Here is a 144,179-nt window from a genome sequence, read left to right as displayed (position 1 = left end):
GGAATTTGCATCAAATGACCCTCAATCAACTTTAGAAAGGGGTGATAATTTGAATTTCATGGGACAAACTCAACAGCAGTCAGCCTAACTTGGTTAAGATCAGATTCGATATGAAAATCTAGTGGAATCCTGAAATTGTTGGCTTGATTTTAACGTTTAATAAAAATTTGGATATTCATGGGAGTGGCATGGAAGTCTATGGGCTGGGTGCAGGTGAATGGGACTAGGCAAAATACAATAGTTCCACACAGACTAGATGGGACAAAGGGCCTATTTCTGTGGTGTGCTTTTCTATGGTTCTGTGGTCTGCAGATGGCACTTAAGTAAATGATGTCTGTCTGTTGTTCTTGCCATTTGACTTTGCTCTGTTGTTTTTTCACAAAAGATTGGAATTATGTACATTGGCAATGCAAGTACAATTGTTATAATCGTACATTTTTTTCTACAGTAACCTCTGTTCCAGCATTGTACATAGATCTCGGTGATTGTCAGTACACTGTCATGCTTTGACGTCCGGCGGCTGCTGTGGAGTGGCTGAAATATATGCCTCACTGTTCCGAAGAGCAGTGAACTGGCAATGAGAGCACTGCCAATGGCTAAATGTGATGTCACTACACAGCATCACATTCAACAGAAATAATATATTTCTGACCTCCTGGAGGGTAGATGAGAACTCAGTAAAAAACACCACTGGCTTTTTCCAGTTATTTAACTTGGTACCACCACCAGATATGCAAGACCAATACACAGGAAGCAAGGAGATGAAAAGCAAAATAACAATGCAGTGAATATTCTTCCACAGCTCCTTACAATTCAAAAAGAGATTTGGTTCCACTGACAGTAATCCAGTGTTGAATTTATATTAGCTAAGTGTAGCCAAGGTTTTAATAAGAAATATCAGCCAAAGAGAAAGAGGGCTCCTATTTGCTGCATTGTAAATCTACTACAATCTCTGTGCACGATTATGGATAATCGATGCATAATCCTTAGACGTTTTCTTTCCCAAAAAAGGTGGTGAAACTACCTCAGAAGATCATGCCTTTTTAAAAAATAACACCTGTGAATTCAAAAACAAAATGATGAAATTAATCAGTTGGCTTGTCCACTGCTGCCAAGATTGCAGGAAAAGCTCGCTGAAAAGCCCTAAAGCCCTAACAAAGTACAAATAAGGCTCTCGAGTGAAAAATTTGATTCATGTGATATTCAGTCTTGCCACATGGCAATTCTGTAAAGGAAAACCATTGTGCACGTTATTCATTACCAAGCCTCTTCCTTCCTTTAGATCATACTCCAACTGGAAAGATCTTCTCAGCTGGAGAGTACTATTTTATGCCATATTAATTATACAACATGCAGCTATTGGAACAAGTACAACGGCCACACATGCTTTTAAAGATCTATCTTAAGGCTTCATTACCATAATTACGTAATCACTGATGCACCATAGAAAAGAAACACATTAAGGTGCTGTTAGTATGCAGTACAGCCTTTGATAAGGAAGCTGTAAATGAGGGATCTTTTAGAAACTGTTATTTGCTAAAGCATGAAATTATGAATTTTGAACAGTGGTGCTTATTAGTAAGTAAGACATCCACTTTACTTCCAATATTATTAGTAAAGGTCAGTAGCATTAATTTCATCCTTTCCTTATAATCTCAAAGCTCAGCCCATTTAATTAATAACTAAGTGAGATTTAGCCAATAGAGTTGAGCTCAAAACTGCTGCATCATCAGAGATGCACATGTGCAGGCATTGCCCATCTGTTATTTGCCAAAGCCCAATTATAGACTAGAGTTTGCCTCCCTATTCCCTCAATTGCTTCACATTAATTTTGGAACTGTCAAGTGAAATATGTTAGCAACGCATCGGAGTCGTTTTTATCGCACAATCACAAATATATGAAACAAATGCTTATTATTATGTTACCACACGATTAGAATTTAATTTTTCACTGATGCACAACTTCAATAACCATTGAGTCCTTAGAAAAACTTTAATAAAGTTACATTTCGAACAGCCTCGAATTTAAAGAAACTGCAAGTGGCAAAAGTATCTGTTCATTTAACAGGTAAAAGAACAAGTGGAAATAAGAGGTGAGATGAATGCACATTTTGAATCAGGAGGAATTTAGTGGAGAAATGTATAAAGTAGCCTCTATTTTTGGGCAGAAAGGCAGATCTTGGTTCAAACTTACAGCCCCTTTGGCACCAATCTAAGTATCATTTTAGTAAATTGCTGAAAATCAAAAGAGGAAGAAGGCCCATTAGTCCAGGATTTTATTATGCAAATAAGACAGATATAGTTTTCAAATACCGATCAGCTAGAGGCATTGGTACTTCATGATGAACAACTTAAGCGATGGTGCATAAAGGTCCCACTATTACTGTTCAAAATTTGTTTTTGGCCTGTAATTGCCATCAGGCCTTCTGCAGTGTACCTTCACTGAATTCACCCAGTATAACATGACAAAGGATACAATGGAAGTAAAACATGTAAGTCTGCAGACTCTGTGGTTGAAGTAAATACACAATGCTGGAGAAACTCAGCTGGTCAAACACTACTTTCTATGGCAAAGATAAAGATACATAACTAATGTTTCAGGTAAGTACATGGTTGTAGAGCTTGAGAGCAGCAGGGATTATATATAGGGAGCAGTGAGAAACAATCCCACAGAACTCCCATTGGTGAACAAAGGAGAACTTCAGGGTTGGCATCCCTCGAAGAGAATTTGCAGAGTTTTGCAGTAGTCAGAAGTAAAACATGAAAGTCTGCAGACACCATGGTTGAATTAACTAACATTTTGATCTCCAGCCCTTCATCAAGGTATGACGAAGGGCTTGATGAAGGGGTCAAGCCCAAAACGTGGGTTATGTATCTTTATCTTTGCTATATAAAGTACATTGTTGTTGGGCACTATCGGTAGCCCCAATAATAATGCAGACAAAGACTTTATTGATAGGCTTTATTGAGCAAGAGACTGCTGGCCCGGGTCTAGGCTAGGAAAATGAGCGGGAAGGAGAGGGGAGTCGACCTTTATGGCCAGGGGTCACATGGGAAGGATCAATAGAGGAGCTCAGGCAGGGAGACACCCAGAGGGCGGGCCAGCCAGTGCATACAGCCATATCACCACAATTGTTTGACCTGCTGAGTTTCTCCAGCATTGTGTTTTTAACCAAGGATACATTGGAGTTCAACAAGAAGCCTGCAGATACTGGAGTTGAGTGCAACACATAAACATGCTGGAGAAACTCAGCAGCTCATAAAGTATCCCTGGGAAGTAAAGGGTAACCAATGTTTCGGGCCTGGCCCCTTCATCAGGTATAAGCAAAAACAGACAGGTGCATGAATTAAAAAGAGAGGGGAGGAGGAGAAGAGAGAATTTGCCACAGCATGACTTAATCCCATGTATCAATCTGTCTGTTCACATAACAACAGTACCTCATTATACATGTATCAGATATAGTAGGTAGGTATTCTAATGAGTGGTAGCACATTTTCTTCAATATGAGGTATTATGTCCTTGCTCTACTTCAGACATTAGTGCATGCTGCAATATTAGGGCTTGCTGTGTAGATGAGAATGCTGCACTAAAACCAGGGCTGTGTCTGCCACAGGGAGGATTTTGTGTCCTGCTAGTTTGCCAAATATTTAAGATAGAAAAAAAATAAGATAGAAAAACTCAATGGATTGCACAGCACCTGTTTTGGCAGGAAGGGGTAAATAAAGAATTGTCAAATTTCATCAAGACGCATTGTGGAGAGGGAAGGTGGCCAGTATGAAGAAGCGAGGATGGGAGGGGTGAGATGGCACAAAGTAGGGGATTGATGAGCCAAGAGAGAGACAGAGAGAGACAGAGAGATGCTGACGCCTGACGAAAGATGGCATTTTCAACACACCATAAGGCCACAGTATTCCCAGCAGTGGCCAACAAATAGGCTATACCTTTGCTGTGCAAAAAAGGGAGAAACTAGAGGGATTCAGCAGGTGTGGCAACATCCATGGGAGCCCTCCCCACCCCTCCCTCCCCCACTTGCTAACTCTCCTTCCTAACCAGAAGACTCTCTATTTCTCTCCATGAATGCTTTGCTGCTCACGATTCCAGTATCTGCAGTTTCTTCTGCCTTTTACATATTTGTTTGCAGTGCACGAGTGACACTAACGTCATGAAACTCCTGCCAACACTCCTCATTAGATCCTGCATTGCAGCTGTTTACTCCATGAAGACATCAGCTTTCTCCCACTTTTCAGCATCCTTCTCAGCTGACAGAAACCTGCTCCCAGCTGAAATAAGCAAAAAAAAAGCTAAAATCTGGAGCGAGAAACAAACGGCTCCAAACAGCAGGTTGAGCAGCTTCTGTTGGGGAAGGAGCCTACATTTTGGGAAAAGACCCTGCATGAGTATACTTGCTAATTTGCAAGTGCAGTGTACAGGTACCCTGCAAAATTGCAGCATAACATCCTTACTTTTATACTTCAAAATCTCTGCAGTAAATATACTTTGTACATTTAATTAATCTTTTTTGAATATTTTATTTAAAACATATATCAAATAATAATAACAAACAGCATTAAATCACAATATTACAATGTTAACAAATATATGTTGAAAATACATAAAAAGAAAGAAAAAAAACAAACCTAAAAACTAAAAAAATTGTTGTTAGCCTTAATAATAGCAAGGAAGTGTATGGCTGTTACGTGGAAATCTGATGTTTCATTAACATTAGAAAGATGGCATACAGTGATTCAAAGTTGTATTCCTTCAGAAAAAAATTACATATAATTTAAGAGGTAAGTATTTTTTTATTTTTACAAATTTGGAGCCTGTATGCTAGAATAATGAGATTGAAATTATAATTTTTTTAAAAATCCTCCTGACCAGTGAAGTTTTCCATGAATGAATAATAATTTTTGGAATGATATTTTTGGGATCTTTGAGGTCATCTGATGTAATCCAAACCACTGTGTAGCAATGCTATTATGTATTTTTAGATTTAGATCAGTTATGGGATTAGATTAGCTTAAGGGGTGGGGGGTGGGTAAGATTTATTTTTTATTTAGTAATTTTTTTCATTAATCTTCTTGATTATTCTCCTCATCTACTTGCTAACATTTTGGGTTTCATATTACGGTCCTCCTTTGAGACCCGCAGGCAAGCTGCATTCTCCGATCTCTCTGTTTCTGGCCTGTTAACGTCAGTGTTCCTGTATGTCAAATGTTCATATCTAACGGTCTCCTCCACCCAATGGAAACCATTATCTTGGAAGATGCTTTGCAGTGTAAGGTGTTGCAATACAATACCTTCCAATCTGCATCATGACCTTGTAGGATGATGAGAGAATGTCCATCACTCCAGGATACAATGATAAAAGCACATTAAGAGAGCATCACTGTCTTGTAGGCATAGGTCTACTTGTGCAAATTTCAGTACATTTGCAGATACATGATGACAGAACATCCATTGCAATGGATGGCGAAGCCATAAACTACTTATTTGCCAGGAAGATTTGAAGCTTCAGTAATTTGAGCCACATGGGTCTGGTTTGCCCCAGTGACCATCAGGAAGAGCACACTGCACTCCAGTATTTTTGCTGTTTGAATTCTTCCACAATCCAATTTCACCACCAACTGCATGTAATCCTATCCCCATTTTCTTCAATAGCATGTATTTAAGGAGAACCCCCCCCCCCCTTCTCTCTGAACTAGGTTTTGTTCAGGAACACTGAGCCACTTCCATCACCCTTGTAGTCCTCTAGTTCAGTCGACCAAGCCTGGAAATTTGTTGAGCTACATGTCTGTTCCACCAAGGCAAAAAGAAACACTGGGGTGAGAATAGTGAATGAACATCTTTACTCGATATCAGGGTTTGATGTGGATTTCTGTTGGATAAAAATTGTTCATTAAACTGGAGATGCTGGACTTCAGACTTCTGTACCTTCTGTCTGAAGGAGAGATTGTGACCAGGGTGATGGGTGTCCTTTATGAAATTGCCAGGTTTTTTGAAGCAAATGCCATATAGAGAGGCTTTTAATGGATGGGAGGCAAGTACCCATGATGGACTTGGCTAGGTTTACCACTTTCTGCAGCCTTCTCAAGTTTCCAAACCAGGCTGTGATCCAACCAGTCAATATTCTTTCCACAGTATTCCTGAGAGCTTTTGGCAGGATGGATGGTAAATCTGTGGAATTTGTTGTGGAGTCCAGGTCATTAGGTGTATTTAAGGCAGAGATTGATTGGTTCTTGATTAGCCAGGGCATCAGATTGATAGGTTCTTGATTAGCCAGGACATCAAAGGTGATGGGGAGAAGGCTGGGCAGCAGAGCTGTGGGAAAATGGATCAGCTATGATTGAATGCCGTGGCAGACTTGATGGGATGAGTAGCCTTTTTCTGCTCCTACATCTTATGGATGTGGAGAGGATATTCCACATGTGGGAGAATATGGAATTATGAATTGACTTATTTAAAAACAAAGGATCATCCATTCAAGATAGCAATGAGGAAAATTTTACTCTCAGAGAATTGTGTGCCTTTGAAATACTTTATCTCACCAGACAGTAGAAGCAGAGCCATGAATATTTTTACATCAGAGATAGAAAAATGCTTCATAACGGGTGGGAAGTTACTGAAAGTAAATGGGAATGCAAAGATGAGATTACAGCCTTCTTAGTCTGTAGTGGTACACCACCGGCCTACTTCAGGGGGCAACCTCTGTACCTGTAGGAGTGTAAGCGGACAGGACAACACCTGGCCGGCTGTCAATCACCCTCCAGGATACAAGCCTGGCCGGCCTCCCGAGGTCTCATTCAGAGTTGCTGCAGCCACAGCCAGCCTGGCTCTGTGGAATTCTTTGTGGATTAAATTCTGGTGCACTGTTAGCCAGAATCAGACACACACAAAGATAAAGACTGTACAACAAGCTTTAATCCACACAGAGCCAGGCTGGCTATGGCTGCAGCAACTTTGAGTGAGGCCTCGGGAGGCTGGTTCAGGCTTATATCCTGGAGGGTGATTGACACCCGACCGGGTGGGGCTTGATCCATTCAGGCTGACTGATTGACAGCTGGACAGGTGTTGTCCTGTCCCCTTACACTCCTGCAGGTACAGAGGTTTCCCCCTGCAGTAGGCCGGTGGTGTACCACCACATTCACCCCTTCTTTAAAATTGTCCCTTGGGGGGGTGGTGGGGGCAGTAACAAAGAATCGCACCCACTATGTACATACAATATTTACAGGTTGAGACGATTCAGCAGCCGGGGTCTCCGCTGGGGTCTCTGTGGCCAGGTCCCTGGTTGAGACGGTGTCCTCCCTGCCACTGCCGAACCTAACATAAGTGTAGTTATGGTTTGCATGAAGGAGGAAAACCTGCTCTACTAGGGCTTCGGCCTTGTGTGTCCGTACATGCTTACGCAGAAGCACCAGTCCAGGGGTCTTGAGCCATGCTGGGAGTGACATTCCAGTCACCGACCTCCTGGGGAATGAGAACAGATGTTCGTGAGGGGTCTCATTGGTAGATGTGCACAGCAGTGACCGAATGGCATGGAGCGCCTCGGGCAGAGCATCCTGCCAGTACTCAATGGCCCACCCTTTTGACCAAAGAGCCAGGAGGACTGCCTTCCAGACCACCCCATTCTCGGGCTTCACTTGCCCATTGCCTCTCAGGTTATAGCTTGTTGTGCGACTGGTCGCGATGCCCCTCGACGTCAGGAACTGGTGCAGCTCGTCGCTCATGAAACTAGACCCTCGGTCGCTGTGAATGAAGGCGAGGTAGCCAAACATGGTGAAAATCTGCCCCAATGCCCTGATGACGGTGGCCTTGGAGGTGTCCAGACAAGGGATGGCGAAAGGGAAGCATGAGTACTTGTCCACTACCATGAGGAAGTAGACTTTTCGGTTCGTGGAAGGCAGGGGCCCTTTGAAATCCATGCTGAGACTCTCAAAAGGCCGAGTAGCCTATACAACATGGGCCTGTGGGGGGGGGGGGCGGAAGAAGTGGGGTTTACACTCCACACAGACCCGACAGGCCTCGGTCATGTCCCTGACGTCCTTGCTGGCAGAATTCGGGACTTAACGAAATGGTACAACCGGGTGACACCCGGATGGCAGAGGGACTCATGCAATGCCTGCAACTTGTCATCATGCATAGATGCGCAGGTGCGAGAGAGGGCATCAGGGGAGTTGTTAAACTTCCCGGGGCAGTACTGGATGTCATAGCTATAGGTTGCCAGCTTGACTCTCCAGCGCAGGATCTTGTCGTTCTTGATCTTGCTCTTGTGGGTAATGTTAAACATGAATGCCACAGCCCACTGGTCTGTGAGGAGCGTGAATCTCCTGATGGCCAGGTAGTGGTGCCAGTGGCAGATGGCTTCCACAATTGCCTGGGCCTCCTTTTCAATGGCGGAGTGCCCTAGCTCAGAGCCGTGGAGTGTCCTGTAGAAGAAGGCAACAGGGCGCCCCCCCTTGGTTGAGGGTAGCAGTGAGGGCCACCTCGGAGACATCGTTCTCCACCTGAAAGTGGGAGTCCTCATCCACATCCGCGATGTCTTGCCTGATGCTGGTGAAGGCTGCCTGCGCCTCGGGTGGGAGGGGAAAAGTTGTGGCTTGGGCCAATGGGTGGACCTTGTACGAGAAGTGAGGGACCCACTGCGAATAATAAGAGAATAGGCCCAGGCACCTGTGGAGGGCCTTTAGCATGGGGGGGGGGGTGGGGGAGGGGTAACTCCATTAATGGGCGCATCGTTTCCGGATCTGGGCCGATGATTCCATGGGCCATGATGTACCCCAGGATGGTGAGGCGTGTGGTGCTGAACACACACTTCTCCTTGTTGTAAGTGAGGTTCAGTTCCCTGGCTGTCTGGAGGAATTTTTCCAGGTTAGCATTGTGGTCCTGCTGGTCACGGCCGCATATAGTGACGTTATCCAGATATGGGAACGTTGCCTTCAGCTTGTACCAGTCTACCATGCGATCCATCTCCTGCTGGAAGACAGAGACCCCGTTCGTGACCCCAAAAAGAACCCAGCGGAACTGGTACAGGCACCCGTCCGCTTCAAAGGTGTTGTAGGGCTTGTCCTTTGGGTGGATGTGGATTTGGTGATACACCGACTTCAGGCCAATTGTGGAGAAAACCCGGTAGCAGGCTATCTCATTGACCATGTCGGCGATACTCGGCAGGGGGTAGGCATCCAGCTGGGTGTACCGATTAATGATCTGGATGTAATCCATGACCATCCTCAGCTTACTTCCCACTTTGACCATTAGGACTTGGGCTCTCCAAGTGCTGTTACTGGACTCTATAATGCCTTCCACCAGGAGTCGCCACACCTCCACCTTGATGAAGTCCCTGTCTGCAGTGCAATAGTGCCTACTTCTGGTGGCAATCGGCTTGCAGCCTAGCGCAAGGTGTGGAAAGAGCACCAATGGGGTGATGCGCAGTGTGGAGAGGCCGCAGGTTGGCCGGGGACTGGTAGGTTGGCATGCTGTGCAATGTGAGTGGAGGTTGGGGCCCCCCGAAGGCAAGGGTGACACTCTGCAGGTGGCACTGGAAATCCAGGCCCAGGAGGAGTGGTGCGCAGACTTTGGGCATGACCAGGAGCCTGAATCCTGTGTAAGTCTCCCCTCCCACCATTATATCAACTGAGCAGCGCCCGAGGATACCAACAGTCTTATCCTTGGCGGCGAGGGCGATCGAACAGGTGGTGGGGTGGGCCTTTAACCTTAGGGATTGGGCCAAGCTCGGGTGAATGAAACTCTCAGTGCTCCCACTGTCCAACAGGCACTTTGTTACCTGCCCGTTGACTCGCATGTCCATCATCGAGCACCCGAGATCGTGGGGGATGTCCCTGATCAGTGTGGTGGTGGCCAGGACCATCTCAGAGTCGGAGTCATCGCTATACGGAGGGATGGGGAGCATCGATAGGGCGGCCTGGTCATCACCTGTGTTGACCACGTCTACATCGGTCATGAGGTGCAGCGAGCGGTAGCCGATGGCCTCTGGAGGCGTGGGAAGCACCAGTAGGGCGCCCTGGTCATCACCCGTGTTGACCACGTTGCCGTCAGTCGCTGGGTGCGGCGTGCGGCAGCTGATGGCACCCGGAAGCATGGGGAGCATCGGAAGGGACGCCTGGTTCTTAGTCATAATCTTATTAAATGACAGAACCAGTTCAAGGAAGTGGAGTGATTTACTTCAGCACTCATTTTGAATGCTGAGTATTTTTTTGTTCTTGCTTTGCAAGGTATTCAAAAATCTCTTCAAATTTACATCCAGTTCTCCCAAATGTTAAAAGTGCTTTTTGACTGTAAAAGCCTAGTGGTTTGGTAATGATCATAAATTGAGCAGAATTTTTGACAAATTCTGATGAAAAATCACTACACATGCTGCTTGACTTTCTGGGTGTTTCCAACATTTTCATTTACCAATATTTTTAGTTTAATCTGATCTGTTGCAAGAATCATTGAACAAAGTAGGACTGCACTAGTATTCCTAGAATTATAATGTCTTGGCATTTGGGGAGAAAAAAAAGATCTGCTTTCAACTGGACAGAAGAAACCTGCATTTAGATAGCAGCTTAACTGGTTTTATACAGTGATTGTTAAAATGCAGCAGTTATTTTTCTTTTCAGCTTGATTTCACAAATCTCAGTGATTTGAAATAATAATCAATTGCTTTCTGCTGTCTCGATATCACTAGCACAGAGCTATCTGTTATTGAGAGTGTTTTCAGATTAAATGAAGCACAAGTGCCAAGTGCAATTGCAGGGTGGTACGGTTGCCGTAATGGTTAGTGTAACGCCTTTACAGCACTAGTGATCAGGACCGGGATTCGAATCCCGCGCTGTCTACTCCCGCGCTGTCTGTACGTTTTCCCCATCTCTGCGTGGGTTTTCCCCAGGGGGGCCGGTTTCCTCCCACCATTCAAAACGTACTGAGGGCGTAAGTTAACTGGGTGTAATTGGGTGGCATGGGCTCATGTGCCGAAATAGCCTGTTACCATGCTGTAGGTCTAAAAAAAAATCTACTTTTGATACCAATACAATTATAGGGGAAAAAAAGCAAAAGTTCCAAACATCCATTATAGGAGTTAAACAAGAAAGTCTGCAGATGCTGTGCTTGTCCTTTACAGAAAATGCCGGAGAAACACAGCAAGTTACGCAATGTAGCAAAGATGAACGTTATATAACCAATGTTTTGGGCCTGAGGCCTTTATCAAGGTATGAGCAAAAAGCAGGCATGCATCTTAATAAAATGGTGGGGGAGGGGCAGGGAAATGGAGCACATGGTGGGTGGGCAGCATGAGAAAAAATCCATTATAGGAACTTGGTTTTACGTTTCATTCAAAGAACAGCATTTCAGACAATGTAGCCCTCATTCAGTCATGACCTAGTGTTAGTCTCATTTATGAGCTCATCCTGAGCAGATCTTAAAATCTAACCTTTGCCTTACTCAACAATCCTGTCAACTGAGCCAGGTAGCCATTTTCAAAAAACAAACTATCAAAATTCGCCATACGTGGACTTTGGCCAAAATCTGTTCATGTCTCATGAGATTTAAACAAGGACATCTTCAGATGCTGGGGCTGAGAGCAATACACAAGTGTGTTGGAGAAGCTCAGCGTGCATGCAGCATCCAGAGGAAGTAAAAAGTAACTTGAGGAAGGGCTCCCAGATGTAGGAATCAGCTTTACTTCGTCTGGATGCTGCATGACCTGCTGAGTTTCTCTCTCACGTTTGTGTATTGCACTCATATCACAACAGAAATGCTACAAATAATTTCTATGGATTGGGTTTATGACAGGGATAAAGCCACTATGGTATCCAGATTTGTTCATTAATCAGTGACCTTCTCTAGAAATTGTATGCAATGATGGAAAAATAGAACCTGACTCTTATGCCCTAAAGGTCTTTGATAAACAGGACTCTATTTTTATTTCCTACTGAGCAGATGCTAAACTGGACCAGCCTGATCAGCACTCCAGCCACAAAGTCAGAGTGCAGGTTTTGTATTCTATGGCAGCCATTCTTTTCAGGGCTTCATGGGCCCCTTGGGAACCACAGCACATTTAAGTAAAATCCCTGGTTTTCTTCTTACCTCAGGCAACATATTTTTTTTTAATGCAGTCAGTAGGGGGAAAAGAATGGAAGAAACAAATATCTGACTGCTTCACAGGCAAGGGGGCCCATAAACTTTGAGCAGAGTCCTAAAAGGGGGTCATATCCGAAAAAAGGTTGAGAATGGCTGCTGGTAATTGTGCTGGTACCATTTTCATGACAGGATTTATGAAATCTTCATCAATTTCTAACCTTTGTCACCAGGACAAAGCAGATGACGCCATTGTCTCTGGTTTCCATATCTACTCTCACCACCACTGAAACACCATACTTACCACTGACCTCACAGCAATAATTCACCAAAATAATTCTAACAGCAACTCCTACTCCCAACAAAAAAAAAGACAAGGAGATGTTGCTATTCCTTCATCAATGAACAAAATCCTTGAATTTCTGACTTAACAGTTATTGTGTGAGTACTATTGGCACAGGGAATGCAAGAGTTTAAGGGTTGCCATCAGTTTCACAAGGCCCTACTAAAGATTCCCACAATATTGTTGTAAATATATTAATATCATAGGGTTTAGATATTATACATATTTAGCTTTTGCAAATTAAAGTCAGTTACAGGATAAGAAGGGATAGGTCTAAAACAGTGGTTCTCAGCCTTTGTCTTTCCACTCACATACCACTTCAAGTGATCCCTATGCCATCGGTGCTCTGTGATTAGTAAGGGATGGCTTAAGGTGGTTTGTGAGTGGGAAGGAAGGCTGAGAATCACTACTCTAGACCCAATTGTTACTGAAATGTTTTGCTTGAGAAAAATTGTCCATTTCCAGTTATGAAACCGTGCACATAACGAGTCAATTAGGTATAATTAAAACAATGGTTTTCAAACTTTTTCTTTCCACCAACATACCACCTTAAGCAATCCCTTACTAATCGCAGAGCACCTATGGCATAGGGAATACTTAAAATGGTATGTGAGTGAGAAGAAAAAGTTTGAAAACCATTGACCTAAACTAACCAGGTGAATGGTACAAGTAAGATGAAAAATATTATTTTGTTTTGTTTCCATTTGGTGATTAATCTTAATTTGGTGATATATAAATGACCTGATAATATACTGTAGTGAATTTTAGCTCTCTATTTTGAGCCCCTTTCATGATAGCAAAACATATTATTTACTGAAGGACCTTGAGCAGATTCTGCAACCTGCATACATATGCCTCATGCTTGTGACGGGATTGCTTTGCCTGGGCAAGTGAAGGTCATGATTACTCTATGTTTCCCTACCTCCACATCATTACAGGCTGAATCCCGTAGTAGAGCTGTGACATGCTGATATTTAGCTTTATGCCAGGGTTGGCTGGTGCCATTTATTTGAAAGAGAGTGGCAAGCCTGTGAGAAAGGTTAAATGAAGGTAACTAGTTTATTTTACTTTAGTTTAGTGTGCTAAGTCATTAAGTATAATTTTAATTCTTTAATTCTCTAATTATTTAATTATTTAAATCTATTTGAATGTTTTCAAATGTCTTTGAAGATCAAAAATGTTCAAGAGCGCTTCTCCCAGACTTTGTCAATGATAAACTGTCAAAGGATATCAAGTCTTTAGGGAATGGGCCCGTCAAAATCCAATGCCGAAGGAATGCTTGATGACTGAAGCCTGACCGGTTTCTTTCTGAAGCCTGCTCTGCTTCCTTGGATGCACATCAGGTGTGGAGGGTTTGGGTGAGCAACACTCTGTTTGTGGTGCAGGCCAGCAATTTTATGAGGTGGTTTACTTCCAGCAACAAGCTACATCCAAGATTGGAATCATAAAAGCCAAAAAGATAGGAAAAACCAAAGAATTAAATGCAAAACACAAAACGTGCTGGGGAAACTCAGTAGGTCACTCAGCATTTCATAGAAGTAAAAGGGCAACCCAACTTTTTAGGTTTGAGCACTTGTTCGGGTATAAGCAAAAATAGACAGATGGCTGAATAAAAAGGAGGAAGGAACGGGGGTGGGGGAAGAATGAAGAGAGCTGAGGTGGGGGGGGAATGGGCGAGGGAGAAGCACGGGCTAGAGGTGGATACAGGTAGGAAGGTAGAGGGTCAAGGGCAGCTCTGATAGGAGAAGGAGGGGAAATAGATGGGGAGCTTGATGAATGGGGATAGACAGACTTTTACCACCCATGTGTATCCACCTATGACCTCTTGCCTGTGTTCCTCCCCCTGTCACTTCCTCTCCCATCCCCCCAACTTTTTTATTCAGGCAAAAACAATGCTGGAGAAACTCAGCAGGTCGAACAGTGTGCTTTATGTAGCAGATAAAGATACGTTACCAACATTTCGGGCTTGAGCCCCTCATCAAGGAATCCCAAAATGTCGGTTATGTACCTTTATCTTTGCCATATAAAGTACTCTGTTTGACCTGCTGAGTTTCTCCAGCATTGTGTTTTTACTTCAACCACAGTGTCCACAGGTTTTCCTGTTTATTTTATTCAGGCATCTGCCTGTTTTTGCATACACCCGACGAAAGGCCCAGGCCTAAAATGTTGGTTACCCTTTTACTTCCTCATGATGTTGCGTGCCCTGCTGAAGTTTTCAGCGCGTTTTATGTATTGCACTGGACCCCAGCATTTGTTTAACACCAAAGAATTAAACATTGATATTTTACAACACCTTTTCAGTTAAAGCCATCTCCTTTTTAAGGCAGAACTGCTAGACTAGGAGTCAGCTGGCCTCTAGTGAAGGCATTTGAAGGACATTAAAGGAGGTCAACTGAAGAAAAATAAACAAAACAGCACAAACCTACAGATGAAAATGCAAACTATGATTTCCAAAGATCCTCTTCACTCAGTGGTTTGTGAAACCTCTGCTTTCAAAACATATTGATGGTGACTAGATATATTAGAAATTTTGCAGCAATCAAGTACTTATTTGCAGGCTTAAACACATTGACAGAAGCAGAATCTTTTTCAGGCTATATATAGTATCAGATCCACACATGACATTTAACTTCTGCATTTTAAACTGTGCAGTGATTTGATTTTATTTAAATATTAAAATGGAAACAAACTCAGAATATTTACACCTTGCTCTCTGCAAGGAAATAAAGGAAAAGATACCAGACTTAATGTTATATATGCCTTCTATCTAGTAATTTGTATTTGTCATTTAAAGGAATATTATCTTCTGATTTAAGACACAAGTCCTGTTTATATGGTTCAGAACAGTTCTTTTCAATTAAAAAAAATCCCAGAAATAAATTGTTTTATCCCCAAATGAAGAAAATAACCAAGTAACAACAGGTTGCATCACTATGAGGAACATCTTTGAAAATAAATTCTAAGAGACTGGATTTATTTATATTTAGAAGAGGTAGGACTGATGCACATCATCCATCTACTTCACCATAGTAATTATTTAACCCAATTCTATTCTTTTGTTGAATTCAGTGATTTTTTAAAAATCATTTGTTTGGAGATTACATTAAACAACTTCCATTTTTCAACAGAAATTTTCCAAAGATATTGGTTCATGAGAAAAGTTGAAAATTTTTCTCTGATTATTGCAATCAATGGCCTTGGTTATCAAGCTGTTGGGCAATAAAGATTAAATGCCATACTACTGCAATCATATCAATAATTTGGGAAGAAATGAATCTCACTGGATGACAATATAGGCATTGGGGCAGACAAACTTTTACAGGAATTGTCACTTGGGGTTGCCCGAGGTTTGGAGGCTTTTCTGATAGATTCACACTTTATTTCCTGCCAGGCCAAGCAAGAGTCTCAGTGACAGCAGAATTTGAAGTCAGCCTCAGGTGGACCCGATTTCCTCTGCCAGCATGGTTCTCAGGCATTGTTCTCCTCTGCACATCACAGGTAGATTTCTCTAATTAGTTGCTGGAGGTGAGGCAGAGAAATGGGAAGCAAACACTTCTTGGGTCAGAGTTCATCATGGGAATCCAGCAGTGGCCTGCTTTCCATGTAACCAAAAGATAAGAGCCTTCCAGCAATCTATATTAGGTACAGGGAAGCAGTGCTACCCATTTTTATTTTTAATTTTTAAATTTTTAATGTAGATACACAGCATGGTAACAGGCCCTTCCAGCCCACAAGCTCATGCTGCCCATTTCCACCCAATTGACATAAATCCCCTGGTATGTTTTGAACAGTGGGAGGAAACTGAAGCATCCAGAGTAAACCCACACAGACACGGGGATAATATTCAAACTCCTAAAAGGCAGTACTGGATTCAAACCCCAGATGTTGGCACTGTAACAGCATTGCACTAAACATGCCACCTAATAGCAGGACAACAAAGGCTACGTGGTAGACAAAAGTAACAGGGAAGCACATAGTTTGATATGTAGATTATGAGCTTCCTAATAATTTTTATTTATTCATTATCAGTTTCAAAATTTGGCCCAAAAGGAAATGGTTTTTATTATTGAGCGTGTGGAAAATTTATTCATGCTTAATACAGCTCTTTTCATTAAGCTTGTTATTTCAAGTGAAATGGAGGAATTTTGCAGCGCAATGAGTGGCCAAACTCAATAGAAAAGGATGGAGAGCATACATTTTAAAAAAAGAAATCAGGAAATGGTGGAAGTACTCGGCAGAGTTACTGAGAGATTTAACATTTCAGGCAGTGACCTTCTAACAGAACTAGGAAACATTACATATCAAATACATTGCAGAAAGGAGTGAACAAAGGCAACAGGGAGGATGGAGACCGAGAGAAACCAAGTGACACAAGTGGTGGTTGTGCCTGCTGAGAGGTGGTAGTGAAGCTTGGGAATCACAGCTGGGCTGTCTAGAGGAGATTTAAATAGAAGATGAATGAAAACAGAAAACAAGCTATTAAAGAAAGTGCCAGATCTGTGAGATACAAAACACTGCAGATGCTGGGAATGGGAAACAAACAGAATGCTGTAAATACACAAATCAGACACCATCAATGGGGAAGAAAGAAAAAAAACGGCCTCGGTCTTAGTTTGAAAACCATTAATCAGATCTGCTCCATTTTGAAATAAGCTGGAAAGGCTGATTATCCAAAAATACAGTAAGGTAACAGGTCCTTCTGACCCATGGGTCAGTGCTGCCCAATTACACCCAATTAACCTACAACCCCCATATGTTTGAAGGGTGGGAGGAAACCCACAGAGACACAGGGAGAACGTACAAACTTACAGATTCAAACCCAGGTCGCTGGCGCTGTTACAATATTGCACTAACCACACTAACTGTAATTCATTATTAAACCCGAAGGCTGAAAGTGAGACGCTGTTTCTCAAGCTCATTGAAATGGGCTGAGAAGCTAAAGACTGAAAGATCAGAGAAGTTCTTTAATGGCCATATAGCCATTCCTATTTTAATCAAAAATACCATAATCATCTCTTCCAACAGTTAGGGTGATCACATTTACGGATACACAAATATGTGCATTCATCACAATAAAAAGGTACGGCTTCAAAAAAGTCAATGATATAATTGGAGTTCCGGTTGTGCCAAATCACTTGAAGACAAGTAAAGAACACAAGGTGCATTCACAAAAGATGCAAGTCCATTTACAACCTGACTCGTGATCTCCATCTCATTCACAATGATGTTTCCATTGAGTATAGCCATGTAATGCTTGCTCATTAATAATTCAACATTCAAACTCACTATAAAAGTAAGGTATTTATAGCTTGTCAATGGTCATTGAGACATAATTTTATATCCACATTCACAGACGCCTTTTATTGATCAGTATAGATTTAGACTGAATGTTTATCTTCTTTGGCTTGGCTTTGCGGATGAAGATTTATGGAGGGGGTAAATGTCCACGTCAGCTGCAGGCTCGTTTGTGGCTGACAAGTCCGATGCGGACAGGCAGACACGGTTGCAGCGGTGAACAAACAACTCTCGGAATCTCCGTCGTGGTCTCATGCTACATCATCCCCATGCTCTTCTCAAGTAAATGGTCAGTTAGTTAGAGACAAATTGATAGCTCAGCTTCAGACATCATCTAGTGTCTGTACAGAATGAAAGGATAAAGTGTTAGGGAAGACATCAGGGTTTTTTTCCCCCCACGGAGAGTTGTGGGTGCCTGGAATGCATTGCCAGGGGTGCTGGTGGAGGCTAGAACAATAGAGGGCATATAAGAGACTATTAGACAGGCACAAGGAAATATCTATATTTTTTTTAATCTATGACCATGTCCTCCTTTGGAATGACTACCCGAGATGAGGTAGGGAGGGTTTCATATTTTTTAAGGTATATATACAATAGGTCAGCACAACATTGTGGGCCGAAGAGCCTGTGCTGTAATGTTCTTTGTTATTTCTATCTTTTTCAATCTTATTATTAAACATATTATAGTAAACAATACACGAGGAGAATAGAATTCTGAACCGAATAGTAAAATCAGAAACATCAATATATTACAATATGTAATACAACAATTAACATTATAACATATTGAACAATATTATCCCTTTTTTTCTCAATTCGTAATGTTCAAAAAAGAAAGAAAAAAATGTTATTTAAAACCCAATCTAACCTACCAAAATAAACAAAAAAAACAGCAACAACAAATAAAAAGGCTGGGCAGCCTAAACAGAGAGTTCACTACAATACAAGCTATTGTATTTTTATCTGGTATTTTGCCGATAAAAATCAACAGGAATCCAAAACAGTCTGGAAGGTAAAGTTAAAATACAAATTAACTCATATGAAATAGTATATAAAAGGACGCCAAGTCTCTTCAAACTTAATAGAGGTATCAAAAGTGCAACTTCTAATTTTTTCTAAACTTAAACATGACATAACGTGAGAGAACCATTGCACCAAAGTAGGTGAATTAGGATCTTCCCACTTAAATAGAATGGCTCTTCTGGCCAACAGTGTAGTAAAGGCTACAACCCGATGTGCAGAAGTGGGAACTCGACCCACCTCTGGAACTACAATTCCAAAGATAGCAATCAATGGATTAAGTTGCAATCTAATGCCCAGTATAATTGACAAAGTCTTGAAAATATCTGTCCAATACTACTTCAATACAGAGCAAGACCAAAACATATGTGTGATAGATATAACATATGTGTTATATCTATCACACATAGGACTAACATTAGGAAAGATATGGGCCAATTTTTCTTTCGACAGATTAACCCGATGTATCAGTTTAAACTGAATCAATGCATGTTGGGCACATTCTTTGGCTTGGCTTTGCGGACGAAGATTTATGGAGGGGTATGTCCACGTCTGCTGCAGGCTCGTTCGTGACTGACAAGTCCAATGCGGGACAGGCAGGCATGGTTGCAGCGGTTGCAAGGGAAAATTGGTGGGTTGGGGTTGGGTGTTGGGTTTTTCCTCCTTTGTCTTTTGTCAGTGAGGTGGGCTCTGCGGTCTTCCTCAAAGGAGGTTGCTGCCCACCGAACTGTGAGGCGCCAAGATGCACGGTTTGAGGCGAGATCAGCCCATTGGCGGTGGTCAATGGGGCAGGCACCAAGAGATTTCTTTAAGCAGTCCTTGTACCTCTTCTTTGGTGCACCTCTGTCTCGGTGGCCAGTGGAGAGCTTGCCATAGAACACGATCTTGGGAAGGCGATGGCCCTCCATTCTGGAGACGTGACCCACCCAGCGCAGTTGGGTCTTCAGCAGCATGGATTCGATGCTTGCGAACTCTGCCAGCTCGAGTACTTCGATGTTGGTGATGAAGTCATTCCAATGAATGTTGAGGATGGTGTGGAGACAGCGCTGATGGAAGCGTTCTAGGAGCCGTAGGTGATGCCGGTAGAGGACCCTTGAACCAGAGCCGAACAGGAGCGTGGGTATGACAACGGCTCTGTACACGCTGATATTTGTGTGTTTCTTCAGGTGGTTGTTTTTCCAGACTCTTTTGTGTAGTCTTCCAAAGGCGCTATGTGCCTTGGCGAGTCTGTTGTCTATCTCGTTGTCGATCCTTGCATCTGATGAAATGGTGCAGCCGAGGTAGGTAAACTGGTTGACCGTTTTGAGTTCTGTGTGCCCAATGGAGATGTGGGGGGGCTGGTGGTCATGGTGGGGAGCTGGCTGATGGAGGACCTCAGTTTTCTTCAGGCTGACTTCCAGGCCAAACATATTGACAGTTTCCGCAAAACAGGACGTCATGCGCTGGAGAGCTGGCTCTGAATGGGCACATAATGAAGAGGTATTAACCATTCCAAAAATTTATTCTCAAAATTCCTCTGGGAGAAGTTCCCAAGCTCCTCTAATTTTATTATTAGCGATGGAATGTAATTCAAATAAATTATTGTAAATATTACCTATTAAACCCTCATGGGAAGGGCTTACCGTAAATGAAAAAAAGTATCAACCAAATCAGTTGATATGATATAGGAAAGTTTGGTAATATCTTATTCAGAAAACATCTAACTTGGAAATATCTAAAAATTTTCTTAGGTATATCATATTTGTTAGATATTGCATCAAAAAACATTAAACATCCATCTATAAACAAATCTGAAAAAGACAATTCCTTTGCTTTTCAAAAAAGAAAATTTCTTTGCTTTTCAAAAAAGAAAAGGCTTGATCCATTATAGAAAAACCTGGAAGGGTTTTTAATTATATGAAGGCAAAAGTCAGAAAAGAAAACCAATCTTTAAATAATTCTGCTTTTGCCATATTTATAAGCAACTGCTTCTATGGATTTATTAACAGTACTCACCACTGCCTTCAATGCACCACCACAGACTTTGTTAAATTGAGGAAAATGGTATTTGAAGATGAAGGTCTCAGACCTGCAAATGCTCCTGGTCTACTGGGCAACAATGATCCCAGTTCTCTTAAAGGCTTCTGAGATCTGACATCAGGCACTTAGGGCAGTAGAAAGATGCTACTATTGTCTCCGCAAGGTTCACCAGGCGAGTAAGCAAACTTATGTCAATGTCTTCTCACAAACCAACCTGACTAATTTCACCAACATTAAAACCCCAGGCACACTCACAGGCTACATCAGCCAATACTGTCACAGGAAGAGGTTATCAGGAACACAGAAGAACAGATTCAAGAATCTATTAAAGACTCTTACGACTGTTCAAACTTGCAGGGCTCGGCAAATTTTGTAAACCATCGATCTCTTCGTGGAATCCTTGATCTCTCATGGACCCCCAAGCATGTAAAATAAAAAAATAAATATTATCAATCATGAATTTCTCTACAACATAGACATTTATCGACCCCTTGGATAGGCCCGTGGACCCCCCCCCCCCCAAGGGTCATATAGATCACTTTGCCGACCAAAGTGAAGAAAGTGCAATCTGGATGACAACATTAACTGGGTCAATGTACTGGGAGCCCTCAAATGCCCACATTAATAGCAGGAGAAATGCACCACTTCACAAACTATTATCCCAACGGTGGAAGACTTTGCTGTTCCTACTCTGCTTTAACAGCATAGAGCCCACCAAATTGGATTGACAGCAAGGCTATTCCTACATTGAGAGTCCTGAAGGACTGTTAAAAACTGTAAGTAATTGCATACAAATAAGATGAGTATTTCCCCTAATATGCTTCAGTATAGTATTAATTTCAGCAGATAATTAGATATAAAGATAAAATATAATATTCCACTCTACTATGGAAACTGATTATGGCTATACCGACATTGAACCAGTTGACTCCAAGCTTAAATAGCACAAGTAATTGAAATATAAATGCCTGCTTAATAGAACATGATGTCTGCCATTGATTCTGCATTGAAATTATCAATTTCAACAAATGCAATGCACTGAAAGTCTAGCATCACTAATTTGAATAAGCTAGGACAGAGAAAACCATGGATAAATGAAGGTAATAAGACTTTCCTTACTTTTTTTGACATTTTATCTTTGGATAGTGTGATGTTTCTTTTATTGTAATAAAGAAACTTGTTTTTTTTTAAAAAAAACTATACTTTATTAGCTATAGAACTCATGACCATATTGAAGCATCCAAATTGAATCCAACCGAGCTGCCACAAACTAGTCTCTGACTCCCTCTAATGGTCAGGAGTGTCACTAGCACTCTATCACGACAAATACTTGGCACAGTTATTTTGTGGTGATCTCAGAGGTTATACAATAGGTAAAATGAAATGTGTGTTTCAGAATTTGATTATTCCTGCAAGCTTAAGCAATTCCTTCAATAGATGAGGTCTCTGTGATCCACTTTGAGAGAAACAAAAAAATACTTCTACACAAATGTGAGAGAAACTCAGCAAGTCATGCAGTGTTCTTTATGTAGCAAAGATAATGATACATAACCAAGGTCTTGGGCCTGAGCCCTTCATCGAGGTCTGAGCAAAAAACAGGCCGGTGCCTTAATAAAGTGTTGTGAGAAGGACAAGGGAGCAGAGCACTGGTCCACAGCTAAGAAGTCATGTGGATATGGGTGGGAGGGGACAAGAGAAAAAAGATGAGGTGATAGGGGGAGGGAATAGCTCTAAATGGAGAGGGAAGGGGTGGAGAGCTAGAGGAGATAGCGAGATGGGAAAGAGAAGGAGACAGGGGAGTGGCCTAACATAGTTAATGTTAATGCCATCCAGTTGGAGAGTGACCAGAAGAAATATTAGATGGTTTCTCCTCCAATTTATGGGTACCCTCAGTCTAACAATACATGAGGCCATGGACAGACATGTCAGTGTAGGAATGGTGCACAGAATTGAGCTGGTTGGCCACTGGGAGATCCCCATCTTTGATGCAGAAAAATGGATGGTGCTCAGTGAAGTGATCTCCCAGTTTGCATCCAGTCTTGCTGATGTACAGAAGGGCACAATGGGAGCACCAGATGCAGTAGATGACTCCTGCAGATTCACAAGTGAAGTGTTGCTTGTGAGAACAAGGGGAATCCTGTTTTTATTATGACTAAGGGCAGAGAAGGGTGGGGCAGAGAAGGGTGGGGCAGGGAAGGGTGGGGCAGGGAAGGGTGGGACAGGGAAGGGTGGGACAGGGAAGGGTGGGGAAGGGAAGGGTGGGGCAGAGAAGGGTGGGGCAGGGAAGGGTGGGGCAGGGAAGGGTGGGGCAGAGAAGGGTGGGGCAGATGAGCAGGAAATGGAGGAGATAGGATAAGGAATGAGTTGATGATGGTGGAGGGAAAGCCTCAACTTTTTGAAGATGGAGGATCTATCAGATGATTTGGACTGGAAGGTCTCATCTTGGGAGCACATACCACAGACACAGAGGAATTGAGAGAAAGGAATCCTTACAAGAGATGGGTTAAAAAAGTGAGGTAGTTGTGGGAGTTGGAAAGTTTGTAAAAAAATGTCTGAAGAAAGTTGTCTACCGAGATGGAGAAAGAGAGATCAGTTCCTGGGTGTCAACATCTCCGAGGATCTGTCCTGCCGCCTCCATGTTGATGCAATTGAACTTCCATGGAGAGCATTCTGGCTGGTTGGAAACGTCAACTCTCAGGACAAGAATAAACTCCAGAGGACTGTTAACTCAGCCTGCGACTTAATTCCATCAAGGACTTCCACATGAGGCAGTGTCTTAAGAAAGCAGCCTCTATCCTCAAAGATCCCCACCACCCAGGCCATGCCTTCTTCACTCTACTACCATGGGGAAAAAGGTACAGGAGCCTAAAGATGAGAACTCAGCCCAGCACAAGGATAGCTTCTTCCCCGCTGCCATCAGATTCCTGAATCCAGTGAACCAAAGACACTGCCTTACTTTTCATGCACCATTATTGTTATTTGATTTTATTTTTTATAATTTATGTAGTAAGATGGTTATATGTTCATTTGCAATATGATATTGCTGCAAAAAAAAAAAAAGAATTTTATGACTTGTTCATAACAATAAATCTGACTCTGATTCTGAAAGAGGAGAATGTCGCCGGAGATGGACCAAGTGAATTTGAGCTCAGGGTGAAAGTTAGCAACAAAGTGAAGGAAGTTGATGAGCTCATAATGGGTGCATGAGGCAACACCAATGTAGTTGTTAATGCAATGGAGGAAGAGTTAAGGAGTCTTGCCTGAGTATGCTTGCAGCAACGATAGCTCCACAAAGCTAACAAAAAGGTAGACATTAGTGGAACACATGTGGGTACCCATGGCTACTCCTTTAACTTGAAGAAAGTGGGATGAATCAAAGGAAAAGTTCTTGAGGGTGAGAACAAGTTCTGCCAGGCAGAGGAGGAGGGTGGTAGTGGAGGGGGGCTGGTTGGATCCTTTCTAGAGAAAGAAAGAAATGGTTTTGAGACCTTTGGTATGGGAGATGAAGGAGTATAGAGATTGGATGTCCATAGTGAAAATAAGGCAGATGACTTCAGGGAATTGGAAGTTGTTGAAGCAGAGGAGGGAATTTGAAGTACTGCACATGTAGGAAGGGAGGGACTGGATCAAGAGGAAAAAAATTGGAGATGAGGTTAGGTAATACCAGAAAACACACAATATTGGAGAAACTCAGCAGGTCAAATAGTGGACTTTATATAGCAAAGATAATGAAACATATCCAACGTTTTAGGCTTGAGCCTCCGTCAAGGTATGGAAAATTCTGGCAGGCACCTGAACAAAATAGTAGTGGGGGAGTGGTAGGCAGAGGAGCACGGCAGGAGGTAATAGGTGGGTAACAGAGGGAGGGCACACCAGCAATCAGGGGGAGGGATGGCTCCGTGAACAGAGAGGGAAGAGGGTGGAGAGCTGAAGGAAAGAAGGGAAAGGGAAGGGAGTAAAAATAGAATGTAGGCTAGTAGAAACTGGAGAAGTCAATGTTAATGCCATCTGGCTGGAGAGTGCTCAGATGGAAAATCTAGAGTGTTTCCTTCAATTTATGGGTGGTCTTGGTGGTATAGTACAAATTCATGGACAGACACATGAGCATGGGAGTAGGGCACCAAATTGAAATGGTTGGCCACTGGGAGATCCCTGTTAATCATTTGGATAGAGTAAAGGTGCTCAACGAAGAGTGATCTAGTCAGCATCCAGTCTCTCTAATGTTAGCCCAGCTGTACATTTATGGGTGAAGAGGGAGTATGGTGGGGGACTTCACCAGAAATTGAATGTTCCCTCCAATTTTATATTTTTATTTTATGTTAAGGGAGGCATAAATATGCTGTCTGGTATCAAATGATAGTTTTCATAGATTCTGATGATACACACTGTATGTCAGTGCCCAGTCTCTCCAATGTAGAGAGGGCCAAAAAGGGAGCACTGGATGCAGATCACTCCTGTGGATACACAAGTGAAGTGTGCTGCACTTAAAAGGACTGTTTGAGGCCCAGAATGATGAGGGAGGAACTGAGGGTGCAAGTGTGGCACTTCCTCCAGACACAGGGGAAGGTGCCAGGGAGTGGAATTGGTGAGGAGGGATGTGTGGATGAGGGAATTAAGGAGGGAGCGGTCTCAATGGAAGTCAGAGAAGGAAGGATAGGAAGAGAAATGTCTAGTAGTGGGATTGTCTTGTAGGTTGCGGAAATTCCGGAGGATAATGTTATGGATGTGGAGGCTGGTGGGGTGGTAGGTAAGGACAAGGGGAAATCCTGTGTTTGTTATGTCTGAGGGCAGAAATGAGATGTGGGTAAGGGTTATGTAGGGAATGCCACTTTTGTGATAGAAGGTGGACATTTCAGATCATCTGGACTAGAAGGCATCATCTTGGCAACAGTTCTTGCGGAGGTAGAATCCTTGCAGCAGATTGGGTGTGAAGAAGTGTAGTCACCAGATTTCAGATTTAATATTTCAGAGTATGTACGTGACATCACATACAACCCTGAGATTCCATTTTTCTGCGGGCGCAGTAGAATTACCACTAATTGGTAATGCAAAAATTAAACTGTTCACAGCGTGAACTGTAAACTAATAATGGATGTAAGCAAACTGTGCAATACAGAGAGAACAAAGAAAATCAATAAAATGCACAAGTAAAGAGTCCTTAAATGAGTTTGTTGTTGAAGATTCTGATGGTGGAGGGGTAGCAGCTGTTCCTAAACCTGGTGGTGCGAGTCTTGTGGCACCTATACCCATTTCCTGATGGCAGCAGTAAGAACAGAGCACGTGCAGGGTGGTGTGGGTCTTTCATGATTGCTGATGCTCTCCGATGGCAGCAATCCCTGTAGATCAGTGGTTCTCAACCCTTTTCTTTTCACTCAAATGCCACTTTAAATAATCCCTATGCCATCAGTGCTCTATGATTAGTAAGGGATTGCTTAAGGTGGTGTGTAAGGTGGAAGGGAAGGTTGAGAATCACTGCTCTAGACCCAATTATTACTGAGATATTTTGCTTGAGAAAAATTGTCATTGGCCCATTTTCTTTCGAGTTACGAAACCGTGCACATAACAAGTCAATTAGGTACGATTGAAACAGTGGCTTTCAAACTTTTTCTTTGTACCCACTGTACTATTACTGACTGTCACTCACCCTAATGTATTGGCTACTGCTGTAGGAGCCACTGGCCAGACTAAGGTAGCATTGAGTCTGTTAATAAAAGCCAAGAATTATTCCATTCACTTGTCTGAACTCTTATTGATGGCAATCAATTTTATTAACAGACTCAACTATGGATACTTCCTTGAAACCTAGAAGACTGGAGATAGATCAAGATGCCCCGAGAGCCAGCAAAATACTTCATCGTTGGCTCCAGTGCTTCGAAGCTTACAGGCAAGCGAACAATGTGGTTCAAGACCCCGTGAAGATGGATGATCTAGTCGCTCTCCTCGGAAAGATTTCCGACTCAGCGATCAGGGAAAGAGTCGTATATCAGAATGCTCTGGGTCTACTCAGAACCTACTATGATGTGCCACCGAACACATTGTTTGTGAGGCACCAACTTTGCACCCGAAAACAGCATCCCAATGAAAGTGGCGATGCTTTTGCTCAAGAGCCTGTACCTTCACTGCTGTTACAGCTGAAGCTCATCGAGACACTCTAATGTTGGACGCCTTCACAAGTGGACTGGACTCGAGATTCATTAGATAACGCCTATTAGAGACCCCTGACCTAACTTTTAATGCCACCCTACTGCAGACAAAGACCCCCCCATGGCACCGCTGCAGAATGCTAAAGCCCTAGGGGATGAGGTGGGTTGAACTGCTGAAGCTACTCCCTCAAAGTCTGTAAAAGGGCTGGAGGGCTTGAAGTTTGTCAAATGTGTTCAGAAAAGTTTTCTAAATCAATATACTGTATAGTGGTACCAACTAGAGAGAGTGCAATACTGGATGTCCTATAAGGAATGAGACAGGACAGGTGACAGAATGTGTAGGGGAACATTTTGGATCCAGCGATGATAATGCCATTAGTTTCAAGTTATTTATGGAAGAGGATAAGTCTGGGCCTTGGGTTGAGATTCTAAAACAGAGAAAAGCCAATTATGAGAAAATTAGAAAGGATCTAGAGGTTGTTTTTGGGCAAGGATGTGCAAGGTAAGTGGAAGACCTTCAAAGGTTAAATTTTGAGATACAGTTTGCATATTCCTGTTAAGATTAAAGGCAAAGTTACCAGGCATAGGGAACCTTGTCTTTGGAGGAATATTAGGGATCTGGTTTGGAAGAAGAGAGAATGTACAGCAAATATAGGCAACTTGGAGCAAATGAGGTACTTGAGGAGTATAAAACATGTAATAAAACTTCAAGAAATGCTACAATGCAGATTTCTTCTTCCATCGCCCCGTCTCCAGGCCTACTTCCATGACCTGACTCTCCACTGGTCACCCAAGACCCCTTCTTCCATTTTAAGCCATTTTCTTCCTCTTGGACACCTTGTCCTGGCCAGTTGCCCAGTCTGAATATTTTCATTTCCACTTGCTGCTGAGACATCAACTGTCTCAACTTCACTACTCCCCTCTCTATTTCTAATCTCAACTCCTCCTCCACTCTCTTCGCAACAATCCCAACCTCACCATCAAACCTGCAGACGAGGGTGGTGCTGATATGGTCTGGCGTATGGATCTCTACCTTGCCAAGGCTAGACGACAGCTCTCAGATACCTCCTCTACTTACCCATTCCACAGGACCCAACCTCAGCACATCAAGCCATTGTCTCTAACACCATCTCCAACCTCATCACCCTTGGTCACTCTCTCCCATGGCCTCCAATCTCATTGTTTTCCATCCACCCAGTTCTCTATCTTACCAAGATACATAAGCCTAATCAGCCAGGTAGTCCCATTATTTACGCTTGCTCTTGTCCCACTGAAATAGTATTGTTTTATCTTGACTCCATATTTTCTCCCCTGGTTCATTCCCTCCCCACCTACATTTGTGATACCTCACGTGCCCTTATCTCTTCAAATTCCCTGAATCCGTTTACACCTCCATCCCCCATACAGAAGGTCTCAAATCTCTTCATTTCTTTCTTGACAAGGGACCCAACCAGTCAGCCTCCACCACCACACTCCTCCACCTTGCAAAACTTTTCCTCACTCTTAATAACTTGTCCTTTGACTCATCCCATTTCCTTCAAATCTAAGGAATACCCATCGGCACCCACATGGGTCCTAGCTATGCCTGCCTGTTTGTGGGTTCTGTGGAGCAATCCATGCTGCAAGCCTGCAAAAGCAAAGCCCCTCAACTCTTCCTCTGCTATATTGATGACTACATCAGGGCAGCGTCATGCACCCATGTTGAGCTCGTCAACTTCAATCACTCTGCCACCATCTTCCATCCTGATCTCAAATTCACCTGGTCCATCTCTTGTAACGCTCTCCCCTTTCTTGAGCTCTTTGTCTCCATCCTGGGAAACAAGCTTTCAAAGACATATTTTGCATAACAACCAACTCCCAGAATTACCTCAACAGCATTTCTTCACACCCAGTCCCCTGCAAGGATTCTATTCTCCTCTCACAATTACTTTGTCTTTGCCTCATCTGTTCCTAAGATGAGGTCTTCCAATCCAGATAATCTTCTTCCATAAATGTGGTTTCTCCTCCACCACTGTTGTCAACTCAGCCCTCACCCACATCTTCTCTTTTCCTGCTCACCTATCCTGGTCCCCACAAACCCAAATGTAACAAGCACAGGATTCCGTGTCCTTACCTACCATCTCACCAGCCTCCACATCCAATAGATTAGTGTCTGTAATTCCCACAACCTACAATACGATCCTACTATTAGACACATCTTCTCCTTTCCTCCCCTCTCTGTTTTCCGGAGGGACCGCTCCTTCTGTGACTCTCTCTCGTCCACTAAACCCTCCCCACCAATCATCCCCTGGCACCCACCCCTGTGGCCGCAGGAAGTGCCACACTTGTGCCCACCCTCCTCCTTCACCACCATTCGAGACCCCAAACAGTCCATTCAAGTGAAGCAACACTTCACTTGTGTATCCACAGGAGTGATCTATACTGCATTCAGTGCTCCCTTTTTGGCCTTCTCTCTGGAGAGACTGGGCACTGACAGAGAGATTGCTTCGGTGGGCAGCAAACTGACATACAGTATCATCAGAATCTATGAAAACTATCATTTGATACCAGACATTATATTCAGGCCTCCCTTAACTTTAAATACAAATATAAAATTGGAGGGAACATTCAATTTCTAGTGAATTCCCCTACCATGCTCCCTCTTTACCCACGACTATTCAGCAAAAAACCATTCTAACTCCATCTCCAAATTTACCAAAAACACCACAGTAATGACCTGGATATCGAATATAAGCCCCTTTTACACAAAGTTTGAAAGCCAGATTTTGTCCGCCTTCAGTTTCTATGTAAAAAAATTGAAATCGGATGGGGTGGGGGGGGGTCCCCAAACTCACTCATCTTCGATCTGCCAAGAGGGGTACTGCCAGCGGTGGAGTGTAGCGCTCCGCGACCAATCTAAAATGGTACATCCATCTTGCTGGGTTGAAATGGGAAGGGCTGATGATGTCGTGATGACGTCTTCAGCCCGTGACTAAGGTGAGAGAAATTCAAAATTGTAGCATCTGTTCTACCACCGCCATTTTGAGCACGCAGCAGTGAAATATTTTACGTCACTGTTGAAGCTGACATTGATGTGATAAACATCCTGTCTCCTTTGCTTTGGGAAGCTAACTTGCAGTGTGAAATATCTCATCCAGGTAGTCCCATTATTTCCGCTTGCTCTTGTCCCACTGAAATAGTATTGTTTTATCTCGACTCCATCTTTTCTCCCCTGGTTCATTCCCTCCCCACCTACATTTGTGATACTCAGTGTGAGCTCGCAAGTCGGTTTCCAAACTCCAGTCATGTCTACGGAAATACTGTGGCTTTGCAGTCTATAAAGACCTATGATGAGACAGAATTTAGGTAAGAGCCACAGGTCTATTGGACTGACATCTGTGATCCTTTTCTGTCCTCCAGCAAAATCAAAATCCATTATGAGAAGTTATAATTCAATACACAACTTAGTGATAATTAGGTGCAATTTTAGGATTGAATAGTCATTCTCCAGCACAGTATAGATGTTTCAAGGGAGAGCTTACAACAACACAGCTGCAGAACAAGCAGGATTTAGTTTAATGAGTGGCCAATGGCTGACAAACTTCAGGATAACGTGACTGAATTTCACCAGGCTCTGCAAAAACAACATTACAAGATGATTGATATTACACAATGCAATTCCAGCAACAGGAACACCCACCCCTGCAGTACTCATACCAAGAATATAAAATTGTGAATGTCACAAAATAATTAAAAGGTTTATCTTGTATTTAACTCCAAAATGTGAGAAACAGAAGCACCTTCACAGATTTCGCTCGAGACAAAAATTGAGAACAAAGAACATTTATTGTACAACAGTGGAAAGTTGGGTGCTTCCCCTTACCCTGGGAATACACACACATACTGGGGCTCACCCTACTTTTATACAGTTCATTTCAGTGTAGAGGTACCCTTCCCCCACCCCCCCCCCCCCTAACATTCTTCTGCCTCCTGGATTGGTTTGGCATTTGGTAATTCTGTCTGCCTAAGTGCAGTTTCTGTAAACTTGAAAGACCATGGGGTATCCTGTCTGGGTCCCATCATGTCATTGTCCTTATTCATGAATCTGCCTTTGTCCTTATTCACACATCTCAACCCCCAGGACTTACTAATTCTATATCAGAACTTGCTAATTCTTTCTATCACTATAAGACCTTTATTCTATTATACTTGCGGAACCCTTCCTCACACTCTTACCGGAATTCATCCCTACTCAGCACTTACTTAACTTCCTCTAGTCCAGTCCAGTATTTCTTATTACTTCCTATATTCCTATATTCTATTATCTCTCACAATCCACACTTTTCCTTTAGCTACGCTTAGTAAATTCTCAACTGGAAGCTTGGTCTTTTTCCTAGCGAGTCAGCAAATGAACTGCAATCTCAGCATCATCAGACGGAGTTTGGGAACCAGACATCTTTTGGGTTTTAGTGATCTGACGAAGGGTCCGTTGAATTAAACACTGCACACAAGTCATTAGGCAGGGAAGTACCATGATGGCTAAAATAACGAGTCCAGCTGCTATAAGTCACCAGTAAAATGTTCAACCGCCTGACCATTGTGACCGTTGTCATCAATCGATCTTCCACAAACGTCGCCTTCAGCAGCCAACAAGTAATCGAGAGCCAGGCGGTTTTGATAAGTTGTAGCTCGTATCTGTCATTGTTCTTCAGCCCATAAATCCAAGGCCGTTGCTGTCTGTTTGGTGATAATCTCCAAAACTGCCTGGAGTCTGATTAAACGGTTTAAATGCCAAACAGCTGTGGTACTCTGGAGCAGCTTGAGCCGTTTACAACTGGAATCCCCCTTATAGTGATGGCCTTTAGCCTTCCGAATGTATTCGTGACCCAAAGGATGATTTACAAGATGCCAAGTTGGGGGGGAGCGTTTATTGTTACCTAACCTGTGAGTAGCAGCTTGTCTGCGAGCATTAGCATATATACCCCCTTTATCCCTACTCTAGATATAGCCCTGACTAATGTTCTTCCTATCATTTTCCCACCATCTTCTTTGTACCATATTTTTAGCACTCATCTCTTTAATATCTGTAGAGGCCGGGACGCAAACCCAATCCACTCCCCTAGGGCAGTTCTGTTTCCCTGGTCCATGTTGGGATCCTAAATTACTAAATAAGGTACCCCACTATGAAATACACTCTATACCTGTGCCCTGTCTGCATTCTAAATATAAACTTGTCCATTCCTCAAAGTAATTATCACCTCTGCTGCCCCTATTCCAGGAGGACTTAATACGTTGTGTACAATTGGGTGGTTTCCCAAAAATTGGGAACCAGCAGAAAAACAATACAGCAAATAATAAAAATAACATTACAGCACTTTTTCCCGGCGTAGTGTAACTTTCAGACCAGAAGGATGCGAGACTGCACGCCAGGTGGAGGGTATATTATCAACGTATTTAGTTCGTGGATTAGCTGGTTTAATGCGTTGTATGTGAGTCTACCCTTTTCTTTTGTTCGCACTGCAGTGTCTGTAATCAGAAGTACACAATAAGGGCCGTCCCATATCGGTTTTAGTTTATGGTCTTGCCACACTTTTACATATACCCAATCACCAGGTTTAACAGAATGAATAGGATAGTCCAGGGGTGGGTTTTGAGCTAATAAACCCTTCTGTCTTAAGTCATATAGAGAAGTAGAAAGTCCCTGTAAATATTTAGATATGTACTGGTCATTAGCCTCAGGGGTAGGGGTATCAGTGTGGAATCCCATGTAAGGAAGACCAAACATCATTTCATATGGTGAGACAGCAAGGTCCTTACGAGGAGCTGTGCGAGTCTTAATTAAAGCTAAGGGTAAGCATTTAATCCAGGAGAGGCCAGTTTCCTCATGAAGTCGAGTGAGTTGATTTTTCAGGGTCTGATTCATCCGTTCAACACGGCCTGAACTCTGGGGTTGCCATGGGGTATGTAACTGCCAATCTATTCCCAGGATTTTACACACACCCTGGAGTACCTGAGAGGTAAAATGTGTACCTCGATCTGAGTCAATGGTTTGAATAATGCCATAACACAGAATAACAGATTCTAGTAATATCTGGATAATGGTGCTAGCACGATCATTAGGGGACGGGAAAGTCTCAACCCATCGAGTAAAATGATCCACCATCACCAGGAGGTATTTATAAGCCCCTGTCTTAGGTAATTCCGTGAAGTCAATCTGTATTTGTTGAAATGGGTGTACGGCTATATCGCGACCGCCAGGCATTACCTAGTGCATGACTTTCTTATTCACTCGCTGACAGATTGAGCACCCCCGAGTACTTTGCTTGGCTATGGTGTATATTCCCGAGCAATTAAAGGACCGTACAAAAACATCAACAAGTGCCTGTGTTCCCCAATGTGTCTGCTGGTGGAGCTGATCAATAATCTGACGAGCCAAGGCAATGGCTTGTCCCTCTGCCATCCACCATAACCCATCGGCAGTTTGACGCATTCCCTGGTCTTTCATATAAACCTCCTCTTCCCGTGAAAAGATGGGAGTCTTTTTAACCTCATGTGGGGTGGGGAGTAACAGCTGCATGTCTATTTTTTCTGTGGGTGCAGCCTGTTTGGTAGCTTCATCTGCCCGTCTGTTCCCCTGTGCTTCAGGACTGTCAATAATTTGATGGCCCCGTACATGAACTACAGCTATCTCCTCAGGTAACATAAGAGCATCTAAGGATTGAACAATTAAGTTTTCATGGATCAACTTTTGTCCTTTCCCAGTTATCATTCCCCGCTCTTTCCAAAGGTGTGCACTACACCAAAAGCATACTTTGAGTCGATATAGATTGTGCCCACCTTTCCCTCTAAACCCTGGAGAGCTCTACAGAGTGCATATAATTCACAGGATTGTGCTGACCAATGACTGGGAAGACGACCGGCTTCAATCACAACTCCTTCATTCCCATCCACTACACTATACCCGCTATACCGAATGCCGTCAATGCAGATCCATCAATAACATCTTTCACCCTCCTGTAAAGGTTCATCACTTAAATCATCTCTAATTTTTGTCTGTAAATCTATCACTTCTAAACATACATGCTCTAAATCATTGAGGACAGTATCAGAATCTGGAGAAACCAAGAAGGCGGCTGGATTCTGTTCTTTGTTTATAATCAGTGTCAAATCATCCCTATCCATGAGAATCGCTTCATACTTTAAAATTCTAGAAACAGTAAGCCACCTTCCGGCACGTTAAAATTGGGGTATTAAAAGGTGACATACAAGGTTCGAGTATACCATCTTTCACTAATTGGTCAATTACTGGCTGCAGCCCCTTTCGGCCAGCCATAGGAATTGGATACTGTGTTCGTCTAATTACTTGGTCAGGATCTTTCAAAGTAACTTGAAGGGGAGGAACATCTAACCCTCCTCTATTGCCTCTTTTTGCCCATACTCTAGGATTTATTAGTTCCTGATCCTCCTCTGTTAGAACATAAAATTGAACCCCGATACCTGATCCCTGTGGTCTGGTACTGATACCCAATTGGTCCTGTAAATCCCGTCCCAACAAGCAAACTCCAGCTTGGGGAACTAGTAAAATATCCTCTGTTATTATCTTTTCTCCCATTTGTATCCTTACATTCTTTAGTATAGGGACCGTAAAATCTCGTCCTCCCACTCCCGAAATCATCACTGTCCCTTCTGTTTTAACACCCTCGGGCCGTTGTAAAATACTAGACTGGGCTGCCCCCGAATCTACTAGAAAAGTAATCTCGTCACCGTGGGGTCCTATGCTTTAATTTACCAATGGTTCTCCGTGCAGCCCCACGGTGTGTATTGACTGAGAACCGTGACCCCCCTATTCATAATCTGCCTCCATCATTGCATAAGATCGCGTCTCCCAGGATCGCATTGGGCATTCCCTCTTAAAGTGTCCCTCCTTTTTACAATAATAGCAAACTAATGCTCCTGTTTCCCAATTTCTACCAGGGTCTCCACGAGGTCCCGGGAATGGGCGTCGTCCCCAGAATTCTCCTCTACCCCTGCCTCTGCTCTGGTCTCTACTTCCCCACGCCTGGCGCTCCTCCCAACGTCCAGGAGCTGGCACACAGCTCCTAACATTTCCCTGCTGTCCCTCCACAACTTCCTTGACTACCAAGGGTTCTGCCCTTCCCTCCCGAAGGGTCTCACACTGTTCTGAATGACCCTCATAATCAAAGTCTCCTCCCTCTCGTGTCAATTGAGGTGGTAATCTTGTACTCTGTGAGCGGGTCATCATACCACCCCTACTTTCTTCTTTCTCTAACTATGGAGGAGGAGGGGAAGGTAAAGAAGGGTAAAGCATAGGTGAGAGGGGGGAGATAGGAGCCGGCACAGAGGGAACATAAGGTGGAGGAAGGGAATGTAACACATCCCATCCTTGTATTTCAGGGGCAGAAGGTTCCTCATCCTTCTTGTTCTTACATTCCTTTTCGCTCAAAATCATTTGATCAAACGATCCACTGAGCCAACAGGCTGCATATTCTCTGCTCTCGGTATTACCTCCTTGATTTTGATAGAGCCAGATGTTCAATGCCTGACACATCCAGTCCTCGTAGGATCCGAACTTTGGCCAATATACCGAACTCCGTTTTATCAAATTCTTAACCCATTCCTGACAGCAATACCTGACCATGGTCTGTTTATCTTTCCCACAGGTTTTCCCCGCACCCCAATCAGATAACATTAATCCTAACGGACTATGTTTAGGTATCTGATCTTCCCGTCCTTCTTCAGGACTGTTTCCCTTGCTACTTACTCCTCCCATACTAGCAGGTAAATAAAATTCCTCTTACCGGGATCCAGTAGCTATTCCTAGCGCGCTTCCTTAACGTTCTCCCGTCGTTTGTTCTCAATGCCTCTTCTCCGATATGACTCGCTTCGTCCACTGACCAGTCACCCGTCGTCCGGGAGTCCAGCTGAATCAGCCGGGGTGCACCTACCCCCGTTGTCGGCACTCTGTCAGTGGAGGGAGTGGGATCCCGGACGAGCCCCCATTTGTGAGAAACAGAAGTACCTTCACAGATTTCGCTCGAGACAAAAATTGAGAACAAAGAACATTTATTATACAACAGTGCAAAGTTGGGTGCTTCCCCTTACCCTGGGAATACACACACATACTGGGGCTCACCCAACTTTTTTACAGTTCATTTCAGTGTAGAGGTACCCTCCCCCCCCTAACATTCTTCTGCCTCCTGGATTGGTTTGGCATTTGGTAATTCTGTCTGCCTACGTGCAGTTTCTGTAAACTTGAAAGACCATGGGATATCCTGTCTGGGTCCCATCATGTCATTGTCCTTATTCATGAATCTGCCTTTGTCCTTATTCACACATCTCAACCCCCAGGACTTACTAATAATTCTATATCAGAACTTGCTAATTCTTTCTATCACAATAAGACCCTTATTCTATTATACTTGCGGAACCCTTCCTCACACTCTTATCAGAATTCATCCCTACTCAGCACTTACTTAACTTCCTCTAGTCCAGTCCAGTATTCCTTATTTCATTCATACTAACTTTACTTCCTATATTCTATTATCTCACAAAAATAACAGTAAAAAGTAGTTAAATTTTTAAATAACATTGACCAGCTGATAAATCTTCAAACTTGAAGGTCCAAAAAGGAAATCTTCTTTAGCGTTGACAGTGGGTAGGTTAGCAAATTCATTGTAATCAGACATTTTGAAAAAAGTCTTCTAAAGAAGCTGGTTGGGGGAGGCATAGACATCATTTCTTTTGTAGGCAAATGTGTTACACTGATATTTAGGCCAATTGATAACTCTCTCCCCTCTCTCTATCTCTCTTTCTCTATATATCTATCTACCTCCATCTATCTATGTTATAGTAACTATCTCAATCTACCTCTTTCTCTCTATCTCGCTCATTTTCTCTTATCTATCCCTATCTCTCTCTCTTTTCTGACCAATCATCCCAGACCTGAAACATGAATCCTTCCTTTTCATTACCCTTATCAGATTTTCGCACTATTATTTATCAGGAGCTCCACACAATTGCGGCAGACAGAGCTGAGGTGCTCAACGAAGCGATCTCTCAGACTGCGCCCAGACTCTTTGATGTAGAGGAGACCACAACAGGAGCACTGGATGCAGTAGATGATCTTTGCAGATTCGTAAGTCAAGTTTTGCTTCACTTGGAAGGATTGTTTGGGGCCCCAAATGGTGGTGAGGGAGGAGGCATGTGTGCAAGTGGAGCATCTTGTGTGGTCTCAGGGTAAGGCCACTATAATTAACAATGATAAATTGATGCTTTCCTTCCTTCTAATGTTGTTTATAACACAATATATATCACAGTTTCTTTCAACAATTTAAATCATCAAATTAGAACTGTTTTTAATATAGCATTTTACCAGTATCATTTTCTCCAAGAAAGTAAGATCAAAATCACTGCAAGATCAACCTGTCGTCAGTAATGGTACATTTCCCCATGCTGCTCAAATGTGCTTCCTGGTGGCTAATCCAGGAACAGCAATTACACTTAAAATTTAATTTTAGCATAAAATACTGATAAAAACATTTTAAAATCTGGAAAACACTTTATTTTAAATGTAAACCGTCCTCTAATTAAGCTTTCGAGCAAGTCTAATACTATGAAAGTCTGCAGACACTGTGGTTCAAGTAAAAACACAATGTTGAAGAAATTAAGCAGGTCAAACTGTGTACTTTAGGTAGCAAAGATCTTCTCTTTGGCTTGGCTTCGCAGACGAAGATTTATGGAGGGGTAAATGTCCACGTCAGCTGCAGGCTCGTTTGTGGCTGACAAGTCCGATGCGGGACAGGCAGACACGGTTGCAGCGGAAAATTGGTTGGTTGAGGGTAGGGTGTTGGGTTTTTCCTCCTTTGTATTTTGTCAGTGAGGTGGGCTCTGCGGTCTTCTTCAAAGGAGGTTGCTGCCCGCCAAACTGTGAGGCGCCAAGATGCACGGTTTGAGGCGATATCAGCCCACTGGCGGTGGTCAATGTGGCAGGAACCAAGAGATTTCTTTAGGCAGTCCTTGTACCTCTTCTTTGGTGCACCTCTGTCACGGTGGCCAGTGGAGAGCTCGCCATATAACACGATCTTGGGAAGGCGATGGTCCTCCATTCTGGAGTCGTGACCTACCCAGCACAGTTGGATCTTCAGCAGCGTGGATTCGATGCTGTCGGCCTCTGCCATCTTGAGTACTTCGATGTTAGGGATGAAGTCGCTCCAATGAATGTTGAGGATGGAGCGGAGACAACGCTGGTGGAAGCGTTCTAGGAGCCGTAGGTGATGCCGGTAGAGGACCCATGATTCGGAGCCGAGCAGGAGTGTGGGTATGACAACTGCTCTGTATACGCTAATCTTTGTGAGGTTTTTCAGTTGGTTGTTTTTCCAGACTCTTTTGTGTAGTCTTCCAAAGGCGCTATTTGCCTTGGTGAGTCTGTTGTCTATACTGGGGGGAGGTGGCAGCCCCAGCCTCGGTCGAGTGAGGCAGGCGGAGGCCCCAGTCTGGGCAGAAGCGAGGGGGCAGCGGCGACCCCGGCCTCGGTCGAGGTAGCAAAGATAAAGATACATAATCAACATTTTGGCTTGAGCCCTTCATTATGGTCGATGATTTTTATTTTATGTATAATGCTATAACTTTTGTGCAAATTTTAATCAGAGAAGCTCAAAAAGTCTTAAAGAAAGTGAAAACTTTCAGCAAATTTCTGAAGTTCAGACTTCAAGTTTATTGTCAGAGCACATACATGACATCATATACAAGCCTAAGACCAGGCAGAATTTCTACTTATCGGTAACTGTAAACTGTGCTCAAGAAAAAGATAAGTATGCAAAAAGAGAGAAATTGAAACAAAGAAAGAAATGTAAACAAACTGACTGCAATACAGAAATAAAATTCTGTAATAAAATAAAAGTCCTTAAATGAGTCTCTGATTGAGTCTGTTGTTGAGAAGTTTGATGGTGGAGGGGTAGCAACTATTCCTGAACCTGGTGGTGCGAGTCTTGTGGCACCGAAACCTCTTTCCCGATGGCAACAGCAAGAACAGAGCATGTGCTGGGTTGAATGGATCCTTGATGATTGCTGCTGCTCTCTGAGAGAAAGATTCCATACAGGGTGGTTCGGTTAGCATGAAGCACAACACTGTAACAGCGCCAGTGACTCAGGTTCAAATCCGGCGGTTTGTAAGGAGTTTGTTAGTTCTTCCGTGTCTGCATGGGTGTCCTCCAGGCGCTCCACTTTCCTCCCACCCCTCAAAATGTACAGGAGTTTGTAGGTTAATTGGTGTAATTAGACAGTATGGACGTGGGCCAAAAGGGCCTGTTACCATACTATATGTCTAAATTTAAAATAAATTTTCTTGATGATGGGGAGAGTTTTGCTTGTGATGTACTGGGCTGTGTCCACTACCTTTAGCAGTGCTTTCTGCTTAGAGGTATTGATGCTCCAATACCAGGCCATGATGCAGCTGGTCAACTCACTTTTCTGTACACGTCTGTAGAACTTTGCCAAGATTTCCAATGTCATATTGAACCTCCTGAGGAAGAAGAGGTGCTTTGCTTTATTTACAATGACATTGGGTGGGTCAAGGAAAGGCCTTCTGAGATAGTGACTCCCAGGAAATTAATCTCCCAATAATCACTGGATCGTACACCTCTGGTTTTTCCTTCCTAAAGTCAACAATTAGCTTCTTGGTTTTGGTGACATTGAGTGAGAGGTTGTTGTTAGTACATCATTCAGTCAAGTCTACAATCTCCCTCCTATATACTGACTCATCACCCCTGTTTAATACAGCTCTCAAATTTGTCAGCAAATTTGAAAATGGTGTTGTCGTACTGAGCCACAGTCATAGGTGTAAAGCGAGTAGAGCCAGGGCTACTTAAGCAACCCTGTGGTGCTCCGGTGCTGATAGAGATTGTAGAGCTGTTCTTGCCAATCTGCACTGATTGTGGTCTGCAGCACCTTACTTCATATTATCTGATGGGGTCTCTGACACCTTACTTCATATTATTTTTTTCTACTTTTTACAGTTGTATATTTTGCAATCCAAATTAAAACTGTTCATTATTATGATTTTTTTTTCTTACTATCAATCCATGAAACATTATGAAATATTGTAGTACAGTTATGGATTTAATTTTGGAACTACATATTTATAAATTAAAAAGTTGGGTTTTTTACTGTTTACATTCAAACCAACACAAAGAAGAAATATTAGCACCCAACGTAAAGATTTAATTGTCACCTCATCTTAGTTAAAGGTTTTGAAAATATAGTTAAGATCAACGTATAATTAGATGCATTAATAAAATTCTGCACCTCTCCGATAAGGTTGTGAATGACATTTTATTAATTGCTGTTTGTATTTACCTGACCTAGAGATGCAAATCTCTATTAAAATAGATTGCTCTCAGCAATGCAATGGTTTTATTGCAGTTGGTTGTTCTATTTTATTTGCAGAGCTTCACTGAATTTATTTTGTAGCTAAACTCAGGAATATAGATGGGATCAATGATATTAAAGTTTACAACTTGTTAACATAAGTACATTTTGAACTTAGAATGCTGTAAAATCATAATGGTTTGTTTTGCCATGGGACAGAAAAAATGGAAAGGGGTGGAACCTATCTCAAGGTGCATAGCTAAACATCTTAGAAATGTAGCCGTATTCATTTAAAAAAATGCAGTGGTTTACTTTTGAAAGTCAATTCTTATTCAGAAAATAATATTTGAACAGATACAAGTGTATAGATGATATGGCCTTGCTAACGAGACCATCTTGCCATTTCGGACAGAGATGGTTTTATTAAGATTGCGGTAAAAATATATTGTGGTGGCTCGCCCAAGCAACTGGCAAACTGGCTCACGAAGTCGTGGGCAAGCCCACAGTAGATCTGACTGTGAGAGCTCCAGGTGCAGGGCAATCCCACAGCCTAGTGGCTGATATAACCATTTACAGCACAGAATCAAGCCAGTTTAGCCCTACTAGTCAGTGCTGAGCATCATCTCCCACCTAGTCCCACTTACCTGCATTTGGCCCATAACCCTCCACGCCTCTCCCATCCATATACTATCCAACCAATCTTTGAACATTAACATCGATCTCACTTCTACCACTACTGCTGGAAGTTCATTCCATATCCCCACAACCCTCTGCTGAAAGAAATTTCCCCTTATGTTTCCCTTAAATGTTTCCCCTTTTACTCTCAATCCATGCCCTCTTGTTTGAATCTCCCCCACTCTCAGTTGAAAAAGCCTATCCACATTGACTCTATCTGTCCCTCTTATAATTTTGAATACTTCTATCAAATCACCCCTCAACCTTATACGCTCCAGGGAATAAAGTCCCAGCCTGCTCAACCTTTCCCATAACTTAAACCATGAAACCCCGGCAATATTATCGTAAACCTCTTCTGCACTCTCTCTCTATACTGCTTATATCCTTCCTGTAATTTGGCAACCAAAACTGCTCATAATATTCCAAATTTGGCCTCACCAATGGCTTATACAATTTGAACATAACATCCCAATTCCTGTTTTCTATACTCTGATTTATGAAAGCCAACATACTAAATGCCTTCTTCACCACCCTATCCACATGTGATTCAACTTCCAGAGAATTATGCACCATGACTCCTAAATTCCTTTATTCCACTGCACTCCTCAATTGTCTACCATTTAACGTGTATGTCCTACCAAGATGTAGAACCTCACATGTATTAAACTCCATCTGCCATAGAAACATAGAAGATAGGAGCAGGAGTAGGTCATTCGTCCCTTCGAGCCTGCTCCGCCATTCAACGAGATCATGGCTGACCTTAAAGTTCAGTACCCCGTCCCCGCCTTCTCTCCGTAACCTTTAATACCCTTATACTGAAGAAATATATCTAATTCCCTCTTAAATATATTTAATGAACCTGCCTCTACTGCCCTCTGTGGCAATGAATTCCACAGATTCACCACCCTCTGGGTAAAGAAATTCCTCCTCATCTCGGTCCTAAATGGTTTGCCTATTATCCTCAAACCATGGCCCCAGGTTCTGGATTTTCCCATCTTTCAGCTCACTCTTTTAACTGTCCTAAATCACCCTGTAAGCTTTGATAATCTTCCTCACTGTCCACAACACCGCCAACCTTTGTCTCATCTGCAAATTTACTAATCCAATTTGTCACCCTATCATCTAGATCGTTAATATATATGACAAACAGCAGTGGACCCAGTACTGATCCCTAGGGCACTACTCCACTTGAAACTGGCCTCCAATTTGACAAACGATTTTCCACCACTACTCTCTGGCATCTCCCATCCAACCATTGTTGAATCCATCACACTACTTCATCATTAATACTTAATGCTGCCACCTTCCTCACTAACCTCTTATCAAAAGCCTTACTAAAGTCCAAATATACAACAACCACTACCTTCCCCTCATCAACCATTTTAGTAACCTTCTCAAAAAACTTCATAAGGTTTGTTAGACATGATCTACCACGTACAAAACCATGCCGACTATTCCGAATCAATCCCTGTCTTTTGATGTCATAAAGGTACCAGCAGTCGCAAATGTCATTGGGTTCTGAAGGGTTTAAGTGTGTGTGAGAGTTCTATTAAAGTCAGTTGGTTCAACTCACTTTTGACTCTGTGTGGTTCTAATAATTAGGAGAGAAAGGGGGGCCAGGGCAGATGAGTGGGAAATGGAGAAAATACAGATAAGGCCTGAGTTGATGGTGGAGGAGGGGAAGCCATGTTTGTGGAAGATCATTTCAGATAATGTGAACTGGAAGACCTCATCTTGGGAACTGATGGAGCAGAGACAGAGAAATTGCAAGAAGGGAATAGAATCCTTGCAGGGGGCTGGGTGTGAATAATTGAAGTTGAGGTAGTTGTGCGAGTTGATGGATTTGTAAAATGCAGTATGTCAGTGGAAACCTTTTCCCTCGAGGAGCAGACAGAAAGATCAAGAAAGGGGAAACTGTTGTCGGAGATGGACCAAGTGAATTTGAGGTCAGGGTGGAATTGGCAGTGAAATGAATGAAGTTGACGAGCTCATCACAGGTGTATGAAGTAGCCCCGAAGCAGTTGTCAATAGAACAGAAAGAGTTAAGGGACCTTGTCTGTGTAGGGTTGCAGCATGGATTGCTCCACAAAGCCCATAAACAGCCAGGTATAGCTGGGACCCATGCAGATACTCATGGCTACAATATCAATGGCAAACACTAATAAACTGCAATTAGTTTTTCAGTCCTAAAAATCAAAATCATCTTTATATGTTGAAAGTGTAGAAAAACAAGTCTATGATGATATAAAAAAATAAAGTGCATAATTTATCTCCTTGCTTGGCATCCTTTCAAATTATAATCAGTTCTGTTAATGGTTTTGACTGTTTTGTGGTGGGTTCAAATGTAATTGCTAATTAAATCTATCAAATGCTTGGGAATTCTCATTCTTACTTCCTTATAATTAATGATCAAGAGAACTTAATGTCTTGTAACATCAAATCCATGTGTTTACATCCTTAATTATGATCTGAGAAATAACAATGTATTCAAAGATCTGAGAGTGTCAAAAATAAAACCCACTCCTGTCAGGCATGCCAAGCATCCCTGTCTGGGTCACCCCTGCCCCGCTCCCCACTGATTGGAATGACCCCCCTCCCCTGTCTGGGACCCACCATCCTGCCCTGTCTGGGGCCACCCTTACCCTCCCCTGTAATGATGCCACCACTCCCACCCCAGTCTGGGACACCAACCTAACCTCTCCTCTCTGGGACCAGCTCCCCCACCACCCTCCCCTGTCAGGGACACCACCACCCCATCCTTCCTGTGGGTCATCCCCTACTCCATCCTCCCCTGATTAGGAGGATGCCCCCCTCCCCAACATCTTCACTTATCTGGGACGCCCCAATGCTCTTCCCTATCTGGGACCACCCCTCCGTCTGAAACACCATTACCCCCTGCCCTGCCCTGCCCAGAGATCCCCTGTCGTGCCCAGTGATCCCCCTGCCAGGTCAGAGATACCCCTGTCCTGCCCTGACCAGTGATCCTCCTGCCCGGTCAGAGATCCCCCTGCCATGCCCTGTCAGAGATCCCCCTGCTCTGCCCTGTCAGAGATCCCCCTGCTCTGCCCTGTCAGAGATCCCCCTGCTTTGCCCTGTCAGAGATCCCCCTGCTCTGCCATGTCAGAGATCTCCCTGGCCTGCCCTGTCAGAGATCCCCCCTGCTCTGCCATGTCAGAGATCCCCCTGCCCTGCCCTGTCAGAGATCCCCCCCTGCCCTGTCAGAGATCCCCCCCTGCTCTGCCCTGTCAGAGATCCCCCCTGCTCTGCCCTGTCAGAGATCCCCCTGTCCTGTCAGATCCCCCTGCTCTGCCCTGTCAGAGATCCCCCCGCCCTGTCAGATCCCCCTGCTCTGCCCTGTCAGAGATCCCCCTGCTCTGCCCTGTCAGAGATCCCCCTGCCCTGTCCGAGATCCCCCTGCCCTGTCCGAGATCCCCCTGCTCTGCCATGTCAGAGATCCCCCTGCCCTGCCCTGTCAGAGATCCCCCCTGCCCTGCCAGAGATCCCCCTGCTCTGCCCTGTCAGAGATCCCCCCTGCCCTGCCAGAGATCCCCCTGCTCTGCCATGTCAGAGATCCCCCTGCCCTGCCCGAGATCCCCCCTGCCTTGCCAGAGATCCCCCCTTGCCCTACCCTGTCAGAGATCCCCCTGCTCTGCCATGTCAGAGATCCCCCTGCCCTGTCAGAGATCCCCCCCCGCCCTGTCAGAGATCCCCCTGCCCTGCCCTGTCAGAGATCCCCCTGCCCTGCCAGAGATCCCCCTGCCCTGTCAGAGATCCCCCCCCTGCCCTGCCCTGTCAGAGATCCCCCCCCCCTGCTCTGCCCTGTCAGAGATCCCCCCCCCCCTGCCCTGCCCTGTCAGAGATCCCCCCCCCCCCTGCCCTGCCCTGTCAGAGATCCCCCCTCGGCCTTGCCAGCAGCCCCCCGAACTCCGTGCCGCCATCCCCGCCAGGGTCGGTGTCGGCAGAACACAGTAGGTGTGCTGCTGCCGGGGCCTCCTGCACGACAGCCCATCGGACGCTGCGTGACCCGGCTCGGAGTCCGCCCTTCGACCAACCACCCGAGCAAACCTTCATCAGCCGCCTGGCTCTTCCCCCCCCACCTCGGCACTCGCGCATGCGCCCCGTCACGATCCCCGAGAGTCCGCCTTCATGGGACCAGAATTTAAACGAGAAGGCTCGGTTCTACCTATTTCTCTGGTTGTCGATCCGCCGTTGACTGAGGTTAACGAATGTTTAAGGAAAAAAAAATGTTTGATCGAAATCAGGCGCCTCGTCGGGCTTCCCGACCGAGGGCCTCTGCTGGGGCAAGAGCAAGCGACTGCGCATGCTCGCCCTTTCGCCGCTTCAGGTCCATGACCAGCAGTCGAGGTACGTTGCCGTGAGCCTTGTGATCGTGCAATATCTCCGGCATCCCGCTCACTTTCCCCTGCATTGAGTCCACACCGCCTCGCCTGTCGCATCTGTATTGATCCACCCAATTATTAACCTTTTAGGATGTTTAAGTTCATTGGGTGACTTCACGTTGCTGGTAGTGGAGAGGGGTAGGCCCCAGGCTGCAGCAGGAGCGCACTTCTTCGTGGGACTGTTGTGCGTGAGGGTCAGGCAATATATATATATATATATATATATATTATATATATATATATATATATATATATACACATACCTTTGTCCCGTTACTGCTTACTGTTGCAGGTTGGTTTGGCGTCTGTACGATTCTGTGGGCAAAAAGCAGCGTTCAGGTGCATTTGCTTAAAAATTTTCTGTTAGAATAAAAGTTTAATATGATTTGTGAGTGTTGGGAGAGGGGGGAAAGAAATTGAAGGAAAGCCTGCGATATCTCCGGGAGATTAGAACTGCTAACTCGTTTTAAGGTGTCTTTGAGTTGTGGAGTGGAACAGGGGTTTGTAGAAAGTCAAGTCTATTATTGTGGCTGGTTTTTTTTAACCATCAGTGTGAATTGCTGGCTTGATGAGGAACTGCTTTCGGATTTGCAATTTTAGGGTCTTCCTTTTCCGAATGTAGAATGTATTTTTTTTTAAAAAACCCTCAGAATTGTAGTGAATGAGGAAGAAATGATTGCATTTAACTTCATGTGTGGTTAGCTGGCAAATAACTTGTCAGAAGAATGAAGTTTTTGTAGCATTCACATACTAATTAAACTAATTCGTTTCAGATGTTGATGCCCAAGAAGAACCGTATTGCTATCTATGAGCTACTCTTCAAGGAGGGTGTAATGGTAGCCAAAAAAGATGTGCATATGCCAAAACATCCAGAGTTGGCAGACAAAAATGTCCCTAACCTGCACGTAATGAAGGCCATGCAGGTATTGTATTCTTAACCTAAGTTCGGACAAGAATGCTATTTCTAATCTCGCATTATTATTTTGTTATATTAAATTACTATCTACTTATTTGTGATATTAACCAAGAATTGACATGGGTGCTGGTTAAAAAGTGTGTTCTTTCAAAGCCATGTCGTTGTGTGGTGAATTGTGTTTGTAGTGGGATAGAGTGCATTTGATCTACTTGCAAGTCGATATTCAGATTTGTTGTGCACAACATCACATGCAATTCTGAAATTCTTTTTTGTGCAGGTGAGGCAAATTGCCACTTAATTGGTAGTGCAAAAAAAAACATGAACAAATAAAGAAATGTAAACAAACTGCAATACAGAGAGATAAAAAAATCAATAAAGTGCAAAAGTAATGAGTCCCCGATGGAGTTTATTGTTGAGGAGTCTGATGATGGAGGGGTAGCAACTGTTCCTGAACCTGGTGGTCTCAATCTTGTGGCACCTATACTGCTTTCCTGATGGTAGCAGTGAGAACAGAGCAAGTGCTAGGTTGGGTGGTGTGAATCTTTGATGATTGCCTGTGATGCCCTTGGTGTGTCCACTACTTTTTGCAGGGCTTTACACTCAGGGATATTGGTGTCCCCATATAAGACAGTAATGCAGTAGGTTAGCACACTTTCCACCAAACCTCCACAAACTCCTGCTACCTTCACGATGTCATTCGTGTTGGGTCCAGGAAAGATCTTCTGAGATAGTGACTCCCAAGAACATAAATTTGCTCTCACTCGCCATCTCTGATCAATAGTTGGAATTGGGATGAGAGTGGGTTTACTACTGTAGCCAGGATACAGCGTTTGTATATTTCAGCTTTTTCTGACCAGCTGAAACTTGCATTTAAGTTGTTATATCCATTGGAGAGGTTTACTGATGTATATTATTTGTCGCCCTGGTGTTAGCAATTGCAGTAGCATCTGTATTTATCCCATGTGAATTCTGTGCCTTTTTTCCTAGCAAATCATGAGGGCTCAGTGTGTGACATATTCACAGAAGCATACTTCATAATTATTAATTTTCAATAACAGATGCTTTAAAGATATCTTCGATGGATGGGTGTCCAGTTCCATTGGACTAAAATTTAATGTTTTAAAGGCTTAAGACCTAGAGAAAATGCTTAGACCCAAACTAATGGATGTAGTTGTTGTCATTCATACAAGGGGCCAGTATTGAATTCCAAGCAGTAGTTCAGAGATTTTTCAATAAAGAAAAATATCTTCAATTAATGTAAAATAAAGAATATTCCCCTCCGCTTTCTGATGTTTTTGTGTTAATCCTTCAAGGTTAATAATTTCAGTTACATTTGTCCAAATTCAGAAATGGGTTGTCAGCTACAAAAAAAGTCATGGTAGGGTGGCATTTAAGTTGTAGTGCAATAATGAAAATAAATTTAAAAATCCTCTAATGTAATTAAAAGCTATAATCTAGTTCGCTATGTTCTTCATGATGAAAAAAATATTTGAGCCAGTAATTTGGAGCTCTATCTTGATAAAAAGCTAAGTAGTACTTTTAACATTTTAATTCCAAAACTGCGTGTGGCTCAACTTTGTGTTGCATTAAATTGTTTATTGTCAAGGTGCAGGGGAAAACCTTGGAATTTTGCTCTTTCCAGGCAGGTTGACCTATATATAGTACAGCAAGAATACAACAAAAGTGTAGGGGTATAGTGTCACATCAGACCAAATTGCAGAGTGCAGTGTTAAATAGAAAATAGATTTAAACAGTGCAAAGCATTGTCGTTTACTAACAAAAGGTTGATTTGAGTGTCTGATCGCAGCAGGAAAGAAAGTGTCCTTGAACCTGAAGGTGTATGTTTATAAACATATATCTTCTGCCTGACTGGAGGGCGGAGAAGAGAGTGACTGCTGGGGTAGTGTCCTTGAGGGGTTGGTTGGTTTGCATGATGGTCTGAGCTGTGATCTCAATTCTCTAGTTTCTTGCGGTCTTGGGCAATCCAATTCCCATACCAAGATGTGATTTATGCAGACAGAGTGCTTTCTGTCATCCATCTATTAAAATTGGGAAGGGCTATTGGGGACAGAATTTCCTTGGGCTTCTGAGGTTGTAGAGGTATTGGTATGCTTCCTTGGCTTGTGCATGGACTAAGACAGGTGGTTAATGATATTTAGTCCAAGGAACTTGAAGCTCTCCATTATCTCCACTTAAGTCCCATTAAAACATACAGGCATGTGTACTCCAGCCTACTTCCTGAAGTAGATAACCAGTTCATGCACATGATTCTCCATTCTCCTTCATTTGGAAAAATGCAAAATTGTTACTGTAGTCTCTGAGAGCAGATAATTCAAAATTTAACATTTTAAATTATTTGTTTTTGGTGAACAGTCTTTGAAATCGCGTGGTTATGTAAAGGAACAGTTTGCTTGGCGGCACTTCTACTGGTACTTGACTAATGAGGGCATCCAGTATCTGCGTGATTACCTTCATCTTCCTCCAGAAATTGTTCCTGCTACTTTGCGTCGCCAGACCCGTCCTGAAACAGCAAGGCCAAGACCTAAAGGTAAAGTTTCTGTTTTAATCCTGGTGTTAAAAGTATACCACCTTACTAGGAGCTCTGATTATATAAATTTATAAGCCCCCTTGTTATTTGTTTTTATTATTATTCACTTGGGTGTCTTTTGCCTGACCATCTGTCCATTTTAATGAATATATTTTCATGCATTCCTTGTTTGCTTACCTTTTCTACCCTGTAAATTGACCAGTTTTGGCCCTTGGAAATGCAGATAGATCATCCAGGACCCTTTTCTCACCAATCTTTTTGAGACGGGAGACATAAATGCTGGAATCTGGAGTGGGAAAGCATTCTACGGGATGAACTTAGCAGGCTGAGCAAGAACATTAGGAGGGGGAAAAATGGCCTTCACCAAATCTGAACTCTGCAAATTTTTTTTATTAAAAGCTCCTTGATTTTAAATATCTCGATGGACACACCTTTTCAATCTACACCATAAATATCTCTGGTTATTCGTACCTCTGTTTCTGGTTCCTTTAACATCCCCAGAATCAAATCTGTGCCATAATGTGTAAGGATATTGCCTCCTGAAATTGTTTCCTCTCTGTTCCACTATTTATCTCCCTTTCCGTCATGAGCTTTTGCCAACATTCCTGATTTTTCATGCATTGCATAGCATCAAATTTTCCTTTGCTTCAATTATGTTTTGCTGTTATAGTTCCTCATTTGGAAACTTCTGTTTGTAGTTTAAGTTAAACAAACCTTGTTAATAGAAGAATTTTTGGGGGTTACTGGAAAAAACGTATTCTCTGAGGCCTTCAGGTTGAATGATTCAATGTTGAATCATGTAAGGATTGTGAATGTGTTTTGCTTATTTCCTATATTCTTCTTTGGCTTGGCTTCGCGGACGAAGATTTATGGAGGGGGTAAAAAGTCCACGTCAGCTGCAGGCTCGTTTGTGGCTGACAAGTCCAATGCGGGACAGGCAGACACGATTGCAGCGGTTGCAAGGGAAAATTGGTTGGTTGGGGTTGGGTGTTGGGTTTTTCCTCCTTTGCCTTTTGTCAGTGAGGTGGGCTCTGCGGTCTTCTTCAAAGGAGGTTGCTGCCCGCCAAACTGAGGCGCCAAGATGCTAATACTGGGCATTTGAGAGTTGTGCATTGTTGTTAAACTGAAGAGGTGATTTGCAGCAAGATTCCCATTCATTCATTTCAAAATGCTGTATCTGTGACTGTTGGGCATGATTACAAGTCAAACAAATTGTGTTGTCATCATAGAAATAATGGTTGTGAGATGTATTTGTAGAATGTCAAAGTTGGAAATAAAAAGAAAATAAAACTCAGTGTCTATATGGAAGAGAAACAATTGAAATTAAGTTAAACAAGAACATTTGCAGATGCAAGGGTCAAGTGAAATTCTCAAACTGCCGGAGTAATTTAGCAGGTCACACATTAATAGAAATTGAATTTCTGGCAAAAGATTAGGCCTGAAACATTGATTGCTTTTAGTTCCTATGGATGATGCATGATCTGAGTTTTGGTAGCACTTGTGCATTGAAATTAAGTCGGGTCGTATCAGAATAGGTTTTCTTAACTTGGATGGTCGTGGAAATCTGGAATTCTATGCGAAAAGCTGAGGCATGGTTGATAGAAAATTTTTAGAATTTTAGCGAGCCAGTTTTCCACATTTGAGAGATATGTAGAACTTTGAGAACCAAAGCAATAGGCGCAAGTGCTAAAAATCTAAAATAAGTGTTGGGGATGCACAGCAGATCACGCAGCATATGTCTAGAGAGAAAGATGATTAGTTTTTGTATCACTGAAATCTCTAGCTGAAATGTTTACATTTTCTCTGTCTGGGTGCCCCCTGACCTACTGAGGATTTCCAGAATTTTGTTCCCTTTTGACTTCATTTAATTATTTGAAAAGAAATGAATAAAACATGAATCAAATATCCAAATTCAATGATACAAAAAACTTTTTTTTCTCCCCAACCGCCCCCAACCAAAAGTAAGGAAAAGAAAGAAAAGAAAACACCTACCATTTAATATGCGAATACAATCATTAATTATTATTAAAATTTTCTGATTAAGAGGACTGGATAAGGTAGAAGAGATGGATGAAAAATTATCCATACAGGTACACAATCCTTAATCTGGAAAGCTCCAAATCAGGCAAGTGGGGAGGGAGACGGCGGGCGAGGGACCGGCAGTGCGAGTCGGGCAGGCGAGTTGAGGGGGGTGGGGGAGACAGCAGCGCGATTGGAAGGGGGCGGGGTGGATACGGCAGCGCGATTCGAGTGGTCTTAAATCTGGCTTTCCGAAATCCGGGACACACTGTCCCCTAAGGGTTCCGGATAAAGGATTGTGTACCTGTATATGGTTTCCAAATACTATTTTTTTAAAAATTTCAACTCTATTCCTTAAACTACGTAATTTTTTCCAAAGATATATAATTTCGTATCTCACTATACCGTCTAGTTAATAACACTTCCTTATTGTTTTTCTATGATATCGCTATAAGTTTCTTTGCAGTTGCTATTGCAATACTTAAAATTGAAAATGGATAAATATCAAGAAAATTTTTTGCATCCTTTTCATATATGTCCCCAAGTAAAAATATTCTTTGATCTTTTGGTATCTTTATTTTCATAATTTGTCGTAATAATAAACAGTTCATTCCAAAACTTTTTCATTTTTTCACATGATAATACTGAATGCAAAAAAGTGCCTATTTCTTTCACACATCGAAAACACTTATTTGAATAATTGGAATTAAGTCCATTTACCTTGTATAATTGATGAAGAAAATTATATTGAAACATTTGATATCTAACATTTAAAGTATTCGTAACACTTTCATGACACAGTTTTGACTAAATCTCCTGAATTTGTATATTTAAATCTTTCTCCCATCGCATTTTTGATTTATATATTTTTTCTTTGTAGTTTCTTGTACAAATGTATCTCTTGTATCTTCAAATTGACTTTGTTTAGGGAGTCTCAAATGTGCTCGCAGGATCTTTTCAAATTTTTTTATTGATAATATGCAAAAATTGTATTGTGTATTTTATCAGTTTTTTTAAAAAAGATCCAACCCAATCTTTTATTCTGTGTAAACCTTTACTAAACCAATTGTCAAATAAAGAATTATTCAAAGTAAAAGGGAAGAAGTTGATTTTGTTTTAAGGACATTTTTGGTAATAAATAATTTTTAATGCCTCTCAATATGAATTCTCTTCCATATTTTTAATATATGCTTTAATACTGAGAAATCATTAGTTGCTTTAAACAACTCACTATTCCATTTATGCAAAATTTGCTCTGGAATATTTTCATCAATTTTATTCATTTCTATCTGAACCCAAGCTGGTTTTTCACCCCTTTGATAGCAGGAGAACGAGAACCTCAGTTGAGTTGCTTTAAAATTCTTAAAATTTGGTAGTCTTAGACCACCCTGATCAAATTTCCATATTAATTTTTCTAAACCAATTCTCAACATCTTACCTTTCCAAAGAAACTCGTGTATTATTTTATTCCATTTTCGGGAAAAAATTCTGGCACATGAATGGGCAATAATTGAAACAAATATTGCTTTCTTGGAAAAATATTCATGTTAATACAATTCACTTGTCCCATTAACATTATTGGTAAATCTTTCCATCTTTTCAAATCCTCTTCCAATTTTTTTATCAATGGTAAATAATTTAACTAAAACAAATTATTTATATTTCTATTAATTTTCATTCCTAAATATTTAATTGCTTAATTTTACCATTTAAATTTTGTCAATCTTTTACATTGAGAGTAATCCATATCCACCATGGGCATTACTTTACTTTTATCAACATTAACATTATAACCCATTTTTAAAGGAATCTTTCAACTTATTTAAAGATCTTTCTGGTCTCATTATAAATATACTAAAACATCAGCAAATAAACTAAATTTATGTTCCTTATTACCTACTTCAAATCCTTTAATTTCATTGTCAGTTCTAATTACTTCTGCTAATGGCTCAATCGTTAATGCAAATAAAAAGGGTGATAATGGACAACCTTGTCTAGAAGACTTTTCGAACAAAAAAGATTGTGAGATTTGTTTTTGTAATCACTTTTGCTTTTGGTTGATCATACAATGCCTTTATCCAATTTATAAAAGTATTTGGAATCCCAAAAGCATTGCATCTCAAATTAAAATATCCCATTCCAATCAATCAAATGTTTTCTCTGCTCTAATGCTACCACAGCAGTCTTCCTATTTTGTGCTATATCAAACTTAAAAATTTAACTATATTATCTGCTGCTTTTCTATTTTTAATAAACTAGTTTGATCTAAATGTATTAATTTTGGCAAAAAATTCAACTAATCTATTAGCTAACAATTTTTGTACAATTTTATAGTCTGTTTTCAACAATGATAGGTCTATGTGAGGAAGGATGTAAACAATCCCTTTTTTCGGAATTCCAGTTATTAATGCTGTTTTAAAAGATTCTGGTAAATCATTTGATCTAATACCTCCATTACTACAGGAATTAATAACTCCTTAAACTCTTTATAAAATTCCGGTGGAAAACAATCTTACTGTTCTGTAAAGACATTAGGGTCTCAAACTTCTATTTCTGAAAAACTCTCGGACAGTCTTAACTTTTCATCCTCTAACATTGGTAATTTAACTTGTCTCAAATAATCTATTATTATCTTTCATAGATTCTGAATGATAAAGTTTAGCATCAAATTGTATAAAATTATCATTATTTCCTGCATTTTATGTTATCTGTTCTGATGATTTTTGGCAATTATTGTTCCGAAAATTTATTCCATTTTTAACTGCCATGATAAAACATTGAGCCCTTTCACCCAATTCATAATATTTTTGTTGTGATGTCATTACATAACTCTCCACTCGAAGTCTGCACGGGCTTAAATCTCAATTTTTTCCTCTCATCTTGAATTTCCTTCTCTAATTTCATTATATCTGTCTAATTGAGTTACTTCTTTCATATACTCTTTCTTTATTTTTTGAAGTATAACTTATTTGAACTCTCAAATATGCCTTCATAGAATCCCATAATTCAAACTTACTCGCAACTGAATCTTTATTAGTATCTAGAAAAAAAAAATCTTTTGCCTCATATAATCACAAATTCCCTTCAACTAAGTTGTATTTAACTTCCATCTATAACCTACCTTTTGTACTACTTCCAATGAAATAGACAAAATTAAAGGTGAATGATCTGATTAAAAACCCACGCTTCATATTTCACTCTTCATACTCTGTATTGAAATTGTACAGAAATTTAAAAATATCTATCCATGAATATATTTTAAATTGAAAAGAATTATCTCTTTGGGTGGATTTTTCTCCAAATGGCCACTAAATCCATATCTTTAATCAAATCAGTTACCATTTTTGCAACCTTATTTTTCACCATTTTATCTCCCAATCTATCTAATTTAGGGTCCAAAGAAAAATTAAAACCCCCTCCAAATATAACTTCTCCTTTGGCATTTGATAAATTCATGAAAACATCTTGCATAAATTTTTCATCTACATTCATTGAAATCCATTGTTCCGAATAAATCTGGCAATTTACCATAGCGATTCGTCCCTATATTAATATCCAATATTTTAACTGGTAAATTTTTATTAATTAATATTACTGTACTTCTAGCCTTATAATTAAAAAAATGGTGCTATTACTGTTCCTACCAATCTCTTTTTAATTTTTGATGTTCCTTTTCTGTCAAATGTGTTTCCTGTAAAAACAAAAGCTGTCGGTTTTAATTTTAGAGAAAAAAGGAAACAAAGAAAAAGACAAAAACCCTCCCCCACAATACATTATTAACAATACGTCTTTACACCCCTGATCTCCAGTCAAGCCACACCCGCTCACTAGATTTTGTAGAGGCCAGGCTCGTACTCCCATCTAACTCCCTCGAAATATTATACTTTCTCTTATGCCTCAAATCTACTCAAACTTACAGTGATCAATTCATTTTTTTACACAAATCTATCAGGTAAAAACTGTCCTTCCTAATATTCTCTCTTCTTCTAAACTTGAATCATTTCATTATATATCCCCAACTGTAATCTTTCTGCAAATACTTTCGCTTCATTGTGTTCTGTAAAAGAAAAAGTTTTTTGCCCTCAGGAACAAAAACCTTTAAGACTACTAGGTACCTTTAAAAACAAAAGTGTAACCTTTTTTCCATAGCACACTTTTAACAGCATTGAATTCTTTTTTAACAAATCAAAACTCACATCAGGGTAAAAGAAAATCTTATTATAAATCAATGGTGATTGACCAATTTTTATATTATTTCTTCTACTGAAATTTTCTAACGTATCCATTTTTTGAGTTAATTGATCTTTAGTTGCAGCCGCTTCATCTTGAACCTTCTTCATTTGCTCTTTAACTTGCTGAATTTCAAATTCATTACCTTTAATTTTTGCATGCATGACTTCAAATGTTCCATTTGCGACAGCATTCTCTCCATCTTCTTTGTAGAACCCTTATTTTGATTTATAAACCTCATTACATTTTTTAACTTCCCAACTTGAGATCCTCCAAATGGGAAGGATGATCTTCTTGTTTGAGGCAGTTCTGGAGATTAGTAATGGCTCTCTGCACAGTGGGGAGGAATTTAAATGACTGATGCAGGCAAGTCTGGGAACCAGTATACTTAATTTCAAGGTTATTTATCATCCAATTGTAACAGTACAACCCGACAAAACAGCTTTATCCGGTCCAAGGTGCAAAATAGAACCGTGTCCTTTAATTGCCTTGTTTGGTTTTTCTCGTAACCAGATATACCACTGTCTGCATCCCAGGAGAAGGTTTTGGCTTTTACCATGTTGATAGCTAAATTAGCAACTTTAATGAAATGGAAAGATGACTCTTCACCTACTCGTACACAGTGGTTACATGGTGTTATGTCCTATTTAAGCTTGGAGAAAATTAAATACATTATAGATAGAAAGTTTCAATTTAAAAAGATCTGGGGCCCATTCAAAGAAGCTCTGGAGATTATCTAGTTTCTGAGGGTCATGATTTGATCCATATAATTTTCATCCTTTTCTACTATAAGGTAACCTTAATTAGAGGGAGGGGATAGAATAGATTTAATTTTTTTTATGTTTTTTCTTTTACCTTTTTAGATTAACTTGTTAAATATGGTTTTAATTATGGTTGTCATAGATCATATCTCTAAATTAGATAGAATTCACCCTTTGCTTAAATCAGGAGTCAGCAAACTTTTTAAATCATCGACCTCTTCATGGAATCCTTGATCTCTCATTGATCCCCAGGCATGTAAAATAAGTTTAAAAAATCTTATCAATAATAAATTTATCTATATAGCCTAGACATTTATCAACCCCTTGAAAAGTCCCATTGACCCCCCCCTGGGTCAATATAGACCACTTTGTTGATCCCTGGATCATCTAATGCAGTTCGCTTATTTTCTACCCAGAATCATTTTTGAGAAATATTCTTAAATAAACAAATATGGATAGGTTTTTTATTTACATTTATAGTAATTTTTGATGTGTATATATTATCTGTTATTTTATGAGAACATTTTGTATGTAGGATTTATGTTGAACTCAATAAAAATTTTAAAAAGAAAAACAGTGCAAGCACGCATACAGACAAGCTATGCATATACACAGATGCACAGGACCTCTCTCTATACATGTCTTGTATAGATATATTAAAAATAAATGTTATTTTAACCGTAGAATCATGGGGAATTGTTTTAGCAGTTCAATCATTCAACAGTCCCATTGCCTGAGGGAAGAAGTTGTTCCTCAGCCTGGTGGATCTGGCTCTAATACTTCTGTATCTCTTTCCCAGCGGGAGTCACTGGATGGTAAAGGTCCTCATAGATTTTGCATGCTCTCTGTAAACAATGATCCCAATAAATCACATCAGTTGGAGTGATCTCTCTGCCACCTTTATGGTCCTATGGATTGACCAGCAATCCGAAGGACACTCCTGAAGAAAGGCTCAGGCCTGAAATGTCAACTACCTTTTACAATATGCATGACTGCTCAGTTTCTCTGGCACTTTTGGGCTATACAGGGCTCTCCTTTGTTTTTCACATATATATGTATGCAAAGGTTGTTTTTGTACAAAATTACCTTTATTGCCATTTCCCACCTGCTGTTACTCATGTAGTATGTCTTTTTTTCTTTTATTATGATCTTTATCTTCTTGCCAGATTGGATATTAATCACTAACCTATCTAAGATGACTGGCATCCACGAATATCTCAAAGACATCTCCTCTTGCTCTGCTTTTTATGAGGACTACACGATCTCCCTATTTCTGTCACATTTTTTTCTGATTAAAGGAAATGGTGTGCAAAGTCTAGTTGAGAATTTTCCCTTTTTACCTTAACGGCAGCTTTTCTCTCTTACGTTAACAGGGTTCTTAAATGCAATTTCCTGGTTTACTCTTACTGTCTCTCTTCAATATTGGAATCACATAACTACCTGCCACTCTTCTGGAACTCGCCTATGGCTAAAAATATTGCAAAAATCTCAGGGCCCCATTAGTCTCTTCCCCTGCGTCCTTTAACACCCTGGAATTGATTCCATCAGGCATCGTGGATTTGTCCTTCTTGATGTCTTTATTGCTTCTTTGCTAATGTGAGTATATTCCAGATTATCAGCGTTAATCTCCCCAACTCCATCCTCTCCATCGCTCTTGGTGTTTACTAATGTGAAGTATTCATTCAGGATACCACACATCTGCTGGTTCCACACACGGACTTCCCTTTTAGCTCCTGGGGGGGCCTACTCCTTCCCAAACGTCCACGAAACGTTCTATGAAATTGGGCATTATGCGGCGTGGATGTTGTGCGAATACTATTGTATACTTAGCAAAGCTATATGGGATACTGTAGTATACCTGTAAACTTTTTATTTGTAAGGGATCAATATGGGGACTGACAAGGGGCTGTGGGAAGAGAGCGGGGCAGTCAGATCAGTTTGGATATACAGTATACAATTTCTTGTAGCTAGTGAAGCTTTTTCTAAATTGCTTGTGGTAACTGAATAATTATGGCACCACAGATGTATATGCTTTCAGACGTTGCTCGAATGGATGTTAAGTGGCACGTACCTGTATATGAAAGGATTTGAAATTCACTTTAGTTCATAGCCAGAGCTATTTTGTATCCCTTTTTCCCCCTCTTAAAATCTCCTCCTCTAAACCTCAAAGGACAATAACATTTTTTTTGATTCCTGATGTAAATGCTCTCTTTTTTCTGATCAAGCACTTTATTAATTATAGTTCCCAAACCTTTCTAGCGGCTGCCCCCAACATGCTTTGAAAATGCACTCCCCCAATTTAAAATGTTAACTCTGGGTCCAACCTTTTTAATGACTACTTTAAAACTTATTGAATTGCCTTGATGGCAAATGTTTTCTCCATATATGCTTCCATCACTTGGCCATCCTCATACCTGAAAATAAGTCAAGTAGGGCTCTCTATGTACCGTTCTAAACACCCTTCCTTCCTACATTTACAAATTCCACCCCATCTAAGTCGTGGGCAACCCCAGTCAACATGACTCCAATCTTACTGCTTTTCCATCCTATAGCCATTTGTCTACGTATGTTCTTCCCAATCCTGCTGATTGGAGGGCAATAGTACAATCCCATCAAAATTATTTCTGTTTTGCCCATCTAGCTCCATTTGCCAATTTCTTTAGGCTGTTTACCCTGATCAGCAGTGTTACACCTCCCCTTTTGGAACTTCATCTCGCCCTTGAAAATACTATTACCAGGATCAGTGAGTTGCAATTCCTGCCCTTACCTCAGCCATGTTTCGTAATTGTCACAACACCATGCTTTTTGCCATGTATGTTTGCCTGCGTTACAGCAACCATGATATTCCAAAAAGTTTATAATGTTCACATTAATATAAATTTGTCTTTCTAATCTTTTACTTTTTAATCAATTTACTTTTCAGATACTATAAACATTAATTTTTAAATGTAGCAACTAATCTGTAATGTTTTTTTCAGGTCTAACTGAGGATCGCCCTCGTCTTCGTGAATCTGACAGAGACAATTACAGGCGGGCTACTCCACGTATGTATTAATGTATGATTTAATCCAGGCAAATGGTTCACATAAAGTGCACCAAATAGTTCAGTTTAGCAACAATGAAACCTTTCCAGGCAAATTAATCTAGCATGTCGGAGTTCAACGGATTCAAGAGCTATTTGGAAGTGATAAGCAGAAAATTAGATGCAAGTTGTTGGCGAGGAAGACCAGACAAAATATAAAAGGCAAGTTTTTTTTTCTACACTCCCCTAATGCCAGTATATCAGGCAAGTGAGCCGAGTGTTTGAGCAGATGCATAGTTTTAACTTTTCTTGAACATACTTTTAAAGATTTCAGATTTATTGTCAGACCACATACAACCCTAAGATTTCTTTTTGCTGCATGTGTGAAATAGGTAGGTACCACACCTGCTGGAGTGAGATATTGGCTTAACTGGACAATAATCAGCTCCTTAGTTTTTGTGACATTGAGTGCAAGGTTGTTATTGATGTACCATTAAGCTAATTTCAATCTCCATCCTATACGCTGACTCATCCCCATCCTTTATACAACCACCATCATGGTATTGTCAGCAAATTTGTAGATGGTGTTACTGTCATACTGAGCTACACAGTCGTAGGTCTAAAGTGAGTTGGGGGGGTGGGGGGGGAATAAGAACATGGCCCTATGGTGCTCCGGTGAGAAGTTCTTAACAATCTTCACTGATTGTAGTCTGGAGGTGAAGAAATCAGTGATCCAATTACATAGTGGATGTTAACTCCCAAGTTTGCTAATTAAAGACTCAAAGAGGAGATGATGGTTTTAAATGCTGAACTGGAATCAATAAAAAGCATCCTGATGCATGCTTTTTGGCTGTCCATATGTTCCAAAGCTTTGTGTAGGGCCAGTAAGATCGCATCCGCCCTAGACCTGTTGCTGAGATCGGCGAATTTATTCATCCATGTCACTGCTCAGACAGGAGCTGATATGTTTTATTACCTGCCTTTTGTAAGGTAAAACATCATGAGATGGGAATGTGTAGGGAGTTACCCTGTACAGGGCAGTAACAAGAAGGGGAGGTGTCCTTGTACTCCTGTTAGGTAAAACATCATGAGATGGGAATGTACAGGGCTGTAACAAGATGTGAATGCATCCTTGTACTTACAAGATAAGAGAGACATTGATGGATTGAGAGGCAGGAAGCTAGCAGGGAAAGGATAGCAACAGTTTTAGTCATTGGACAAGTAATGATATGATGATGTTCTAAGCACATATCCAAGGGTATAAAAAATCACCATTTTGCTGATAACGGCAGAATGCATTCTCCGACTAACATGGTTAGTCGCAAGTGTTACAATCCGGTAATAAAGAACAAAGAACCCTGATTTCGACTCAGCCTGGTGTTTGTCTCACTCATTCATGAACAAAGCAGACCTAACACTTTCAAAAAAACAATCACTGTTGATGTAAGTGCTACTAAGTCATTAAGGCAGGTTACTGCATTCTTCTTGGGCACTGGTATAATTGATGCCTGTTTGAAACAGGTGGGTATCATTCTCTGCTGAAGTGAGATATTGAAGGTATCTGTGAAGATGGAATTGCATGTTAACATTCCTTTATAGGTTTTTATAAGGCAGAGGACATATAGAGGAATGGTTGACAATGTTGGTTAAAGAAATTATCACAGTTGTTTGATATTTTCAGTTACAAATTGGCTCTTGAGATGATGAAGGCAAAAGATGTCATGGAATTCCCAAAATGTACTTGGGCGGATTTTTTAGCTAATATGTACCAAATTGCATAAGATTCATCAGACAGAACTCCAGTCTGGGTGTAGTTTATGGGGATGAAAATAGAAGAATTGAGAAATATTCAGCAAGAATTTATCATGGGAACACAATTGAAATTTAGTGGAGGCAACAATTATCAATTTGATTGTGGCAAATCTTGGATTATCACAAAGCTTTAAATAAGGTCTTGAGTCACAGCTGTCAAAAAGTAAAAGCCTATGAAATTTGATGTAGAGTACGAAATAAAATTTAAATTGGCTCAGAGGCAATAACATTTGTTTTTTGTAATTTGAAGCTACCAGAAACATTTTGCTTGATACTCAGTTCCTGTGTATTGAGGATTTGGATTTGCCTTGCACATGGGAGCTATTATCAAGACATTTTACAGTTGATACAAAATTGTGTAGTTGAATGTATGGGGAAGCTTTAGATTGTAGGAAGATGTAGATGATCTGGCCACTTGGGTAGATAATTATCGTATTCTACTCAAGAGAATTGAGGTGAAAGTTTTGGGGCAGTGTGACAAGGCAGGGGAATACATAATAATAAAGTAGAATGTAGTAACCTTGAAGTTATTGTCTTCGGTATCTGTTAAAAAGTGTACTGGCTACCTACTTTTCATTAACCAAGGCAGAATACAAGAATTAGAAAATTATGCTGGAACAGTTTTAATTAAAATTTAAGTACAGGGTAGATATTATTGCACTGGGGAAAAAAAGTGCACTGTGGGTGTACAAAGATGTAATGGCAAAAGAATTTTAATGGTAAGAAAATATTGGATAGGTTGTATTTTTCATGGTACAGGGGCTTTGGGGCAAGTTATATTAGGCCCTTCAACCACTCCCTACCATTCACTAATGATGCTGATCTAAATATATTTATGTTCTATACTCATAATTCTCGCCCTTTTATCTCCTTAAATACATTCAGCATCTTGGCCATTCTAGCCCCTTGTAATCATGCATTCCAATGATGTTAACTCTGCGTCTAACCTTGAGGTAGAAGGCAAGATCCTCATCACATTTGCATTACATTTTGATTAGCACTTGAATGCATGTGACCTCCAGAACAGAGCAAGCATAGGAAAGTGATCTTGCAGACAATTGCTACTGCAATGAAATCTTCTGAGACTCCCGTGTCCAGTGAATTTAATTCTGTTGAAGTGCCTGTTCTTCTGGGCTCTTTGCAATCGCTTTAGGCATATGTACACTTTTTATTGCTGACTCCATGAATCCTGCAGCTTCTCTGGTGACAAATTTGATTTAATCAGTGTTTTCTACTTGCATTGACACTGATGTTACCGTCAAGTTTGAAATTGCTGAACAGATAAATATGAGGAGCAACATTTGGTATGCAGCCATGCACTTTTATTCCTTCATGAGAGCAGTTAAGACTTGCCACATTTGTTGTTCTGGTGCCATGAGATTTCTTCAACTGTAGGATGTTGGTGAACCATACAAATTCTTGATGAGTGTATGTTACCACAATCATCTTGTCTAATATTTATTCAAGATTATTTAATTAACTGGATTTAATTTCCCCCCAGTGGAATTTGAGCTAGTCTTCAGTTTTTTAATACACATACTGCATGGTAGCTGGCTCTTCCAACCTACAAGCCTGCATTGTCCAAATACCCTAAGTAGCCTACAGCCCCCATACATTTTAAAAGTGGAAGAAAGCCGGAGTGTCCGGAGCAAACTCGTATAGATCCAGGGAGAATATACAAACACCTTACAGAGAGCACCAGATTCAAACTTGAGTCACTGACACTGTAATATAGCATTGTGCTAACTATGCCACCCTACTCCCTGATTTCTGCATTCAAGTAAATTGGTTGGTACCGTACCAAAATAGTTATTGACAAGCAGTAGTCCTATTAGTGTCCATAGTTAATGAAGAGCATTAGACTGCTTGCTGTCAAGAAGTTCTTCTTTGGCTTGCCTTCGCGGACGAAGATTTATGGAGGGATAATGTCCACGTCAGCTGCAGGCTTGTTTGTGGCTGACAAGTCCGATGCGGGACAGGCAGACATGGTTGCAGCGGAAAATTAGTTGGTTGGGGTTGGGTGATGGGTTTTTCCTCCTTTGTCTTTTGTCAGTGAGGTGGGCTCTCTGGCCGCCTTCAAAGGAGGTTGCTGCCCGTCGAACTGTGAGGCGCCAAGATGCACGGTTTGAGGCGCTATCAGCCCACTGGCGGTGGTCAATGTGGCAGGCACCAAGAGATTTCTTTAGGCAGTCGTACCTCTTCTTTGGTGCACCTCTGTCACGGTTGCCATTTCCTCTTGATTTTAGAATAGCTGAGTCCATTCTTTTGTATTTAATTGAACATGATTATTTCACCTGCCTTTTGGATTAAATTATTTGGAAAGAAAGTGTGTTTGGTTTCTTTAAGTACTACCTGAGGGTGCTTCATGTGTTCAATTTCCAAATCAATAGTACTCAAAAATGGTTTTAATTTAAAAAAAAATCTTGTAATAACATCCACTAATAGGTTGCTTTAAAAAAAGTCTTGAAAATAAACTTGTTTTCTAGTTGGAGCAGACAAGAAGGCTGAAGCTGGTGCTGGTACAGCCACAGAATTCCAATTTGTAAGTGTTTGGCTTTTGTTTTCATTGAGGAAAAATTAATTTAAAATGCATTGATTGAGAAGCTCAAAGGAAGTCAGTCCACCTTGTAGGCCAAAAACAACCACTTTTAAAAATATTAATCTTGGGTGCTTGCATTTTTAGTTACACACAGCTTGCACACTTTATTATACTGCAATGTCAATTCTAGAATTAAATGCCCACGTCTTTCTTTGAGGTAAAAAAAATTTAAGTAAAATCGGGTTCTCTAAAATGTGTCCATTAATCTTTTGCATGTTTAGAATATTTTGCATTCTCCGTACAATTGAATAGATAAGAGTTAGTAAATTGGCATGGTTTTACTTTTTTTAAATAGAAAGTTGCTGTGAAAGAAAAATCAGCAAATATTTGGGCTTTGCAAATTACCAATTGTTTTACTATTTCCTCCCACAGAGAGGTGGATTCGGTCGTGGTCGTGGACAGCCTCAGTAAATGTGTACAACATGTTGTGTAAAATAAAAATCGATTAAAATGCATTGCCCGTTTGTTGTTCATTCTTTATACTTGGTTAATCTGTTTTTGACACCATAGCAGTTTACACAATGGATTTTTCTCTTTAACAGGGAGCAAATGTCATTCATATAAAAGATGCTCTGCTTTCATGCGGGGGGTGGGGGGGGGAGAGAGTAACTGGATATTTATAATATGAGCCTGGCAATACAATAAGAGATAACGGTAACCATCCTGAAATCACATCTATGAAGCTAGAACAACCAGAAACCTGAGTTTAGAAAGACCAATGTTTCACAAAACATGATTCTTACCAATAGTTGTGATCTGCAACTGCCTGCAAGACCATCGAGTGCCATCTTTTTCCTCCTTTAGTAGGCAAGTGGGTCATCACTGGGGTTTCTGACGGGAATATGTGTACTATCAATGGCATCACCACACATTAGATACCTCTATTCTGCCAATGTGTCAAATGTGCCACTTGGCAGTTGAACTAAATGTTTCATTCAGGCCCCACCAAGTGCTCCAGTAATTTAGCATACCAACACTGACAGTGGTCACACCTATACCAAAAATACAAGCTATGGATTGATAGTCACAGAACATCGCGTACCACCACAAAGCAACGCGGGTCTAAACCAAGGATCCAGAGGCTCAAAACAAAAGTCAAAAGTCTCCCGAGACCTATGCAAGTTATCCCTGCACTCATCATCAAAATTGTTTAGGACATTACGCCAGAACGCAGGTCCACTATCTCCTTCCTCCATGTTGTCTTCTGCGACATTACTGCAAATTGACTCACAATAAGGAAACGCCTTCATCGGCGGCGTTTTTACAGTCCTTGTGTGTTTCTTCACCAAACTGCTCCCTGTCTCGCCGGATTGTCCTGCAAAACATTTCGTGTTGGATGAAATTAAGGTTTGTTCACATAATGCTGTACGTACTCGCTGCTAATGTTAATATTATCTGTGGATAGAAATCCATCTTGCTCTTCTGCCTGGAGGTTTTTTTTGGGCGCAGGTGAATGATGTCACTGATGATGTCGACGCAGCGATGCTGTCAGTTGCACGTAGGACCTACCTCATGGTCAATGTCGATCCACCTCCAGCCTTCAAAACTACCGAGACTCAGGTATGTAGTGTAAACGTCCTTCCTGTGTGAACGGTCAGTCCGTAAAGTAAGTGAAAATTATCAATGGGAAATTATAACAGCAGCTGTGTAAAAACCATGTCCATCTTCAATCTCATTCCAGTTACCATGACAGGTCATTGGTTGGAAACACAATTTCACCATTCTTTAAAAACTCAAACCAGTTTCAAAAATGGGCTTTGCCCAATTGGTCATGTAATGTATAAATGAATTTTCTCTTCATTACAATTCCCATAAATAATAGTCTTTACAATTACAAACCGGTTTGCAGCATCAAAGACCACCTAGTCCTCACTTTATTTCTGTTGTAATGTTCAAAACCAAATAAGGCTACACATGCAGACAAAATAGTATATTAACAAATTCACATCTTGGTCTTAAATAATAACTTAATAGATAATGCAAAGCAAAAGTTTCTTGTGGGATTAAGTCAATTGATCTCTTATTCTGGAAGAGTGATTTGAACACTATAGGCCCAGCATTGTCAAATGTGCTACGCCATTTACATACGGTAATCAGAATGGAATTGTGTTACATGAATGCAAAAACAAACAAGCATATTATTATGAATCTTGCTTGTATTTCAGTCACGTTTTATTTCCATGTTGAAAATGGTTTCCTGGTATCTTTCAGTCGACTGCCTTTATTCAGAGACGGTCCTAAACGAGGTTTCCCTTCACATTCCATACCTTCATTTTGTGCCAGCTCCTCATCGTATCTATGGGAATATGAGCATATAACAATAACAAATGAGGGTTGATTTTCTGTTTATTTTGAAACTTTTTCCCCTTTGTACAAATATAATTTCTTCATTGAATTTCTGAGAAAGCAAAGTGGCTATTTCAGGTCTTGTTGCTGAAGCTAATGACAACATTAAATTTTTCGCATCTATGCCAAGGTAAATTGTATCTCTTGAACCAAATGGAACATTTAATTCCAATGAACAATTTAAAACAAATCAGCAAAAATGCTGTGGATACCGAAATTATGGAAATGTTCTTTATTTAAAACGTGAACTCCAGTGTGGAGAGGCTAGAGGTTGTGATATACCTAGTGGGAAATTTAAATTCTGTTCTTTCAAAATTGACCTACTTTCGAACAGTGGACAAAACCAAAATCATTCAGAATGGGATGGAGATTTCAGACAAAGTGACAGTCTGTATTAAATTTAGAGCATAACTAGAGATGTTCCGAATTTGCTGCCCAAGTTATAGTGGAGGCTGTATGATCAGAAAGTACATTTCAATAAATTAGAAATGCAGGTGACCTTTAAATTGTTGCTTCACTTGGAGTCCCCTGACTGATCAGACCCAAGTCAACAATCTTCCAATAATGAGCAAATAAAAGTTCTCAACAAAAGTACCTGAAGTTTCCAAATCACAGCCACTTGATTACCTAAGCAATCAAGTTTCATTATTATTACATCTTGGTCTACAATCTACTAAGTACTTATTTCCTATTCTTTGACCTGCAGTTGCCCAAAAATTTCTACAATCTTGTAGCAAGGATTTATGTTTTAGCTGTCATAAGGAAGTCGGCTCTTTCTTGCATTTTACTTGGTTATGTGAGACGGTGAAACCTTTTTGGAATGGATTTAAGGAACTTTTAGAAGCTATTTTTAAATTGAAGGTTTCACTAGATCCTTTAGTATTTTTTTTAGGTTTATTAAAAGATTGAGTTTAGAGTTTAAAATTAAATTTCAAATTGCTTTTTTGAGATTGGCTTAGCTGTGGCTAGGAAATGTTTGGCAATTACTTGGAAAAATTAGACTAATTTGAGTATTCAGAGGTGGTATTTTGGAAATGAGATCTATTCCATTGGAAATGAATAACATAATTTAAGTAATAATTATTTTTTAAAATTTGGAGCCTGTATTTGGATTATATGGGGTTGATTATTAATCCCCTTTCTGCACATTAGTGGTGTTCCGAACCATGGTATCTAATTGAGTTTTATGTTATGTGATCTCTCTTTTTCTTTGGGGTAGTTTAGAGGGGGGTGGGTTAGGGTGGAGGGGTTGCAGGGATTATTATTTACATAAAAATGTATTTTGTTTAGCTTCACTTCAGAAGCTAAGCTGTATTTATCATTGTATGTTTTATCATAATAAAATTTTCAAAATAAAATCTTTTGGAACAAAATCTTGTTGACATAACATAATTTCAATCCGCCTGTTAAATGAACCTCCTTTGCCATTGACTTAACATTCATCAGGTTAAATATTTTCTCTCCTGAGAACACATAATTAAATCTTCCCAACAGCTTAATAATGCTAATTTTGGCTGTGAAATGTTATTCTTCCTGTTTCTCTCCACCGCCCTGTAGTCAAAAAAATCATTTTTGTTAATAGCAATTTTTGTTTGAAATGTTTGGAGAAAAACAAAAATGAGATTGTTTCTCAAATTAGTAAAATAAGTTCTGAAAAATACTTAATAATGACCAATACACTTTGAATTTTGAATAAATGATTAAATAATCAGTTGGTTTAAAAGGTTCTAGTGTCACCCAAAAATTGGTGAAATTATTATAGATGGATCTTGAGGTCGAGGTAAGAATATATCTAGACCATAATAGCCAATGAAATAGTTTTGTAACTGACAAAGAATGTTTTGCAATTGTACGTGGATTTTTATTGCAAGTAATGAGGCCATAAAATCTTGGAATTTCACTATTTTGGATTGAACGTGGAGTATGCCCAAGTGACTGGAATTCCAGAAACTTTTCAGAATTACAGAATGAGTAATTGTCATTGGGTTGAACAGGAACAGGAACCCAAAAAAAAGTGCAACTATTTGCTGCAGGTCAACTGCTTACAAGAGCTCATAGTATCCAAGTGCTTCCTTTGGTGGGCACCTGCTCCACTTGCAGTCTGGGATTTCACCATTTGGTGCAGCGATGTTTAAGGTATCATTGATGAGGTTGTACTTCAGAATGCGGTCATTGGCAGTGGTAGAAGAGAGTGAAGGTGAGGCATTTACCTAGAATATAGACCAATACATAAAAAAACAAATGGAAACTTTAAGTGCAAACAACAATATGAATTTTGATTTTAAAGATTTTGTTGAAAACTATGTGGCCATTACCTCAATGAGCCAAGGCTTCAGTTTGTCATCGACAATGATGTCATAACCGTAGCATTCAAAGCAATGACGATCATTAATCATTACTGGCTGTGAAAATTGCAAACCTGTATCAGAATTACATTTATAAATAAAAGTTGATTCTTTGTGACAAGCATAGTTCAGATATGAAGACTTGGTTGCACATTCCTTTTCCAAACAGTGTTATTTTAATTTGTCTTGCAAATATGAAAATCAGTAATTTAATAGAATAATGAGCAGGATATGACTCTCAGGCACAAGGTGGATTGGGAGCAGACGAGGGGAAGGAAACAAAACATGCATGTTCAACACTGAAATCCTGAAAAGGTTTGCGCTCTAACACCAGATGTCTCAGATATTGAACTGAAGCAATGTTTGCTCTCTCGTGTGGAAGAGCCCAAGTACTGCATTGAGCTGCAAGAAATAATATCTCATATCGCCTGTGTTCTGGTCAATATTTATCCATCAACTCATATTAATAAAAGATAATTAAGTGCTTGCTATTTACCGAAATTGTGCACAAAATAGCTCCCACACTTCCTAAATTTCAAAAATGTTAAGCAGTTCTATAACATTTAGGAACATTCCAAAGAAGTCCAAAAAGGCTTAGTTCATATGTTGAGAGCTGCAGTTGAAGTGGTTGAGAATTGATGAGCATTTGGGAGGATGGGTCCTGCTACACCTACCTTAAGGGCCCATGGTACTAAGACCTATTTACACTAAATGTTTCTCATACATTCCTACATTCTTCTTTCTTCTTTGGCTTGGCTTCGCGGATGAAGATTTATGGAGGGGGTAAAAAGTCCACGTCAGCTGCAGGCTCGTTTGTGGCTGACAAGTCCGATGCGGGACAGGCAGACACGATTGCAGCGGTTGCAAGGGAAAATTGGTTGGTTGGGGTTGGGTGTTGGGTTTTTCCTCCTTTGCCTTTTGTCAGTGAGGGTTAGGGTTAGGGCCATGAACCCATGCTGCCCAATTACACCCATTTTTGAATGAGGAGAGGAAACCAGAGCCCCTGGGGGAAACCCATGCAGATAAGGGGAGAACATACAACACTTTACAGACAGTATAGGATTCAAACTCCCCCCCCCCCCCCCCAGTCCCAATTGCTGGTCCTGTAACAGCATTGCACTAACAGTGACACCCTTAATTGCCAGTTTGGCTCATTTGAATTTAAGATCCAGTATTATTTCTGTTAATTCCTAATTTTGTTAAATTCTAACAAAGAAACATCAAAATTTGTTGTTTTCATTAATCTAACATTCAATTAAGAGACTCTATGAACGACTTCTGACAATTTGCATTTCATATCTGGCATCTCAAATTTCTTAGTTTTCAAAGGATGCCAAAAAACAAATAGTTGGAGCCCCAATTTATGTTACATTTTAGAAGAACAATATAGTTTTCATGCATGTATAATCAAATCTTTCAAAAAAATATGGATTGCAAGAACCTGGACATTTCAAAGGACGTTTAATTAATTTTTAGAAATATAACTGATGCTACTATAAACATAAGTGTAGCAATCAGTTTGTATACAGCAAGATCTCTTAATCAACAAATGTATAAGTGGGGGTTGCAGTGCCTTTAGAAGTATTGATTGAGTATGGAATGTGGTCCACTGTATCAGAGGAACTCAGTCTACTTCACATAGGAGCATTGAATGTTATACCTCCTTGTCTTGTTACACCTTATTACCAGACATTTTTTATATGTTGAATATAAAAGTGAACATTTGAGCAGCAACTAGTTCTAAATTAAAATTTATTTTCAATTGCTTGAATTTTTAAAAAAAGTTTGTAATAAATTATTTTATTTACAAAAGGCAAGCATGAGAAAAATAGCAGATAACACACACAAGCACATAGTTTATAGCAACTGTGGGAAAGTAGTAACAGCAATAAAAATGTGCACAATTTATAATAGGTATGTGAGAGATAAGTAAAACTGATAAAAATATGAAGATGAGGAAACTAGATATATGTGTAATAAATAAAGCCAGTATTAATAGGATAAGGATAGATAATAGGAAGTAAAGTTAGTTTGGATAAGATACGGGTCTTCTAGCCTTAGACAGAATTAGCAAGTTCTGCATATAAGGTTGTAGCCCTGAGAGTTGGGAAGGTGTGAATTAGAACAAAGGCAGGTTTGTGAATAAGGACAATGACATGATGGGACACCGACAGGATACCCCCTGGTCCTCCAAGTTCGCAGAAACAGCATGTAGGCAGACAGGATTGCCTAATGCCAAACTCATCCAGGAGGCAGAAGAGTAAGGGGGAGGGTATTTCTATACTGAAATCAACTGTGTAAAAGTTGGGTGAGCCCCAGTGTATGTGTGTATTCCCAGGGTAAGGGGAAGCACCCAACTTTGCATTGTTGTATAATAAATGTTCTTTGTTCTCAATTTTTGTCTCGAGCAAATTCTGTGAAGGTACTTCTGTTTCTCACAGGTATGTGATGAAATAGTGGCAATGCAATGCATACAATTTATAGATGAACATGGGAAAATTGCGCACAAAATGAAATGAGTATATACAAAATGGCAAAATTCAAAATTTTGATCTTGGCAGTCTCAGGAATAACTTTGGCCTGAGTGCCATGGTATTCCAAGAAACAAGATATTCTGGCTAGGGCACTGCACCTTATCAATTGCCAAGACCCATTTCCTGAGGGAGGAGATTAACATATCAAGTGCCTCTGAGACAATGGTCTCAGATGGACCTTGCTGGAAGATCTATACAATGGGTGTGATTGATACCTCTAGAGGAAGTTTGAATGGGTTGTAATCTCGGGGAGATTGTGACAGATATTGGGACTATGGAATGTGTATTGTCTCCTTTGTCCCAAGTAAATGCAAATTGCTCTTGTGAGTTGGCATGTGGTATAGGTATATGTGTGTACACGCTATACAAGAATATTGTAACATAGATTAAGATCTTCCACGCGTTATATGCTTGTGCACGTTATGTGCCTGTATGCATTATATGATGAAAATACAGCACTTGAAAGAAACACCTAAATATTGCTTCCATGTATGCATTGGGCTTTAAATCAGGTCAGAGATGGCACTGCTTCCTTTCCCTTATAACTTAAGAGAACTTTTCCTATTTACCAAATTTTACACTGAAAATGTCCAAAACATGGAAGAATTTGATGTAGAGCCTAAACCAAAATCAAGACATGAAAAATCAAATTTCCCTTCAAAACAAATGTTTGCATGATGTACTTACTGCCACAGCTTTTAGTGAATGAACAACAATCCAATGAATATCATCAAAAAGTTTATCAGTCACATCTTTCCCCTGTGTGCTCTCCAGATACAGTCTCAGGTTACTTACTGACCATTTCCCACCATGTACAGGATTATAATCACCCTAGAACGAGAATAACAGATGGATTATCATTAAATTCGAGAGCAAGATAAATTGGTGAGGATAATTGGGTTTGTACATCTTAGTGGTATTTTAGGTAAGTACAAACAACCTCATTGTTTCCCATCCTATCTTTCAACCTTATTGTTTTCCATCCCTGCACTGCCTGGTTCTACCTCCTACTCAAGACACCTAAACCCAATTATCCAAGAAGTTCCATTGTTTCCGCATGCTCCTGCCCCACTAAACTAGTATCATTTTACCTCTGTGGTCCAGTCACTCCCTACCTATATCCACGATATCTCATATCCCCTCCATATCTTCAATGACTTCCAACTGCCTGAACATGACCACTGCATTTTCACTATGGACGTCCAGTCTTTTTATACCTTTGTGAGAGATGGGAAAATTGATCTAAAATTATGAACATGGAAGAAACTAAAGTTCATCAGTAAAATGGCTGTAACCAGTTCAAACAGGATAAGCTTGGGGCTTAGGATGCAGGAAAGCAGAGTCAGCACGATTAACATAAGAATCTTCTAGTCTTTGTGACAAGACCATAGGACTAAGATAAGGAATGGTAAGGTACAATAGAATGTAGGAAGTTGAGGTAGTCTGGATCAGATAAGGGTCTCCTAGCCCTGGACAGAAGTACCAAGTCATACATTTCTAATTAGCTAACCATACACAGATTTATACATATGAAATTAGCCAACCCTAGATAGAAAGAGTCAACTCTGCATATCAAGAGACTGTAGCCCAGAGAATCAGGAAGGTGTGAATAAGGACAATGACATGATGGGGCACCCACAGGATACCCCCTGGTCCTCCAAGTGTACTGAAACTGCACGTAGGCAGGAAGGATTACCTATGCCAAACCCATCCAGGGGGCAGAAGAATGTAAGGGGGAGGGCACTCTGATACTGAAATTGACTGTATAAAAGTTGGGTGAGCCCCAGTATGTGTGTGTATTCCCAGGGTAAGGGGAAGCACCCAACTTTGCATTGTTGTAGTAATAAATGTTCTTTGTTCTCAATTTTTGTCTCGAGCAATTTCTTTAAAGGTACTTTAATTTCTAACACCTTCATTTCCCATACAGGAGGTATCAAAGCCTTTCTTTCTTAACAAGAGATCTAACTAGCCCCCTTCACCTGGCAGAACCCATTTTTTATAACCTCCTTTAACTCATCCCACTTTCTTCAAATCAAAGGAGTACCCTTGGGTGTCTGCATGGATCCCAGCTATGGCTGTCATTTTTGTTGGCTTTGTGGAGCAATCTATGATGCAGGCCTACACAGGCAATGCCCCTCAACTCTTCCTCCACTCTATTGATGACCACATCGGTGCTGTCTCATAAACCCATGATGAGATTGTTAACTTTATTCACTTTGCTTCTAACTTTCACCCTGACCTCAAATTCACTTGGTCTATCTCCAGTGACACACTCCCCTTCTTGATCTCTCTGTCTCCATCTCAGGACACAAGCTTCCTACAAACATTTTTTTTTAAACAAACCTGCCAACTCCCATAACTATTTTGACTACTCTTCTTCACACAGTCCCCTGGAAAAGTTCTATTCCTTTCAATTTCTGTGTCTCCGGCATATCTGCTCCCAAGATGAGGTCTTCCAGTCCAGGTCATCCATGATGTTCTTCCAAAACTTGGTATCCACTACTACCACCAACTCAGCTCTTACCTGCATTTACTCCATTTCCTGCTCATCTGCCCTTGCCCCCTCTATCTCCAAACACAAAAAAAAGGATTCCCCTTGTCTTCATCCACCACCCCACTAGCCTCCACATCTAACACACTATTATTCAAAATTTCTGCCATCTACAACATGATCCCACCTCCAGGCACATCTTCCCCTTTCCTCCCCTCTCTACCTTCCATAGAGACCACTTCCTCCATGACTTCCTCATTCATTCATCCCCTCCTTTTAATTGCTCCCTTGACACATTCCCACGTGGCCACAGGAGGTGTCACTCTTGCGCCCACACCTCCTTCCTCATCACCATTGTGTACCCCAAACAGTCGTTCTGACTGAAGCAAGACTTCAATTCTGAATCTGTGGGAGTCATCTACTACATCTGGAACTCCTATTGTAGCCTTCTCTCCATTGGAGAGACTGGACGCAGATTGAGAGAACAGTTCGCTACACACCTTTGCCCTGTCTGCATTATTGAGTGGATCTCGCAGTGGCCAATCATTTCAATTTTGTGCCCTCCTCCCACAATGACACGTCTGTCCATGGCCTCATGTACTGTCAAATCAAGACCACCTGTAAATTGGAGGAGCAACACCTAATTTTCTGTCTGGACTGACTTCTCCGGTTTCTGCTAGCCCACTCCCTGTTTACTCTCTCTTCCCCATCCCTCTGTCTTCTTTCTTCCTGCTCTCCACCACATTCCCTCTGCCTTCACAGAACCATGACCCCTCCCTCTGTTTGCTGGTGTGCCCTCACTTCCTTATCCACATTACTTCCTGCCTGTGGGATTGTGCTCCTCTGCCTGCTCCTACCATTTTGTTCGGGCACCTGTCTACCTGTTGCTCACACCTTGATGAAGGCCTCATGCCTGAAATGTTGGTTATATATTTTTATCTTTGCTCTATAAAGTACACTTTTTGACTTGCCGAGTTTCTCCAGCATTGTGTATTTCCTTCAACCATGGTGTCTGCAGAATTTCTCCAACATTTCATTATTGTGCAGTTATCTTGAATTTTTATATAGTGACCAATTTATCACTTAATATGCAGTAGTTAATCAACTTACTCCTAGTTTTTGTACTGATACATTTGTAAGGTGAACAAACATGTTATCTAATTCACTGGTGCTTGGTGTGTACTTCATTGTACAAAATCGACAAAATCCAAGTCGATACCTACAACATAAAGGAAATAATAATGATTCATTCTGAAAGGGAATAGATCAACAATTATATTTCCGTTAGTCAAATTTCAGAAACATTGCAGGATTAACTTCAAAAATCACCAGAGCATCTTTAATACGTGTTCATTGAACATCATCTATCTTCCATTTAGTAAATGGGGAAAATAGTGACTTGCACGTGACTCCAGGCACGATGAATCTATTTTTAATTAAACTGGCATAAATATAAGAGAACAATAATGAAAGGCGCCAGCAGCTGAACAGTTGATTAGATGGTCTCATACATAGCCAATAGCATGCAAAAGACTGAAATGATCATTCTATAATGGCTGACTCTTTTACCAAAATACAAGCTGTCAGTTCAATTGGAACTGTGTCTTAGCTGACAATATTGTTCTCTAGAAAAGGAATCAATACATATCATTTACTTAAAGAGCAGTTTCATTTTTCTCTGTCCAAGAATAGATTTTCACTAAACCATAATTTCTAAAATTCTGATTTTTTTTTTCTATTCAAATTATGAAGGTCTTTTTTATTTTGAGGAAAGATGACAGGTTTAAAATTTAATCAATTAAGCTCATCTTAACAGAATTAATTATTTCATTTATTCAACATGATTGGATAATTATGATATTCTTAAAGTGGCAGATCTAAATTCTCTACATTTGTTATGAAACATATGTACATGGAAGTAATAAGATTGAATCCTTTCTTTCTTACATGTAACACTTCAATGGTCGATAGGAGGTCACCAAGACATACAAACGTAAATCAAACTTCTTTCCACCAATCAGCAGCGGGTTGTCAATATACAATGAAATAACATATGCCTCTTTCCCAGCAGGAGATATAAATCTGGAAATTAATAAGCATTAGTTAGTTTGAATGTCTTTGATCACAATTCTATGATTCAATAAGCAAGAAACAAAACAGAATGTACAACAGGTATTCTAATGCAGTCAAGTTCTCTTAGACCCTGTGTCATCTTTAACTTTCTGTGATATGTATGAATAATTTTTATTTAGGTTTTCTGATTATGAAATTTGTAGAGAATATCAAAATTGATTGTGTGCTTTATGATAAGCAAAAATAAAACCTTTATAGTCCAGGAACATATGGCTAGCAAAAAATGTGTCTAATGTTTATTCTCTGAGGAAGGAATGAGGCAAGGCATTTGGCAAAATTAAACAACTCAAAAACAATAAATATACATAGTAGGGTACTGAAAACCTGGGAGAATCACAGAAGCCTTGCCCATATGCACATGCCTGAAGGATATAGAGTAGACCAAAATGTTATGTTTGCCTTTACAAAGTATTCTAATCATTTCTGAAGCATTATTGCCTTTACTCCTGTGCCCTTGCATCTTCTTGGGTAAGCAAGTCTTAAGCCCAAAGGACCATCATATTATTGTCATGGTGGGCTATGTATGCAGAGATGGCAGTCATTCTTCTGTTCCAATACTTTTTGGTAGCCCATAAATGTACTGCATAATGTATATAAAAAAGTGGGGTAGAAATTCAAACTTGTTCCAATCTGATGAAAGGTGATCAAGGCAAAATATGAAATGTTTCTCTCCAAATATACTGTGAGATGGTGAGTATTTTCAGCATTTTCTGATTTTATTTCCAATTTCCAGCATTAGACGTATGTTTTTTTTTTGTAACAAGTTCCTAATTATGGATGCTGCAGTGTATTTTCAGGTGGCAATAAAAATAACACGCCAAAACACAGTGAATCTTACGTAGTTGTCCTGCTGTCTCGTGACCATTTCTTGATTTGGGAAAGTTTATTGATAAGAAAAATTCCTTTCCCTTGAGCTTTTCCACATGGTTTCATTATCCAAGTACTGGTTGGGTTCTTTCGGAACTCCTCAACAAACAAATTGTAATCACCAGGCAGCATGAATGTGACTGGGATAAAATCTGAAAAATAATGATATCGTATTGTCAATATAGCCTAAGCTGTGAAATCCTTTGCTCCTGATCTTATTTTAGTTGATTTGAACTAGAGGAATTCACACTTTATTGTAACGAACTTCCAATAAAAACACCTATAAGCATAGTGAGTTCCACTGAGTTGGAATTCGAGCTCTGGCATTCCAGGGTAGACTTAGTTACACAAAGATAATTGTGTATATGAAATTAATGTAGAACACCTTCAAAATTTAACCTCAAATACACACAACTCGTGCACATAACACAGCCGATTAGTTGTATCAATGAAGGTAAAATAAAGAGCACATCTTTTAAAATTTTTATTTTAAATGTTTACAATTTTTTAATTTTAAATTTAGACATGCAGCACAGTAACAGGCTTTTTCTCCCCATGTGCCCATGTCACTCAATTACACACAACTGACATATAACCCCCATATGTTTTGAAGGGTGGGAGCAAACTGGAGCATGAGGAGGAAACCCACAAAGACATGAGGAGAACATACAAACTCCCTACAGACAGCGAACCTGGTTGCTAGCGCTGTAACATCGCTGCGCTAACCGCTATGTTAATCGTGCTGCCTGGTTTTCTATTTTTATGGGGGCCTGAAAATTCCAAGTCCAAGGTCTCACATACATTAAATAAATGTTCAGAGAAAGCACAATGAATTTGAAAAAGTTAGTTTGTTATTTAAAAACCAAAAATAAATTGTGGTACATAAAATCCATGAATAGTTCCTTCAGTCCACCAAATCTGTACTGACCATGAAGCCAAATTAATCCTCTATGCCTGCATATGGTCTGCACCCCTCTGTTCCATACCCATTCATCAGTCTATCGATGCTATTGTATTCCTTCTATCTCCTCCTCTGGCAGTGCATTCCAGGCCTTGCCTTGCAAATCTCCTTTAAACTACCCCCGGCCCATCTTCAACCTAAGATTCTGACTATCTACCCTTTCTATACCTCTCATAGTTTGAGACCTCTCCAGGTCACTACTCAGTTTCCAACACTTCAAAAAAATAAAATCCAACCTCCATTCATATCTCCATCCAGGTAACCCCCATCCAGGCAACATCCCAGTGCACCTTTTCCGCAACCTCTCCAATGCCTCCACACTCTGTGTGGTGACCAAATGGGGTCTAACCAAAAATGTACACAGTTGCAATACGACTTCTCAACTTTTAAACAGCACACTGACTGATGAAGGTAAGCATGTCATATGCCTTTTTTACTTATCCACTTGTGTTGCCACTTTCAAGGACCTATGGACTTGTATCCCAAGATCCCTCTGTACATCAATATTCCTGGAGGTTTTACCATTTACTGTATAGTTTCCTCTTGCACTGACTTCCCAAAATCCAACTCATTTAAACTGTTTCGGATCAAACTACATCTTTCACTCCTCTGTGGATACAAGAGGATAGACAATGTATTGTATCAAGGCCCTATATCAAGATCCATGGTCTTGACACAAACTATCAACCATCGACCATTTGCGGTACTTGGCCTGCTAAATATTCCCATCAGTATGTCTTATGATACAGATTCCAGCATCTGTAGTCTCTCCTGCTCCCAAGCGTACTACACCAAGAACTCGAACGAGCCTATGGTCAGGATACATTTCTCACAAGTCTTTGAATTGTGTGGTATAGTGTTCATCTGAGACTAAATGAGATCTAATCACAACAACAAAGTCCAAGTAAAACTCAGGAAGTCCCCAGATCTAAAAGAACACTGCGCTTCTACTCTTTCAAACTGCTGTCAGCTCAGTTACTGTGCTGCATGTCTAAATTTAAAATTAAAAAATGGTAAACATTTAAAATACAAATTTTAAAAGATGTGCTCTTTATTTTACCCCTCCATAAATCTTCGTCCGCGAAGCCAAGCCAAAGAAGAAGATTGATACAACGAATCGGCTGTGTTATGTGCACGAGTTGTGTGTATTTGAGGTCAAATTTTGAAAGTGTTCTACATTAATTTCATATACACAATTATTTTTGTGTAACTAAGTCTACCCTGGAATGCCAGAGCTCGAATTCCAACTCAGTGGAACTCACTATGCTTTTAATAGGTGTTTTTATTGGAAGTTCGTTACAATAATGTGTGAATTCCTCTAGTTCAAATCAACCAAAAACATGAACGTTATATTTTATATTTTATAACTTCAGCAGCTCTCCTAAGGGAGAGTCATAAAGAAAGGAAAAAAAAATTAAGGAAAAATTAAACATACATTTTAAAATCTAATCAACATAAATCAAAATGTAAATATTCTGAATATAACAACCACTTACTAATAAAAAAGCTATAGTTATCATGCAAAACATATGTAATTTTTTCCGTTATTAAACAGTATATCATCTCATTATGCCATCTATTAATATCAATCATATTTGTATCTTTCCACATACTAACAATACATTTTTTCTCTACAAATAATTCTAAATATACAAAAGCAAGTTGAAATTTATCTAATCCCAAACCTTTCAGAGGTTTCAAACTGCCCAATAAAGATACTATCAGATCTAAAGGTATTTTAATCTTATACAGATTTGGATTTATTCCAACCCTTTTTATCCATACCATCCTATAATATTTAATACATGAATGAAATATAACCCTTCTCTGGTACCTTCATAAGAAAAGTCTCAAATTTAGTCATTTCAGGTAAAATCATATCGCTACCCAACACAGATCTTACCAAAGATCAAATTTAAAAATAAAGAAACAAAGAATTCTTATCAATATCATAGCTGTCCCTCATCGTTACGCTTAATCTATTTAAACCTCAAATATTAAAAGTAGAAAACCTCAACTTTAACATATCTACTAATATTACTAAAGACCAATAATATCTTTATATAAAAACTCAAATCATCGTATATAGGCCCTCCATTAGGAGAAAAAAAATCACAAAGTAAAAGCTAGATAAAATGAAAATAAAAAAATAATTAACAAACCCCCCCCCCCCCAAAAAAAACTACCAAAAGGTAGTAATACCTAAACAAAATTTGGGTGTGGATCACCACCAGTGGCTGATGACTAATAGAACCTAGAACAAATCTCTTCCTCCCCAGCCGAACAAAAAAAATCTCAAAATATCATAATAACATAAAAGTAAAATAAGAATAAGAAGATTCTGCTATTCATCCAAGAGGTTCCGAACTCGAAGATCCCATTTCAAAAGAAGTTGGACTCTTTCCATTCCCGTTTTTCCCATTTCTACTATTTCTTCCGTTTCCAGAACAACCAGATTTTTCTTTAGGAGACAATGGTGGACTACGTCTTTGTCCTCTTATATCTGGCAATGAATCAGCAAAAATCATTGCTTCATGATCATCCTCAAAAAACCAAGATTGATAGTCTCCATGAAACACCTTCAACACTGCCGGATAGCGAAAAGTAGACTTATAACCTTGACGCCACAAAACCTCTTTAACTGGATTAAATCGACGTCGACATTGAATAACCTCTTGACTCAAATCAGGATAGAAAAAAACTCTGCTATTCTGAATCAATAACGGAGTTTGTCGTCATCTCGCATTTTGCACCGCCAGTCGATGAATTGCTTCTCTATCCAAATAATTCAAACGTCGAATTATTACAGGTCTCGGTGGCTGACCAGGTAAAGGCGATCTCCTTAAAGTTCTATGAGCTCTTTCTAATACCAAGCCTCCAGAAAAAAATTCTTGCCCTAGTATGTGTGGGATCCAATCTGTAAAAAAACAAAGAGGATCTTGTCCTTCCATACCTTCTGGCACACCAACAATTTTCACATTGATTCCCCAAATAGTCTATTTTCCTCTTTAACTCCTTCTCACGTTCTTGCAATTCTATAACGGATTTTTCAACCTTTAACACTTTTTCTGTATTAGAAGCCTCTTGTTGTTGACATTCCAAAAAAGCAGACTGAAATTTTTTAAAATCTTCACAAGATGTTTCTACACGTGCTTTAACTGTATTCAATTCTGAATTTATCCTTTGAGCCAGCTCATTCATTATAGGCTGAATGACAGCATTTAACTGCTTACATTGTAATTCAGAAAAGCTCAGCCCTGCTTTCTCTAACGTAGTGGCAGAACCAGGTAACTGCAGCTCCTGCCGCAACTCAACAAAAGGCATTTTAACGGTCTTACTGCGGGTCTGGAATCCCAGCGACGGCACCCCGACTTCCTCAGGAGGTGCAGTTTTTTCAAAAAGTCACAGATGAAATCGAGATCTTCAGGTTGAAATGCTTCCTGAAGCATTCCAGACAATGGAGTTGTCTTCCTGCGTGCTCCCTCTGTTAAAATCGACAGGCTGCCAGAATCGGGGGATTCACTTCTTGGGAACACGCACCTTCCTCCAGAGAACTTGGTGAGTAGTAGACATTTTTTTTCAGCTCTCACAGGCAGTCTTTGTAGTTTAGGCACTGAAGAAATTAAACCTGAGGCTGTAGCAAGTTGTTTAGGCCCCAAATCTTCAGTACTTTGAAAATGTAACTTCTTCTGCACTTGAGGTTTAATCTTTTTACCATTAATGGCCATAATAGTTCCTTAATAATTTAAACTAAAATTTAAGAAGTTTGAACCTGAAAACAAAGGGTTAAAAAATGGGTACTTAAAAATCCGGCCAGAGAGGTCGAGATTACACGTCGAGACTCTACGCCATCTTGCCATGCCCCCCCGAGAATTTAAGATAACAGGCCGCCACTTTGATGCAAATGAGTGGAATTATTCTCAGCATTCGAGATAATATTCAGCCTTCATTCAAATAACCCAGAGAGCGAAATGCAAAAGTCTGGGTTATTTTAATTCCTATAACCTATACTGTGTAGTGTGATCAATAACCACAGGCAGACACAAATCTAATAGTCAAAGGCTTTAATATCCTGAAACATGCAGGCAACACAGATCCAAGGCTGGTGTGGAGGGAGAAGACTAGGGCTATCAGTCTTTATTGGGAATCTATGGGGAGGAGTTACAGGGTCAGAGGCGGGCCAGACTGTACAGTCGAGTGAGGTCACACCTGCACTTCTGTGTTCCACCACATTTTGTTTACCTTTCCTTCATTATACTGTTATTTTTGGAAGATTGGCACCCCTATTTCCAACATTACAACATCACCAAACTACGTTAGCTGAAAAAGTTATTTGAGATGACTGAAACACTGAAAATCATGATGAAATGCAAGACTTATTTTATGTCATTAATATAGAGTTGTTCTCCAATACCCTGGACCAACTCCTTCAACATGGTGAAAGTCTCTCCATTTACCTAAATGAACATATTTTCCATTTTCATCCTTCTCCACAAGTGGACTTGCTTCCTTTTCTAACTCGCGGCGATAGCGCTTGATATTCTTTACCATCAGGTCTTTCCGTGTCAGCTCATAATGGTTTGGAAAATGATTCACAATTTGATCATCATTCAAACGGTAGCCATTTTCAATGCTGAAAACATTTCGAATTGTCTGTACACTCATCCTATGGAAATAAATATCCAATAGTGATCATAGTTAATTTTAAATATACAGATTTCAAACATTTAAACAGCCAAGTTCTTTTTTTTTCTCTCATTAAGAAAAATATTACTCCTTTTCCCATTCTAATTCCTTGATGTCCTGTACCACATTTGATTTCCAGTTACTTTCTGACTTGTTCTGGTTCTCCAAGCCATTCCATCAATCCCCTTCCCCCATTTATTTTGCCACATTCCCATCAATAGCCCAATGATTTTCCTGCCAGGTACAATTTACAGCAGCCAATTAACTTGCGCATCTTTGGGGTGTGAGAGAGTGATCCAGAACATCTTGAGAAACCACACTGCCATAGGCAAAAGATGCAAACTCTACCCAGACAGCACTTGAGATCAGGATTGAGGACAGGTTACTGAATCTGTTTGGACTGTGACAGGCACAGAGGACCCCAAAACCTAACAGACAAATTATTACTTAAACAAAAGTTACTTTTAATTTTCTTAAAACATAAAAACAGGATCAAACTTTAACTTATTACTATTAACTTTAACTTAACCCCCTCCTAATTCTAAGCACACATGTATGTAATGGGTGTGTAAGTTCAGAAAAGTTATTTGATTCACAGTCCAATCTCACTTCTCACTCCTCCAAGCTCACCAGTCGGTATCAGGCAATTTTTATACTGTGCACAGAATTTCACATTTATGAATCTTCACCAGGGTTTGGTGTTTGAAAGGTAAATGTTTACCGCTCAGTAAGGTTCTTGTCGGTTTTCAGAGAGAGATCTGTTGCTCGTTGTACACACACATACTGATTCCTTCTGATCAGCCACTTCAGTGTCTTCCAAAAAAAAAACTTGCCCCATCAGGGTTTTCCAGTTGATAACCTCTTTCTTTCACGTCACCACAGAATTCCTTTTTGGTTTCCCTTATCTCAGGTGAAACACCACACAGCCAGCCATCTCCTCTTGTATGGACCAGAAGGGCTTTGAATAGGCACAACTCAGAACTCACAACCTGTCTTCAAAATGGAGTTTCAAACAAGCTTCCAAAAGGCATTCCAGAAAACCAGCAGTGTCTCTCTCTCTCTCTCTCTCTCTCTCTCTGTCACAGGTAAAGAAAAACCACAGGACCTTCTTAAAACCACACAGCATGTCCAATTAACATCTACTTGTGAAGTCCTTCAGCAAAGCAGTTTCCATTGTCTTTACAGAGGCACTGGAAGCCTGAACTGTCTGGCTTGAGCAGAGCTCTCACATTTTAAATGAGATCTGTCTTATGAAGAGTTTGTGCTTGTTTGTGACCTACACTAAAAAAACCCTCCACAATTAATCTCCTTTAAAACATATCTATACATAATATATAACATAATCTGTCACAGGACATATAGATTATGGATGAAGTGATTTACCAGTCATTGCAAAAACCCTCTTCCAGTTGCACAACTAAAGAACACCAGGAACCATCTCAGTCAAATCCAGATAATAATAATAATAATAATAATAATAATAATGATGTCCACAATCAGTTATATATTGCTGCGTTCCAAAGCATTTTCATTAAGATCATGGCCGTGAGATCGAGACCCAAGACCTCCAGGCAGATACCTCAAGACGCAAAGAAAACACTGTTATTCTCAGGGGACATAATTAAAGGGGCCAATCATAATTATGAGAAGCATTAGTCCTTCAGGACCTGGCCTCAACTGGGCAGAGGAAACTTCATCTGCCTCGTTGAAGGTAATAAGGATATAGAGGACAATCTTTCTGAAAAAAGTCATTTTTTGGGATTTGCAAAATTAGAAGCGAAACTGTCGGTCGTAATGTTCCCACAAGCCTGTTGCCGTTTAATTCTTAGTGGCTTAAGTTGCATGCTTGGAAGATACATGAATTGCCTAGATAAATAGCCACAGTTCATTTTGTTGATGATACATACTGCAACCTCGATGCACTGGTGATGAAAGGAATGAATGTTTAAGGTGGCAGTAGGATACAATCAAGTAGACTTCTTTGTCTGGGTTATTATTGTGCTTCTTGAGTGTTTTCGGAGCCCCTCTCATCCGAGCATATTCCTTCACTATGGCGGATAGGCTTTGAAATGTAAGGAAGTGATTCACTTGCTACACAAAGACAAGATTCTGACTTGGCTGGTCAGGCTTAGTTTGTGGTTGATGACGATCTTCCATGAGGTGGATGAGGGGATACTTAGCCAATGTAAGATCGGAGAGTTTTGCATTATTGCTCAGCATATAAACTGTAAAGGACATAAAGACCCAAAGCCAAACCCATCTACAATCATTTAATATATGCCAATCACCTTTTTGGCATGAAGTTATTTCAGGCCACCAGTACCATGATTTTAAAAGGAGTCCAACATCATCTATGCAATCCAAACGTTATATTGTTTTCAATTGCCAAAGAATAGGAACATTTTTAGATATAAAGAGGTGTTCAGGTGGCTTCATGAACATAATGTAAAAGACTAAAGTCTACTAAAGACACCGTGATTAAAGTGAAAATGCATTGCTGCCAATTAGTCCACTTTATATAGCAAAAATAAAGATAAATAACGAATGCTTCATTCATCAAGGCTCAAGCCCGAAACATTAGTTACGTATCTTTATCTTTTCTCTATAAAGTACACTGTTTGACCTTCTGAGTTTCTCCAGCATTGTGTTTTTACTTCATGAGCATAATACTAGGTCCAAGAAAAGCGTACCTTTAAGCAGGAAATAGTGGTTTATCTTAGTCGAGTAAGACGGTGCAGGGCTGGAGTTACGTGAAAGGCTTAGACCATTGTCAAGTCAAGAAACCACAAGCACGCCAACACACTTCAATACTTTCTAAGTACAACCCATTGTCATGGCATGTTTCTGCTAGACCTCACAGTGGAAATGACTTTGCTATACTAAAAGTTAAAGAAAGATGAACCATAATGATAGGGAAAAAACAGAAGGCTTAATAATCCAAACCAATGCATTAAAGTGAGCTTGTGACATTTCCAGTAATGGAGTACGGATAGATTTAAGCTGAATAATGGACAACAACCTGGAACAAACCCATGACTTTACATCATGCAAACTAACAAGCCACAAAAACAATTAAGAGAGACAAAGAGGCACATACATTTCTATTGTGACAGGATATATTGTGTTTTATATTGTATATAGATTTCTTTTTAGGAGATAAAGTGTGGCAGTTTTTTTTTAGTATAGGTCACATACAAACACATCAAAACAGATCTCATTTAGTGAACTTGGAGGAATGAGAAATGAGATTAGACTAGGAATTAAATAACTTTTCTAAACTTACACACACATTAATACATGTGTGCTTAGAATTAGAAGTGGGTTAAGTTAGGTTAGTTAAGTTAATATTAATAAGTTAAAGTTTGATCCTGTTTTCATGTTTAAAGATAATTAAAAGCAACTTTTGTTTAAGTAACCATTTGTCTTGGTGAATATCTATTGCTGCTGGGTTTTGGGGTCCTCTGGGCTTGTAAGACTATAATTTTTAAGTAGGCAGACCATTTATATTAGTCTCTAACTGCAACCCCTTGCCTTGTTGGGGATTCTTGGACTTAAATCAGCAATGCTTACCTAAAGAATGCAACAGGCTATCCCAAAATGCTAATGGTACTGAAAACCTAGTACACAGAGAGTATTCCACAGTAGATGTATTGACTTGTAAAACTGCAGTAACAAGTGTAGAAATATACGAGCTACAGACAGTAGTGGATGATTTTCTTGTAACACCATTAGAGATAGTGACTTTGATGCAGAAAGATATCACATTAAAGCAAGTACAAGAGCTTTTTTTTTCTTTGGGACTCTGAGGATGACTTGCTTCCTCTCTGATTTTGAGAGTTCTGAGATGATGGATGAAATCTATATGGGACTTTAAACTTTTCCACAGACAGGGCAGGAAGTCCTAATAGGGGAGGATGTGAGAAATTTGAGGCCCCACACTCCTTCTACCACTTAGACTGGGCTTTTGCTTGTCCCTGACAAATGGGGTTGAGGTTTGCAGTTCCCTGCTGAATGCTCTCTCTTCATTTTGAACAGTCATAATCTGTGCATTCCCAGGAGTCCATAACAATGTTGTATTTGTTCAAGGAGGCTTTGAGAAAACACTCTAATCTCTTTTTCTGTCCATCTAGTAATCCCTTGGAATTGCTGTGCTGAGCAGTTATGGGAAGAATACAATCATATTTTAAGTGTCTGGACTGATTCAGACACAAGAATATAAAGCGTTTCCATCACATGGTAAGAATTATGCTAATCATCAATGAACTAAATGCGGCTTCAGAATATTTATTCTCAAACAAAAATCAACTAGAATAATGATGGGATTACACATGTGAATATTGATAATGTGAAAATAGTAGCTGTGCCTATTAGTCCAGCATTGCCAAATATTTAGAAGCCCCAGCTTCCAATTAGATGGTTTGTCCACATCGCAGCTCAAAGTCCCTCTAAATATGTAAGTGGCCCTTTATGCAATTCCAGTCAAATCAAGGATGGACAGTGAAAGAACAGAAGTTGAAATAAACAAAGCTTTTTTTTTCTTCTGAGGATAATATTTTTCTCTCTCGTTCTATGGGTTCTGAAGTGGCTAATGAAGACAGATTGGAATCAAGAGGCTCTGCCATAGATGGAACATGGGGTGCTTGACAGGTCAGATGGGCAGGAGGCATCATTTACAATGGCATTTATCTTACTCTGAATACATTTTCAAGAGTCTCTGTACCATCCCGATTCAAACATTACCACACACACTACAAAGGGAAGAGAGTCATAAAGTGATAGCTTGAATTAAGTTATCTGTTAAGTCTCCAAAATCAGTACAGTTGCAAACATTGAAGTAAAATGAAATCCCACCAAATCAGTTAAACCTGTAAATATGTTAACATTGTTAAAATATTTTCACTCTTTTACAGGCAAAAGCTGTATTCAGATTTCAGATTTACTGTCAGAATACACACATGGCATCACATACAACCCTGAGATTCTTTATCTTGCAGGCGAGGCAGAATCACCACTTATTGGCAATGCAAAAAAACTGTACACAACGTCTACATATAAACAGATAATGAGTGCAAACAAACTGTGCAATACAGAGATAATTTAAAAATAAATCAATAAAGTGCACAAGTAAGAGTCTTTAATGAATCCTTGATTGAGTTTGTGGTTGAGGAGTCTGATGGTGAAGGGGTAGCAGCTGTTCCTAAACTAGGTGGTGCGAGTCTTGCGGCACCTATACCTATTTCCTGACGGCATCAGTGAGAACAGAGCGTGTGCTGGGTGGAGTGGATCCTTGATGATCACTGCTGTTCTTCCACGGCTGTGTTCCTTGTAGATGCTCTTGAGAGTGGTGAAGGTTTTGCTTGCTATGTCCAAGGCTACCTTTTGGAGGGCTTTATGTTCAGGGGTACTGGTGTCCCCATACCAGACCATGATGCAGCCAGTCAGCATGCTTTCCACCACACAGCTGTAAAAATTTGCCAGTGTTACTGATGTCATATCAAACCTCCACAAACTCCTGAGGAAGTAGAGGTGATGACGTGCTTTCTTTGTGATCTCATTAGTGTTTTGGGTCCAGGAAAGATCCTCCGAGCTAGTGGCTCGCAAGGACTTAAATTTGCTCACCCTCTCCACCTCTGATCATATACATCTGGTTTTCCCCTCCTGGTCAATAATCAGCTCCTTAGTTTTGGTGACATTGGGTGCAAGGTTGTTGGTGCACATTTCAGCCAAGTTTTCAATCTCCCCTCTGTATGCTGACTCATCACCTTTCTTTACTACTGTATTTTTATTGGCAAATTTTTAAATGCTGTTATTGTTGAACTGACCCTCAAAGTGAGTAGAGCAGGGGGCTAAGAACACAGCCCTGTGGTGCTCCAGTACTGATGGAAATTGTGGAGGAGAGGTTCTTATCAATCTTCACTGATTGTGGTCTGGAAGTGAGGAAATCCATGATCCAACTATACAGTAAGGTGTTGAGTCCCAGGTCTTGGAGTTTGCTGATCAGTTTTAAGGGGATGATGGTGTTAAATGCTGGACTGTAGTCGATAAAAAGCATCCTGATAAATGCATCTTTACTGTCCAGGTGTTCCAAGGCTTGGTGTAGAGCCAGTGAGATGGCATCCATCATAGACCTGTTGCTACGATAGGCTAACTGGATCGTATCCATGTCGCTGTTCAGACAGGACCTGATGTGCTTCAGACTGTTGATGTAAGTGCTTTTGGTTGATAGTCATTAAACTGGTACGATTGTAACAGGTGGGTAACACACTCTGCTGGAGTGAGGTGCTGGAGTGAGATGTAGATCAGCACAGATTTTTAATACTTGGCCAGATACTCCATCTGGACCAGATGCTTTCTTTGATTCACCTCCTGAAGGCAGCATGCACATCATTCTTGGTTATGGACAGGATAGGATCATCAGGAGATGTGGGGGGTAGTTCTTCGCTGTTACTGTGGTCAAATCGGATGTAAAAGGCATTGAGTTTCTCTGGGAGTGAAGCTTTGCCATCTGCTACTGCACCGATTTGGTTATGTCATTTAGGTCCTTCTTCAGCTGTCAGGTGTCTTTTATTGTTTCTATTTTCATCCAGAATCGCCCGGGAAATAGCTTTTTGTAGGACACACCTGTTCCTTCTGAACTTATCTTTAATGCCTGAGATTTGGCTCTCAGCAAGTTCCGGATTTCACTGTTCATCTAGGGCTTCTGATGGGGGAAAACCTTGAACGATTTGATAAAGTCTATGACAGCCCTGGTGTAATCAATTTCAGATCCTCAGTTGAGTCCTTGAACACTGCCAAACTCGCTGACTCAAGGAAGTCCTGTAAGCATTCTTCATCCTCCTGCGACCACCTTCTAGCTGTCCTGATCTCTGGATCCTCTCTTTTTAAACTCTGTATGTATAAAAGCAGAAGCAACACAACCAGGTGATCTGACTTGCCAAAATGTGGTCTTGGTGGAAAAAACATATTATTGCATCAGGTTTCCTTGAGTTATATAGGCCCTTCAACCCACTTTGTACGTGATGGCATCGACATAATCTCATTTTCCAGCCTTCAAACCCTTGGAGATTCAAGTGCTCTTCTTAAATGTAAACTCAGTCACTGTGTTCCAGATTCCAGCCACACATTTGGTGAAAAGGTTCTTCGGATTACCCCCAAACTTCTTTACTCTAGAACTATATCTCTGGTTATTGACCTGAGCTGTAGTCTTTGGGTGTCTATGGACTTGAACATCAAATTAATATTTCCTGGGGCCTACCTTTTATTGTGTACATACTACCCTTGTTAAATGTCCCAAAATACATCACTTTTCACTTATCAGGATTAAATTGTTTTGGCATCACTCCATTCAATTTACTGGCTGTCAATATCGTGGTGTAGTGCTGTGAGAGATGAGTAAAACTAATATGAAAATATGAGAGATGAAGAAAGCTAGTATGGATATATGTGCACAAAGATAAGCGTATACAGAGCCGTTGTCATACCCACACTCCTGTTCGGCTCCGAATCATGGGTCCTCTACCGGCACCACCTACGGCTCCTAGAACGCTTCCACCAGCGTTGTCTCCGCTCCATCCTCAACATCCATTGGAGCGCTTACATCCCTAACGTCGAAGTACTCGAGATGGCAGAGGTCGACAGCATCGAGTCCACGCTGCTGAAGATCCAGCTGCGCTGGATGGGTCACGTCTCCAGAATGGAGGACCATCGCCTTCCCAAGATCGTGTTATATGGCGAGCTCTCCACTGGCCACCGTGACAGAGGTGCACCAAAGAAAAGGTACAAGGACTGCCTAAAGAAATCTCTTGGTGCCTGCCACATTGACCACCGCCAGTGGGCTGATAACGCCTCAAACCGTGCATCTTGGCGCCTCACAGTTTGGCGGGCAGCAACCTCCTTTGAAGAAGACCGCAGAGCCTACCTCACTGACAAAAGGCAAAGGAGGAAAAACCCAACACCCAACCCCAACCAACCAATTTTCCCCTGCAACCGCTGCAATCGTGTCTGCCTGTCCCGCATCAGACTTGTCAGCCACAAACGAGCCTGCAGCTGACGTGGACTTTTTACCCCCTCCATAAATCTTCGTCCGCGAAGCCAAGCCAAAGAAAGAAAGAAGAAAGCCAGTAGATAAGGATAGATAATAGAATGTAGGAAGTAAAGTTAGTCTGAATAAGATAAGGGTCTTCTAGCCTTTCAGAATTAGCAAGTTCAGCATATGTAATTAGTAAGCTTAGACAGAATTAGCAAGTTCTGCATATAAGAATAGAGCCCTGAGGGTCAGGAAGGTGTGAATAAGGACAAAGGCAGGTTTGTGAATAAGGACAATGACATGATGGGACACCGATAGGATACCCCCTGGTCCTCCAAGTTCACAGAAACAGAAGAAACAGCACGTAGGCAGACAGGATTGCCTAATGCCAAACTCATCCAGGAGGCAGAAGAATGTTGGGGGGGGGGGGGGGGGGGAAGGGTACCTCTACACTGAAATGAACTGTATAAAAGTTGGGTGAGCCCCAGTATGTGTGTGTATTCCCAGGGTTAGGGGAAAGCACCCAACTTTGCATTGTTGTATAATAAATGTTCTTTGTTCTCAATTTTTGTCTCGAGCAATTTCTGTGAAGGCACTTCTCTGTTTCTCACAGTGCCTAGGGTGGCCATCCTAAATAGGTTACTCTGTCTCTCTCTCTGTCTCTCTCTCTGTCTCTCTCTCTGTCTCTCTCTCTGTCTCTCTCTCTGTCTCTCTCTCTGTCTCTCTCTCTGTCTCTCTCTCTCTGTCTCTCTCTCTCTGTCTCTCTCTCTCTGTCTCTCTCTCTCTGTCTCTCTCTCTGTGTCTCTCTCTCTCTGTCTCTCTCTCTCTGTCTCTCTCTCTGTCTCTCTCTCTGTCTCTCTCTCTCTCTCTCTCTGTCTCTCTCTCTCTCTCTCTCTGTCTCTCTCTCTCTCTGTCTCTCTCTCTCTCTGTCTCTCTCTCTCTCTGTCTCTCTCTCTCTCTGTCTCTCTCTCTCTCTGTCTCTCTCTCTCTCTGTCTCTCTCTCTCTCTGTCTCTCTCTCTGTCTCTCTCATGCTTGCATTTGTTGTTTTTGCAATACCGTTTAAAACTGTCTGAATCAACCCTCTTCACTGTCAGATGAAAATCCTAAAGAATGCAGATGCTAGAAACCTGAAATAAAAACTGGAAATATTCAACATGCCAGGCTGCATCTGAGGGCTGAGGATATTTCAAATGAAATACTCTTTCAGAACTGAGGAGAGAGAGAAAAAAAATTAAGATTCCAGGAGAAGGGTTGGAGGGGGGTGGGGGGAACTCAGATGTCTCTGATGGGTAAAACAAAGGGATAAGCTGTAAACAAGGTTAACAAGTGAATGGGAGAAGATAGAGAGAGAAGAATGTGGGATTGGGAATATGCCAAGGAGAAAGACTAAGTTAGTGGGTCTGGCTGAGCAGGTCTTCCCCTTCCACTGAGGGGGAAAAAAAGGGAAAATATGAACAAGCTGAGAAAATATCATAATTAACAGCAATGCCAAAATATCCACATATACTTCCAACATTCACATCTGTTACGAGCCCAGAGAACCCCAAAACCCAGCACCAATAGATATTCACCAAGACAAATGGTTATTTAAACAAAAGTTGCTTTTAATTATCTTTAAACACGAAAGCAGGATCACACTTTACTAACCTAACTTTACCCACTTCTAATTCTAAGCACATGTGTATTTAATGTGTGAAAGTTTAAAAAAGCTCTTTGATTCACAGTCCAACCTCACTTCTCATTCCTCCACATTCACTGGTTGCAGGTAATTCTTATACTGTGCACAGAATTTGACATTTATGAACTTCACCAGGCTATGGTGCTTAAAAGGTAAATGGTTACTGCTCAGGAAGGCTCTTGTCGGTTTTCAGAGAGAGATTTGTTGCTCGCTGGACACCCACAGCTTGTAACCAGCCACTTCAGTGTCTTGCTGAAGAAACTTGCCCCACCGGATGACAACCTCTTTCTTTGAGGTCACCACAGAGTTCCATTTTGTTTCTCTTATTTCAAGTGAAACATTAGGCAGCCAGTCTTCTCCTCCTGCATGAACCACAAGGGCTTGACCAGGCTGAACTAAGCACTCACAATCCGTCTTCCAAATGGGGTTTTCCCACAAGCTTGCCAGCTTGTCCTGATTCAGTCCCAGCTGCTGCTGCTGGACTGCAGCACTGAATCTCTCTCTTTGCTCTCTCTCAGAGAGAAAACCTGTTTGATTCTCTCTGCTTGCAAAACCATGTGACCCTCTTAGAACAGCAAGCTGCATTCCAGACAGCCTGCAGCATGTTCTTTCATCTGTTGCCTTATTGCGAACAACAATTCATTAGTGGAGTCAGCCTGTCTAGCATGGGCAGAGCTCCAGTATTTTAAATAAGATCTGTTTTAAAGTGTTTGTCTGTGACACTAAAAAAAACCTGCCCAAATTTATCTCCCCAAAACACAACATAATCTGTCACACATCCAAGAGGACAAGAACAAAAATAAGGTTCCTGGTGCCAATGTGGTAAATCACTGGTCAAAAGCTTCCAATTTCAAAAACAACTAACCCACCATCACATTTTACCTCCTTATTGACACCTCACTGACAAAAGGCAAAGGAGGAAAAACCCAACACCCAACCCCAACCAACAAATTTTCCCCTGCAACCGCTGCAACCGTGTCTGCCTGTCCCGCATCGGACTTGTCAGCCACAAACGAGCCTGCAGCTGACGTGGACATTTACCCCCTCCATAAATCTTCGTCCACGAAGCCAAGCCAAAGAAATCAATCTTGGAATCAATTTTCCTTGGATCCCCATTGGGCCTGCCTTCCCCATATGGAACCTTGCCAAATGGAAGGTTGGCATTTGGCAAGGTTCCATATGCCAACCTTGTTAGTCAGCACATTCGAGATGCAACTGTCCTCAAGGGGAGGAGTCCACATCAGTACTCCATGGGTTCTGTGTCAGAACATAGAACAGAGTAAGTACTCACAGATACAGTACACCAGGAGGCTCCAGGCGACCCACCTGTGTTCCAAGCGTCAGTTTAGTTTAAAGCCACCTTATAAATGTTAAGGCCTAAAATAAATAACTTTGCAATAAACCCCAGAGCCATACTTCAGGTTTCACTCACCAATAGAAGTTCCAGTCATCATCAGTAGCTGTCTGAATCCATCCTCTCTTCTCAAAATTATTTACCAGCACTGATTTCTCGATGTCTGTCGCCCATTTTACTTTCCCAGCCATACCTTCAAGATGAACTTGTCTTCATTTGAATCAAGTAATGACATAAACAATGCAGTCTAGCAATGAGAGAAGGCACAATTCACCTCAGTGAACTGGCTCCACCTCCCACGTCCTGGCACAATGGGAACCAATGCGCCTGCGCGTCAGTGGCGGCGGCGTCGTGGAGCTGAGCGCGCATGTGCTGGGGAATGGATCTCTGGGAGGTGGAGTTCGAAGAAGCCCGGCGCTGCTGTATCCCAGAATGCAGCGCGTATCCGACAGCCGAGGTGAAGCTGCGAGCGGGAGCCTGGATGATATTTTAGGGCTTTTGGTGCTGAAAGTCAGTTAAAAGAACGGTTGACTGGAGAAGGTGAGATCTGTGCTCGAGTAGAATCTCGTGAATGAAGTAAGAGATGAAAATAAATGGTTCGATGGACTCAAGAGGGTCGAGCGGTATCTGAAAGGGGGATGGAGTCCCGGGTCCTTTCTTGCCCCAAACCCACCGGTTCTGCTCCAGATTTCCAGCATCTCGGAGGAGATTTGCCCCGCAATGGTGGGGAAAGGTGAGAGAGGCCGAAGGGGGAGAGGAGGCTATGTCACAAGCACGGAGGGTCGTCAATCGGGGAGCACTGGCGCACAGGTCCGGGGTAAACAAAGAGCTTGCAGGGAAGGGGGTGGAGAACGGGAGCCGTGCACAAAATTGCTGGAGGAATTCAGCAGGTTAAGCAACGTCACCCCTCTGAGCTTCACCCCAACATTCGACTGGACTCGAGCACACACCCCTTCTTTCCCCTGCTTCTCTCTCATCTTCCTACCTTCATTCACCCGGCACTAATGCCCTTCTCTCGCCCCCTAAATGCCCCATTCCTCCATAAAGGTTCACCCCACACCCCATCCTCTTTCTTTCTCCCTGCCTGTACTTGGACCGCTCCCTCAGTGGCTCCCTTGTGCCCTCATCCCTCCCCACAAATCGCGCCCCAGCACCTTCCCCTGTAGCCGCAGGAGATGCCACAACTTGTGCCCACACCTCTTCTCTCACCACGGTCCACAGCCCCTTTCAAATGAAGCAACACTTCAGGTGTGTAACGGTAGGATTGATTTACTGCTCCCTTTCTGGCCTCTCCACGACTGGTGCTGACTGGGAGATCGCTTCACTGAGCACCTTCGCTCTCGCTGCTCCGGTAACAGAGACCTCCCAATAGTCAACTATTTCAGTTCTGTGTCACACTCCCTTACTCGCATGCCTGTCCATGACCTTGTGTACTATCCCACCAAGATCACCCATAAACTGGAGGAACAACGCGTGATTTTCTGTCTGGGCGCTTTCCAGCCAGATGGCATTAACATTGACTTTTCTGGTTTTTGATCATTTGTTCTCCTCTCCCTTCCCCATTCACTTAACCATATCTTCTCCCTTGATTATTGCTGTCCCCTTCCTCCCTCCTCCACCTATCACCTCCTGCCTTTGTAATCATACCTCCTCCCACTCTTTTGTTCTGACACCTGCTGACATTTTTTCATACCGCGATGAAGGGTTATGTATTTTTACCTTTGCTATATAAAGGACACTTTTGACCTGCTGACTTTCTCCAGCTTTGTGTTTTACTTCAACTGCAGCGTCTACAGATTTTTGTTTTACTTCTCTCAGAGCAGGCAAAGAGGATTAACCCAGAACACCAACTTGGTTGGCTGGTTGAGATGGGCTGAGGGATTTTTTGCATGCTGTATGGCTCCACATCTCTGCTGAGAAGCAGGGTAAAACAGGAAATAAAGCACATCACTGAAAAAACTTTAATGAAATTCTGATCTCTCTATTACTCATTGGAGAATCAGGAGTGTATGCAACAATAATAAAGATTACTTGATCAGGATGGTAAGATATCAATCCTTTTAACTTGATTCCACACCAGGAAAACTGATGGGGCAGATTCTCAGAGGCCAGATCAGGTTCTAGCTTAGTGCAACAAGGTTAAAATTTTGTGAAAATAAATTACAAATTGTGCAATTTCACCAGTTTTCAATTAGCTAGAGCAGACTATATATCTGCAAAGAACTTGAATTTATGTGGATCTCTCCACAATTGGAGCTGGGGGGGAGGGGGAAATTGGAGGGACACAAAATTTATCAGCCATCCTGTCTTAACTGAGGCCCACTTCCTTCAGTATGTATCACTACCATTTTAATTATGGTACAATGCACTATTGGGTACTTTTCTGCTGCCGAACATAGAGGCCTATTCAACACCAGTATCAAGAACCAAGCCAATGAGCTATTTCAACTCTATAATACTAACTCTTTCATATGAAAGAGTGCAGGGCACCCCTGTGACCATTCTCATATGATTTGCTGCATATTTCCAATGTTCTCTTATTTCCAGTAACTATAGTTTTTGGTTTCTAATTCTGACATTGTATTTTCTTTCTCCTAAGTTCTCATTTGTCCCATCTCACTGCTGAATGAGAACAAGAGGAAGAACATCATGAGTAGAGTTCACTAGGAAAAGCAGAGGGAGGCTCAGAGAGATGTAAAACAAAATTCTGTCGACACTGTAGTCGAAGTAAAAACACAATGCTGGAAAAAATCAGCAGGTCAATCCAGTTGCAGCACGTGGGAAATCTGGGACAGCACAAGTGTTCCTGATGAACACACCTGCAAGAGTTGCATCCAGCTGCAGCTCCTTGCAGATTGTGTTGGAGAGCTGGATGAACTCCAAATCTTTCAGGAGGCAGCGGGGGTGATAGACAGAAGCTATAAGGTGATAGATGCACCCAAGAAGCAAGAATAACTGGATTATTATTAGAAGAGGGACAGAGACTATGCAGTCAGTGCAGGGCACCCCTGTGGCCATTCTCATCAACAATAAGTATACTGTTTTGGATACTGCGGGGGTTGATCTACCAGGAACAAGTTGTAGTGGTTGGGTGTCTGGCACAGAGTCTTGCCCTTCACCTCAGAAGGGAAGGGGGCAGAGGAGGAGAGCTATAGTGATTGGGGATTCGATAGAGGAGTAGATAGGAGGTTCATTGACAAGATTGAGACTTTCAGGTGCCAGGGTCAGGGATATCTCATACTGAGTCCACAGCATTCTCAAGCGGGAGGATGAACAGCAGATGTCATCGGTTCTTGCTGCTGCCAGTGACATAGATAGGAAAAGGGATATGAGGTCCTGAAGAGGGAAGTTAGAAAAGAAGCTAAAAAGGACCTCAAAGGTGGCAATCTCTGGATTGCTACCACTGAAGGCAGATGAATGCAAAGCGAAGAGTTTGGTGCAGGGGTTCAGATTCATGGATCACTTCTGGGATAGGTATGACCTGTACCTAAAGGATAGGTTGCCTCTGAACAAGAGGCAGGCAGGTTTGCTAGAGCTGTTGGAGAGAGTTTAAACTAGTTTGACAGGGATATGGAAACTAGAATGAGAGATTCAGATTTATTGTCAGAGTACATACACGACATCACATACAACCCTTAGATTTCTTTTTCCTGTGGCCGTGGCAGAATTACCACTAATTGGTAGTGCAACACATAAACTGTAGATAGTGTAAAACATGTAAACAAACAAATAACTGTAAACATATAATGTAAACAGATTGACTGCAATACAGATAGAACAAAAAGATAATCAATAGTGCACAAGAGTCCCAAAATGAGTCTTTGATTGAGTTTGTCATTGAAGAGTGATGGTGGAGGGGTAGCAGCTGTTCCTGAACCTAGTGGTGCGAGACTTGTGGCACCTAGACCTCTTTCCTGATGGCAGCAGCGAGAATAGAGCATGTGCTGGGTGATGAGGGTCCTTGATGATTGCTGCTACTCTCTGAAAGCAGTGCACTCAATAGTGGGGAGGACTTTGCTTTTGATGACCTGGAGTGTACCTTTTGGAGAGCTTTACACTTGGGGTTATTGGTGTTTCCCTACCAGACCGTGTCAGCGCACTTTCCGCCACACCTCTAGAAACTTGCCTGGGTTTCTGATGTCATGCCAAACCTCTATAAACTCCTGAGGAAGTAGAGGCACTGATGTGGTTTTTTCACAATACCATTGGGTCCAGCGAAAGGGCAGAAGATTCACAAATAGACACACTGTGTAATGAGATTGTGAGGAAGGATGGGCAAACTATAGGGCCAAAGTGTAATATTAAGGATTTAAACAAAATGGAAAAGTGTGATGAATACAGCACTGAAGATCCGCAATATAGGTGATTTTGTAGCACAGCTGGAATTTGCCAGGATTGAGTCATGGCTGTAAGATGAGCACAGCTGGGAACTAAATATTCGAATAGGCAAAGTGGGTGGTGTGGTTCTGGTTAGAAATAGGATTCAATCTTTGGAGAGAGGAGACATTGGATCAGAAGATATAAAATCCTTGTCGATAGAATTAAGAAACTGTAAGGGTAAAAGGATCTTGATGGGAGTTGTATGCAGACCTCTACATAGTAGTCAGGATGTGGCTTGCAAACTACAGAGGGAGGTAGAGAAGATATGCAAAAAAGCCAATGTTTCAATAGTCATGGAGGATTTCAATATGCAGGTTGATAGGGAAAACCACGTTGGTACTGGATCCCAAGAGAAGGAAGTTATTGAATGCTTTCAGGATGGCTTCTTAGAACAGGTTGTGGCTGAGCCAACCAGGGAAATTTCAATTGTGGATTGGGTATTGTGTATGAACCAGAGATGGTAAGGGAACTCTCTGGAGGCAGTGATCGTGTTATGATAGAATTTGCCGAGATGTTTGAGAGGGGGAAACCCGTGGAATAAAGGGGATGACAAAGGTATGAGAGAGGAACTGGCAAAAGTTGATTGGAAAGGGACTTGAGCGGGGAGGAGAGCAGAGCAGCAAAGGCTGGAGTTTCTGATAGAAATGAGAAAGGTGCAGGACAGGATTTTTCCATTCAAAAATGTTTTGAAAGATTTTAAAAGTGCACAGAGGGCAACCAAGAAATTTAAATTTGAAAGGAGATTAGCAAATAAAGGATACTAAAATCTTTTAAAAGTATATTACGAGTAAAAAAGAGGCAAAAGTAAATATAGGATTGATAGAAAATTATGTGGGATAAATTGTAATGGGAGACAAGTAGATGGCAGAGGAACTGAATGAGTATTTTGTATCAGTGTTCACTGTGGAAGACATGAACAGTATACCGGACTTTCAAGTATGTCAGGGAAGGGATGCGAGTGCACTCATGATCACCAGTGAGAAAGTGGCCACTGGGAGATCCCTGTAATTAATGCTGATAGTGCTCAGTGAGGCGATCTCCCAGTCTGCGTCCAGTCTCTCATGTTGAGAAGGCCACAATGGGAGGATTGGATGCAATAGATGATTCCCACGGATACACAACTGAAGTGTTGCTTCGCTTGGAAGAACAGTTTAGGGCCCCAAATGTTAGTGAGGGAGGAGGTGTGGGCTCAAGTGTAGCATTTCCACTCACACCCCAGTCCACTGCAAGGATTCCATTCCTTTCTCTCAGTTTCTCTGTCTCTCAAGATGAGGTCTTCCAGTCCAGATAATCTGAAATGTCTTCTTTCTTCCAAAAACATGGCTTCCCTTCCACCACCATCATCTCAGCCCTTACCTGCATCTCCATTTCCTGCTCATCTGCCTGGCTCCCTCTATCCCCAGACATAACAAAAACACAATTCCTTTTATGCTCAACCTTCACCCTACCAGCCTCCCTATCCAACACGTTATCCTCTGTAATTTCTTCCAAATACAACCCGATCCCACCAACACACATCTTCCCCTCTCCTCCCGATTCACCGCTCCATCTGTGACTCTCTTGTCCACTCATTGCTTCCTATTAATTGCCCCCTTGCAGCCGCAGAAAGTGCCACACTTGCGCCCACCTCCTCCCTCAGCACCATTCGGGGGCCTTAAGCAATCCTTTCGAGTGAAGGAACAATTCAATTGTACATCTGCAGGAGTCATCTACTGTATCCGGTGCTCCCGTTGTGACCTTCTCTGCATTGGACTAACTGAACGTAGACTGGGAGATTGCTCTTTCTGCATCAGTAACACAGATCTCCAAAAGCCAAGCATTTTAATTTTGTGCCCCATTCCTGCGTTGACATGTGCCATGGCTTGTGCACTGTCAAACCAAGGCAAACTGTAAATTGGAGGAGAAACACTTAATTTTAGAGTTTGGCACTCTCCAGCAGATGCCATTAATGTCAACTTCTCCAGTTTCTGCTAGTCTATTCCCAGTTCTTCCTCTCTCCTCTTTCCTCCAGCCCTTTCTCCCTCCATTCACGGAGCCATCCCCCTCCCCTTGCTTGCTGGTGTGCCTCCCTCCCCAACTTCCTATTACGTTCTGCCTTGGGACTATGCCCACATTTTGTCCATACCTTGAAGAAGGACTCAAGCCTGAAACATCGGTTATGTATCTTTGCTATATAAAGTACACTGTTTGACCTGCTGAGTTTATCCAGCATTGTGCTTTACTTCAACCATGGTGCCTGCAGACTTTAATGTTTCACTTCCAAAGAGAGAGAGAAATGGGAAGGGGCTAACGGAAACTGGAAAAGTCTATTTTAATGCCATTTGGTTGGAGAGTGCCCAGGCAGAATATTAGATGTTGTTCCTCCAATTTGCAGGTGGCCTTGATTGAATAATGCATGAGGCCATGGACAGACATGTTAGTATGGGAGTGGCGTGCTGGAGGTGCCTGCTTTTACAATGGACTATATGAAGGTGCTCAACGAAGCGATTTCCCAACCTGCGTCATCTCTGAAATATAGGAGGCCACAACGGGAACACTGGATGCATTAGATGACCCCTGCAGATTCACAAGTGAAGTGTTACTTCACCTGGAATGACTGTTTGGAACTCCGAATAGTGCTGAGGGAGGAAGTGTGGGTGCAAGTATAGTAATTCCTGCAGTCACAGGTGTAAGTACCATGGTGCCCCCATGTGTGGGAAGAGATGAATGGACAAGGCAGTCTCAGAGGGAGCAGACGCTGTGAAATGCAGAGGGAAAAATCATGTTGCAGGTTGCGGAAAATGCGGAGGATGGGTAATATGTTAGATGCAGAGGCTGGTGGGATGGTAGGTGATAAGGGAAATCCTGTCCTTGTTGCGTATAATGGCAGAGGGGCCAGGATAGATGTGCAGAAAATGGACGTTAAGCGCTAAGTTGATGGTGGAAGAAGGAAAGCCTTGGTTTTTGAAGAAAGAGAACATCTCAGGTCATCTGGAATGGAAGACTTTATTTTGGGAGCAGATAAGAGAGGAATTGAGAGAAAGGAATAGAATCTTTGTGGAAGGCATGGTGTGAAGAGTTGTAGCCAAGGTAACTGTGGGAGTTGGTGGGTTTTTAGAAAATGTCTGCAGAGAGTTTGTCTTCTCAGATGGAAACAGAGATTGAACTGGGAAGAGTGTTGCCAGTTCTGTATATGGTTTTTTTTGCCATTTCTGCCACCTATGTGATTCCACATTTTACCCTCTCTGCCTCTGTGACTTCCATCTCTCTAATTCCCATATTGTTACCTCCTTCTGTCACTGCATCCACACCTCCTTCCTCACCACCATTCAGGGCCCCAAACAGTCCTTTCAAATGAAACAACACTTGTGAATCTGCAGGTGTTACTTGCTGCATCCAGTGCTCCTGTGTGACCTCGACATTGGAGAGACTGAATACAGACTGGGAGATTATTTTGTTGAGCACCTGCTGCAATAGCAAGGACCTCCCAGCAGCCAACCACTTCAATTTGTGCCCCACTCCTACGTCGACATGTCTGTCCAAGGCCAAGCCGAGGCCACCTACAAATTGGAGGAACAACACCTAATATTCTGTCTGGGTACTCGCTGAGCAGATGGCATTGACTCCAATTCCTCTGGTTTTCATTAGGCCCCTCCCAGGGCTGGGTGTCCAGAATTATACACAGTACTCCAAATGTGATCTCACCAGCGATTTATATCATAATGTACCAATTTTAGTTTTCAATATCCTGTCAGAAGGAACAATGTTCATCTTTGAACAAAAAACGTTAGTACCCTTGAGAGTGCTGTAGAACCAAGAGATTCAGGAGGCTGTTCAGTTCCCTGATAGTGGCAACTGGTGGACAGGGGAACGAACCTTGAGTTCTTTGCAACTATCTAAGCTCCATATTGTATTTTCTCGATCAAAATATTCTCTAAAAAATCACAAAAGGTGACCATATTCACTAACCCGATTACTTGTAATCATACTTTTGTAATTCGTTCGTGGACCCTCAAGTCCCTTTGCATCATATATTTTCCCACAAGAAAGCTTTGTTCATTAAATCATCCCTAGCCGATTCATGAGGGTTTTCCCAACTTGTTTTCCTATCTATAGTATCATTATCATGAGCAGAGATGACGTTAAATATATAATTTTATAGAATCACGTTGTGTTAATTGGGTTCATTCTTGAACAGGGATATTTGCTAATCAGATTTTAATCAATAAATTCTGCAGCCGCGGGATGATGATCTTTTCCTGTCAACACTTCTATTACAGAAAATGTTTCGCCTGACGAGAATCGTTTATTTTTCCGGGTACAGCTTTTGGGGGTTTTTTTTTCTTCCCTGTCAATTGTTACTGTGCTGGGAGACAAATAGGAGGCGGCGACTTTGAGTGGGATGTGGTGATTGGTTCACGTTGTGGCTCAGCTGTTGGCTGGTCTTCGTTGGCCAATGAAAGCACTTGATAGGACGGGGCCGTGTGGACTTTTCCCGGAAATGGCCGCGTTTCGTTTGGTGGCGATGGTGGCTTGACTGACTATGGGTTATTTATTCTTTCAGATTTAGAGAAGCTGCGCGGGAACCTAGAGATTTGACTTGATTAATTGTTCGACCGGCCGGTAGACAAATTGCATTTGAAATTTCATACGGGTGTCACTGCCGGTTCAGGTGAATTAGTTTTAATGGAGAACGGTGACGGGAGCATTGGCATCTTGAATCCGTTTGCTGTTCTCTGCGTTTTACTTGGATTTAACATTTATGTTTAATAGTAAAACACAATCTCAATCAGGATTATTGGCGAATTTTTGATGTAAAGAATTCCGATTTTTAAAATTTTTTTGCTGATTTCTATTGCATCAGTGTCGCTGTTTGAAGGGCAAAATTGAGTGTTTGAAATTATATTCAGAATCCTAAGTCTTTACTGTTTCTAGTGCATAACTTTCGTCAGGCCTGCTTTTTGCTCCTGCTCAGGCTCAAAAAGATACTTCTACCTCCTACGGATGCTACGAGATCTGTTGAGTTTCTCTAGCAGTTTTGTGTTATTCGACATAGAGTCTTCACATTTGTCGTTTTAACTTTTAATTTAAAAGAAAGTGCGATTTTTTGAAATTAGGTCTGTAAGATTGAGGTCCAAGAAATTTACGAGATTGGTGCCTCATCCTCACTGAAAATCCCAAAAGAAAAGACTGAAATCAGATTCTAGCTACCTCCCTCATAGGATCAGATATGACTTCATGGTAATAGTTAATGAATAATCTTGTCAACTTTAATCTGACTCTTTCAGCAATTTCTATACTGTACTGTATCAGCTTTGTGTGAAATTTGGACTGAGATATTTCTGCTACTTGAGGTTCATGCATCATGTTTTATTTGTCATCCTTTTGCATATTGCAACATTTGTTGTTTATGAATGCTAATCTTTCTTGCTGCTTTACTTTCTAACATACCCAAGTTAACCCTTTTTTTGTGAATTTTTGAAAACCCAACATTTAATTTTATCACGTATTTCTAAATATGAATAATGGGGGTTATTCACATCTGATCTGCCTAGAATTAAAATTTGCTTTCCAGGTCTGTGCCCAATTTTTTGGTTATTAATAAATTGATTTTTTTATTTAAATTTCAAAATATTGCATGTTGTAGTTTTGTGTCACTTAGACTTTGTAACTATTTTAAACTAGTCTATTTCTCAGGTACTTGTTGTTTCCTAGCTTAATGATGTGGAAGCTATGGAGAGAGTACATAGAAGATTTACCAGGATGTTGTCTGGATTGGAAAATGTCTTGTGCGGCAAAGTGAGCAGAGTTAGGGCTTTTATTTTGGAGTGAAGAAGGAATGAAGGGTGACTTAATAAAGTCTACAAGATTATTAGAGGCATAGATTCGGTGGACAGCCAGCACATTTTTCCTGGAGTGAATGTAGCAAACACCAGAGGACATCTGTACAAGATGAGGAAGGAAAGTTTAGTAGTGAGTGCCAGGAAGGCATTGCCAGGGGTGGTGATGGAGGCTGGTACAATAGGCATATTTAAAAGACTCTTTGGCACATGAATGAAAGAAAAGTATAGTGAGATAATGAAGGTTTAGTTTGTTGAGTAGGTATATATAGGTCAGCGCAATGTTGGAGGACTGGTGCTGTAACGTTCTAATTGGTGCTCCAAGTTCTTGTAAAGAATTAGTAATTATTTGAGGACTGTGGTCGTAAAAGAATCTAAAACTAGAGGGGTAAATTTAAGATGGGGCGGGGGAGATTTAAAAGGGCTGTTTTGTTAAAAGGAAAGCCTCTCTAGGATTTGGTTGATTTTTCTCAACAAAAAGGTCCCTTTATGGGCTATAAATTAGTTTAATTTAAAAATTATTATGGAGGTGAGCCACAAGTTTTGATGTTGTCTATGATGGCCTGGATTTTGCTTTCTTGTCCTGAATTGTGTGTTCTTCATTGCCACATAAGAATTGATGGGTAGTTTGCTTTTAAATTTTTTGTAATTCTTGAGGTAGAAATGGCTGGGGTGAACATAGTCCCAACACTTGTTTTCAACAAAAAGTAAGTACGTCATAGTGTAATCAGTAAGTGCACTGTCCTTGCACATTGTCAAGATAATGTGTTGTCTGAGTCATCAAGGTAATATAGTTCTCATAGAAATAGCTGAGGATGAAGTTCAGATAGCTAGGAAAACTGTACAAGTGAATGAAAACAATTTTTATTTGCCAATTTTTAATGTTGAAGGTTTTTACACTTTTAAGAATGAAAAGTAGTAAATGTTTCTAGTTTTATTCAGTTAGTTTTATAGATTTGTACATTTTTTTGCATACGGAAAGACTTTTAGTGATGCAGTTGTACTACCTGTTTCATATTGGAATAAGTTGCAAACTGTTTCTTTGCTGCCTTGAGCTTCGTTTCACAATATTTGAACTTCTGGAGGACATTACTTTTGTATGTAACTTGATTACATTCAGAACTGAAAAACAACTCATTGATGTAAGTCAGCTTGTAATGCCTTTGAACTGCATCGTTTTTTAATGGCTGATTTTGACTTTTTTTCAGCGATTGATTTGTGCTGCAAGATTCACTTGATTTTTGTGTGACTTTGTTTTATTTTCTAAATGTTGTAGCAAACTTAAACAGATCTTTCTTTGATGGCAGGAGATAATAGCGACTCAGTTGTAAACACTTGAGTAGAATTTCAAAATGGATGCAATACCTTGTTTTGAAATTATAGAAATAATACCCTCATTAATTCTATGTATTTTTAAATCATCAATGGCTTTTTAGTAGTTGTTCTTTTTCCCCCAAGAGGTCAAATACATTATACCTGTAAAAAGAGATGAAACAGTCATGCTTATTCATTTCATTGTCAAATGCAATTAATTGAGAACATTTGGCGCAAGTTGTGGGTTATTTGAAATTAATATTATGAATTTTTACTTTAATTTCTTGCATCATTTTACCCACCCTTCCCACTACATCTAATGTATAGATCCTTTCAGATTTGATATTGAGGAAGATATGCATTCAAGATGTAATAGATGAAGAATTATGAAATTTAAGTGTAAGTGGTATACATGAGTTTAATTACATTTGATATAATAGGCCTATTATCAGGATTGTAGACTGGATTAAAAGTTGGTGGAGCAGAATGGATAGAAAATTGGTTAAGAATCAGGAAGAAGTGAGAGAATTTTACCATATTGGAGAGAGATGTGGAGTTGACAGAATTAATGCAAGGGCTGCTGCTCTTTTTATAATTAGATTTTGGTATACCAGAGGCAAAATTGTTCTCAGTAGGTAAAATTAAGATCATCTGGACACATTTGTGCTGGACTAGCACATTTTGTGGACATTGATATTTTTATTAATATCCCACCTCCCTTTTAATTCACTTTTTCTAGATTACACAGTTTTTCTAAGCTCTTCACTGAATTGAATGAGTTGAAATGGAATGTGGAAACTTGGGCTCCAGCAAGTGGACAGCAAGCCACTTTTGAACTGGTGAGATAGCAGATTATCAGTTTTACTGCATTTCTTAAGAAATGATTAAAGAAGTTTAAGTGCAATAACCAATGTGCTAGAGAAACTCAGCAGGTTGGGCTTCCATATACCTGACAAAGGGCTCAGGCTCAACATTTATTACCCTTCTCTTGAATGTTGCGTGACCTGCTGAGTCTCTCCAGCATGTTTGTATATTGCCCTCAACCCGAGCATCTTTCAGACTTTCTTGTTGAGGTTTTTTTTAAAGCACAGGCCTGCTTTGTTCATAGAAGCACGGTACAAGAGCATGGAAATTGCATTGAAGCTCATTTTATTCTCAAAACAAAAGATGGTTCCATTGCAGCTGAAGTATTGTGACTAAATTTGGAGATCAGGAATAGGTTGTACAAAAGAATTACCACAATAATTCCAAGAAGTGAAGTGGATAAACTGGAAGCACTTGTATTTTTCTCATGGGAGTAAACAGATTGAGAGGAGATGTGATGAAGGTATTTGGAACCATGATGGACATGGACAAAGTAAGTAGAAAGTTAGTAGTTGAGGACAGTGACCGATAAATGAAAATGAATGCAGAAAAAGATAAAATATCTTTAAGATCTTATTTTGTACATGACAAGTGGTTGGAGTCAGCAATGCCAGGTAGATTTCAATGGGCAACTAAGTATATGAAAGGAAAATGTTTGCAGTGTTATGGGGGAAGTGGAGGAGAGTTGACAGAGCTTAATTGTGAAAACACAATGCTGGTGAAACTCAGCTGGTCAAACAGTGTACTTTATATAGCCTAAGCCCTTCAAAGTATGAGCAAGATGCAGGGGGTGGAGCAGAGGCCCACAGGCAAGAGGTGGATAAGACAGGGCACAACAACAAACAGTGGGGAGGGAGGATGGCTCTGTGAATAGAAAGAAAGGGGTGGAGAGCTGGAGGAAAGGAGACCAAGTGATGGGGAAGAGAGGGAGAACCGGAAGTGATCTAGCAGAAACCAGAGAAGTCTATGTTAATGCTATCTGGTTGGAGAGTGGCCAGATAAAATATTAGGAGTTGCTCCTCCAATTTGTGGATGGCCCTGGTTTGGCAGTACGTGAGATCATGAAGAGACATGTCACTGCGGGAGTGGGACACAAAATTGATTGTTCTAACATTAAGCCGTCTATAATTACCAGTAGTCTGATTTTTGGAAGTTGTGTATTTTTAAATAGATTTGCAGAAATACAAAAATTTGAAATGGAGCTCAAGGTACAATATCTTTTTAAAATGTGTCCTTTTAATAAACATCAAGGAATTATGACATTGGGATATGAGGAATGTAATTGAGAAAAACCACTGGACAGTTGAAGTGGAGATTTTCAATACATGGAGTTGGAAAAACAATGCTGTTCTATCCTTTGATCACTGGATTTGTGATAGGATTGCAATTTTTTTTGGGTAGTGTATTTGTATATTCAAAGTATAAAATATTTTACAACAACCCTTGGAGAAAAACTGATATTTGCTTACTGCTGAATTGTCCTTTTGTGCTGGTATATTTATCACCAGTGGCTGTTTCTAACTGAAGCTAGATTGAGTTTTAGCCATCTATTCATTAGTTTGGAACAGGCTTGCAGTAATGCTCATCAGTGTCCATGTTTATAAATTTGTTTTCATGAGTCTCGGTTACATTATTTTGCTTGTCTCCTGTCCTCTGCGACTTGAATGGAAGTGAGGAATATAATAGAAAGAGGAGGCAGATGTTTCTCTTGTATTCACTTGTAGCCTTTTTTATTTGAAAAGGCAAATTGCACCTGCTTGGCTCCCTGGGCTGCACCATGGCTTCAGGTGGCAGTGACGGTGACCCCTTTCGAACAAATCCTGACAAAACGCATAAGAACCGCTGTAAAAGCCCATCGCAGCATGTAACTGGTGAGTTTTGGCCTTTACATTTTTGATAATTGTACAAATGTGTAACAAATGGACATCCACTGCAAGTAGGTAAGAGTCGACAACCTACTTGTTTCCAGCTCAACGGAGGCACATACTTTGTGAAAGTCAATACTAAGAAATTTCAAACAATTGTATAGTTTCATGTGGTTGATTTATATATTAAAAAAAATTATGATTTGCCTGTTTAGTTGAATTTTTTGAAATATACTCTTGACACATTAAGGGCAAATGTGTATGTTTGATGCCTTCTGGTGTTTATTTGCAATTCTTTTATTTTGAAACACTTAATTGAAGGACCCATTTGCTTCTTTTACCCAAAGCTGCTTGAACTCTGAACATAGTTGGCACCATTTTGTGTCTACTGGAAGTAATTGCTGATGGCTTCTAATGTGTTTGGGAAAAGTCATTACCTTGTTGAACTTGTTCTCACATTGAACCAACTCTCCTTCAACCCCACTTGCTTCTTCCAGATCAAAACTGTAGTCATGAACCCTTGGTCTGTGCTCAAGCTATACCTTCCTATTTGTGATTAACAATCTTTGATCTGAGCTTCCTATTGACTGCCACTTTAATTTCTCACCCCACTCCTACTCTGACAAGCTTGAGGAGCAGTAATTCACTCTCTGTCTTGGCGCATTGTACCCGTGGTATTGAGTCCTTTAACTTGAGATATCTTGATTTCGTACTCTATCCATTATCCATCTGTAATATTAGCTCAGCATTCTTTTCATTGACCTACTGGGCTTGTTCTCTGCATTTTGGAACTGCCACATTATTTTGTCCATGTTCTCTTCTTCTAACTACCCACACTCACTCATTGACCAAGTTTCCTTGTAGACAGCCTGTCTTCCTGGTCAGCCCAATTTTTCCCTATCTGGGACTTTGCCCTCCCTGCAGTTTTACAAGTGGCTTTATCTCCTTTTCAGTTGAACGTTGTTTTCTGTTTCTCATCCCAAGGGTGTGGCTGGATCTGTTTAACATTTCCACCATTTTCTATAAAATGACATCTGAACTAACTACCGAGTATTTCAATGTTAGTTGAGCGGGCCCATCAGTCTGTGAGACAGTGGACCATAGACACAATTGTAATTGATTAATTGAATTTGTACTGCTAATATGCTTACTTGCAGTTTGCTGACAAAAGGTAACTTCTTTTACAGGATCCAATGACTTGTTATGTGCACTGTTTTATAACACCAGAGGAAATGGGCCAACGACAAACTATTTCAATAACAATTGGGTCAAGGGCAGTGGTTCTCAAACATTAATCCCTTACTGATCACCGAGCACCTATGGCATAGGGATTACTTGAAGTGGTATGTGAGTAGAAATCGAGTTTGAGATCCACAGATGTGCGAGAAGAGCAAGGGGTCTTTGGAGTCACAGTGCTCCAACTAGTTGAAGAGAAATAGGACAGCATCTGTCTTTGTCTCTGTTTAAGTTAACAAGGCACTAATTATAAAAACGGATTTGTCTTGCATTGTCCCAAAATGTGTGATATTTTTACTTACTATTCTCGATGCAGTGTAGGGAATGGGGGAAGCTATTCATGAGCTTCCTATATAACAGGGGTGGGGAACCTTTTTTAAACTTGCATTCCACCTTTATTCCCTTTGCCATAAGTGTTCTGTCATTGGTAAGGATTGCTTCAGGTGGTATGTGAGTGGGAAGGGAAGGTTGAGAACCACTGCTCGAGACCAGTTGTTACTGAAATATTTTGCTTGAGGAAAATTGTCATTGGCCCATTTCCTTTGGAGTTATGAAACCGTGCACATAACGAGTCAATGAGGTACGATTAAAACGGTGGTTTTCAAACCTTTTGTTCTCACTCACATACCTCTTCAAGCCTTACTAATCACAGAACACCTATAGCATAGGGATTGCTTAAGATGGAATGTGAGTTTTTAAAAAAGGTTGCCCACCCCTGTTATACAAGTTGGTTAAGAAATGAATCATCAGATGACTTGCATCTGTTTATTGCTGTGTCGTGTGTTTATGATGTTGTTCTTTAATCTTTCGTTCTAAAATTTTCTCTTGCTGCTGGCTGCTTTTCAGTGCTTGCATTGTAGTTCACAACAGTTAATAAAATCAAGCATTCACTTGCAGTGTTCATAATGAATTAAGATAATTCTTTACATGTCTTGTTTTTGAGAAGGAAAAGACAAGCCAGTATATTCATTTTGAGTTGATCTTTCCTCTGTAGACAAAGTTTGGAAACCACAGTGCAAATATAAATGACTGAATTATTGGAATGGATTATGTTAATCAGAAACAGTGTAGATTTGTAAAATGCTTAATTGCATTAATTTATTTCTCAAATAGTTCACTGTAGAGTATGGAAAATGTGCAGGTTCATCGTTTGAATTTTTAAAAGGAATAGTGTAGAGCACACATGTCAAACTCAGGCCCGCGGGCCAAATTTGGCCTGTGATATAATTATATTTGGCCCGCAAGATCATATCAAATATGTATTAGAGCTGGCCCGCTGGCCGCCGTGCCAGTATAGTGCATGCACAGCTAATACTACAAATCCCAGAATGCTTTGCAAATGCATTGGCGCCGGCCCGCTAATCGCCCCCACCTCCTCTCTTTACTTTCATCAGCACCTGCGACCTGTCGCCCAACTCACACGTAATAAACCCCTTACGGAAAATGGCCAAACAAAAGACAGAAAACAGGACCTTTCAAGACAGGTGGGAGGCAAACTCTGACCCCAGAGTTTGATGAACTTGCATCTAAGAAGAGATGCCAAGTATCTGGTTTAGACCCAGGTGCATCCAAGTAAATCACAGTGTAGCAAGCTAAGCTTGGATTAATATTTTCTTTGGTTAACTTTGGACTGTTCATAGTTGAAAGATTGAATTTTTATTGAAGCAAGTTGTTATTTTTTTGACTTGTTGGCTTGTGAAAAAAAAATACATTTAAAAGGAGCTTAAAGGCTATAGAGAAATATTATTTATTGAATATTTTATTTCTCATTTGTTAATGCTTCTTCTGTAAAGAGTTTAACCAAAACTATTATTAAACATTTATTTTAATAAGAAAAAGTTTAACATTTCATGTTGAAAGAAGAGAAAACATGTAGATGTTGTTGAAAATTTTCAATAAATATTTAGTTTAGCCCACGACTTAGTCCAAGTTTTTAATTTTGGCCCTCTGTGAATTTGAGTTTGACACCCCTGGTGTAGAGGAACAGCTATGGTAGAGAACAGAAACCAAAGAACAGGAAATTGACTGTATATGTACTGACTTATCTTTACTGTTTGTTATTCATCTGTATATTTGTATATGAGCAATTTGAGAAAAATGAAACAATATTTGGAGTTGTGTAATGAGCATCAGCGAAGTGGGCAAATAAAGATGCAAAATAGAATTTTGGAGAAAGTGATAAATCAGAATCAGGATTTATTGTCATGAACAAGTCATAAAATTTAGTATTTTGCGGTAGCATCATAGAGCAAACCTGCATATTATAGCCATCTTATGACATTACTATAAAAATAAAATAAAAACAATAACAATGCACAAAAAGTAAGGCCGTGTCTTTGGTTCATTGATTTTTCAGGAATCTGATGGTAGCGGGGAAGAAGCTGTCCTTGTGCTGCTGAGTGCTTGTCTTGAGGCTCCTGTACCTTTTCCTCGATCATAGCTGAGAGAAGAGGTCATGGCCTGGGTGATGGGGGTCTTTGAGGATAGAGGCTGCTTTTTTTTTTTAAGACACCACCTCATGTAGATGCCCTCAATGGAGTGGAGTCTAGTACCTGTGATGTCATAGGCCAAGTTAACAACCCTCTGGAGTTTATTCTTGTCTTTTCAGAGATTTGGCACCTTCATACCAAGCAGTAGAAATTTACAAGAATCTTTGGTGACATACCCAAACTCCTCAGACATCTCATAAAGTATATCTGCTGGCGAGCCTTCTTTTATGATTGCATCAACATAGCTTTTTTTAAAAAATTGTTTGATGACAAACTTTTATTCAAGAAATTAAAGCTGCAGTTTTCCATAGCCTAGAGAAACCATCACACTCCTCCCTCAGACTAGGCTAAGGATTTTTCATCCTATACCTTTTACGCAATGAACATGAAGGCTTCTGGACAGATCCTTGGAGACATTGACCCAGGAATTTGAGGTTCTTGACCCTCTCCACTAATGAGCCCTCGATGAGGACAGGGTTGTGTTCCCGTCTTCCTCCTGAAGTCCACAATCACCTCTTGGTTTTGCTGACGTTGACCTCAAGGCTGCTGGTGTAGAAGGAGTCACGTGATGGAGTAGTGGCTGGTTGGGGAAAACCAGCCCTCTCCAGGAAAAAAGTTAGGAAAAAGCAAAGTATAACAAAAGTAGAATATAAGAAATAGAAGGTAAAGATACAGAGAAGAGAAAGGAGATGGTTTCCAAGAAGGAGAAAGTAAGAACAACTGGGAAAAAAAGTTTAAAAAGTCGCCGGAGAAGAAAGAAGGCCTTACCTGCACGAAGGAACAGGACTCTGTGGTGACGAGGAGCGCCCGACCCTCGAGGTCAGTGCCTGCTCTGCGGAGTCACGACCCACCAGCCGGTGCACTACAAAAATGGCTCTCAGAGCCAAACAAAAGTGCGCAACTGCGCAATCAAAGGAGAAAGAGGACACCGGCGGGAGGGGGCCTCAGCAGAGGAGCAGGCTGTCACAGAGCGAGCAGCTGAGGGACGCCCGCTACCAGGGCTCTCAGCTGGAGGGCAAGGAACAACAGATGAGCAGCCCAGGAAGGGAGGACCAGCAACAAGAGGCCCGACAAAGAGATACAAGCAGCTCATCAGGAAAAACAGAAGAGACAGAGACACAAAGAAGAGAAGAAGACACAAACACAGGTACAGACACAGAAGAAGAGGAAGAAGAAGACCAAGATCCTCACAGAGAAATGGAAGGTAAAACTGATGGACAAAGAGAAATAGAAGGTAAAACTGATGAACAGAATATAGATAGTCTTTTTTGAAGAACAAATTAGATCACTAAAAGAATGGTTATCATTAGAATTTAATGCAATTAAAAGGAAAATGAAAAGAACAGAAGATAAAATGCAAAGGTTAGAACTGGTAATGACAGAAATAGGGAAAAGAGTAGAGTATGTGGAAGAGTGGGAAACGGCTGTAGAAATGGAAGTAAATGACTTAAGAGAAAAATTGGAAGTAAGTGACAAAAAAATTAAAGAGACACAAGAGTTGTTATCTCAGAAAATTGATATGTTGGAAAATTATAGTAGGTGAAACAACATGAAAATAGTGGGCCTGAAGGAGGGTGAAGAAGGCACAGACATAAAGGAATTTATCAAAGGATGGATCCTGAAGGTCCTGGGAATAACAGAAATGCAGGAAGAAATGAAAATAGAAAGGGCTCACAGAGCATTAGCTCCGAAACCACAGGCACATCAAAAACCAAGATCCATCTTAGTAAAATCTTTGAGATACATGACAAGAGAAAATATACTGGAACGGGCAAGGAATAAAATTAGAGAAGATAAGAAACCATTGGTATAAGGGTCAAAAAATATTTTTTTACTCAGACATAAGTTTTGAACTCTAAGAGGAGGAAGGAGTTTAATACAGCAAAATCAACTTTATGGAAAAAAAGGTTACAAATTCATATCAAGACATCCAGCAGTGCTTAAAATATTTATACCCGTGGAGCAAAACAGACTGTTCTCGGATCCAGTGAAAGTGCAAGATGTAAAAACAATGTATATGTAAAGAACTAAAGAGGGAAAAAAGAAGAGAGAGAGAGCTTTGTAATATGGTTTTTTTTTAAAAGTGTTTTCTGGAGCGGGTTGGGTAGGGGGGGAATAACCGTCACTGCAAAATCAGTTGACGCTGCGAACAAGATCGCAAACCAAATGAAAAGGGGAGTTGCGGTTGCCTGGCAAGGGATATGGGGCAACTCAGAGAGGGGGAGAACTTTTGGGGTTAAGGTATTAGTGGAAGTGGGAACTGTGGGGGTACTTTATGTCTTAAATGTGTTGTTGTACATTAAGTGTAATAAGAGAAAACTAAGAAATGAAAAGGGGATGGAGGCGGCAAAGAGGTAGAAAAGAGATGTATGCAAGATATAAGATGGCCACGTTGAACTATATGACTATAAACATTAATGGAATACATAACCAAATTAAAAGGAAGAGGCTACTAAATTTATTGAAGAAGGAAAAAAATATAGCATTTTTGCAGGAAACGCATCTAACTGAAGCAGAACATAACAAATTAAAGAGAGACTGGGTAGGACACGTAACAGCAGCATCCTATAATTCAAAAGCTAGAGGTGTAGCCATACTAGTTAACGAAAATGTACCAATCAAAATAGAGGAGGAAGTAATAGATCCGGCAGGAAGGTATGCAATGATAAAGTGTCAGATATACTCAGAATTTTGGAATTTGCTCAATATATATGTGCCTAACGAAGAGGATCAAATGTTTATGCAGGATATTTTTTTGAAGATTGCAGACACACAAGGAAATATATTGATAGGAGGGGATTTTAACCTTAATTTGGACCCAATGTTGGATAAAACTGGACAAAAGACAAGTTAAAAAGAATAAAGTAGCCAAATTTATGGTTAAATCATTGCAGAAAATGATAATGAATAAATGTATTCCATTGGAAAAAATAACATATAATTAAAAAAATAAAGTCACAATGTTTGAACAAATTTGGAACATGGAACGTATCAGAGAGAGTTTGCCTACGACCTCCATCCCCTAAAATGAGAATGAAAATGATAAGACAAAACGACTAGATTCAGTGTGTAATAAATAGATGATGCATTTTTCTTGTTTATTTTCCTTTGTGTGAAAATATTGTTTTATGGTTTTATTGTATTGTATATGTTGAATATTTATGGGTTTTGGAGAGGGGTGGGTAGAGGGGAGGGAGGGAAAGGGAAAAAAAAAGAGAAAAGACCACTGTGTAAATTTAATGAGAAATGTTTGTACATATTTTGGTTGATATGGTTCATAGTGTGAAAAATTAAAAAAATTTTTTTAAAAGGCTGCTGTTGTTACACCATTCAATGAGCTGATCTATTTCCCTCCTGTCCGCTTCCTCATTGCTGTTGGTGATTCTGCCAATAACTGTGGAGTCGTTGGCAAAGATGAAGATGGCATTGGAATTGTGTCTGGCCACACAGTGAAGGGTGTATAATGAGTAGAGCTGTTGGCTGAGCACACATCTGGAGATGCTGGGCAAGGTCTGGAGATGCTGGGCAAGGTCTGGAGATGCTGGGCAAGGTCTGGAGATGCTGGGCAAGGTCTGGAGATGCTGGGCAAGGTCTGGAGATGCTGGGCAAGGTCTGGAGATGCTGGGCAAGGTCTGGAGATGCTGGGCAAGGTCTGGAGATGCTGGGCAAGGTCTGGAGATGCTGGGCAAGGTCTGGAGATGCTGGGCAAGGTCTGGAGATGCTGGGCAAGGTCTGGAGATGCTGGGCAAGGTCTGGAGATGCTGGGCAAGGTCTGGAGATGCTGGGCAAGGTCTGGAGATGCTGGGCAAGGTCTGGAGATGCTGGGCAAGGTCTGGAGATGCTGGGCAAGGTCTGGAGATGCTGGGCAAGGTCTGGAGATGCTGGGCAAGGTCTGGAGATGCTGGGCAAGGTCTGGAGATGCTGGGCAAGGTCTGGAGATGCTGGGCAAGGTCTGGAGATGCTGGGCAAGGTCTGGAGATGCTGGGCAAGGTCTGGAGATGCTGGGCAAGGTCTGGAGATGCTGGGCAAGGTCTGGAGATGCTGGGCAAGGTCTGGAGATGCTGGGCAAGGTCTGGAGATGCTGGGCAAGGTCTGGAGATGCTGGGCAAGGTCTGGAGATGCTGGGCAAGGTCTGGAGATGCTGGGCAAGGTCTGGAGATGCTGGGCAAGGTCTGGAGATGCTGGGCAAGGTCTGGAGATGCTGGGCAAGGTCTGGAGATGCTGGGCAAGGTCTGGAGATGCTGGGCAAGGTCTGGAGATGCTGGGCAAGGTCTGGAGATGCTGGGCAAGGTCTGGAGATGCTGGGCAAGGTCTGGAGATGCTGGGCAAGGTCTGGAGATGCTGGGCAAGGTCTGGAGATGCTGGGCAAGGTCTGGAGATGCTGGGCAAGGTCTGGAGATGCTGGGCAAGGTCTGGAGATGCTGGGCAAGGTCTGGAGATGCTGGGCAAGGTCTGGAGATGCTGGGCAAGGTCTGGAGATGCTGGGCAAGGTCTGGAGATGCTGGGCAAGGTCTGGAGATGCTGGGCAAGGTCTGGAGATGCTGGGCAAGGTCTGGAGATGCTGGGCAAGGTCTGGAGATGCTGGGCAAGGTCTGGAGATGCTGGGCAAGGTCTGGAGATGCTGGGCAAGGTCTGGAGATGCTGGGCAAGGTCTGGAGATGCTGGGCAAGGTCTGGAGATGCTGGGCAAGGTCTGGAGATGCTGGGCAAGGTCTGGAGATGCTGGGCAAGGTCTGGAGATGCTGGGCAAGGTCTGGAGATGCTGGGCAAGGTCTGGAGATGCTGGGCAAGGTCTGGAGATGCTGGGCAAGGTCTGGAGATGCTGGGCAAGGTCTGGAGATGCTGGGCAAGGTCTGGAGATGCTGGGCAAGGTCTGGAGATGCTGGGCAAGGTCTGGAGATGCTGGGCAAGGTCTGGAGATGCTGGGCAAGGTCTGGAGATGCTGGGCAAGGTCTGGAGATGCTGGGCAAGGTCTGGAGATGCTGGGCAAGGTCTGGAGATGCTGGGCAAGGTCTGGAGATGCTGGGCAAGGTCTGGAGATGCTGGGCAAGGTCTGGAGATGCTGGGCAAGGTCTGGAGATGCTGGGCAAGGTCTGGAGATGCTGGGCAAGGTCTGGAGATGCTGGGCAAGGTCTGGAGATGCTGGGCAAGGTCTGGAGATGCTGGGCAAGGTCTGGAGATGCTGGGCAAGGTCTGGAGATGCTGGGCAAGGTCTGGAGATGCTGGGCAAGGTCTGGAGATGCTGGGCAAGGTCTGGAGATGCTGGGCAAGGTCTGGAGATGCTGGGCAAGGTCTGGAGATGCTGGGCAAGGTCTGGAGATGCTGGGCAAGGTCTGGAGATGCTGGGCAAGGTCTGGAGATGCTGGGCAAGGTCTGGAGATGCTGGGCAAGGTCTGGAGATGCTGGGCAAGGTCTGGAGATGCTGGGCAAGGTCTGGAGATGCTGGGCAAGGTCTGGAGATGCTGGGCAAGGTCTGGAGATGCTGGGCAAGGTCTGGAGATGCTGGGCAAGGTCTGGAGATGCTGGGCAAGGTCTGGAGATGCTGGGCAAGGTCTGGAGATGCTGGGCAAGGTCTGGAGATGCTGGGCAAGGTCTGGAGATGCTGGGCAAGGTCTGGAGATGCTGGGCAAGGTCTGGAGATGCTGGGCAAGGTCTGGAGATGCTGGGCAAGGTCTGGAGATGCTGGGCAAGGTCTGGAGATGCTGGGCAAGGTCTGGAGATGCTGGGCAAGGTCTGGAGATGCTGGGCAAGGTCTGGAGATGCTGGGCAAGGTCTGGAGATGCTGGGCAAGGTCTGGAGATGCTGGGCAAGGTCTGGAGATGCTGGGCAAGGTCTGGAGATGCTGGGCAAGGTCTGGAGATGCTGGGCAAGGTCTGGAGATGCTGGGCAAGGTCTGGAGATGCTGGGCAAGGTCTGGAGATGCTGGGCAAGGTCTGGAGATGCTGGGCAAGGTCTGGAGATGCTGGGCAAGGTCTGGAGATGCTGGGCAAGGTCTGGAGATGCTGGGCAAGGTCTGGAGATGCTGGGCAAGGTCTGGAGATGCTGGGCAAGGTCTGGAGATGCTGGGCAAGGTCTGGAGATGCTGGGCAAGGTCTGGAGATGCTGGGCAAGGTCTGGAGATGCTGGGCAAGGTCTGGAGATGCTGGGCAAGGTCTGGAGATGCTGGGCAAGGTCTGGAGATGCTGGGCAAGGTCTGGAGATGCTGGGCAAGGTCTGGAGATGCTGGGCAAGGTCTGGAGATGCTGGGCAAGGTCTGGAGATGCTGGGCAAGGTCTGGAGATGCTGGGCAAGGTCTGGAGATGCTGGGCAAGGTCTGGAGATGCTGGGCAAGGTCTGGAGATGCTGGGCAAGGTCTGGAGATGCTGGGCAAGGTCTGGAGATGCTGGGCAAGGTCTGGAGATGCTGGGCAAGGTCTGGAGATGCTGGGCAAGGTCTGGAGATGCTGGGCAAGGTCTGGAGATGCTGGGCAAGGTCTGGAGATGCTGGGCAAGGTCTGGAGATGCTGGGCAAGGTCTGGAGATGCTGGGCAAGGTCTGGAGATGCTGGGCAAGGTCTGGAGATGCTGGGCAAGGTCTGGAGATGCTGGGCAAGGTCTGGAGATGCTGGGCAAGGTCTGGAGATGCTGGGCAAGGTCTGGAGATGCTGGGCAAGGTCTGGAGATGCTGGGCAAGGTCTGGAGATGCTGGGCAAGGTCTGGAGATGCTGGGCAAGGTCTGGAGATGCTGGGCAAGGTCTGGAGATGCTGGGCAAGGTCTGGAGATGCTGGGCAAGGTCTGGAGATGCTGGGCAAGGTCTGGAGATGCTGGGCAAGGTCTGGAGATGCTGGGCAAGGTCTGGAGATGCTGGGCAAGGTCTGGAGATGCTGGGCAAGGTCTGGAGATGCTGGGCAAGGTCTGGAGATGCTGGGCAAGGTCTGGAGATGCTGGGCAAGGTCTGGAGATGCTGGGCAAGGTCTGGAGATGCTGGGCAAGGTCTGGAGATGCTGGGCAAGGTCTGGAGATGCTGGGCAAGGTCTGGAGATGCTGGGCAAGGTCTGGAGATGCTGGGCAAGGTCTGGAGATGCTGGGCAAGGTCTGGAGATGCTGGGCAAGGTCTGGAGATGCTGGGCAAGGTCTGGAGATGCTGGGCAAGGTCTGGAGATGCTGGGCAAGGTCTGGAGATGCTGGGCAAGGTCTGGAGATGCTGGGCAAGGTCTGGAGATGCTGGGCAAGGTCTGGAGATGCTGGGCAAGGTCTGGAGATGCTGGGCAAGGTCTGGAGATGCTGGGCAAGGTCTGGAGATGCTGGGCAAGGTCTGGAGATGCTGGGCAAGGTCTGGAGATGCTGGGCAAGGTCTGGAGATGCTGGGCAAGGTCTGGAGATGCTGGGCAAGGTCTGGAGATGCTGGGCAAGGTCTGGAGATGCTGGGCAAGGTCTGGAGATGCTGGGCAAGGTCTGGAGATGCTGGGCAAGGTCTGGAGATGCTGGGCAAGGTCTGGAGATGCTGGGCAAGGTCTGGAGATGCTGGGCAAGGTCTGGAGATGCTGGGCAAGGTCTGGAGATGCTGGGCAAGGTCTGGAGATGCTGGGCAAGGTCTGGAGATGCTGGGCAAGGTCTGGAGATGCTGGGCAAGGTCTGGAGATGCTGGGCAAGGTCTGGAGATGCTGGGCAAGGTCTGGAGATGCTGGGCAAGGTCTGGAGATGCTGGGCAAGGTCTGGAGATGCTGGGCAAGGTCTGGAGATGCTGGGCAAGGTCTGGAGATGCTGGGCAAGGTCTGGAGATGCTGGGCAAGGTCTGGAGATGCTGGGCAAGGTCTGGAGATGCTGGGCAAGGTCTGGAGATGCTGGGCAAGGTCTGGAGATGCTGGGCAAGGTCTGGAGATGCTGGGCAAGGTCTGGAGATGCTGGGCAAGGTCTGGAGATGCTGGGCAAGGTCTGGAGATGCTGGGCAAGGTCTGGAGATGCTGGGCAAGGTCTGGAGATGCTGGGCAAGGTCTGGAGATGCTGGGCAAGGTCTGGAGATGCTGGGCAAGGTCTGGAGATGCTGGGCAAGGTCTGGAGATGCTGGGCAAGGTCTGGAGATGCTGGGCAAGGTCTGGAGATGCTGGGCAAGGTCTGGAGATGCTGGGCAAGGTCTGGAGATGCTGGGCAAGGTCTGGAGATGCTGGGCAAGGTCTGGAGATGCTGGGCAAGGTCTGGAGATGCTGGGCAAGGTCTGGAGATGCTGGGCAAGGTCTGGAGATGCTGGGCAAGGTCTGGAGATGCTGGGCAAGGTCTGGAGATGCTGGGCAAGGTCTGGAGATGCTGGGCAAGGTCTGGAGATGCTGGGCAAGGTCTGGAGATGCTGGGCAAGGTCTGGAGATGCTGGGCAAGGTCTGGAGATGCTGGGCAAGGTCTGGAGATGCTGGGCAAGGTCTGGAGATGCTGGGCAAGGTCTGGAGATGCTGGGCAAGGTCTGGAGATGCTGGGCAAGGTCTGGAGATGCTGGGCAAGGTCTGGAGATGCTGGGCAAGGTCTGGAGATGCTGGGCAAGGTCTGGAGATGCTGGGCAAGGTCTGGAGATGCTGGGCAAGGTCTGGAGATGCTGGGCAAGGTCTGGAGATGCTGGGCAAGGTCTGGAGATGCTGGGCAAGGTCTGGAGATGCTGGGCAAGGTCTGGAGATGCTGGGCAAGGTCTGGAGATGCTGGGCAAGGTCTGGAGATGCTGGGCAAGGTCTGGAGATGCTGGGCAAGGTCTGGAGATGCTGGGCAAGGTCTGGAGATGCTGGGCAAGGTCTGGAGATGCTGGGCAAGGTCTGGAGATGCTGGGCAAGGTCTGGAGATGCTGGGCAAGGTCTGGAGATGCTGGGCAAGGTCTGGAGATGCTGGGCAAGGTCTGGAGATGCTGGGCAAGGTCTGGAGATGCTGGGCAAGGTCTGGAGATGCTGGGCAAGGTCTGGAGATGCTGGGCAAGGTCTGGAGATGCTGGGCAAGGTCTGGAGATGCTGGGCAAGGTCTGGAGATGCTGGGCAAGGTCTGGAGATGCTGGGCAAGGTCTGGAGATGCTGGGCAAGGTCTGGAGATGCTGGGCAAGGTCTGGAGATGCTGGGCAAGGTCTGGAGATGCTGGGCAAGGTCTGGAGATGCTGGGCAAGGTCTGGAGATGCTGGGCAAGGTCTGGAGATGCTGGGCAAGGTCTGGAGATGCTGGGCAAGGTCTGGAGATGCTGGGCAAGGTCTGGAGATGCTGGGCAAGGTCTGGAGATGCTGGGCAAGGTCTGGAGATGCTGGGCAAGGTCTGGAGATGCTGGGCAAGGTCTGGAGATGCTGGGCAAGGTCTGGAGATGCTGGGCAAGGTCTGGAGATGCTGGGCAAGGTCTGGAGATGCTGGGCAAGGTCTGGAGATGCTGGGCAAGGTCTGGAGATGCTGGGCAAGGTCTGGAGATGCTGGGCAAGGTCTGGAGATGCTGGGCAAGGTCTGGAGATGCTGGGCAAGGTCTGGAGATGCTGGGCAAGGTCTGGAGATGCTGGGCAAGGTCTGGAGATGCTGGGCAAGGTCTGGAGATGCTGGGCAAGGTCTGGAGATGCTGGGCAAGGTCTGGAGATGCTGGGCAAGGTCTGGAGATGCTGGGCAAGGTCTGGAGATGCTGGGCAAGGTCTGGAGATGCTGGGCAAGGTCTGGAGATGCTGGGCAAGGTCTGGAGATGCTGGGCAAGGTCTGGAGATGCTGGGCAAGGTCTGGAGATGCTGGGCAAGGTCTGGAGATGCTGGGCAAGGTCTGGAGATGCTGGGCAAGGTCTGGAGATGCTGGGCAAGGTCTGGAGATGCTGGGCAAGGTCTGGAGATGCTGGGCAAGGTCTGGAGATGCTGGGCAAGGTCTGGAGATGCTGGGCAAGGTCTGGAGATGCTGGGCAAGGTCTGGAGATGCTGGGCAAGGTCTGGAGATGCTGGGCAAGGTCTGGAGATGCTGGGCAAGGTCTGGAGATGCTGGGCAAGGTCTGGAGATGCTGGGCAAGGTCTGGAGATGCTGGGCAAGGTCTGGAGATGCTGGGCAAGGTCTGGAGATGCTGGGCAAGGTCTGGAGATGCTGGGCAAGGTCTGGAGATGCTGGGCAAGGTCTGGAGATGCTGGGCAAGGTCTGGAGATGCTGGGCAAGGTCTGGAGATGCTGGGCAAGGTCTGGAGATGCTGGGCAAGGTCTGGAGATTTGCTTTTGGGGTGTACTGGTAGGAAAGGACGCATTTCAAATGCTATGTATGAATTTTGTAGTGTAGTGGGTGAACATATCACTTTGCTCTTAGAGATGTAAAGTTTTGGTGCTGCTATTTAATATGACATCTCTACTATGACCTTGACGACTGCACAAAAAAAGATGAGATTTGCCTCTGGCAGATCAAGATGACTCTATACCCTTCTGCCCATCTGTCTGCACTGAAACTATTTCATTGATTCTTACCAGCTAAATTGCCGTGATCACCACAGTCATTTGGGCAGCATTTTCTTCAATCACTACTGCAGTGTGGAACAATTAACTATTTTGATCAAGCATCCTCCAATTCTTTACTTCATCTTCAGACACACTGTTTTTTCGCTGAAAGATGCTTGCAACCTAATCCTTTCACGGCTTGATGACTGATTAAGTTACAGTGATGCTTCACTTTATTGTCATTGTATCTGTAAACCAGCCAATGAAATATAATCAGCATCGACTAGAAGTTTAAAAAATAAAACGTGCAATTAAAACCAACAATGAACAGTTTAAAATGTACTGATTTTACAATATGAGTGCAGGACCACTCAGCCCTGTGATCCCGTGTTTAACGTAGTCACTGTTAGGTTAAAAACATCATGAGCTGGGAATGTAGAGGGAGTCACCTAGTGCTGGGCCGTAACAAGATGCAGTTGTGACCTTGTACTCTCAAGATAAGAGTGGGGATGACAAATTGATGTGCAGGAGGCTAGCAGAGAGGGACAGCAACAGTTTATTCATTGGACAATGTCATGGTATGATAATTTACTAAGTACGTATCCTAAGGTATATAAAAAACACCACTTGCTGATAACGGCAGAATGCGCCTTCTCCAACTAACACTGTTAGTTGCAAGTGTTACAATCCGGCAATAAAGAACAAAGAACCTTGATTTCGACTTAGTCTGGTGTTTGACTCACTCATTCATGAACAAAGCAGACGTAACATCACAGCTTCAAACAAAAAGCTCTTCTTCAGCCAGCTGACGTGCAATCAAAGGGTGGTGTAGGACAAGCAGAGAAATATAATCTCTTTTTTAAAATTTTTGGGCAGCATGGTTAACGTAGCAACTAACGTAATTCTATTTCATTGCCAGCGAACTGGATTTGAATCCGGCGCTGTCTACGTTCTCCCTGTGTCTGTGTGGTGTTTCCTCTAGGTGCTTTGGTTTCCACCCACGTTCCAAAGATACAGTTGGTAGCTTAATTAGTCGTGGATGTATTATGGGCAGTGTGGGCTGGTGGGCAAGAAGGGCCTGTTGGTATGCTGTATCTTAAAGCAGAGACTTTGGGAGGAATCTCATTGGTATGTTTATGAACACCTATGGAAAGAAATAATTAATATTTTTGGTCGTGGCCCCCATATCAAAACTTTCTAGTTTTGCAAAGGAGATGATGATCTGCCTTAGAGCCCCTCGGTGTTCTTTCCCCACCTCCCTCCACCTCTCTGTCTATGTCTCTCATTCCATACATGCTGCCTGAACTGGTGAATATTATTTGTATAGCCTTTTGGAATACTTGCTATTTTTGTACAGGCTAGTTGGTCAAGGATTCTGATGCAATGGCACTAACTGCAGATTACCACCATTGGGAAACCAAATTAAAGCAAAGGAAATTGTGGTCTTGGTTACATTTTAATAAAAGTACAATTTTGCTTTAAATGCTCTGGATCAATATATTTGTCAAAGATGTGCATCAAAAGACTTCTCATAATTGAAAAGGGTGGATTGAAAACCAACATTTGTTACAATGCAATAACTGTGTACTATTCTTTGCAGCACTAGACGTTGTACAGGAGACTGAAGATGTCTTCAGGAGCTATGTTTTCTTTCGGTACCAATCAGAGAGAGATGAACAAAGGGGACTTCCTGATGATCCAGAGATAACTCAGATTCATCTGTCTATTAACAGGTAAATGTTAGTGTAATGTCAACTTGTCTTTTACATAAGTGTGGAGAGCGAACAACTATTATTTGCTATAATTATGTAATTTTAGATGAATTATGGATTTTTGGATCCCTCCAAATTTCTCTTTATCATAGAATGGTCACTGCACAATAGGGCCTACTATTTGAACCAAGTCTCCACCAGAACAACTCTCCAGTTGTCCAGCCCTCTCTCCAAATGTTTCTCTGTGCTCAAGAAGATTTTTCTGCATTGTACATTAATTTTAACTCCCTCTTGACAGTCGCAGTTGAACTTGCCTTGCGTCACATATGTAGGTAGAGCATGCCGGATTCCCAGCGCTTGCAGTGTAGCAAACATTTCTTCATCATTCTTAATTCTCTACCCCTTTCATTTATATAATTGAATTTCCTCCTTTTGACCTCTTTAGCAAGAGGACCATCTCCCACTATGCCTCGTTTAGATCCCTTCAGTTTCCTCCAAGGAAAACAGTCCCAGTCCCCTCTAATATACCCATGTAACACACGTCACGAAACAAGAAACCATTCTCCTAAATCTTTTCTGGACCTTCTCCGATACCTTTACAACCTCTCCATAAAGTTGTGACCAGAAATGACCATGCCACTCCTGCCAAGGTTAGAACAATGCTTTATAAATACTTTCATATTCTGTCTCTGAAACCCTAAGTTGTGCCTAAACTATCAAATCCAAGTTATTAATATGGATGCAAAAAAAAAAGCAAATGCCAATCTATAAGGTACATCACTATTCATCTTCCTCCAGTTTGAAGATCACCATGCTCTATAAACTGTGCTTCTCCGTTGGTATCCTTTTTATTTTAAAGTTATGTGCTGCCACATTGCCTCTTTGGTGTTATAGGGCATCTTAGTTTTTAAAAGTTAGTGCACACCATATTCATTGCTTTTCTGTCATCAACGCTACATGTCGAGGCTCCGATAACCCTGTGGTTAGACCACTGGTCTTGTAAACTAGGGGTCGGGAGTTCGTTCCTTGTTGTTTCTGTGAGGGACGCTGGACAAAATGGCGACTGTCTTCTTTACGATAGACAAAATTGAAGAATTTCATGTATGTTACATTCTAATGTAGTATTATGTGGCAATAATGGAGCCTTTACCTTTGTATGCCACTTAAAAAAAAATTAAATGGGTTGAATATAATTTGCCCTCAAGTCCATGCTAATATATACTTTATACTTCAGTTTATCTACTTTCCTTTAGGTGATTTGTAACCCTGTTTCAAACTGTTTACTTTGGAAGTTCCTTAAAACAGTTCCAAAATATATTTTTAATCCCCATCTGAACCATACACACATTCTGATATTTCATCCAGCAACAAGGGTGGCCCAGTTGGCATCTCGGTTAGCACAACACCTTTACAGCGCCAGCCATCAGGACTGGGGTTAGCATCCCACGCTGTCTGTAAAGAGTTTGTATGTTCTCCCCATGTCTGGGTGTAAATTGGGCGGCACAGACTAATGGGCTGAAATGGCCTGTTAACATGCTTTATGTCTAAATTTTTTTTAAATTAAAATTAAATGCACTGGACTACCCATTATATGCCCAGGTTCTAATTTAAAGCAGGAATCTACAGCTTTTGACTTTGAGTTCAACTTGATGAACTAAGCTAATTTTTTTGAGGAAGGAAGGGTGGTGATCATGTAATTAGTGGAGTGAAGTGCCTCTTTTTAAGTTTTGAACAAGTAAAGCTTTTGATAATTTTGGGAGTTGTTAAATGAAAATCTTGTTGTGCAAGTAGTTTAATTTAAAAAAAAATACAAGCATCATGGCCTTTGTAATTGCAAGATCTCATTTAGAGCATTATGTCCATTTTTTCTGCATGTGTGCCATCTCTTACAAATGTCCCAGGTTGTTTGAGTTTTTGCAGTTAAAAATAAATGCTGGATATACTCAACAGGTCAGGCAATGCCTGTAAAGAAAAACAAATGTCAGGAGGTGTGTGGAATCAAGCTTGTTTCACATTGCAGAAAAGGGTGGAATGGGTGGACCGAGGGATAGGATGGAAGCCAAGAGCAATGTAAGAGCTCTTCAGGTTGGGAATAATGCTGGCATGGATAGAGTTATGGCTAATTAACAATGAACAGTGATGATAAGAGGGTTGTTTTCACATTGGGGATCAGTAAGTTTGGAGTGAGACAGAAAACTACAATATATAATTTATTTTGATTACTTGGATGAAGCTACAGAGTACACTACAGCCAGATTTGTTACTAAGATGGGTTTACAGGTTATAAGCAGGACTCTGCAAAAGAATATGGATAGGTTATGAAATTGACAGGTGTATTACAATATGGGAAAATGTAATCCAATTTAGAAGGAAGAATAAAAACAAAAATTACAGTAGAATCCCCATTAACTGACACCAATGGGGATTGTGGATGCTGCATAATACAAATTTTCAACTTGACTGAGACACATTGTTACAATGCCTAACAAATACACCTGCTTTAAGAATACACAGATTAAAAGACAAAATACAGTGCTAAATGTAAAGTAATTTAAAAAATCAGTATTGTAGTACATGTACACAATCCTTTATCCGGAACCCTTTGGGGACAGTGTGTTCTGAATTTTCGAGAGCCAGATTTAAACCCATCCGAATTGTGCTGCCAAATCCACACCCACCCCCTTCCAGTCACGCTGCCGGCCTCACCCTGGCCCAACTCGCGCTGCCGCCCCCCCCACCACCCCCCACTTGCTGGATTTTGAAACTTTAAATCCTTGGGACCATACACTTTTTGGAATTCAGAAATTTTTGGATAATAGAATTTTTAAGTAATTGCACTATTTCCGATTCACGCAAAACAAAGACACACTCCAACTAGAAGGGTCTCTGGACGGCACTGACGTGGGGTGGTGAGATAAATATTCAACTGATGTTGTCCAGCAGCTTGGGCTACCCATCCTCGAGGTTGGGCCAGCTGCTGGTCACCAGCAGCCTGGTGTTGTAAATGAGGCTGTCGGTGATGAGCAGCTGGATTGTCCAACCCAGGTGCTTAGCCTCCCGCTTCATCCTATCCAAGGACTTTATGCCTTTCTTCCTTAGCAGCTCCAGGCTGCAGCCTGCCATCTTTTCGCATCTCTCGGAGGGAGGGTCGCCCTCCCTCCTGGACTGAGGGTCGCCCTCCCTCCTGGACTGAGGGTCGCCCTCCCTCCTGGACTGAGGGTCGCCCTCCCTCCTGGACTGAGGGTCGCCCTCCCTCCTGGACTGAGGGTCGCCCTCCCTCCTGGACTGAGGGTCGCCCTCCCTCCTGGACTGAGGGTCGCCCTCCCTCCTGGACTGAGGGTCGCCCTCCCTCCTGGACTGAGGGTCGCCCTCCCTCCTGGACTGAGGGTCGCCCTCCCTCCTGGACTGAGGGTCGCCCTCCCTCCTGGACTGAGGGTCGCCCTCCCTCCTGGACTGAGGGTCGCCCTCCCTCCTGGACTGAGGGTCGCCCTCCCTCCTGGACTGAGGGTCGCCCTCCCTCCTGGACTGAGGGTCGCCCTCCCTCCTGGACTGAGGGTCGCCCTCCCTCCTGGACTGAGGGTCGCCCTCCCTCCTGGACTGAGGGTCGCCCTCCCTCCTGGACTGAGGGTCGCCCTCCCTCCTGGACTGAGGGTCGCCCTCCCTCCTGGACTGAGGGTCGCCCTCCCTCCTGGACTGAGGGTCGCCCTCCCTCCTGGACTGAGGGTCGCCCTCCCTCCTGGACTGAGGGTCGCCCTCCCTCCTGGACTGAGGGTCGCCCTCCCTCCTGGACTGAGGGTCGCCCTCCCTCCTGGACTGAGGGTCGCCCTCCCTCCTGGACTGAGGGTCGCCCTCCCTCCTGGACTGAGGGTCGCCCTCCCTCCTGGACTGAGGGTCGCCCTCCCTCCTGGACTGAGGGTCGCCCTCCCTCCTGGACTGAGGGTCGCCCTCCCTCCTGGACTGAGGGTCGCCCTCCCTCCTGGACTGAGGGTCGCCCTCCCTCCTGGACTGAGGGTCGCCCTCCCTCCTGGACTGAGGGTCGCCCTCCCTCCTGGACTGAGGGTCGCCCTCCCTCCTGGACTGAGGGTCGCCCTCCCTCCTGGACTGAGGGTCGCCCTCCCTCCTGGACTGAGGGTCGCCCTCCCTCCTGGACTGAGGGTCGCCCTCCCTCCTGGACTGAGGGTCGCCCTCCCTCCTGGACTGAGGGTCGCCCTCCCTCCTGGACTGAGGGTCGCCCTCCCTCCTGGACTGAGGGTCGCCCTCCCTCCTGGACTGAGGGTCGCCCTCCCTCCTGGACTGAGGGTCGCCCTCCCTCCTGGACTGAGGGTCGCCCTCCCTCCTGGACTGAGGGTCGCCCTCCCTCCTGGACTGAGGGTCGCCCTCCCTCCTGGACTGAGGGTCGCCCTCCCTCCTGGACTGAGGGTCGCCCTCCCTCCTGGACTGAGGGTCGCCCTCCCTCCTGGACTGAGGGTCGCCCTCCCTCCTGGACTGAGGGTCGCCCTCCCTCCTGGACTGAGGGTCGCCCTCCCTCCTGGACTGAGGGTCGCCCTCCCTCCTGGACTGAGGGTCGCCCTCCCTCCTGGACTGAGGGTCGCCCTCCCTCCTGGACTGAGGGTCGCCCAACATCGCTGTCGCTCTCCTTGCCTGCATTGCTGTCACGCGGGCTGGCTGTATGCATGCCCAGATGCAAGGCCAGGTTGCAGCACTGCAAGTTGGTGGTGAGCACACGGTTCTCGTACTGCAGTTACATCACCTTGCGGCTCAACTTTGTTGACCTGCAGCCGCTCCTCCTGCAGCGAGCTGGCATCGGCTTCCTCCGCTGCCCAGCTGGCTTCCAGATGGTAGGGCTCTCCCTTCAGCACGTTCATCTTATTGGTCAGCTGCCGGTTGTGGTCTTCGATCTCACCAATGGAGCTCCGCAGCACCTCTGCCTCCTTCCCCATGAATTGCAGGTGACGGCACAGCTTGCGGCTGACTTGGCCCACTGGGGTGATGTTCCTGGATCAGGCATTCCCTCTCCTGCTCCTTTTCTTTCCCTTTCTCTTTCAGTTCCCACCCAGATACGGTGAATCTGAGGCGTTGGACTCTTTTGCGAGCTTTAGTGAGGAGTTTTTGGAGGTTTTTAGTTTTCAAAATTTCAGATAAAAGATTAAACGCCTGTATTTAATTATGTAAAGTTAACTTTAATCTGGTAATTCCTGTAAGTTGCAAAGTATAAATCCTAACCCAGGCCGCTGGCGCTGTAACAGCATTGTGCTAGCCCCTACGCTAACCGTGCATCTGTCATAATTAACCCACCCTCCCCCAAGTTTACAGATAAAGCCTTGCTAATATACCTAATATGAATAAAGATGAAAATTCTTGCTAGGAAGGGATGAGGAGACACTTCGGGTGAGTGCCACAGCAGCGAGCAGCATCAGCCAGATCTTCATCCTGGGCACCACAATTTCAAATAAACTCAACTTTATTCAAACAGCTGCTATGGGCGAGGCATGACCAGGGCACTCCACTGGCTGTATTGCTTGCTCCCATCTTCACCAAGAGGTGGTGTTTTGCTTCAGAGAACATTTACTTTGACAATTTTAAACTTTATGTATTCTTTCTTTCTATTTATTTCCTCTGGGTGGGGGTTTGCTAGTTGTTTGGGTTTCCAGTTGATTGAATTTCAGATAATGTGAATTCTACTGTATTTAAAAAGTAAGTCTTCAAACTATTGGAAGATAAAATGGTCTGCCGATCCTAGTATGAGAGAAAGTTGATACGCAGATGCAGGAAGTAATTATGAAAGCTCATTAAAGATTGGCCTTTATTGCAAGGATATGGATTATTAAAAATGCAGAGTTTCAATACAGCTTTACAGGATGCTGGTGAGATGTTATCTGGAGTACTGTGCAGTATTGTCTCATTTTTAAAGAAAGATATACTTTGCAGTGCGAAAAAAGTTCATTAAGTTGATAAAGATATTAATGTAACAAAAAGTATTGAGTTAGAGGTGATCTAATTAAAATATAGAAAATTCTGAGGTTAATTGATGGAGATTGAGAAAATGTTTCTCCTAATCATGTATCTCAAACATCCGATCATAGTTTCAGGATAAGGTGAAAATTTCTTGATTATGAATTAATTGGGATGCTCTATGCCAGAAGGCTGTAGGAGCAGATTCCTCCAGTATTTTGGGGGTGGTGTAAAATGTGTTTAATGAGTATTTGTTGGGAGCAGGGAGGGAAAGAGAGGCAACACAGTGTTGAGATTAAGATTGGACAAAGCATGAAATTGGCAGAGTAGGCTCCCATGATTAACTAGCATGCTCTTGCTCCTGTGCATACACTAGGAGTAGTGCAAGCTGAGACAGGTCAATGCATGCCACACCTGATCTAGTAGTGGATGTAAATGGATGAATGTGGATAGGCTGGTGGGGGCTTCAATATTGTACCTGTGAAAGGCAAAATCCTGTGGTAGGGGGAAAAAATAGAATGCTGAAAATATCCAGTTGGTCAGCTAGCCTCTACAGTGAGGGAGGGGAAAAAAAAAACCCAGAAAGTGCACGTTGGCCAGTACTGATGCTAACTAAAAATGCTGGTCATCTGAAATGGTTGAATTTTGTGTACCTAGTTAGAAGACGAAATACTGTGCATCAAGCTTGCACTGTTCAAGTGAAAGGGGGAAAATTAGGAATAGTGTGACATCTCAAAGTTCAGGCTTGCCTTCATGGACTGAAAGGACCTGTTCAGTAAAGTAATAACCATATCTTTGGTTCATCCAATACCCGTGCTACCCAATGGAACCTACAACCTCCGATACGTTTTGATCAGTGGGAGGAAACTGGAGCACCCAGGGAAAACCCACACTGACACGGGGAGAACAAACAAACTCCTCACATCAGTTATGGATTCCAACCCAGGTTGCTGGCACTAAAACAGCGTTGCGGTAACCACTACAACCATCGTGCCACCCCATTGTTTTCCAAACTAAATGCAACACGCTAAATTGGGGGAGCACACTAATTATCTGCACCCTTGTCCAGACAAGTTAGTTGTCAAGAAAGAGATTATAGAGCAGGGGTTGTGGCGGGGGGTATCATGTATTGGTGGCGGTGGCAAAGTGAACCATGAAGTCGCTGAGGGAGGGGTTACTTTGGATTGCTGAGAGGGTAGAAGATGCAGCTGGCAGTGTTATCGCATTGAAGGTGGTGAAAATTAGAAGGTGTATGAACTGTGGAACTTGGGTGGAAGGTAAGGATTGGGGATGTGGGTGGAACCTTATCCTTGCTGTTGGGAGGAGAGGCAGCCAAGAGCAGAAATGTGAAGCACTGAATGCAGGTCTTTCTTTGGCTTGGCTTCGCGGATGAAGATTTATGGAGGGGTAATGTCCACGTCTGCTGCAGGCTCGTTGGTGACTGACAAGTCCGATGCGGGACAGGCAGGCACGGTTGCAGTGGTTGCAAGGGAAAATTGGTGGGTTGGGGTTGGGTATTGGGTTTTTCCTCCTTTGTCTTTTGTCAGTGAGACAAAGGAGAGGCAGCCAAGAGCAGAAATGTGAAGCACTGGATACAGGTAAGAGCCTGTCAACTGCAACTCCATGTTTGACTTCAAAATGTTCTTGGTTCTGAAGAGGTCATTGACTGAAACCATTCAACTTTTTTGTTCACTAGTGCCTTGCCTGATTTCAGATGTTCAGCATCATAATTTGAGTTTTTGTAAACGTTTGTTTTTATCCCCCCTTTTCATTACCAGCACTCCAGCTCTTGTAGGTCGGCAACTTGCTGTTATTGGAGATGATATCAATCGAAGATATGACGCGGAGTTCCACAACTTGTTGGCAACGCTGCCACTCAATGCACAAAATGCTTATGACTACTTCCGCAAAATAGCCGATAGGTGAGCCTGAATACAAATTAAGTTTAAAATAGAAAGCATGAAATGGTGAATACAATCTGGGTGCAACATTTTTAAGAGATTCTCTAATCAATTTAATCTGATAAATCAAACACTTTTAACTAAGTTATTGAATGGTATTTCTTTCTACTTCAAGGCACAAGGGTAGCTACTAGTGTTAACTGACAAACAACTCTTTTGCATATGCCACTCTGCCTTGCCCATTTATGGAAAAATAAGATCTTTAAGTTGAAGAAGTCTCTAACAAGTTCTGATCGAGCAGCAAAGCTGCACAAACCTATTTGAATGACGTGGTACTTGCTTGTTTTAAGAAATGCAATGGGTTTGTTTTACCCATATCTGTCAGAAAGAGAACAAAATTAAAGATTAAATAACTTGAATATAAACAGAAAAACTTCATCTCCCTTTCAGCTTGACAAACGATGACCTCTTCAGGAATTACTGTTGTGATGTATTCCAATTTAACTTGCTAGCAATTTTTTTTAATATCTCAATATTTCAACCTTGTTAAAAGAATTAATTTTTGGTGGAGATGGTGGTGTTGATTGCATATGTCTAATTGTTATTCCTATCTTTTATTTCTGCTTTCCCTTCGATGATGGACTATAGACTCTTTACTCTAGCTTGATTATTACTGCTTAGCAACAGCAAGGGCAAGTAAATGCATTCTCATTTTATCTTCTACTCTTGCAACATTTTGCATTAAACTTTGCTGCAATATACAGTCAGTAAGAAATTTCGAAAACAAAGTTTATAATCCTATCAGCAAATTCCTTCTGTTCGCTGAAAGTCTGGCATCGCAAATGAATTATAAATGGAAATTAAAAAGTAAAAACACAATGTTGGAGAAACTCATCAGGGCAAACAGTGTCCCTTCTATAGTAAATATTTTTTAAAAATGATGAATCCTTCATCACGGAGTCATGAATGGACAAAGCAACCCACATCATTACCCTGTTAGGAAATTTCTATTGGTGATTGGTGTCAGGTTGTCCAATTGACAGTAATTTTAAAAATTGAGTGGTGGGGGGGGGGTGGTGGATGGAACCTGGAGATGCAGGAAATCTGAAATAAAAGAGAAAATTCTGGTAACATTTGGCAGACTGGGTATCATCTTTGGAAAGAGAAGCTGAGTTAATGTCTTAGATTCAACACTAGATTAAATCTGGGAATATTTGAAAAGAAGTTTACAGGGTGGTGAGGAGGGATGGCTAGGACAAATGGAATATTTCTTTGGTGAAGCCAGGCCTACCCATCTATTCCAAAGTTTACAGAACGCTCCAGTAATAGAATTAATGGCGGCATTTAAAGATATTAAATGATTTTTATTCCATCCTGCAATGCTTATAGAATTTCCCATTAAGGAAGGAAAAAAATGACTGAGAATCAGTTGAGAATATTTCAGATTCAACAAGAAAATTCCAGTAATACTGAGAAAGTTATTGAGCAACTCCAACTTTATCCCAAAATATAATTCAAATTCATATCCCCTGCAGCTGTTTATAAATGAAGGACAGAAGTAAAACACGAAAGTCTGCAGACACCATTGGTGAAGTAAAAACACAATGCTGGAGAAACTCCGCAGGTCAAACAGTGTACTTTGTATAGCAAAGATAATTAAACAACATTTAGGGCTCAAGCCCAAAACGTTGGTTATGTAACTTAATCTTTGCTAAGCAAACTACAACTTTTTGACCTGGAGTGTTTCTCCAGCATTGTGTTTTTACTATAATAAAGGACAGTGGGACAGAGTGAATCACGTACAAGAAACTATTTGTTGATGCTTCATTGATTCACATGTTCTGGACTTTCTAGTCTAGAACATATTTTGGAAGGACACCTTTCAAACATCATCTCTTGAAATGATCCAAATAGAGCAATTAAAGGGCAAGGTTCTAATTTGACCTTGAGAATCATTGATAATGTTTTACTTCAAAGCCATATATTTATCTTTTAATTCATTGATGGCCAAACGTGCAATTCTGATTAACTGGAAAGAAAATACTCCACCAACACACACGCACAATGGTTAAGTGATATTATGTCTTGTCTAAGTCTATAAAAAAATTAGATAGGCTATTAATGATTCAAATATTAACTTCCAGAAGATGTGAGGCCCATTTATGGACTGTTATCGTAACCTAAAGAATTAGTGTGGTTTAGGTGTTTTGATGCTATGCTGTCTGGTTCCAGGTTGGTGTCACTTGATTACCACGTATCTTTTTTTTAACCTTGCTTACTGGTATGAGTTTTGATTTATAAGGGTTTTTTCTCTGTTTAGGATTTCTATTTTCTTTCTTTTGATTTTGATAATATAATATCTGTTTTTCTCAACTGCAAATAATGCATGCATTGATAAAATTCCCAGAGAAGAGAAAGAAAGAGAATTGTAAACTTTTTTAATAATAAAAATTATTACTTAGAATTTATAATTTCACCTTTTTTTTTCTCCCCCTCCCTCCCTCTTGTTATGCTTTGATATAGAGGTACATGATCCTTTATCCAGAACCCTTGGAGGACAGTGTGTTCCGATTTTTGGATTTTTCTGGATTTCGGAAAGCCAGATTTAGCCCACCCGAATTGTGCTGCCGTATCCACCCCACCTCCTTCCAGTCGCTCTGCCGTCTGCCTGCTTGACTCGCGCTGCTAGTCTCTCATCCACCCGACTTGCGCTGCTGCCTCTCTCCCCGCTTTCTGGATTTTAGATGTCCAGATAAAGGATCATGTACCTGTACTATTACCAATGTGCTCTGGATTTTTTAATTGTGTTCATATTTGATTTTTTTTCTTTCATTTTAATTGTGTTGCACATTGTATAATTGTTCAATTGTTTATATTTTAAATATCAAATACTTTTAAAAAGAAAATAAACTATTTGGTTAGGGACAGAATACTAATAATTTTAAAACTTTAGATCTTAATTTTTAAGACAAGTACATTTTTGTCCTGTTTTATGTAACCCTGATGTGAATTGGGCTGACTGCATTTCAGGATCAAGCAAAAGTATAAATGTAACAATTTTAACTCGTTGACAATTGGCTGTCTTCTGTATAGTTATTACGTAAGAGCCCACCTTGAAGCACTCGTTTTTCAAGATAGGCAGCATAATGTTGTTTTCTATATTGGAATCTCTCTACACAACATTCTGTCTCAGAATGTGAAAATAAAACAGTACAGTAATTGTGCATTCTTCCTACAGGCTATTTGAAAGTGGCATAAACTGGGGCCGTGTGATTGCTTTATTGGGCTTTGGCTATCGAATGGCCATTCATGTTTTCCAGAATGGTATAAAAGGATTTCTCACTCAAATTGCAAAATTTATTGCAGAGTTTCTTTTGAAAAATAGAATTGCCCAGTGGATTGCAATGCAAGGAGGCTGGGTAAGTGCTAGAAAATATATTGCTTGTTTTCAACTGTTCATTTGTTACTTCTTCAAGAATTATTTAACTTTTCTGAGCAGTTTTTATTTTGCTACTTAAGCATTTCCTCATAGCATTTTAATTACTAGTCCAAAAATCTCTTTGTGAACCTTGAATCTGATACCTTGGCTTCTTGTCAGTTCACTACCACTTTTCCACACACTCCCACCCCACCACTCTTTTTAAACCGAGAAATGATGAAGCCAGATTTGGATTAGCTTTTAGCAAGAATCAAGTAAATTAGCACATCTTGGGATGTTCTTCATCTGTTTATTTCAGCTGCTTTACTAAATAAGTCCAGTTTGCAATTGATAAAATAAGATGATGGTATTGTTGGATTTTTATATTTGCCACAAGTAAGTCAAGAAATCTCAATCATCTGGCATGTTTGTTGTTTTAAGTTGAATGCGGAGAATGTTTGAATGTTTTTTCATCCAAATTTGAAGGATCAATCACCAAATTTGATTACATTTCCTGTTCTAATGGTTTTCCTCATTAAAGAATACTGTGGAGAAACTGTACAACTGTGTTAAAGATATTGCTTGTAAAGATTCTTATTCATCTGGAAGATCATTAAATATTTAAATGGTTTTGATAATGCTGCAGTGATTATCTTTTATAACTGAACAATGGAAGGTTCCTCAGCAAAGGGAAAAGCATTTGGGAACAAAATAGTTTGAAGACTTGACCTTTCCCCTCACCTAAATAATTTGATTTTTTTAGTTTGTTCCCATGTATGCAGTTAGTGTTATTGTTGAATTTTGAAACTAATCATTAAAATTGACTATATACATAAATTATCCCATTTGACATGCATACAATATGAAATTTCTCTTGTGATACTAGTGGTGTGGATTGATTCAAACAAATCATTTAAAATATTTCCTTTCTCAACAGGTGGCAGCTCTGGAATTGGATAATATTTATGTCAAATGGATGTTTGGGATTCTGGCTGTGGTTCTACTTGGTGTATTTGTTGTCCACAAATTTTACAGATCATAATACATGGATCTTTGCTAGAGCAGGCCTCTAGCCTTGGACTGCAGAACATTCTTTTTAGATACAGTTCACATTTACAAAATTGTGAGGACTTGCTACTGATAATGAAAGGGAGGCATTTAACCCAAATTCCCAGTGTCATTTATAAGATTACCAATTCCAGCAATAATTTTTTTTAAATGTTTTCATCTATCCATTTCTGAAGCACAAATCTCAGCTCCAATTCCCAATGTTTTATGCACAGAACTATCTTTAATGCTGTACTAAAAATGCTGAAAGCAAGTAGTTTCCATCACTATGACTCTTGGTGCTACAGAACAGCATTCATGTGTTAGTTATTGAGCCTTGGGGTATTTTGTCATTTTTATGAAAGATACTGAGGATCTTTTGTATATAGGGAATTTTATTTTCAGCAAAACAAATTACTCTTTGCATTAAAACCTGAGTATCTCATTTTCGTCTTCTCAAATAACTTTTGCCTGGTGTCCTCAAACTTTGTATAATTGTTTAAGCAGTGGTAACCAGAGTTGGAAGCAATACTGTATAACACATGCAACCAATTAGTTTTTATAAAGGCTTGGCAAACAGTTGTGCCAAACCAAGTTAATGATCATAATGGAAATTGTAGTCCTAGATGACTGAGAATTGAGTGCCTTGTGTTTATAATGAGTGAATTTCTTATTATCCAGTTTAGAATTGTACGGTATTTTGAGAGAAAAAGCAGTCTGAATTTGGATATGAATGAATTACGCTGCTAAGCCCAGTAGATGTTTTGAAGTATCTTAAGGGCACTGTTCTTTGTATGTATTTGAGATTGAAGACCATTGTAACAGTACATGGGGAGAAATAGTTTGGGGTATCTACATTTAAAAATTTGCTTCTTGATTGACTCTGAGCCATCTGCTACTTTATCTTCAGGACATCATTGTAAAAAGGGAAATTGCAGCATCAGGAGAATAATTTGTGCATGTACTCACTGTTATTGAAATTAACATACCTGCTTAAGAGCACAGAAATTAATATTGTTAGTGGAGTTCGTGACCTGGTAAAGGGAGATGGTTAAAGTTAAAATGGAAGATTTTTTTTTCAAAGTTGAGGATGAAGGAATAAATGGAGAAAATGAATTCTATGAATAGTTTGGGTGTATTTAATTCTAATGCAAGCATAGATTGGAAAATCTAACTTTTTAACTCCTTCCAGTAGCAGACATAATTTTCAAATGTATGGCCTAATCCCAGGTTTAATGATAAAGGAACTTGCTCATACTGACCTGACTGGGGGAAGTCAGAAGAAGAGTTGAACAAGAATTTATATAAGCTGCATATTTAAAAAAAAAAAAAAATTAATGCATCAGGTAACAATGACTGAAGGATATGGTGCTGATTTTTGCTATTGAAATAATTTGTGTCCTAAATTTGGAATTTGGCTAAAGATTTAGAATTATCTGCACATTGCCTCATATAACCTGGAATGAGCACATAAGGGGGCCAATTTAATTTCCAAAGCACATTGAAAAGACCCTTGACTGGTAATTAACTGCCCTTTCAACTCCATTCTTTATGAAAGCAAAACTTTTCTTGTGCAGTCTTTCTGCAGTTGTGAGATGGGAAAGATCAGTGGCATGTAAGGTTCCTTTTATTGTCACATAATACATTACAAAAAAGGAACTTGCATGATGATTTCTGATACCTCTGTCAGCCATAAGGCAAACACTCTCGCATGATGTTGTCCCCTAACAATTGGAGAAAGAACAGTAAAAGAGAGTCCCGTTGGATGCTGAGTGTCTGTGGATTTGCCTTCAATGCTCCTGTAGCCTCTAACTGCACAAAGCTACTGGAATCTTATCTGTGAATTTTGTGCTTCCATTACTGTGAGCAGTCATGGAAAGCATATTTTGTAGCTGTGGTCCAAGCAGACATCTGTGAGTTGCTTGCACTGCTATTGTCCATGTTGGAGGCTGATATAACTTGTTTAATTGAGGCCTGTCCGAGGAAATGGATGAGCATGTGACATTTTGTGTAACCTTTCACTCTGATGCCATACAATTTCAATCGTGAATAGAGTGGTCTGGGAGTTGGATAGGGTATTACTTGCTGCAATCACTGTTCTCTAAAGTGTTCTTACCAGGAGATTTTATTTTAAAAATTAACCATTCTGCTCATGATCGATCAGTAATGCTGTTTTTAGTAGTTGCACAGTTTGAAAGCCAATTCATTTCATATTTTATAGTTAACACACAGTAACCTCCTGACTTCACCTGTTGACACTGGATTTCCTAAAAGCTGTGGAACCATACAAGCCAAAAGATCTCTGGTTCTACCATGTGCGGAATTGTCCTTTTGGTACAAACGTCCATAACTATAAATTGTTAAACACTTTTTAATCTAAATTATCATGCTTTTGAACGGATCTCCAATTCTAAGCGGCAAGCTTTCAAGCTTAGAAGTCTTCAGTAAATGTGTGTTAAAATCTTAACTAACCAAAGTTGTGGTTAATTAGTGGAATCTCAGGGAGTAATAGAAATAATTTTAATTATTAGAATTGAAACCTAATAATTTTTGAGGTTGTTGCAGTTAGCATAATGCTGTGACAGCTTCAGTGACTGGGGTTTGAATCCAGCGCTGTCTGTAAGGAGTTTGTACATTCTCCCTGTGGTCTGTGTGGGATTTCTCTAGGTGCTCCGGTTTCCTCCCACCGTTGAAAGACATACTGGGGTTACAGGTCATTTGGGTATAATTGGGTGACATGGACTTATTACTGTTGTACGCCTAAATATTAAAATGTTAAATTTAACTTGGGGATGTTTTGAGAGATTAGTGGAAGTCTATCTCAAAAGGAAAACTTGCACTAAGACTATATTTGATTTCTCGAGCATAAGATGGGACACCATACTGATAGTGAAGCATCAAAGTTTTGTGTGTGTGATGAATTCTTGGTCTTCTACCTGAGCAATCAAATCACCTGCAAACCTGTTGTGTTTAGCTACAGGTGGCTGTTATCTGCAGAATTGTCTCTAGCAGCAATCAGTTGTGCACAAATTGCTTTAGAGAATGTTCACATCAGCAAAATCAAACTTGATTGAGAACGTTTTTTACAATACTCTTATCTTTCAGAGGTGCTTTTCTTAATATTGTCATTCATAAGAATTCCCTATTTCTATTTTATGTGGAAAAAATAGTGCTTTATAATCAAAGCTTGAGCAGTGAGCCATACGTTTGTGGTGGGAACCTGGACGGAAGATGAATTGACACCAATGTTTGTCTGCAGTAATTAACTTCTTTAAGATGAGAACTTTCAGACCATGGCAAATCAAAAGTCGATTACAAATCAGAGCCATATTCTGCAATGCAAATTCCAGAGTAAATTGTATTTCCACTTGACCACTTTGTAAACAGACAGATTTGCTACATGGGGTGAACAAATCTTAAAAATAGAAATTAGTTGTAGGGTCTGCTTCGGTGTTAAATTGTGTTGTTTTTTTTTCCAGAAATCTTTTTTAAAAATGTGAGTTGTGACGAGAATTGAATCTAGGCTGTAATTTGACATAATGGACAACATTTACTTTTCTAGCATCTGCCATGTTTGTCGTTGTACATTTTTTATAAACTACCTTTCCTCATTCTTTTCTGGAGGCCTTTAATTTGAGAAGAAAAAGCTTATTTTTGAATATACGAGATTTCTTGTGCAACCACTTTACCGAACCACAAATATGCACTGGAATTTTGCTTCTAGTCCATGACAGAAGCTATTTCTTCTGCAGAAAAAAAAATGAGGTCCAAGCAGGTATTTCAATTTTGTTTGCACAATTCAAAAGTGTTTTTCAAATTAGGATTTTAACTTTTTCCAATATTATGTTTGCGCAGCATAAATTTAGACACTACGGAAATGGGGTTCCTATTCTCTATTTGAAAATAAATGGTTAATTAATCAGATTTCTGCTCTAATCTCATAGGTAACTAAGATAGAAATGGCCACTTGTTAAAAATGAAGCTGCTCATTTTGGCTCTGTTTTTGTGTAAGACACTATATTCCCAGTAATTATTGGAGAGGAACAATGTTACGTATTTACTATTTGCTTGTTGAACCTTGGGCCTAATTATGATAATACTGTGTGAATCGATCGGCCAAATGACAATCGTAGCCCTTGTGTTCTGCAGAAATGCATATTTGGTCACAGAAAGCATTAGTCAATTTGGTGAATATATCTGTTTAATTTATTTTTCCAATGTACAACTAATATGATATGCCATATAACTACATTGTGTATAGTACTGTTGACCATAATGTGGACATGAACATTTTTTTTGTATTTTGCAATTGCTCTTGTGAATAAATGTCTGATTTTTTTTCTCTCTCTCAATGGGTACTTCCAAGGTTTGGGTAATTAACAATTTGAAACATCTTTAAAATGTATAAATTTAAAGATATGTGTGATGATCTATTCTTAATTAGATGTTCAATTAAATGCAGTTGAAATAAACGCACCAGTTGTGTTGCCCTGTTTACCGTTGCATGAAAGAGATGTAATGACAATTGTGTGTTTGTATAGTGAAATAAAGCCATGCTTTCAGAACAATGCTATTTTGTTTTCCAAGTTTTTAATAAAAGCTGTAATGATTAGTTCTTGAAGAGAATCCTTGATGCTTAGATACGTGCCCTCCATAATGTTTGGGACAGACACTTTTTTTTCCTTTATTTGCCCCTATGCTCCACGGTCTTAAATTTGTAATCAATTCACTTGTGATTAAAGTGCACATTTCAAGATTTTATTCAAGGTTAATTGTATACATTTTGGTTTGCCCATGTAGAAATTACAGCACTTTTTATACACAGTCCCCTCTTCAGGCCACCATAATGTTTGGGACATTTGACATCACAGGTGTTTATGGGTAGTCGGTATGTTTTTATATCTGCACCAATGAAGGAGTTGGAGAGCTGGGCTTGCTTCAAATCTTTGATCACCTTTGGAATCTGTCGTTGCCATTATTCATCATGAGAACCAGAGTTGGGCCACTGAAAGTCAACGAAACCATTGAGGCTGAAAATCAAGAATAAAACATTAAGATTTATCATCCAAACCTGAGGTTTACCAATGTCAACAACTTGAAACATCATTAAGAAGAAAGAGCATACTGCAAAGGGACTGGTATTCCAAGGAAGATCTCCACTACTAATGACCAGAAGAATTCTCATCATTATGAAGAAAAATGCCCAAACGCAGGCCTGACAGATCAGAAACACTCTTCAGGAGGCAGGTGTGGATGTGTCAATGACGACTATCCGCAGAAGACTTGATGAACAGAAATGCAGAGGCTACCATGGCAAAAGCTGCTCGGCTTTGAATCGTGGGCAATTCCTTTACACCTCCACACTTTGCTCTTGCCATCACTCTGATACAGATTACACTTGGTCCCTTCTGTCCACAAGAGATTTTTCCAGAATTCTGCAGGCTCTTTTAAATATTTGTTGGCAAACTATAACCTGCTCATCCTTTCTGTGGCTAATGAGTAGTTTGAATCTTGCAGTGTAGCCTCTGTAATTCTTTACATGGTGTTTGTTGCAAACATTATGGAGGGCACTGTATATGAAGTAAATTGTCTTCTGACTTCAACTAGCGTTTCACAAAAATCATCAATTAATGCAATTCCAAATTGCCCCCCCCCCCCCCCCCCCCCCCCGGAGTTTGCTTCATCACTGAGGTGATGACAGCTGATCTGATCTTGTCCGCTTCACTTTCTGGCCTGTTCCGATAACACCTGACTGTCCCTATGCATTTAAAAAGTTGTCTCAGCCTTAAATACATTTGAAAATCCATCTTCGACTGGCTTTTGTATTTAAAGAAAAACACCTTGTCTTTTTTTTTCTTCAGCTCAGAAATCAACCTTGAATTTTCTTTGAACTGCCTCCAAAGCAAGCAAATCCTTTATAAGCAAGACCAAGTCAATATACATTCAATCTTGCCAACTTCCTCTACAGTTGATGTGATTCATTTATGTTTCATCCTCTACAATAAAGACCAACATTCCACTTCATTGCCACCCATACTTGCTAACATGGTTTCCTCTTCCAGGGGCATCTTGGATTCTTTGTATAGTAGCATTTTTGCTATCTTCTGAAATGTATACTGCATTATACTCTATTGGTTAGTTTTGTTGCAAACTAAATGTAACAATTTCTTGACTACTTGATTTTGTTTGTCAATAAGTTTCTGTAAATTAAATGAAGATTGTTTAATTAATCCAGTTAATTGGATATTCACAACGTGCAAACTGTAGCTCTGCACCATTTAACTTTGACAATGGGAAACCTTGCAATGGGGGTGGGGTGGAAGAGAGCAGGGTGACAGGCTTCTCAAGTACAGATACTCCAGACCTATGCAACTTGTGTCCATCTGCACATGACTGAAAATTTGTTTTTTAAAAAAAAAGTAAAGAAAATGTATAACATTTACATGGTTTATATTGTATTTGACAAACTATAACAGGAATACAGGGCATGTAAGAGCCAGAATGTGAATACTTGTTAGTTGGCATCCCACTGTCCATAGGCTGGGCACGGCCATCTAGATTCATGTGAACGTGCGCAGGTCTTTGGTTGGCGCATACATGGTTCGCATATTGGAGTTTGATTACCACATGTGCGAGTGTTAAGGGTGCAAAATCAATATCGTTAGGGAACTTAACTCATTACTTGTGCCAATCGAACTCCAATACACAAACCCACCGCGCATATGCCAACCAAAGACTCATGCATGTGCACAGGTATCAAGATGACCACGCCAAGCCTACGAACCCTGCAACACTGACTTAACAGGTACGCAATTCTGACATGTGTCCATTCTGAGATATGACTGATCCTTTGGTCTGAATTATGGTTGTAAGTCGGGAGAACCTGTACAGTGTACTTCAAATGCATGTCCAGGACAAAACATCTAAACCAATGTGACATAAAACATGAAAATTTGTAGACATTGTGCCTTAAGTAAAAATAATGCTGGAGAAACTCAGCAAGTCAAACAGTGTACTTTCTATGGCAAAGATAAAGATACATAACCAATGTTCCTTTCATCAAGCCTGAAACATTGGTTATGTATCTTTATTTTTGCCATAGGAAGTACACTGTTTGACCTGCTGAGATTCTCCAGCTTTGTTTTTTTTTAAACCAATTAAATACTTTAAAATTTCTATGTGGCCATTTTGTGTTAGTGAGAACAGTAAAACATGTCTGGGTCTCCAGAAAGAATTTTGTGCTGACTATAAATAATTTAAAATATAGGCATAATTTTTGAATTCCAATCCTTTTACTACATTTCAGGAAACAATCTAGAATTTGGAGTGTTTTTAGTTGAGTGAAAATGTTAAAAGATGTTTTGAATTTAACTTGCCAAAAAATGCAGCTCGAGAGCTTCCATGGTTTCACAACTGCAAAAACAATTCCATTACAGAAGAATGTATTTATCCTAAATTTCTTGCTCCTTGGGTTTTACCTATGTGTAGTGTCCAAGTTTTTCCTAGCAATGTGAAATGATAACTTTTTAAATGTATTGTAATTTTATATAGCTGTTGTAATATTGTTTGCACTTATAGGATGTGTGGATAGCCCACTGCTCTACTAGCTATACACCCATGATTGTGTGGCAAGGTACAATTCAAAGACGGTCTACAAATTTTCCAATGCCAGCAACTGTGGTGTCAGAATCACAGATGGAAATGACAACGTAGAGGAGGAAGATAGAGTAGCTAGTTGAGTGGTGCCATAACAGCCACTTTTCAGATTCATTGTCAGAGAACATGCATGACGTCACATACAGCCCTGAGATCCTTTTTTCTGTGGGTGAGGCAGAATTGCCACTTATTGGTAGTGCAAAAAAAAACCTGCACAGTGTATACATATAAACATAAAAACTGTAAAAAGATACAAATGTAAATAACTGCAATACATAAAAAATTTGGGGGAAGAAAGCACACAAGTAAGAGTCCTTAAATGATACCTGATTGATTTTGTTGTGGTAGGGTAGCAGCTGTTCTTGAACCTGGTGGTGTGAGTCTTGTGGTGCCTATACCCCTTTCCTGATGGCAGCAGCGAGAACAGAGCATGTACAGGGTGGTGTGGGTCTTTGATGATTGCTGCTGCTCTCCAATGGCTGCATTCCCTGTAGATTAGTGGTTCTCAACCCTTTTCCTTCCACTCACATATCACTTTAAATAATCCCTATGCCATCGGTGGTCTGTAATTAGTAAGGGATTGCTTATGGTGGGATGTGAGAGGGAAGATTGAGAACTACTGCTGTAGACCCAATTATTACTGAAATATTTTGCTTGAGGAAAATTGTCGTTGGCCCATTTCATTTGGAGTTCTGAAACCGTGCACAATAACAAGTCAATTGGGTACAATTAAAACTGGTTTTCAAACTTTTTCTTTCCATCCACATACCACCTTAAGCAATCCCTTACGAATCACTGAGCACCTATGGCATAGGGAATACTTAAAGTGGTATATGAGTGGAAAGAAAATGGTTAAGAACCACTGTTCTAGATGTTCTTGATCTTGGGGAAGGTTTTGCCTGTGATGTCCTGGGCTGTGCCCTCTACCTTTGGAGGGCTTTACGCTCAGGGGTATTCAAGTCCCCATATCAGGCTGTAATGCAGCTGGTCAGCACACTTCCCACCGCAAATCAGTAGAAATTTTCAAGGGTTTCTTGTGTCATACCCAACTTCCACAAACTCCTGAGGAAGTAGATGTGCCAGCATACTTCATGATGCCATTAGAGTGTTGGGTCCAGGAAAGATCCTTCAAAATGGTGACTCCTAGGAATTTATATTTGTTCTTCCTCTCAGCCTCTGATTCCCCCAGTGATCATTGGATTTTGTACCTCTGGTTTTCCCTTCCTGAAGTCAACAATCAGCTCCGAAGTTTTGATAGCATTGAGTGCACTATTCAGCCAAGTTTTCAATCTCCCTCCTGTGTACTGTCTCATCACTCCTTTTATACAACCCGCTACTTTGGTATCGTCAGCAAATTTGTAGATGGTGTTATTATACCAATCCACACAGTCTTAGGTGTAAAGTGAGTAGAGCAGAGGGCGAAGAACACAGCCCAGTGGTGCTCCTGTACTGATGGAGATTGTAGATGAAATCCTCACTGATTGT

At 41.6% G+C, this 144,179-nt stretch overlaps 3 protein-coding genes across 23 annotated transcripts; 2 read left to right on the top strand and 1 right to left on the bottom strand.

Annotated features, from left to right (window-relative positions):
• Positions 1-24,035: 24,035 nt before the first annotated feature.
• Positions 24,036-63,704, top strand: rps10 (ribosomal protein S10). 7 transcript variants are annotated; one of them, XM_069941551.1, is made up of 6 exons: positions 24,036-24,056; positions 46,107-46,256; positions 48,623-48,797; positions 58,786-58,851; positions 63,128-63,183; positions 63,613-63,704. In XM_069941551.1, the coding sequence occupies exons 2-6, from the start codon at positions 46,107-46,109 to the stop codon at positions 63,649-63,651; spliced, it is 486 nt and encodes a 161-aa protein (XP_069797652.1). In that variant the 5' UTR covers positions 24,036-24,056; the 3' UTR covers positions 63,652-63,704. The 7 variants fall into 7 exon arrangements, with proteins under 7 accessions (XP_069797652.1, XP_069797648.1, XP_069797646.1 ...); XM_069941545.1 differs by lacking the exon at positions 24,036-24,056 and adding an exon at positions 36,923-37,028; XM_069941548.1 differs by lacking the exon at positions 24,036-24,056 and adding an exon at positions 36,925-37,028 and having other exon boundaries at positions 63,103-63,183.
• A 1,539-nt stretch (positions 63,705-65,243) lies between these two features.
• Positions 65,244-92,979, bottom strand: ttll1 (tubulin tyrosine ligase-like family, member 1). Its single transcript, XM_069941521.1, has 9 exons — positions 92,741-92,979; positions 81,375-81,583; positions 75,928-76,108; positions 74,904-75,038; positions 74,067-74,175; positions 71,153-71,296; positions 67,902-67,988; positions 67,633-67,796; positions 65,244-65,536 (listed from the first exon to the last, which is right to left on the bottom strand). The coding sequence occupies exons 1-9, from the start codon at positions 92,851-92,853 to the stop codon at positions 65,413-65,415; spliced, it is 1,266 nt and encodes a 421-aa protein (XP_069797622.1). The 5' UTR covers positions 92,854-92,979; the 3' UTR covers positions 65,244-65,412.
• LOC138764985 (bcl-2 homologous antagonist/killer-like) lies at positions 92,979-141,128 on the top strand. 15 transcript variants are annotated; one of them, XM_069941526.1, is made up of 8 exons: positions 101,493-101,568; positions 102,139-102,262; positions 104,503-104,574; positions 106,782-106,910; positions 122,609-122,741; positions 130,451-130,594; positions 133,812-133,992; positions 134,929-139,606. In XM_069941526.1, the coding sequence occupies exons 3-8, from the start codon at positions 104,562-104,564 to the stop codon at positions 135,031-135,033; spliced, it is 705 nt and encodes a 234-aa protein (XP_069797627.1). In that variant the 5' UTR covers positions 101,493-101,568; positions 102,139-102,262; positions 104,503-104,561; the 3' UTR covers positions 135,034-139,606. The 15 variants fall into 15 exon arrangements, with proteins under 15 accessions (XP_069797636.1, XP_069797639.1, XP_069797635.1 ...); XM_069941525.1 differs by lacking the exon at positions 101,493-101,568 and adding an exon at positions 101,702-102,039 and having other exon boundaries at positions 102,120-102,262; XM_069941535.1 differs by lacking the exons at positions 101,493-101,568; positions 102,139-102,262; positions 104,503-104,574 and adding exons at positions 92,979-93,202; positions 104,915-105,014.
• Positions 141,129-144,179: the final 3,051 nt, after the last annotated feature.

The sequence above is a fragment of the Narcine bancroftii genome, chromosome 5 (genome assembly GCF_036971445.1).
Source record: "Narcine bancroftii isolate sNarBan1 chromosome 5, sNarBan1.hap1, whole genome shotgun sequence".
Taxonomy (NCBI): domain Eukaryota; kingdom Metazoa; phylum Chordata; class Chondrichthyes; order Torpediniformes; family Narcinidae; genus Narcine; species Narcine bancroftii.
Note: the sequence above shows the minus strand (reverse complement) of the source record. Positions and strands in the feature narration are given on the sequence as shown.

What these genes read in the sequence shown, in the direction of transcription:
- rps10 (XM_069941551.1), top strand. Translation starts at nt 46,107, where the DNA reads ATGTTGATGCCCAAGAAGAACCGTATTGCTATCTATGAGCTACTCTTC. An exon ending in ACGTAATGAAGGCCATGCAG is followed by an intron (nt 46,257 to 48,622) that starts GTATTGTATTCT and finishes TTTGGTGAACAG; the next exon opens with TCTTTGAAATCGCGTGGTTA. An exon ending in AGCAAGGCCAAGACCTAAAG is followed by an intron (nt 48,798 to 58,785) that starts GTAAAGTTTCTG and finishes TGTTTTTTTCAG; the next exon opens with GTCTAACTGAGGATCGCCCT.
- ttll1 (XM_069941521.1), bottom strand. Translation starts at nt 92,853, where the DNA reads ATGGCTGGGAAAGTAAAATGGGCGACAGACATCGAGAAATCAGTGCTG. An exon ending in CGAGACAGCAGGACAACTAC is followed by an intron (nt 75,039 to 75,927) that starts GTAAGATTCACT and finishes ATTAATTTCCAG; the next exon opens with ATTTATATCTCCTGCTGGGA. An exon ending in ATTCACTAAAAGCTGTGGCA is followed by an intron (nt 67,989 to 71,152) that starts GTAAGTACATCA and finishes CAATTTTCACAG; the next exon opens with CCAGTAATGATTAATGATCG.
- LOC138764985 (XM_069941526.1), top strand. An exon ending in ATTCATCTGTCTATTAACAG is followed by an intron (nt 122,742 to 130,450) that starts GTAAATGTTAGT and finishes TTTCATTACCAG; the next exon opens with CACTCCAGCTCTTGTAGGTC. An exon ending in TTCCGCAAAATAGCCGATAG is followed by an intron (nt 130,595 to 133,811) that starts GTGAGCCTGAAT and finishes TTCTTCCTACAG; the next exon opens with GCTATTTGAAAGTGGCATAA.